At 38.6% G+C, this 102777-nt stretch overlaps 2 protein-coding genes and 3 long non-coding RNA genes across 10 annotated transcripts in view; 2 read left to right on the top strand and 3 right to left on the bottom strand.

The window, feature by feature from the left end:
• Positions 1-26411: 26411 nt before the first annotated feature.
• Positions 26412-47670, bottom strand: LOC309862411. Its single transcript, XR_014310511.1, has 6 exons — positions 47525-47670; positions 39880-40034; positions 36973-37055; positions 28588-28716; positions 28305-28508; positions 26412-27388 (listed from the first exon to the last, which is right to left on the bottom strand). It is a non-coding gene; the product is annotated as an uncharacterized lncRNA (long non-coding RNA).
• A 5035-nt stretch (positions 47671-52705) lies between these two features.
• Positions 52706-63424, bottom strand: LOC309862397 (zinc finger protein 300-like). 3 transcript variants are annotated; one of them, XM_082726215.1, is made up of 6 exons: positions 63221-63424; positions 62368-62494; positions 61667-61898; positions 56668-56794; positions 56314-56440; positions 52706-55266 (listed from the first exon to the last, which is right to left on the bottom strand). In XM_082726215.1, the coding sequence occupies exons 3-6, from the start codon at positions 61805-61807 to the stop codon at positions 53712-53714; spliced, it is 1950 nt and encodes a 649-aa protein (XP_082582341.1). In that variant the 5' UTR covers positions 61808-61898; positions 62368-62494; positions 63221-63424; the 3' UTR covers positions 52706-53711. The 3 variants fall into 3 exon arrangements, with proteins under 3 accessions (XP_082582341.1, XP_082582342.1, XP_082582340.1); XM_082726216.1 differs by having other exon boundaries at positions 52706-55270; positions 61667-61707; XM_082726214.1 differs by having other exon boundaries at positions 61667-61707.
• A 14-nt stretch (positions 63425-63438) lies between these two features.
• LOC309862408 lies at positions 63439-66407 on the top strand. The gene is made up of 2 exons (XR_014310508.1): positions 63439-64312; positions 66086-66407. It is a non-coding gene; the product is annotated as an uncharacterized lncRNA (long non-coding RNA).
• A 6328-nt stretch (positions 66408-72735) lies between these two features.
• LOC309862400 (uncharacterized protein) lies at positions 72736-86176 on the bottom strand. Of its 4 annotated transcripts, none has more exons than XR_014310502.1 (6): positions 85930-86176; positions 84711-84886; positions 83808-83901; positions 82243-82369; positions 81772-81867; positions 72736-73087 (listed from the first exon to the last, which is right to left on the bottom strand). XR_014310502.1 is itself a non-coding variant. In XM_082726223.1 (6 exons), the coding sequence occupies exons 3-6, from the start codon at positions 83820-83822 to the stop codon at positions 74298-74300; spliced, it is 1782 nt and encodes a 593-aa protein (XP_082582349.1). In that variant the 5' UTR covers positions 83823-83901; positions 84711-84886; positions 85930-86176; the 3' UTR covers positions 72736-74297. The 4 variants fall into 4 exon arrangements, 2 of the variants coding, with proteins under 2 accessions (XP_082582349.1, XP_082582350.1); XR_014310503.1 differs by having other exon boundaries at positions 86049-86176; XM_082726223.1 differs by having other exon boundaries at positions 72736-75841.
• A 14148-nt stretch (positions 86177-100324) lies between these two features.
• Positions 100325-102777, top strand: part of LOC309862412 — a 4985-nt gene continuing 2532 nt past the window's right edge. The window contains exons 1-2 of the long non-coding RNA XR_014310512.1: positions 100325-100467; positions 100758-100866. This is a non-coding gene — a long non-coding RNA (uncharacterized lncRNA). The remainder of the gene's footprint in view (positions 100468-100757; positions 100867-102777) is intronic.

The raw sequence follows: 102777 nt of genomic DNA, 5'->3' as shown, positions 1-102777 counted from the left end.
TCATGTGCTAAGAGGTGATATGAGGGGGATGCGATCATATTGTGTGAGTTAAGGAATGAGTTGGAGGAGAGGAAGTGGAGACAGAACGGACACCTCTTTCCAGGAATAGGACTGTGGTATAGAGGTAAGGGAGGAGGGTTTGGGAAGAATGGTCAAGGGGGATGGGTATGTGTGAAAAGATTCTGATTGTTTGCTCAGCACCTCTCCCAACTTTTGCTTTTCTTTTCGTTTCCCTTAATATGCCTGCGTGGGGGACAAAGGCCAGAAAGTGAAAACCTACAATGAATGTGAACAGTGCATTTCCCTAACTAAACTGTAGCCAGAGGTTCAGACGTGATTTAGGTTTTGCCAATCAGATGCACACACGTGAGGCTTCCATGTGGGACCTAGTTGGGTGGGGACAGAGACCACAGGGTGCCAAGCATCCACGGTTCCATTGTCAGTCCATAGCTATGGGCATAAGACAGAGCCAAGAATTCAGCGTTTTTAATGGAGCGCCCTGTCCTTTGAGAAGCATAGTACTGAAGTACCTGGGAACTTTTTCACTGTGACAGCTGTCCAGAACTTACACCTCCTAATAGCTTGCTGGAGGGAAAACTTGGAACATTTGTAATTGATAAGCATAGATCAGTCTCCTGCAGTTCAAGCCTACGAGAAGCAGCTCACTGGGAATTGCTGGACGTGGGATGTAGGCTGTGTGTGCGCTACTTAGCCTTTCCGAGTCTGATTCTGGGTCTGTAAAGTGGAAGGTATCAGAATTAAATGAGAAAATCTTTCTGATTTTAGGGTGGAGTGTAAATAAGAGATCCTTAGGCAGTCCACCAGGTGGCGATACTGCTCTCTCTTTTTTTTTTTTTTCCTCCCCAAGTGAAGTAGTGAACTCACAGGTATCAGCCAATCCTATCACATTCCTAGCAGCTCAGCATTTTATTTTTCTGGTTCTAGTTTCAGCAACTCTGAAGGTAACTTAGGATCATCCAGTCCAACCCCCCCTAAAATAAAGTAATCCCCTCTCTAATGAGAGGGTTGCCCCGTGTGGCCTGTTCAGTAATTCCCAGTGTTGTTTTAGATCACCTGCGACAGGTTCCCCCAGGAGAATTCATTTATAAGTGCGGCTCCCAGGGGCTTGCTTTATACTTACTGAGAATCCCTGGGAAAAGGCCTTGCGTAAACATGGTGGAGAACCCCATGCTGGTGGAAAGGAATCCACGTCTTGCTGAAACCACCCCTCGACTGCTGTGGTATTAAATTTCTTCCTTCAGTAAGAGAGAAGTCAGGCCTTGGGATGCTAGCTCTGCCCTCTCGGGGCCACCCTGAAGAGATCAACTTCCTTTTCCTGGGGACAACTTCTGAGCATTTTTTTAAAAAGATATTTTATTTTAGAGAGAATGGGGTGGGGAGAGGGGGCGAGAGAGAGGCTCAAGCAGACGCCTCCTGAGCGCAGAACCCACCGTGGGCCTCCATCTCACAACTCTGAGATCATGACCTGAGCCAAAATCAAGAGTCGGTCACATAACTGCCTGAGCCAGCCAGGTGCCCACTTCTGAGCATTCTGAACAAAGATCACTATCATGACTGACCCCACCCCACCACCTTGCCTGGGTGGGAAATTCACACTTTGCGGTACACGGTGGCTGTCATTCTCCCTCCCTCCTTTGGCCAGACAGCAAGGGCCTGAAGAATCTTGGCTTCACCATGCATTGGCTTTTGATTGTGGGCAAATTTAACAAACTCCTTGAGTCTTAGTTTCCTCATCTGTAAACTAGGCATCGAAGTAACTCTAGCTGCCTCACAGGTGTGTTAGGAGGATGAAATGTGCCCACAGCTGCAAGGTGAAATGGTAGAATACAGCAAGCGCTCAGTACCTGTGATCTGTTGCTGATGAGTCCCAGTTTCCTCATCTGTAAAATGGTGATAACAGTTTCCTCTGAGTGTGGAGAGGATTAAGTGAGATCAGAAAGTAGAGAATTTGGCCAGGGCCTGACTCATGGGAGTCTCTCAATATGGGTAGACAATAACACAAAAATACAAAAAGCCTAATTGGGTTAGATCCTTAAATCGCCAGTTAAAGTAGCGAGATTGGCAGAAATCTTTCTCGCTGACATGCTGTAAGATTGGCATTAAATTCACAGAGGGCCTCAAACAAGTATAAAAGTCGGACTTCTTCTATACTAATCTCCCTTTAGAAAAAAAATTTTTTTAAGATTGTATTTATTTGAGAGACAGAGCCCAGAGGGAGAGAGAGAGGCAGAAGGAGAGGGAGAAGCAGACTCACCCCTGAGCAGAGACCATGATTCGGGACTTGATCCCAGGATCATGACCTGAGCCAAAGGCAGATTTTAACCAACAGAGCCAACCAGGCACCCCTAGAAATTATTTCATAACTTATTCACCATTATTTAATAAAACACAAGGTTTTTCACTTTTAAGTTTTAACATTCACAGAAGTTGTTTTCTACAATTTTAAGTGTAAAAAAAAAAATTAAAAACCTTTCAGTAAGATAAAACTTTCATCAGGTCTTTATGTAATTCTTGCTAAAGAGAGAATGGAAAGAGGATTGGGATATGAAATGATGATAATAATAAAATTTTGAAATCCTTAATTCCCAAAGTCAATGCAACTTCTAAATTGTGCAGATCACACAAAGAATTTAATTGAGGTATACGAGAGGCTCCTCAATCCCCATAGATATTTACATGCTAGAAAAAGTTTTTGGGGTGCCTGGGTTGCTCAGTTGGTTAAGCATCTGCCTTTGGCTCAGGTCATGGTCCCAGGGGTCCTGGGGTGGAGTCCCACATCGGGCTCCTGGTTGGCTCAGCGGGGAGTCTGCTTCTCCCTCCCCCTCTGCGCGCAGCCCCCAGTGCTTTCTCTCTCGCTCACTCTCTATTTCAAATAAATAAAAGCTTTTTTAAAAAAAATGTTTGTGTTAGCAGGTTTCTAATAACATTATTTGTCAACATCCAAAAAGTTTTTATATATATTTAAAGTTGGACAACTACTGTTACATAGTGAATTGTTTATATGTACGAACTTCCGGTCAAGACGACTGAATTCCATGTGGCGCCACTAGTATGTTCTGTTGAAAACAACTGTCTCTGGGCGCCTGGGTGGCTCAGTCCTTATGCGGCTGCCTGCCTTTGGCTCAGGTCATGATCCTGGGGTCCTGGAATCGAGACCCACATCAGGCTCCCTGCTCAGTGGGAGGCCTGCTTCTCCCTCTCCCACTCCCCCTGCTTGTGTTCCCTCTCTTGCTGTATCTCTCTCTACCAAAACAAAGCAAGACAAAACAAAAAACCAGCTGTCTCAAAGTCTCACTGCCCTCATTTGTAAAAAGGGAGATCATGCTTATCTCTGTGGTGCCGCTGAGCTTAAGTAAGACACTGTATCCCAATATTTACAGGGACCCTGGCTTGCAGTAAATACTCAGTGCTTCTGTGTTACCTAAAAATGGAGGCTCATTAGCTCTATCTTTTATATACAGATGTGGGTGGGGCAAGGCTGTTGGATTGGTTTCACTTCTGACACTCCCGACCCAGAGAGAGAGCATCAGTTCCCAGAGGCAAAGGGTTCAGTCCCACAGCTCTCTACTTCACAAGCCAGTTGCAAGCCCCTGTTGTTAGCTGTGCATCTGACCTGGGGCTACAAATCGGAGGCTCCAACAACCCCTCTCCAACTCTGAGCACCAGTGTCAAGTCCAGGTTGCTACCTGTACTTCTGACCAGCCATAAATCAGAGGTTCCCACAACCTCCTCCTTGGCTTCCATTCATTGACTAGGGCTACTCACGGAACTCAGACAAACCTGTTTACTCCCTAAGGTACTGACTGATTACAAGGGATATTGCAGGAAATGAATCAATAGCCAGATGGAGGGATCCACAGGGTGAGGTTCAGAACAGAGGAGCTTTATCCTTCTGGAGGCTGGGCCTGGCACTGGGGCACATGGAAACTCCCTGAGCCCCTCCTTTCAGGTTTTTATGAAGGCTTCATTACATAGGCGTGATTGATTCAATCACTGGCCATTGGTGATTGATGCAACCTCCAGCCTCACCCCAACACCCCCCGCCCCGCCCTCTGGTAGAAATCCGGGACGGGACTGAAAGGTCCACCCCTGTATTCATGGTTGGTTTCCCTGCCTAGCCACAGGATAACCAGCCCCATCTTCACATGCCTTTCACAAGTCACATCACTACCGTAAATCCATTTGTGGTGGAAAAGAGCTTGTTATGAATTTCAGGAGCTGAAGCCAAGAGACCAAATATGATGACAAAAGATGCTCCCATTTCTCTTATCATTCAGGACATTCCAAGGAGCTGTGAGCCGGAAACCGTGGACAATGGACAAATATATATGAGAAATATATGACCAAATCTATATGTTTTTTAATAAATCACAATATCACAACAGCTAAACAGTCTAAGGAGAAATTAGGAAATAACATAAAAAGCTAATTCAAAATAAAAATTATCCTCATATTCTATTTACATATTTTTCTTAAAATTATTTTAATGATCAAGTTTTCCTGCTCAGATTTGTACCTTAGTGACATTAACAAAAAAACCCCAAAATTATGACTGTAGAGTGAAAGCATAGCAGTGGTTGAAACTCAGTGTTAATGAAATGAAGACACAGACGAAGGCAGAGAGAAAAAAAAAAACAGTTTTCACCAAAAAAATAGTTTTCATAATTTTTCATTTTAACAACAAATTTCACAACAAAACTTGAAGCATATATTCATTATGAACTTCAGAATTTCTATCAGTGACTTTAGAATTTCCCCTACTGGAGTTCTGTGTACTTTTTTTTTGCCTTTACTCAAAACTTGTACCTCAGAAAACGTTTTTAATTTATTTAAAATTGAAATGAAATTAAAACGTATTTAATTTCATTTCATGAACACTGAGTTTCAACCACTGCTAAGCTTTCACTGTACAGTCATATTATGTAACAATATGTTACATTATATTTTATGTTGTATTATATTTTTAAAAATTTTGTTGTTGTTGTTAGAAAAAAAAATTCAGTATGAATGTTCCTGTCTCATTGTATACAACAAATGTTTGTGTTGCGTGTGATAATTGCTGTTTACTCTAAAAATGAAGACAGTTGTGTTCTAGGAATTGAACAGCAATTGGCCAAAGAATGATTTGTGGACTCTCTGGACATCAGTGTGGTAGATTACTCTTACGTTTTTTTCTTTTTTCATACTTAGTACTAAATTATTTTAAATTTATGGGAAGCTAAGGTAAATGAACCATAACTTCTCATTTTGTTGCAAGGGGCCTGACAGTTAAAAGGGACTAATTTGGGGGCACCTGGGTGGCTCAGTGGGTTGGGGCCTCTGCCTTCGGCTCAGGTCATGATCCCAGGGTCCTGGCATCAAGCCCCACATCAGGCTCTCTGCTCCGCAGGGACCCTCTCTCCCCCTCTCTCTTTGCCTGCCTCTCTGCCTACTTGTGATTTGTCTGTCAAATATATAAATAAAATATTTTTTTAAAAAAAGGGACTAATTTGAATGGTGGTCCTGAAAAGATTCCTGGAACCTGTGAATGTGCATTTATTTGAGGAAAAGTTCTTATTGGTGTCACTAAATTAGGGACTTTGAGATGAGAAAAGATCATCTTGGATTATCTGGGTGGATCATAACACTGAGTTCCAAGGACCCTGGGATCATGACCTGAGCCAAAGGCCGACGCTTAACTGACCGAGCCACCCAGGTGCCACTTGACTTGAGTTTTTAAAATGAAATAGTAATTAACTAGATGGAGACAAGAGGGAGGGGCATTCTAGGCAAAAGCAGCTGCAAGGCCAAAGGCACTGAGGTATCCTATATCATGTGTCCTTGAACAAAAAGTTCTTGGTACCTTCAGGCTGAATTGAAAGAAAGCATGTGAAACTCTGTGAGCAGTAAGGATAGAAAGTTACGTAGCATCCATAGTATTGAGTACTCTGTTTTCTAAGCCCCAGCGCTCTGGTTTTAGTCTTTACATCAGAGATCATTTATTAAGTTACATACAAGCTCAGTGAAATCTGGGCCGCCATTCATCAGTCCAGCCCAACGTTGTCATGGAGGAAAGAGAGGGCCAGTGTGGCCAGGCCACCCAGGTTGTCAAGATGTGCTTAAATCTCAGATGTAAGTAAACTATGATTTTTAAATATTGGTAACTAATTAAGGAAACACGTCAATTATCAAGAGATCTAAACCAAACTTCATTTCCGTTAGGTGGTAGGGGCCATTAAAAAGCTTAAGTTTTTAGATAATTAATTCTCTAATTATGGTGTGCAGCATGGAAGGTACAGTTCTGGGGTGGCCATTGTGGCTGGAGGTCAGTCCGTGAGGAAACTATGCTGTCATGCTGGGAGGCTGTCGGAGCAGTGCGAATGGGGAGGTGGAGACAGTGTATGACTGGAGATAACTTGTTGGACTGGAGAGAAAAGAGGGCATGTAGAATAGATCCTGGATTATTTAATTAGCTGGGTATAAAGGTATGATACCCTGAGACGAGGAATAAAAGCAGAGTTTGGTGGAAAATAAGTTCAATTGGGGAAATTTTGAATCTTTGGTGGCTTTCACTAATTTGATTGGAGATGTCCAGGGCAACTTAAGATATATGTGTGAATCTTATCAAAAAGACCTAGACTAAGAATAATATGTTATGTTATATTTTATGTTGTATTATATTTTTTAAAATTTCAAAAGTAACTTCATATACTTAAGTGTTTATTGGATGAAGAGAAAAGAGAGCCTAGGCCAGAGCTATGTAAAACCTGACTTTTTTGGAGCATGTAGGGTTCCAGGAAGCACTACGAGAAACAAAAAAGTGACTAAAAATCATGCATGAAAATCAGGTGAGAGCTGATATACAAAATCCAATGAAGGATTGATCTTTAAGGAGGTATAAATGTCAAATATCTAATAAAGATTAAGCAAATGATTAAGCAAAAGATTAAAGAAAATGACCATTGTTTTTTTTTTTTTAATTGCATTTATTTATTTGACAGAGAGAGAGATCACAAGTAGGCACAGAGCCAGGCAGAGAGAGGTGGAAGCAGGCTCCCTGCTGAGAAGAGAGCCTGATGCCGGGCTCAGTCCCAGGACCCTGAGATCATGACCTGAGCTGAAGGCAGAGGCTTAACACACTGAGCCACCCAGGTGCCCCTTGACCACTGGTTTTGACACTACTAAGATAATTGGTGAAATTAGAATATATTTAAGTATTTCAGTTAGGAATGTAAAAGAGTTTTAGGAGATGTGGAATGCTCTAAATCCATAGAACAATGTGAAAATTGCACTTTGAGGAGAAAGGAAATTATCCTAGAAGGATATATAGTCTACAAGAACAGTACATTGGTAAATATGTAGAAATATCTAACTGAAAGCTCTGTATGTAACAGTGGTAATATCATCTAAGTACAAGAGACTAAATCTACAGAATGGAAAGGGAAGGGAAACATGGCCAAGTACTGTTCTTAAATTAAATATCTTAAGAATGTGTGTCAAGATTTCAAGCATAACCAGTCAAAATTAGGGTGTATAAATTACAAATCAGAAAGAGAAAGATGTGGGGCACCTAGGTGGCTCAGCGGGTTAAGCCTCTGCCTTCTGCTCCAGTCCTGATCTCGAGGTCCTGGGATGGAGCCAGGCATCAGGCTCTCTGCTCATCAGGGAGCCTGCTGCCCCTCTTTCTCTGCCTACTGCTCTGCCTACTTGTGATTTCTCTCTCTGTCAAATAAATAAAATCTTTAAATAAAATAAGCTCATAACTACCAATAGATTGAAACATAATAAGAGAATACCATGAAATCATTTATATCAAACAGTTGACAGCTTAGATGAAATCAGTGTTTCTAGGAAAATTTTACCTACTAAAATCATAAAAAATATAACCTACTAAAATATGTCAAAATAGTAAAATATAACCTACATAAAATACATTATGGGAAATCTATATAATCTCATAATAATTAATGCAATTACAAAAATAGTTATTATTTTCCCTTACAAGAAACACCAAGTAAAGAGAGTTTTATAGGCGATTCTCCAACAATTCTAGCCCTCCTGAAAAATCTCTGAATATTGAAAGAGAGGGAGCTACATCCCAATTTATTCCGTGAAGATAATTTAACTTGATAACAAAGTCGACGAAGACAGGATAAGAAAGGCACATTGGAGCATCTTTTTACCCGTGAATGGGGGTATTAAGAATTTAAAACAAAATATTGGCACAATGAATCCAGCAGTCATTAGATGATTTTTTCCTTAGAAAATGTATAAAAGTTTCTCATTACAGTAACTAATTAAAGAAGAACAAAATGCATGGACATCTCAATAAATACAGAAAAAGTGTTTGGTAAATTCAGTATCCACTCTAAACAAGAAACCAAAAAATAACTTTTAATCATTGGAAATGGAAGAGAATCTCCTTGATCTGCTAATAATATCTACAGAAAAACTCAAGAATCAACAGTATTCAAAATAGGGGAATGATGAAAGCTTTTATTATGAGAGAAATACAAGGAAAAGGATTTGTACTATTTTTTTTCTACTTGACATTTATATTAGAGGTCAAAGCCTGTTCTACTGGAGACAAAGATCAGGACAATTGGAAATGCAATTGTCATTTTATAGGGATAATGGTGTTCCTATGAAACACAAGATAATCTTCATAAAAATTGTTAGAAATATGAATTAGCTATTTAAAAAGATTTCATTTATTTTAGAAAGAGAGTGCAAACACAAGTGGGGGAGGGGCAGGGAGGTAGGGAGAGGGACAAGCAGACCCTATGCTGAGCGGGGAGCCCTATGCCAGCTCCATCTCAGCACCCTGAGATCATGACCTGAGCTGAAACTGAGAGCCAGACACTCCACCAACTGAGCCCCCCGGCTTCCCCTTATCTAGCTACTTTTAAAAAATCTTCTTTTGTTAACCATGCAGAAAAGGCATGTAATAAATGCACAGTAATTAACTAATATACTGTATATTACATGTATATAAACCATAATTTGCATCTGATAGATACATACCAAGTCAAAACACAGATCAATGTCAGCATCCCAGGATCCCCCTCTCAGCTCCGCCCTTTTCTGAAGACCACCAGATTTAACAAGAGTATGGGTGATCATACAGATGAAGGAAAATCCTGAAGCAAAATACAAGATTATGAACTATTTTTCCAATATTGAAGCACGGAGAAGGGTGGGGCAGTTCATCCTGAAAGAATCATTAGGTCAAGAATTATCATTTGTGATGAGGTGATAGAGCGGATACTGATTTGCAAGAAAAAGGTCAGAATTGATATAAATTGCCATAGCAAGAAGAGGGAGAGATAACACCAATAATTCTCAGCATCTTTAGCTAAACCTGCACACCATCCACATGAATAAAATTACTTTATTTCAAAGGAAGCCACTTGCATGAAAAGAAAAAAGGTACTGAAGAAAGTTGTTCAAAATTTTGGAATATGTGGCACCTTAATGTATTATAAAACATAAGACCAATATAAGCCGATATCAGAGATTATGTCTGTATGCATGCCAAGAAGTTAACGCCTTACTGTTTGTTATAAAATCACAGTATATATATTAACTTTTTTAAGGTTTTATTATTTTTTTTTAGTGAACACGTAAATTTTTTTCCATCAGCTTTTCCGAGATATAATTGACATACAACAACGCATAAGTTTAGGGGTACAGTATGATGATGTGATGCATGTGTATAATGAGAAACGATTTCCGCAATAAAGTTAGGTAACCCCTCCTTTAGCTCACATAATTGCCATTTTTGTTGCTGTTATGGTGAGAACATTTAAGATCTACTCTCTCTGTGGCTTTCAAGTTTACAACACACCATTGTTAACTATAATCACCATGCTGTATGTTAGATCTCTGGAACTTATTCCTGTATGGAAGGAATGCTTGTACCCGTTGGTTAATGCCTCCTCATTTCCTGTACTCTCAAGCCCTTGGCAATCAGCAATCTATTCTTTGTTTCTAAGAGTTCAGCTTTTTTCGACTCCACATATAAGTGAGAACATGTTTTTCTTTCTCTGACTTATTTCACTTAGCATAATGCCCTCAAGGTCCATCCTTGTTGTTGAATAGGGCAGGACTTTCTTTTCTTTTTTTTTTTAATGACTGACTAATATTCCATTGCATCTCCATGTATGTGCATGTGTGTGTATATAATCACATTTTCTTTTTTCCATAGAAAAGCAATTTTGTTAATAAAGAAAGGATAAATCACAATATTCTAAAACAACAGACCACAAATACTGAAAATTCACGAAATGCTATACAAAATAACGCTCCCCTGTTTAAGTGTAGACTGTATTGATGACACTGTTGAGTCTGTTCCTTTCCTTCGATATATTTAATATTATCTTCTGAAGAACCATGTTTTCTTTATCCATTCGTATATTGATGAACACGTAGGTCATTTCCATGTCTTGGTTGTTGTGAATAACACTGCATGAATATGAGGTTGCAAATATTTCTATGAGATGGTGATTTCATTTCCTTTGGATAAATACCCAGAAGTGTGATAGCTGGTAGTTCTATTTTTTATATTTTTGAATTTCAAAAAATATATATTTTAAAAAAAAATTGTCAAGGAAACTTCATACTGTTTTCCACAATGGCGGCACTCCTTCGAATTCCCACAAACAGTGCGCGAGGGTCCTTCCCTTTGTCTCCCCGCCAGCACTTGTTAGTTCTTGCCCTTTTGATGACAACCATTCTACCAGGTGTGGGGTGATAGCTTGCTGTGGTTTTGATTTGCATTTCCCTAATGATGAGTGATGTTGAGCAACTGTTCCTATATCTATTGGCCACTTGTGTATTTTCTTGGGGGAAAATGTCTATTCAGTTCCTCTGCTCATTTTTCAATCAAATTATCTGTGCCTTTTTGCCTTTGAGTTCTAGGAGTTCCATATATATTTTGGAAATAAACTCCTGATCAGATACATGGTTTGCAAATATTGCCCCTTTCCATAGGTTTTGCCTTTTCTCTTTATTGATTGTGATAACTTTTTCCCTTATGTATTGTATACAGTTTCACATTTTTTCTAGTCCACTCTTTACCCCCTCATCTGAAATTAATATTCAGATCCTTCCTGAACACTACTCTCCAATTTCTGTCCAGACTCCTGTCTCTCACTGTTCTTAGAGCTGTGGCCCTGGGTTCAGAAAAACTGCCCCAGAAGGGGAGACCTTCTGCTGCTTTGTGTCCCATGTCCACTGAAGGAGTTTTCCAATGAGACAAGTAAGGTTCTGGAGAAATCTGATCCTTTGGTCACCAATATAATACAACTAGAGTGGGTGAAGAGTCATCTTTTGTTTATTGGTTCAACTGTCCCTGGCAATAGAACAGCTCAGGGGAGAGAGTGACAACCAGGGATATTGAACCTGAGAAGTGTAAGATATGTGATATGAGTAGATAGAATTGAGTCTTACTCTTTGGCATCATTTACACCAGGACAATCTTGAATGTGAGGAAGTTGTTGGGGTGCCTGAGTGGCTGGGTTGGTTGAGCATCCGACTGTATTTTGGCTCAGGTCATGATCTCAGGATCCTGAGATCAAGTCTCCCTGCACTGGGCTTGTAGCCTGCTTAAGATTCTCTCTCTCCCTCTCCTTCTGCCCCTCCTCCCGCTTGTGCAGGCACACGTGCACACACACTCTCTCTCTTTCAAACAAACAAAAAAACTCCCAATGAATGGACTAATAATAGTCTACCAAATCAGTTAGATAAATCTTGTTTGAAGGGATAAATTTATAAAAAATTAGGACTCTCTCTTGTGACGATTACCCTAAAAATCATTACAGATTAAAGGACTTTAAATGGAATGGAAGATCTAAGGGTGGGTTTAGATAGGAAACTGAGGGAGAAAATAAGATAACAACTCCCTAAAAATAGAAGGCATTCTCAGATAACTATGAAGTAGAAAAAGTACATAACACCAAAAATTGTAGCCTGGGGACACCAAAGACGATCTTCTTTTCCCTCAACATTTTTGGTAAGATGAACTCTCCTGGTGGCTTTGGGTTCTACCTGAAGTATATCTAGTCAGGGCTGGGAGTGGAGGAGAAGAGGTAAACTTGGGTGATTACGACATTCAATGTCATTTCGTCAGTTGACAACAAATGGACCTCACTGGCAGGGAAGGTGGAAAATGGCAGAGGCTGTGCATGTGTGGGAGCGGGGAGAAATTTCTCTATCTTCCTCTAAGTTTTGCTTTGAACATAGAACTACTCTAGAAAAAATAAAGTCTCACAAACAACAAATGAAAAACTAAACTACCACTCTTTCCCTCATTTATGTGTTGAGCAGTCTCGAGTCACTGAGGCCTCGGACACCCCTGCACAGTGGCATGTAGTGTTCGTGAGCGCAAGGCACTGTGGGAGCCAGTTTACTGACATTCTGATGAGGTTCCCACAATGACTTAGGAGCTGAGTGTTACTTTACAGAAGACAGAAGTTTAGCTCTTGCTCACACAAACTGAGAAGCCCTTATGTGCCAGGCATGGTGCCGTTTGCTTTTCACACTGTGTTATTCAGTCCTCGCTACCACTTACCAGGTCATGGAGTCTACTATTTCCCTCACTTGTTGTTGAAAAATTTGAAACTCGGAGTATATAAGGAATGCACCCAAGCTCATACAACTAGAAAGGAGGGGTATCAGGGTCGCAAAGCCCCAGGCTCTAAGCACCGGCTACGAGCTTACTTGGAAAATGTGGGAATGGCAGCAAAACACCAAGAGAAAACCAAAACAAGGCAGAAAATGGTACAAGAACAGAAAACTGGAAAAGATATAAGATTAAATATGGGAAAAGAGTGCTAGTTATCTTTACCTTTTTTTGAGGTCTGGGCGGGAGAGGAGACATGCTCTATGTGGCACCAGAGAGCATAGTTAGCTGGGGTGAACGGAAGTAAATTTTTGTTTAAATAACTCTTATTTATTTATTTATTCAAGATTTTGTTTTTAAGTGATCTCTGCATTCAACATGGGGGGTCGAACTTACAAGTCTGGTATGCTTCACCAACTGAGACAACCGGGCACCCCTTAAGTACTTTAAAGTACAAAGATCCCTAACATCTCTAATGCAGCTTCGGTAAGAGGTGTTTAAATGTGCAGGGGTTAACCCTAGTGGATAACGCTCTAGTTAGGTGTGGAAAGAATGTGAGGAGTCAGAACTAGGTAAGTTATCAAATTCCCTTGCAACTCTCAGTTTTGGTTCCAGGACTCTAATTATGGAAACATAAATGCATTTGCTAGGAAAGTTCCATAGGGCAAACCTGGAGAAAATGGGAAAATGTTCCATTTGAGAAAAAGAGCCACATTGCCACCTGGTGATCATAACAATTATTCTCTTTTACTCGCTGGTTTTTGAGTGTTTGAAAAAAATCCCCCTAATATCCAGCAGTAATTAAGATAAAAGTTTCCTTAATTTGTTGACAACATTTTTTCTCCAGTGCATTTACTTTTATTTATCCAAGTAACAATGTTTTTGTGTCTGCATCCTCTTAAAATTATCTGGTAATTTCTTTGCAGTAATTTCCTAAGAAAGGAGATGTTGTGTCCAAGAGTATTGTTTGGTTTTGAAGTTTTTGACATGCATTTTCCAGCTGTCCTTCCCAGAAACATTGTGCCAGCCCGCCAGTCCACCAGCATTTTCTAAGGGCATCTTATTCTGCAACCTCACCAACTCTGCAGAAGATCTTTAAGCCATTTCTTTGCCTATTTGAGTTTGTCTGTATGTGAGTATATATCCTCTTCTGTAAGTTTGTAGTTTTTGAGTACTAGTTATGTTGAATATTCAAATATGCATTTTGCAAACTTAGTTTTTCTTTTCTGATTGTCTTTTAGCCTGCCCATCTTTACTCATAAGCAAAAATCCGTAGATTTGTACGTGCTGTTTACAAAATACAAAAGTAATACTCTATTTTAAAAACAATGAACATCCTTACAGGCCAGGCATAGTGCTAGTTAAGCATATACGTAAAAATAGCCCAGATTCTGTAGGTCACTAAAAAATTTTAACTCCCTTGTGTTAGGCACCGTACTCTGTGCTGGTGATGCATCCGTGCCTTATCACTTGACCGTGCCGTCTTATATACTATAGGAAAGAGCTCTGGTGCCTTTATCAAACTGTGACATTTCATAGTGGTTCCAGGAATCGGAGGGACAAGATTTGTACTGGAAGATCAGGACTTCAGTTCAGGTTCTCAAACAAAAACTACCTATTTTGGACCCATTATACGCCTGTTATTGACCACAGTGAAAAATTCACCTAGGTGAATGAAGAATCACCCATCTCATTATGGGCTGCTGTCCCTGTGCACGTTGGCAGGTCGAACACAGAAAGCAAAAATGGTAGCTCCCACATATGGTACAACTGTGAATCAAGTACTGTGCTTGTTCCTTCTCTACTGCAACTCCGAGTTGTGGTTTTTGTTGCCATTTAAGGAATGTAAGGCTGGAGTAGCTCCCAGTGAACTGGAACGGTTTTTGCTGGCAGTGGAGGGGTTCAATCTGGACACAGTAGGGAGGTTTGGTGAGTGTAATAAAAAGAAAATTAAGCCCAATATGAATTCTGGCTCCAAAAAAGAGTCTAAGTGTGAGTCTCTCTCCAATGCAAGATGGGGGAGAAAAGTCCAGAATAAGAGCTTCAGAAAATTTCACTTCAAAAGCTATCAAAGGTGATCTATAGCCTTCATGAAAGACAATCTCTTTGAGGAATTTTTCAATTTTTTTCTGCTCAAATTCAGACTAGTTTTAAATAGAATTTATAATTAAATAGGGCACAATAAGACAATGTTCACCTCTTTTCATGTTCAAAATACCAATGATATGAAATAAATTTAAAAATAGGAATAAATCTTTAGAAGAATAAGAAAACATAGAAAGTATCCCATAAAGATTACAAAGTTCATATGAAGATATTATGAACTACTTTATGACAAGATATTTGACAACTTAGATGAAATGTACTAATATCTAGAAAACACAATTTGCCAAAACTGATCCATGAAGAAACAGAAAATCTGAGCCGATGTAATTTACTAAAGTAATTGAGGGGCGCCTGGTGGCTCAGTCATTTAAGGATTTGTCTTTGGCTCAGATTATGATCCCAGGGTCCTGAGATCCAGCCCCACATCAGGCTCCCTGCTCAGTGGGGAGCTTCTTCTCCCTCTCTTTCTCTCCTCCTCCTTGCTCATGCTCCCCTTCTCTCTCTCTTTCTCAAATAAATAAATAAAATAAAATCTTTAGAAAAAAAGTAATTAAATAAAGAATTTAAAACCATGCTATAAAGAAAGCTACAGGTCCAGATGACTTTCATGAGGAATTCTAAACATTTAAGGAAGAAATAAAATTCCCACAAATTCTTCCAAAGAATATAAAAAGAGGGTATACTCCCCACCTCATTTTATAAGGGCTGCATAACTTTGATGCCCAAACCTGGTAAGGACATTTTAAGAAATGAAAACTATAGTATACCATGTTAACAAATAGAGTTTTGAACTATGAGAGACTATGGACTCTGAAAAACAATCTGAGGGTATTGGAGAGGTAGGGGGTGGGAGGTTGGGTGAGACTGGTGGTGGGTATTATGGAGGGTACGATTGCATGGAGCATTGGGCGTGGTACATAAACAATGAATTCTGGAACTGTGAAAAGAAATTTAAAAAATAAACAATTTTTAAAAAAACCAAAAACAAATAGAGTCTCTTTTCTTTTCTTTTTTTTTCTTCCTTCCTTCCTCCCTCCCTCCCTTCCTTCCTCTTTTTCTTTCTTTCTTTCTTTCTTTCTTTCTTTCTTTCTTTCTTTCTTTCTTTCTTATCTATTTATCCATCTATCTATCTATGTGTCTTTACATCTATCTATCCATCCATCTCTCTATCTACCAAACTTCTCTCATCTCACTTTATCTATCTAATGGTATATCACAACGGTATTAACTTTATTTTCAGAAAGCAATGTTAACTAGCTTTTGAAAACAAATTATTGAAAACCACCACACTGTAAGACACAAAGGAGAAAAAGCACATGATAATCTCAGTATGTACTGAAAGCACATTTGAAGGAGTCTGAGTGCATGTATTTACTTGGAAGACGAGCCCAGGAAATACAAGTGAGAACAGCAGGCCAGTAAGACGAGGGTGGAAGGAAAGCTAAGAGGCCTGCACTAGTGAGCAGGCTGCCGTGAGAAATTGGACAAGCTCGCAAAGGACTCGGAACGATGGGGAGAAAAATGCCTCAGAATCACTAGCAGAGGACAGGGGTGCTAGGACATTGATCCCCTGACTGTCCCAGCTTGCATTTCCGGGATGCTTCTCCCAGCAGCGCAGCAAGCTCCCAGGTGTTTGAGAAAGCTCGCAGGCAGGAGAGAGAGATCCAGGCTCCAAGTAGAAGCTTCCAGGGAAAATACCTATCATAGTTACTACTGAACTCAGGAGGGACAAGGGGAGTATGGGGCAGGGCATCAAAACCCACGCTACAGAATCCAAGAAGATAAGGTAAGAGATGAAAAAAAGGCATGCACAAAAATTTGGTTAAAAATTTTAAGACTTGGGGTGCCTGGGTGGCTCAGTCCATAAGCGTCTGCCTTCTGCTCAGGTCACGATCCCAGGGTCCTGGGATGGAGCCCCACATCAGGCTCCCTGCTTGGCGGGAAGCCTGCTTCTTCCTCTCCCACTCCCCTTGCTTGTGTTCCTGCTTTTGCTATCTCTTTCTGTCAAATAAGTAAATAAAATGTTTAAAAAAAATTTAAGAGTTAACTAATTTTTCCTTGTAAAGAACACATACAAATGTCAATCTCAATTATTAGAAAACATGGATTTGAAAGGTGGCAAGGGGTAGCAGATGCAGCTCCTACTTTTTGGTCAGATATGGAAATATATTAGCTTTAGAAATCATGATTTTGTTAATAAAATAGTGGTTAAGATGGATACAAAGCATATTGTATAAACACTACTACTGTTTTTTACCTGTGATATTTAAAAACTAATTCTCACAACAGCCCAATTGAATTGTTATGGTTGCTATTATCTTCCCATTTTACAGTTAATGAAACTTAAAAATGTTCAGAAACATGCCTAAGTCATGCCTAGTAAGTAGTGGAACTAAGAAATGCTCACACAGCCTGACTCCAGAACTGGTCCTCTTATCCACAATGCTTTATTTACTACGGCTTAATGTTCCAAATTAAAACTACAAACAGCTAAGTGAAACAGAAAACAAATATTAACCAAAATACACCATTGAGTCCACTGAATGTAAACAGCTATTCTAATCAGAAGTCAAGAGTGTTGGGGCACATGGGTTAAGCATCTGACTTTTGATTGGCTCAGATCATGATCTTATCGGTCTGATCTCAGGGTGGTGAGATCAAGTTCCCATATCCGGCTACATGCTGGGTGTGGAGCCTGCTTAAGATTTTCACTCTCTCCCTCTACCCTTCCCTCCCCTTTGGGCTCTCTCTCCTTCTCTATAAAAAGAAGGAAGGAAGGAAGGAAGGAAGGAAGGAAGGATGGTAGGTGTCGAGGCTGAGAAAAATCAAGACCATCCCACCTCAGGTTTAGCCTTAGCATAAGTACAGCCATCTTAGTTCCAGCAGCCATCTTAGAACCCTGTGCCCAAGGGCTGAACTTTCCCCCACCCTGATTTAGTAACAGGAATCCCCACCCTGCTTTAGTAAGCCCCACCCTGCTTTAGTTCCAGAGACCCCCACCCTGCTTTGGTTCCAGAAACCCCCACCCTGCTTTGGTTCCAGAAGCCCCCACTTTGCTTTAGTAACAGGAACCCATAAATACCCCTGCCTTAACTCAGGGTCCAAGTCCCTACTCCGCTGTGTCAGGTATACTTGGGCCCAAGCTTAAGCTTGTCAAATAAACCCTCATGTGATTGCATCAGTGCTTGGTTCCTTGGTGGTCTCTCGGAAGGGAAAACTAGGGCATAACAGGAGGGAGAGAGGGAGAAAGGAAGGAAAAGAAGAAAGAAAAAAATCAAGAGTGTTCGACTGGATAGAATACCGAACTACATGCATGTAGTTTAGATTTGACGCCAGAAGCAAAGGCAACTCAAGCAAAAATAAACAAGCAAAGACTACATCAACTAAAAAGCTTCCACAGAGCAGAGACCACCAACAAAACAAAAAGGCAATCTACTGACTGGGAGAAAATATTTGCATGTCATGTATCTGATAAGGAGTTAATATGGTACTCACACTTTGTCCTTCTCTCAGGAAACTTTTATCCGTGGTTTCTAGTGCAAACTTCCAGAAAATTGTGTGTATGTACTGGTTCATCTGATTCACATCACAGAAAGCAGCATAGTGCAGGGGGAGCATAGGCTCTGCAGTGACATTGCCTGGCTTGGAATTCCTGACCCTGCTACTAATTGTGTGAACTTTGGTAAGTACTAGCCCCTCTGGGCCTCTCTGTTCCTGTGGTGGAAAGGCTCTAAAATGGTCCCCCATGATTAGTACCTCCTGCTCTTCACAGATTATATAATCCCATCCTTTTGTGTAACTTGCTTCTAACCAGTAGAAATAATGATATGGGGGATATCGCTTCCATGATTTTTATCTTGCTGGAAAACTTTCTCTCTCTCTCTGGCTTTGATGAAGAGAGTTGATGTGTTGGAGAGGCTCATGTGGCCAGGAACAGAGGGTGGCAGCTAGCCAACAGCCAGCAAGGGATAGAGGCCCTCAATCCAGTAGCCCTTAGGGAACTAAATCTACATTATGCAGATCCTTCAGACAAGTCCTTGGAACTGGCTGATGCCTTGATGGTAGCCCTGTGCGAGACCGTGAGCCAGGCCCAGATTCCTGATCCCCTCAGCTGGGAAGTAATAAATGTGTCTAAAGCTGGAAAGTTTTGGTAATTTTCCACACAGCAAGAGATGACTAATACATTTCCCTCTTATGTAAAAAGGAGGCAGCAGTAGTCACCTGCCTCATAAACTTATTATAAAGACTAAAGAATATTTTAGAGGACTTTAAAGGATAAAGAAAAGTGTGACCAAAATATAGCAAGCATTATGTTCTTGTTAAATAAATAATTTATATTGACACCAAAAAGAGAAAATAAAAATATGATCCCCCCACCTTCATCCAATTTCATGGATTCCCTGAGTTCTACCCACAGACTGCCAAGGGCTCTGTGGGCACCAGAGTAAAAATTCCTATGTCTAGAACAAATGGAGGACATTAGATGGAGGCTTCCTCTCTTGTTTCTGCCCACCCCATCCTTTCCCTCCTCTATCAGAGGAGAAAATTCCTCTTTGGGCTTCACTTTCTCTCTTTTCTGGTTCCTAGGCCATCCCACTTCCCAGGAGACTTTGTGCCTTTGAGCAGTCCCTAATTTCTGTCATACAGCTGTGTTACAACATATAGAGCCATCAAAACCTTTGCAAACAAGAGACACCCAACAGTTTGTGCGTGGACATCATGGAGATACAAGCACTAAAGGTGAGCTGAGGGTCGATGGCAGGGGCATCACGCCAGAAGCAACCAAGAAGCAACATTACTGAACGATACTGCAGTGGCCTCATCCAGGGAAGAGAGGAAGACAAGGTGGTCCCAAACCCAGGGAGGTAAACCCTGCAACAAGATAACCTATTTTTGTCACTGGCGGATGCCTGCACCCACCTTTGCCCTGGCTCACACTGACTCCGAGGTGACAGTGGTGAATAGAAAGGGTGAATATGGAAAACATTTCTTGAGCATCCATAATTTCTTTTTTTTTTTTTAAAGATTTTATTTATTTATTTGACAGAGAGAAATCACAAGTAGATGGAGAGGCAGGCAGAGAGAGAGAGGGAAGCAGGCTCCCTGCTGAGCAGAGAGCCTGATGCGGGCCTCGATCCCAGGACCCTGATATCATAACCTGAGCCGAAGGCAGCGGCTTAACCCACTGAGCCATTCAGGCGCCCAAGCATCCATAATTTCAAAGTCAACTAGGACACCAGCAAATAGAACAGTTTAAACTTTGAAGAGAGAGGGGAAATATGAGAATGACTGTGGGTAATTACCTAAATGTAAACCATTTGAATAAAAGCATTTGGCATCTGGATGATGCTGTGTGATGTGATCCTGGGGTCATTGTGACTTTGGCATTGCCCAAAGGGAAGCCAGTTTTTCCAGCCTTTGTATAATCATAACTTTCTTGTTGTACTTATAGGCTGATAACTTCTTCCATCTAGAAACTCCTCCTAGGCTCCATGACAATGTGCACTCCTGGTTTCCCTCATACTTCCTTGACTGTTCCTTCTCTGCCTCCTTCCTGGGTTCCATTTCTTCTCCCACCTCTGGTGACCTCATCCATCTGTGGTTTCACCTGTCTCTGTGCTGAGGACTTCCCAGTTTCTGCCACCAGCCCATCTTCTCTTAGAGCTTTAGAGTCATCTGCACAGTTGACCACCTCTATGCAATGCACCTTAGCACCACTGACTCAACCTATCTTCTCCTGAACTTGGCCATTGCCCCACAAACCTACTCTTCCACATTGTCTGCCTTGGTTCATAGCAATACCATCTTCCAAGAGCCCATGCTCTAAGATCCATGCTCTCATTACCCCCATCTCATTCACCACCATGTCTTGTTGACTTAATCCCTTCATGATTCCTGAATCTAGCATCTCAGATCAGGTCACCATCTCTTGCCCAGACTGTTAGAAAAGCCTCCTAACTAGTCATATTCCTCAGATATTCATCTTAAAGTCATCTGCCAAGAAGTTTTTGGAATACTTTCCCTAAAACCTAAATGTCACTTGTCATCACAGCCTTGCTTTAAAATTTTTCCAGGGTGCCCTCTGGCCTTTAAAACCCTCTGTGGCTTGACACTTGCTAACTCCATCCTCAGCACATCCTCCAGCCTATGAACAATGGTCATTTCTAGGAAAAGCATATAACTTTAGTTTTCCTTCTGATTATACTTTAATTATGTTTATGACTTTGCTTCAGATCCTGGTGGATTCTTAGCTAAACATGTATAATACACATTTTTAACATACCATAGTTTATAACAATAACTATGGTTATTAATATATTAATATATATTATTAATAATATGTTAATAATTCTATATTTATATTAATAATATACATAATATTACTATAATAATAACTATGGTTATTATACTATACTCATAGCAGTTTAAAAACCATAGAGAAAATATTCTTTCAATGAAACTAGAAGCTGGTTTTTTGAAAAGAATCAGTAAGATTGATATACCACTCGTCAAACTAATCCAAGAGAGAGAGAGAGAGAGAACCCAAATTAATAAAATTATGAAGGAAAAGGGAGAGATCATGACTAACACCAAGGAAATAGAAGCAATCATCAGAAATTATTATCAACAGTTATATGCCAATAAGTTAAGCAATGTAGATGAAATGGATGCATTTCTGGAAACCTATAAACTTCCAAAACTGAATCAGTAAGAAATTGACAACCTGAATAGACCAATATCTAGTAATGAGATTGAACCAGTGATGAAAAACCTCCCCCAAGGGGCACCTGGGTGGCTCAGTGGGTTAAGGCCTCTGCCTTCGGCTCAGGTCATGATCCCAGGGTCCTGGGATCGAGCCCCACATTGGGCTCTCTGCTCAGCTGGGAGCCTGCTTCCCTATCTCTCTCTGCCTGCCTCTCTGTCTGCTTGTGATTTCCGTCTGTCAAATAAAAAAATAATAATAATTTAAAAATTAGAAAAAAAAAAAAAACTCCCCCAAAACAAGAGCCCAGGACGTGACGGATTCCCTGGAGAATTTTACCAAGCATTCAAAAAAGAAATAATACCTATTCTTCTGAAGCTATTTCAAAAAATAGAAACAGAAGGAAAACTTGCAGATTCTTTTTATGAAGCTAGCATTACCCTGATCCCCAAACCAGGCAAAGATCCCATCAAAAAGGAGAATTTCAGACCAATATCCCTGATGAATATGGATGCCATGATTCTCAACAAGATTCTAGCTAATATGATCAACAGTACATTAAAAAGATTATCCACCATGACCAGGTGGGATTTATTCATGGGATGCAAGAGTGGTTCAACATTTGCAAAGTAATTAATATGATAGAACAAATCAATAAGAGAAGAGAGAAGAACCACATGGTCCTCTCAATTGATGCAGAAAAAGCATTTGACAAGATACAGCATCCGTTCCTGATTAAAACCCTTCAAAGTATAGGGATAGAGGGACATTCCTCAACTTCACAAAATCTATCTATGAGAAACCCACAGCAAATATCATCCTCAATGGGGGAAAGCTGACAGCCTTCCCTTTGAGATCAGGAACATGACAAGGATGCCCACTCTTGCCACTGCTAGTACTAGAAGTCTTAGCACCAGCAATCAAACAACAAAAAGAAATAAAATGTATTCATATTGGCAGAGAAGAAGTCAAACTCTCTCTCTTCACAGATGACATGATACTTTATATGGAAAACCCAAAAGACTCCACTTCCAAACTACTAGAGCTTGTACAGCAATTCAGTAATGTGGCAGTACAAAATCAAAGTACAGAAATCAGCTGCTTTCTTATACACTAACAATGAAAATATAGAAAGGGAAATTAGAGAATCAATTCCATTTACTATAGTACCAAGAACCATAAGATACCTGGGAATAAACCTAACCAAAGAGGTAAAGGATCTGTACTCGAGGAACTACTCCATGCTCATGGATCAGAAGAATAAACATTAAAATGTCTATACTGCCTAGAGCAATCTATACTTTTGATGCCATCCCAATCAAAACTCCACCAGCATTTTTCAAAGAGCTGAAACAGACAATCGTAAAATTTGTATGGAACCAGAGGAGACCCCGAATTGCTAAGGAAATGTTGAAAAAGAAAAAACTGGGGGCATCACGTTGCCTGATTTCAAGCTTTACTACAAAGCTGTGATCAACCAAGAGAGCATGCTACTGGCACAGAAACAGAATAGAGAGTATAAAGCCCCGATATGGACCCGCAACTCTATCATCAAATAATCTTCAACAAAACAGAAAAAAAATATACAGTGGAAGAAAGATATTCTCTTCAATAAATGGTGCTGGGAAAATTGGACAGCTATGTATAGAAGAAAGAAACTCAATCATTCTCTTGCAACCATACACAAAGATAAACTCGAAATGGATAAAAGACCGCAACATGAGGCAGGAATCTATCAAAATCCTAGAAAAATACACTTTCAATTACCCCATCCTTGCTTGGTGCCTATCGTCACCCATTTTACTTCTACATATGTTATAAAACCTACAAATAAAATCTTATTTTATTTTTGCTTTTAGCAATCATCTTCTTAAGATACTTAAATATTAAGGGATGAAACTCTTACATTTGTCTCTATATTTATCATTTTTCAGATTTCCACCTGCTATTGCTTCCTTGTAATTACAGGACTTCCTTGAACATTTGCAGTGCAGCTCTGTTGGTAATGAATCCCTTCACCTTTTGTAGGTGAAAGTAGTAAGTGAATAATTCAAAATAATTCAAAATAATATTTTTGCTTCTCAAATTTATTTTTGATGGGTAAATTATAGATTGACAGTTTAAAAAATTTTTAATGTTTTAAACATTTATTCTCTTCTATTGCATTTTTTCCCTCTGACAAGTCTGCTGTAATTCTTTTTTTTTTTTTTTTTTTTTTTTTAGATTTTATTTATTTATCAGAGAGAGAGGGGGGAGAGAGCAAGCACAGGCAGACAGAATGGCAGGCAGAGGCAGAGGGAGAAGCAGGCTCCCCGCCGATCAAGGAGCCCGATATGGGACTCGATCCCAGGACGCCGGGATCATGACCTGAGCCGAAGGCAGCTGCTTAACCAACTGAGCCACCCAGGCGTCCCAAGTCTGCTGTAATTCTTATTATACAATAAGAATAATGTATCTTTTTTTCTTTCTGCTTTTTATATTTTCCCTTTATCACTGGATTTAAACAATTTGATTATGGTGTGACTTTGTATAGTTTTTTACATGATTCTTATACCTTGGGTTCACTGAGCTTCTTAGACCTGTTGAGTTTGTACTATTCATCACATTTGGGAAATTTTCAACCAGAACTTTTTCACAAAAAATTTTAGCACTATCTCAATACAATGCATAGTATTAATCTACAAGAAAGTCAGAGGTGGATGGGTAATGCTCATGACTACGATGCAATTAATTTGCACCCTTAAGTTGGATCACCCAGACTTATGCAACAATGGGTAATTTGTTCCTATGAACTGTAAATTGAGACTACTAATGTCAGGGCTCAAGACAGTGGCAGTGACTCGAGTGGCAGTGACTAAAGATGGCAGCTAATTTATGCAGTACTCATTTGATATTAACATGAGTGCTCTTCAGATCTATTTTTGAGGACTGCTATGTTGGCTTCAGAGTTTTCCTCTAAACTTCTGCACCCATTACAGAAAACTGGGAGTTTTTGTATCGTGAAAAGGGGCTCCATGGGACACATAACTTTCATAACTAAGCTGGTCTAGTCCCAAACAAATCTGGATGATTTATTACCTTAGGGTCAACATGGTAGAAACTTTTTGTACTAAAATGTCTGTAATTTTCCTCTAGTTAAAAAAAAAAGAAAAAAGCACATTCCACAGATTAATGAAGAATAAGAAGACAAAGTTTCTGATCTTCAAACTAAGGTCAATTGTGATGAAAACAGTTTTAGTAAAGACCATGGAATTTCAGAAGACATAAAGAAGGAAGGGATGGTAAACATTTGGCACACAAGTATGAATAATTACTATGTGTCTGCCACTATAATTAACAAAGAAAATGGAACATATGCTGTGCATTCCAGGAAGCGGTCCCAGTCAGTTCCACAGAGAAATTTATTTTGGCCATGTCTTAAAAATTATGAGATTGTGAATACAGTTCAAAATGGTGACACTGTTCATGAGGAACAGATGGCCATAAATTGTATGTGATGTTTATCCAACTCAATATGAAGTTGGCTTTTTCATATTCACCCCAGCCTGTGATACCAGAGATGGCTACAGATGAGAGGCAGGTTAGAAGAGGAAAGACAAAGAGGGTAGGAGGGAGGGAATGGTTGTTTAATTAGAAACTAACTTTTATATGCACTGGGATACAAAAAATTTATTTGACTTGCTTTATTGCAGTGGTCTGGAACTGAACATGCAATACCTCTGAGGTATGTTTGTATTGAACTTTGGGCTTGTTGAACTTCACTTTTTATTTTCTATAGTATTTAAAAGACAAATGCATAAAATTATATATAATAGGTTCACAATATATAAAGTTTAATTTATAACATCAATAACAAAGGAGAGATAGACCTATAAAGACATAGAGTTTTTGGATATGACTGAAAGTAAATTGGTATAAATTCAAGACAGATTGTTATAACTTTAGGATGTTTTATGTAATCCCCATGGTAACCACAAAAAAACGTATGTATAAAAAATACACCAAAGGAAGTGAGAAGGAAATAAAAACACATAAATACAAAAAATTAACTAAATGCAAAGAAAAGTAGTAATGAAGGAAGTAAGGCACAAAAGCTATAAGACACAGAAAAAACAAATGACAAGATGGCAGAAATAAGTCCTATCTTATCAGCAATTACTTTAAATGTAAATGGATTAAAATCCACAATCAAAAGGTAGAGACTGACAAAATAGATTTAAAAATGATCCAACTATATGCTGTCTATAAGAGGACTCACTTTAGATCTAAGGACACCATGATGTTTAAGTGAAAGGATAGGAAAAATATATTCATGCACATAATTAAAAGAGAGCAGGGTGGCTATACTAATATCAGATAAAATAGACTTTAAGTCAGAAACTGTTATAAGAGACAAAGAAGGGCATTATATATTGATAAAAGAATCAGTTCACCAAGAAGATATAACAATTATACACATATATGAACCAAACATATCTCCAAACTGTGTGAAGCTAACATGGTTAGAACTGGAGACAGAAATAGATCTACAACAACAGTAGGACACTTCAGTCCGCCACTTTCAATAATGTCTGAAACAACCAGACAGGATATCAATAAGGAAAAAGGACTTGAATACCACCAAAGGGCCAAACACACCTAACAGACACATACAAAACATTCCTCCCAACAACAGCAGAAAGTATTTTTCTTAAGTGTGCATGGAACTTTCTTCAGGATAGACAATGTGTTAGATCACAAAACAACTGTTAATAAGTTTTAAAAGACTAAAATCACACAAAGTATCTTTCCAATCACAATGAAATGAAAATAAAAATAGTAGAGGGGAAAGCAAAAAATTCACAAATATGTGGAAATTAAACATACTTCTAAGCAACTAATAGGCCAAAGAAATTGCAAGGGATAGTAGAAAATATATTTTTTAAAAGATTTTATTTATTTATTTGACAGAAAGAGATCATGAGTAGGCAGAGAGGCAGGCAGAGAGAGAGAGAGCAGGCTCCCCACTGAGCAGAGAGCCCAATGCGGGGCTCAATCCCAGGACCCTGAGACCATGACCTGAGCTGAAGGCAGAGGCTTAACCCACTGAGCCACCCAGGCGCCCCAGAAAATATTTTGATACAAATGAAAACAAAGCACAACATGCTAAAATTTATAGAATAGAATAAAAGTACTAAAGAGACAATTTATAGCTGTAAACCTTTACATTAAAAAAGAAAGATTTCTGGGGCGCCTGGGTGGCTCAGTGGGTTAAAGCTTCTGCCTTCAGCTCAGGTCATGATCTCAGGGTCCTGGGATCGAGCCCCACCTCAGGCTCTCTGCTCAGCGGGGAACCTGCTTCCTCCTCTCTCTCTGCCTGCCTCTCTGCCTACTTGTGATCTCTGTCTGTCAAATAAATAAATAAAATCTTAAAAAAAAAAAAAGAAAAAAGAAAGATTTCAATTCAACAACCTAACCGTACACCTTAGAGAACTAGAAAAAGAACAGAAACATAAACTCAAAGCTGGCAAAAAGAAGAAAATAGTAAAGATCAGAGAATGATGTAGTATATTTGGTAAGGTTGCCTAACAAGTACAGTATGGGAGCTTAGTATCATTTTCCTTTCTGTTAGAAATTCAACAGTATGCATTCAGTTTTAAAACACTCCTACAGCCAATGAGATACAATTATAGACACTAACCTGAAACAGAAATAGTTGTCTCCTTTTGCTGGTTTAGCCTGGAGTTGAGGATGGAACAGAGCACAGTCTTTTTGGGTTCAGTTACCAGGACTGAAGATTCGTTGGAGAATAGGCTTTTCCCATTTGGGGTGTCATTTTCAGAGTATGGCTTTAAGTTATGTCCTTAGAGCTTTCCGGCTTGCCTCAGGCTCTGGGTACCACCCTGCAGCCTTACACACCAGAGGGACTACTTTGACATCACTGTTCTTGATGAGAACATGAGAGGAATTTTCTATTCCTGCAAAATGAGAAGTGAACAAGCAGCTCAACTAAGAAATCAAGTGTTTTGATTCTACTTTGAGTGTTTTGAATATGATGAACCAAACAGAAGGACTGTGATCTCTTGTACAACTTAGGGAGGAAACAATGATATGAATTTATATTTATAAGGAAATTATGAATAATTTCATCAAAATTAACGATTACCCCCAAGGCATCAAACATAGCAGAAAAAGACAAGAACAAGAACATTTAAAGACCTGAAATAATCGAAAATTGTGAAGAAAGTAAGATAATAATGAGAAGCTTAGCACAAGAATTTATAGCAATTGCAGAAGCACACTAAAAGCTGGTAGAATGGTGCAGTTCCAACTAAAAGTCCTTACACTCTACCCACGAGGTCAAATTGTCAAAGCAGAGCCTTGTAAAGTATGCACTTAACTTAATAGCTTGTCATCCTCATGCAGGGGCCACGCTAATCTTCTCTGTATTATTCCAATTTTAGTATGTGTTGCCCAAGCGACTACTGTATTTAAGAGCAAATTTTACCAATAATCAGTGAAAGATACAAGCAAAAAACAAGCACAAAGATAGCAATATTTGTCTCTGGAAGGGTCCAAACTATCATCCGCACCTCCAAAAAAATAGATTTTTGCACTGGGATATATTTTATTTTCAGGTGAAGAGATGAATGTTCATGGTGTGTGTTGTACATGTTGCCCTAGGAAACTATGTAAGTTCAGAGCTTTGTTTTTACATCCCATCAGTTACACAGGGAACCTACCTGACTGACTTCTGTTCTCTCAATTGTGCCCCCTACTCCATAAATTCCAGATTCGCTTATAATAAGCAAAGCAAAAATTTTGCTAAGAACATTCTCAGATGAGAACTTCTTTGGTGATCTTCCTACTTGTAAATTCCAGCAGAATGTTTACCTGGAGGAGGGAGTTACAGAGCCTTTGTCAATTCTTCTCTTTTTGCAGGGACCTGCAGGAATCACAGTACAGAGAGTGGCAATGCAGGAATCACAGTACAGAGAGTGGCAAGGAGTAGGAGAGTGAATTAGCATATGCTAGTTTCATCCTGTGCTCCCCAGACACCATACTGTGCATTGTGAAATGTGGCTTCTCTTAAGGCACCTGTTGGAAGACAGTGACATATTTCTGAGCATGCATGAAACGGACATTGGGCTCCAAGGAGAATGTTTCTGACCTCTACCTCTCTTAGCCATCATCTGGGTTCATAATTCTTCATAGTCTAAAAATTCTTTTGATATATTTTCCAGCTTTCCGGCTCTGTCCACAGTGAGGATCCGTGGGGGCAGGCAGTGCAAAGCAGGAAGCAAGGCTAAAGACAGTAGGATGACAGATGGAATGAACATACTTAGAGTAAATTAGAAATAGAAATGGTACATTGATCAGTTTGCGTCTGATGAAGTTCAAGCATGTTTAAACATGTGCAGTACATCAGTCTTCAGTGAGGCCAGAAGAGCAGGAGCAATGAAGATGATTAGAGGAAGGATTCAGAGATATGCAGACGTTCCAAAGGTTCTTGAGATCCAAATTTCCAAACTTGGGTTTTGTATATTACCTTCTCAAAAGAACAAAGCAATAAGCTCCGTCGTATACATAAATTTTAAACATTATAAAGTTGGTGATTAGTATCAGCATAAAAAAGATTGGCCAAAACCATCAAGTAATTATGAACCTACTTTTCCTCTTCTGTTCATTTCAGGAAATCCCATAATTTACTCAACACTCAAAGTCCGAACAGCATATGTGTTGAGTATTCTTGGGGTCTGTGCGGTGCCTGGGAAAGATGGGAGTCAAAACTCCTGGTACTTGTTGAATCCAGTATAACTGGAAAGAGGATCAACTGATATTTCCACATTACCACATTACCACATCTCCACATTACCATATGTCAAGCTTCTTTTCCAGTAGCTAGAGCTTAGAAAACATTGTTTTTTTAAAGATATTTATTTATTTATTTATTTATTTATTGAGAGAGAGAGAGAGAGAGAGAAACTTGTTTGAGTGGGAGCATGGCTTGGGAGGAGTAGAGAGGGAGGGAGAGACAGTCCTAAGCAGCCTCCACCCTGAGCTCAGAGCCCGAGGTGGGATGCAGAGCCTGAGCCGGCTGCATCTCAGGACCTTGAGATCATCACCTGAGCCAAAACCAAGAGTCAGAGACTCAACCCACTGGGCCACCCAGGTGCCCATTTTTCATTTCTTTTTTTTTTTTTTTTAAAGATTTTATTTATTTATTTGACAGAGAGAGATTACAAGTAGGCAGAGAGGCAGGCAGAGAGAGAGAGGAGGAAGCAGGCTCCCCGCTGAGCAGAGAGCCCGATGCGGGACTCGATCCCAGGACCCTAGGATCATGACCCGAGCCGAAGGCAGCGGCCTAACACACTGAGCCACCCAGGCGCCCCCCATTTTTCATTTCTGAATCCATGTTTACATAGCTCCAAACATTCAGCTGGACTGGAGTAAACCTAGTAATTATAATGCACACTAAACTTTGAGGATTCTATGTCTAAATGATAATCTCAGCTTTGCAATAACTAGAAGACAAAAATTACTCCGTATTATGATTAATCTGGCTCTTGTTTATGAGCCAGATATTTTATTATGAAGCCCATGATACTTGACTTAATTTTCCATGGGGATATAACTTATGCATCAAATATGGTGTGATATTGTTTAGGTTTTGCATTTAAAATCTGAGGGGATTCATCATTAGAAAGAAAACTATTTGGGATAAAGAGAATAATTCAATTAGAATGAATCATCTCTATCTACATATAATACATAATTACAGTGAGTTCATAAGCATTTTAGATAAATAAATTTTATATTTCTATCCTATGTGAATACTTTAAAAATAATATGAAGCAACACATATCCAGAAAATTAACTCAAATGTAGAAGAAAGAGTTGTCAAGTAGGTCACTTATACTGTTACTTAAATGTTTCCTTCCAGTCTTTAACTTTAAGCCACAGGGTTTATTTAAGTGATGATTTTGAGAGCTTTGATGTTTCTTTGTTTTTCAAAGCATTTCCCGGTGTCTTAATCATGGCAATGGCAACTTAAGAACTTATCTGGACTTCTCTCTACAGACTCTGTCATTTGAATCAGATGCCAAAAAAATACTGTGACCAATGTCACAAGAGCCACCATGCTCAGGCCAGAAATAGCAGATGTAATTCATGGACCTTCCTGGCCCATAAGGGGTGTAGGTACCATGAACACAAAGAAGTCATCATCCATATGAAGTAACCTGTCCTAATTACTAAGTGATTAAGTCTTTAACCAATTGCTGCTAGCTTATCATAGAGTCTACCTCATTTCTCACAATCTCAGCTGATGCTCACTGACTCTTACATTATCATCTCTAAGCTCCCAGGGCTACCCTTCCTCCAACAACCACATTTTCAGCTAAAGGCAATCCTAGATCATATGTTCTCTATCCCTACAAAATATGTATTAAATAACACTTACTAAGCTAAAGAGATGCAGTTACTTAAACCTCTATTTTCCCATGCACAGAGTCAAGAAATTTTTTATTCAACTCACTGAGCAAGTATTTACGGGATACCTACTCTGTGACAGACCTTGTTCTAAGCTTTTGGGATATTTCCAGGAAGAGCAATGAGACCAGAGTAGCTGGAGCTGTGTGATCAAAACTAGGCTAGTGATTGGAACTCCTGCTATTTCTGTTATATTCTCATATAACAGAAATCACTATTTGTGTTCTTTGAAGTACAGATGAGATACAACTTCAGGGCCCTCCAAGCGTCATGTTAAATATCAAAATTCTCTTAAGGGTATATGATTTCATAAAATGCATCAACATAAAAACTAACTGAAAGACTATCAAAGCAAATCATATTTGTCCTACAAATGAAAAATTCTTATCATAAAACAAAAATTATTGAGTAAATAGGAGTGTGTACAACATATATTGTATTATGTGAGGGCCCACTACAAAATGAACATATGGGGACCCTTGTTCAAAAATCTAAAAGAAAGGACTACTAAGGATACTAAAATATATAGATATTATCTTTAAAAATATTTTACTACTTATAAATATAATAGAGATAGTAGTTATGTATCAGAATATAAATTTTAAAATTGTGAAAAATATTTTGGCATCATGATTATATAAAATAAGGGATAAAACCCTTTATTATGTGATAACTTGATTGAACAGATATTTTTGGCTTGGCTTTATGTCTTCAAAGTTCATACTTCTAGTAACTTCATTATCAAATTAATATAACTGAAAGCAAAATGAGTTGCTCTTGGCAAACCCAAGACTGCAACTAATTTTTAATAATTTTTAATTTCGAGAAGACTATTTCCATTGATGAAATGTTAAGAGTATTTTATAGACTGTGACAATACTGGGATGTATTTCTGATAAGTTATCTTGAAGTATAAATTATAGTACATTTACAGTTGATGAATTTCACAACACCTCTTCTAAAAAGATTTAGCTCTTCATATATCTGAGTTTCCTGTCTGAATTTAACTTTAAAGGTTATGCAGTGATAATTTAATGTAAGCTATAACATTTTCTGTAATTTGTGGTCATGCAAGAAACCAAAAGTGCCTTCAAGAAATAGTGCAAAACACCTATTTATGTATTGTCTCTCTGTATGTTCAATTAAAAGGAAACATTAATTTTCCAATTGTCTTGTTGATAACTGGTTTATGCAAAGCTTCATATAAAAACCAGTGGAGTTTTTTCTGTCGAATTGGGTGGTGTTTAAATGTAAGTGGTATTTCTAAGCCTGTGGGTATTTGCCTTGACCCAGCAATTTTCAAATTTTCAGAGACTCTGAACTCTGAAGAATTCTAACAACTTTTTGATATACTTTATTGCAATGTCCATGGGTATGCTGTTATTTTATAATAATTTGCTGACAAAGTTTACTGCCTGGGCATCTACAGTAACTGTCCTAGTCTCAGGCCAGAGAGTTAACAATTATAGTCACTATAGTGGTGGGGTCTCGGAATGGTCAGGAAGCCAGTCAGGTCCCTGTGCTTGCTGTTCCACATGGAGCCCCTCTTCTCTCCTGTGGCTGTACCCACTATTGTCACCACTATCGCTTCTGCAGCTCCCACCTTAGTGATCCCTGTGCACATTCAGACACAGGCATGAGGCCAGTTGCTCAGGACCTGGGCCACATGCCTTGCTTACTGGTTTCACTCAACAGCAATGATCGCTGCTCACAGTCTGTGGGGTAGCTGGGTTCACCTGGGTAGTTCTTCTCTAAGTGGTATGTACTGTGACAGCAGTCATCTGACGGGTCAGTAGGTTCGGGATGTCCAAGATGGTTCACTGGAGGTTCAGCTGATTCATAATGTCCACAATGGTGGCAGCTGGGCCTTTGCTGAAGGCTGAGATCTCCTGTGGGGCTATCATCTAGAGCACTTTGGTTCTCCTCCATGTGGCTTCTTCAGCTGGCTCACTTAGGCTTCCTTAAAAGCCTATCATGGTTCATTGATAATCACACTCTTCTCTAGAGTGGTTGGATCCTTGGAGTACAAAATTGGAAGCTCTTAGGCCTTTTTTAAAGCTTAGGATATGAATTAGCACAAACTAATGTTCTGCAACATTTTATATTTAAACAAGTTGCAAGGCCAGCTGAAATTCAAGTGGGGGCACCAACTGAGAGGAACACCAGAAGGAATTGTTCACTGGTAGCCATCGATGTAAGACATTACTGCAGTCTCCCATCTTTCTCTTTCCAAATGGGAATGTTCATTGTGGTTATCCTATCTCTGTTCTTTCATTGGCTTTTGGATGTGGAGGCAGATAACTTGTGATTTTTAGTTCACAAGTCTCTGAATTAAGAGAGGGTATATCTGAAACCTACATAGAAACAAACATGAGATCCTGGACTTTGAACCTCAGGATGAAATGACAGAAATTTTTGCCTCCTTTTGGGAGGGGGTGAGGATACTATGCATGCTAAGTTAAACGGGGTAAATATTTGTGATCTGAAAAGTAGACCATGGCTGATTGAATTATTTTTCAAAAATATTTTCTATCCTTTCCTGTCAAACCCCTCAAATATTGGCATATCAGTTAATTATTGTTGCATAATAAATTACCACAAACTAGTAGTTTAAAAAATACTTGTGTATTAATTCACAGATTTTGAAATCAGGAGCCCAGGCACAATTTAACTGGGTCTTTAGCTTCAGCGATTCTCACAGGCTATAAAGAAGTTGTCAGCCAGAGCTGAGGTGTCATTTGAATGCTCACCTGGAAAAGGAGATGCTTCCAGGTTCACGCAGGTAATTGGCAGAATTCATTTTCCTATGGATTTTTCTTTTTTTCCTGGCTGGTTTTTAGCGTAAGCCACCTTGTCAAGTGGCACTCTCTCCATATTACTCCCCTCAAATGAACAGAACACTTCATCCACCTCAGCAAGGAAGAACATCCACTAGTATTGCCTTTTCATCTTTTGTTATGTAATAACAGAGGTGACACCTTTGTCATAGTCTATAGGTTAGAGGTAAGTCACAGGTCTGGCCACATAAGGAGTTACACAAGGGGAGAGTATCAAGATGTGGAAATTAAAAAAAAAAAAGATGTGGAGGTAATTAGAGTCAATCTTAGAGTCTGTCTGACACACCAGGCCCCTCGTTGAAGGAATTTTTGTACCATATATTTCAGACCTGAACATACAACCTAATTTAAGACAATGGAATGGAAGCAAAAGTGATAGGATTTTAGAATTACCATGTGGTCTGCCACCCTCACTGCCCTTGCCCCCATGACTAGCAATGTTCCAGATGGTCATGTGCCTGCATCCCATTTGCCTCCCAAGTTGTCCTTCCATGTGGATTTCCTTCTTTTCAGCTCTTATAACTCTTTTCCCCCAAACCCTGTATTTCTTATTTTCCTCTCTTTCATACATTCCAGACTCCTTCCTAACTTCTGAATCTTTCCCTCATTACTAGTCAACCCTCTCAAATATCTTCACACTTTAGTCTCCTCATCTGAAGGTCTTGTCTTCTTGCATCATCGTGTTGAGGGTATACCCCGGGGGGCTGAGCTGAGCTCTCTGGTCCTCAGACTGGGCAAATGGCAGACACCAAGTCACAATATCTGACAGTCTGCTTTTCTCCTGTCACAAAGTTGGGCCTACTCGCAGATCTGTCCTGATCCATCCAAACTCCAATTGTATATATTGGCAGTAGCCAATCCTGGCATATCCATTTAAGAATAGAAACCACGGGGATGTCTGGGTGGCTCAGTTGGTTTAGTGTCTGACTCTTGATTTCAGCTCAGGTCATGATCTCGGGCTGTGAGATCGAGCCCCACATCCAGCTCTGTGCTGGTTTTGGAGCATGCTTAAGATTCTCTCTCCTTTTGCCCCAACTCTTTAAAAAAAAAAAAAGAGTGGAAACTATCTTTGTAAATACAATTTCAATGGTTGTTTGCTGAAGGAAGCAGGTTAGTGTGGTGGAACAGCCAATGATAAGCATGGAACAGAGGAAACAGAGGGCCAGCAGATGAGATAAATGTAAATGAGAGACAAATGATCAATTTTGTGTATGGAGTGTCCTGTGCTTCACAAAAATCCCAGAAACCAGGGCTATAAAGAGTAGGAGGAATACAGCTGCACACCTTTTCTCTCTGTGTGTCTACAATGCATATAAACACATAAAATAATATACATATACAAATACAGAAACATGAGAACATAAATTGGAGGGGAGTAAATAGAGTCAAATTGTTCTAAGTATCTGCATTTGACTAGAAAGTGGTAGCAGTATTGATATATATTAGATCTGAATAAATATAAATTACATTTTCTTTTGCGTAGGGTAACCAGAAAAGGATTAGTAGAGGAATGCATAACTAATAAAATAAGAGGAAGGAAAAATAAAATATTAAAAAATATTCAGGCTATTTAAATGTATATAAAAATTAAAGTGTATAAAAATATATACAAAACAAAAACAGGAGAAATGGACAACATATTGTAAGATGTTACATGTATACCCAAATATATCAAAATCTAATTAATTGTAACTAGACTACATATTATGCAAGAAGGCATAATAAGATGATAAAAAGATGAATAGAGTGAGTTTTTTTAAGGAACTATATGCTCCTATTAGACATATTTTAAGATGAAGAAATGTGTATCATTCAAACACTAATAAAGAGAAAGCTGTTATATCACTCTACACTGGACAACAGACCTCCTTAAAAGGAAGGGGAGGTTACTAGCAATAAGGAGGGGAAATTGATCAGAATATATAACAATTATTTCAATTTAAATATGAGCAACAAAGATATATTAGCATGTTTGTCATCTACGTGAAATGGTGAGATGTACATTACTCCCTGTTTTCTAAACTAAGGGTCTGTATAAGGCAAAATATTCTCCATTATCAGAAAAGGATGTCTTTTCAACCTCAAGGTAAGAAATTACACTATGTGAGCTCTCTTGTGCACTTAGTTCCAAGATTATCTATTTCAATGATTCTGAGTTTCCATGGTCTTATGGAGAAGGTAAAGCCATTTTCACTGTTCTAAATGGAAAATCCTGTGGCAGGTGTTTTGCTTAGATTGGTATGGGGCATGGCAGAGAAAAGAATGTGACTTCAAAGTAGCAAGCAGCATAACTAAAAGGTATTAAAGTGACCAAATTTAGTAAAAATAGAAAAGCCAATGCAATTGTTTAGTCCAGGCATCAGTATATCTAATTTTTTTTTTATTTAAATTTTTTATTTTTTATAAACATATATTTTTATCCCCAGGGGTACAGGTCTGTGAATCACCAGGTTTACACACTTCACAGCACTCACCAAAGCACATACCCTCCCCAATGTCCATAATCCCACCCCCTTCTCCCAAACCCCCTCCCCCCAGCAACCCTCAGTTTGTTTTGTGAGATTAAGAGTCACTTATGGTTTGTCTCCCTCCCAATACTATGCAGCCATCAAAAGAAATGAAATCTTGCCATTTGCAACAACATGGATGGAACTAGAGCGTATCATGCTTAGCAAAATAAGTCAAGCAGAGAAAGACAACTATCATATGATCTCCCTGATATGAGGAAGTGGTGATGCAACATGGAGGCTTAAGTGGGTAGGAGAAGAGTATATCCTAATTTAAAGATTTTATTTATTTATTTGTCAGAGAGAGAGCGAGCGAGAGCAAGCACAGGCAGACAGAGTGGCAGGCAGAGTCAGAGGGAGAAGCAGGCTCCCTGTGGAGCAAGGAGCCCGATGTGGGACTCAATCCCATGATGCTGGGATGATGACCTGTGCTGAAGGCAGCTGCTTAACCAACTGAGCCACCCAGGCGTCCCAGCATATCCTAATTTAAAACTGAATTGAAACAGCCCCTGGGAAGTTACTGGAGATGGGGGAGTTCACCTGCTGGTTGACTTTTTTTTTTTTTTTTTCAAGTGTGGTTGACACCCAAGGTTACATTAGTCTCAGGTATACAGCTAGCTATTCAACAATTCTATACATTATGCCATGCTCACCACAAGTAGAGCTCCCATGTGTCCCCATACATCACTGGTACAGTACCATTGACTACTATTCTCTATGCTGTACCTTTTATTCCCACAACTGTAGTGATCTTATCTTGAATGAGGATGTCATTGTTGAAGAGTGTCAATAAAGATGGATGAGACAATCTGAAATTATGAAGACAGGGGAAAAACCATTATCTTTCTTGGTAATGATATATAATTCAAAGAACCTCTCTGATGCAAACTAATAAAAAAGGGACTATAAATTTGAAAACATAAGTCAAAATTGTACACAGGAAAAAAACAGAAATATCTGCATAAATATACTAAAGCAAGATATAACCCCACAAGCTCTTATTTCCAAATATTTCTGTTGCTTTGAATTATAATCATTAATATGAATCATCATTAATCACATTCTTTTATCATTTTTCTAAGAGGTAAGCATATTAGGGGGAACACCTTGAACTGTCCTTTAGAAATATGAAATAGTTGAGCCTTTCTATTATCCTTTCTCATTGGAATAATTTCCATTACTGGTGATACTTTAAAAATTTTTGCTTTTTCCCTATGATTTTTGTTGTTTCTTATTTCTCTCATTGACATATAATTAACACACAATGAAATGCGAAAATCTTACGTGTACTTGTTTGAGGCACTAATATCTCACTTTGGAGTAATATATTTTTACAAAATAGAACTATGATCAGAATATAAAATTATTCTTCTCCAGTGTAATAGTCCTTTTCTAAACAGCCATAAACTAAAGAATAATAAATGGTCCTCACTAATAGTTTTCTTCTTTCCCTTCCTGGAGGATTATTTCTCCGGGCACTGGTCTTCTGTGTGGGATTCCCAGGTGACAGAACCATGGAAAGCTGCAGATACTCTTAGACCCTTTTCTCTGCCTGGTCTGTGGCCCAGCAACGTACTCTCTGCTGAGGGGCTCTGTCTGCCTTCCTGCAGGAGTCCATACACTGCGCCCAAACTGGCCCAAATTGTTCATCAACAATTGGAACTTCCGGTTCCCATCTTATGGGAGATTTGAATCAGGAATCAAGAAAATTCAGAAGGCTCTTCTCCCACAGGCCCCCGGGAGTATTTCTAGCACTAAACGATAAGTCCATCCTCCTCTGTTAAGAGAAGCCTGAGTCTGGAAAACTGCTTGGAGTTCTCTGCATGATGGCGCCTCTCCTCCACTCTCATGTCTGAAATTAGCACCTGGGTTTACTTCCAGCACGAAAGGAATCTATTCAAAGCACCACCCCTCCCCAGTCACTTTCATACAAAACTCACAGGTGTCTTTACTTGGGCCTATCTCTTTGTTTTTCTAACCCCAGCCACAAAACCTATTCTTTTCTAGCCTGACTACAACCCACATCCCAGATGAGCCGTAGACAGAGTCCTGTCAAAAAACCTGCTGCCTTCTGGTTGACCTGGCCAAACATTGACCCCCACCCCACACCCAGCCATGGGTGCAGCTGTAACCCTCTCCTACCCTTAAGAACCCCTTAAGAGGCCCAGCTTGTCAGAAACTTGGGGCAGACATTTCTCTAGATGTCGGGTCCCCCTCCCCCATGGAAAGTGAACCCTGTCCTGCTTATGGCTCTACTCTTTGCAATTCTTTGCCCCCAATCTCACGGGGCCACCCTAACCCAGCAGAAAACCCTTCCTTGGGCCCATGACTGAGAAGGGGGAGAGAGAAAAGGCTACATATTGAGAATGTGATTCTCTAGAAATGGAGATTTTTCTCATTCTAAGCTAGTCCTAACCAGAGGTTAGCTCAAGTGCTAAGTCCAAATTTGATCTCTGAACTCTTTAAAGCCCATCCTGAACCATGGTTTTTTACTACTAATTCTCAGACTTTGATGATCTTAATTCCAGAAGTTCTGATTTTAATTTCTAGGTCAGGCCCAGAAATCTATTTTTTTTCCTCAAGGACTCTTAGTGATTTTGCTTAGGAAATAGCAGTAGCACACAGTTGGAAAATACTACTTTAAACTCAACTCACTTCTTTGAAGCTTTTAATTTCCTTAAACATAAATCTCTTAACCATTCTACATACAGCATCTACACATCATTATGCCATGTAAGTGAACACAAAGACAACCAGTTCTTCACCCCTTAAAACTCTCCAGAAAAGAAATATACAAGATTATTAGTAACATTTATTGTTTGGGGATTATTAGAAGTCTGGAGAAGGAATATCTCACTAGAGAAAGACAATGTTATATTCTGTATAAGTAATTCTGTTTTGTAAAGATGAATTACTCCAAAGTGAGACATTAGTAACTCAGACAAGTAATAAATACCAAAAAGAAATCGAAAGTGTAAATATAGACATTGCTGTACCTGAAGAAGAACCAGTCCTGAATGAATGGAATTTGATTAGAAAATTTAGAAAATAGTGTGTGCAAAATGAATCCATACATTGTAGGTAAATGTTAATATTTAGCCAGTTAGCTTGAAAAATAGATTGTAAAGCCTTAAAATAAATAATTTAATTCAGTAATTTCTGGTATCATGGTTACTATAAAATTATAAAATGTATTGATTAAGGATATATATTTGGGTGCATGTGAGTGGCTCAGTTGGTTAAATGATCTTGATCTCTTGATCTCAGCTCAGGTCTTGAGTTCAAGCCCCATGTTGGACTCCACTCTGGGCATGGAGCCTACTTAAAAAAAAAAAAAAAAAAGAATGTATATTTGGAAAATAGCCTTTTTTTGAAGAGAGAATTCTAAAAGATACAGAAAACAGCATATGTATTTTGCTTCACAATTTTAATATAAGTTTTTTTTCTGGTGTACAAAATTTGCATAGCTAGGTAGTTAGAAGAACATTTTAATACTTAACTTTCAAAATTCATTTTTATGATTTAATTGTACCTCTTAACCTGTATTGATAAGTCATATGTAAAGATCACTTTTGGACAACAAATCAATGTCTTAATTCAAAGGACATTAAGAAAATATATATTGTGGCGTACCTGGGTTGCTTAGTTAGTTAAGTGTCCAACTCTTGGTTTCAGCTCAGGTCATGGTCTCATGGGTTATGAGATAAAGCCCCAGGCCAGGCTCCATGCTCAGTGGAGAGGCTGCTTGAGGATTCTCTCCCTCTGCTCTTCTCCCACTCATGCGCTCTCTAAAATAAGTATTCAAAAAAAGATAAAATACATACTGTGTCAATATAACTCAGTTGAACAGATGTGTCAACTTTAAAAAAATTCACATGAAACCACCATCTGAATTGCTTATCTTACATGAAATTATAATGTTGCTTAGTAGAATTGTGATAATTTGACCTAATATTTTAACTGTGGCTGAAATTCTCCTGAAATATATAACATAGGAAAAGAAAGAAGAAAAGAATTGGTTCTGAGCAGGGTCAATGATGAAGGACAAGACACCAAAATAAATAGAGGAAGATGTGAAGTTAACAATCATTATTTAATATTATTGTTTTAGTACCCTTCTCACTTTTCTCTCTTTTTTTTTTTTTCAGTAAGTTCATACTAACCAGGATACAAATAAGGTCCACACCTTATATTTGATTATGTCTCTTAATTTTTTTTTTAAAGATTGTATTTATTTACTTGACAGATATCACAAGTAGGCAGAGAGGCAGGAAGGGGGCGTGGGAAGCAGGTTCCCTGCTGAGCAGAGAGCCCGATGCAGGGCTTGATCCCAGGACCCTGAGATCATAACCTGAGCCAAAGGCAGAGGCTTTAACTCACTGAGCCACCCAGCGCCCCATGTCTCTTAATTTTACGGCACAAAATGTGATTTATCTTTGTAAATGTTCCATGCACACATGAGAAAAAATGGTATGTTGCCATTATTTGGTAGCGTGACCTGTCAATTGGGTCAAGGTAGTTGAAAGTTTTTAATTCTGCTACATTTTCACAGGATTTCTTTCTACTTGTTCTGTCAATTACTAAGAGATTGGTATTAAATTCTCTCACTGTAATTGTGGATTTGTCTATTTCTTCTTTCAGATCTATCAGTTTTACATCATGTATTTGGATACTCTGTTGTTTGGTGCATAAAAATTTAGTATTGTTTCTTCATCTCGATAAATTGGTCCCATTATCATTATGAAATGACCCTTTTTATCCTTGATTGTATTTTACACTCTAATCTAATTTGCCTGATAGTAACATAGCTATTCATTCTTTAAATTAGTTTTTGTATGGCATATTTTTTCATTTTGTTGCTTTTAGTCAATTTTTTCTTTTTTATATTTGTAATGTTGGGTGTGGTTTTTATATTCAATTTGAAAATCTCTGGCTTTTAATTCAGTCATTTGGACTGTTACTAATGATACGTTTGTATTTAAATCTACCAGCCTGCTATATTTTGGGGGGCCTTTTTGGGAGGTCTTGTTTGGTCTTAATTTTGGAATAATTCAGTAGTTTTCATAATTCTGTTTTATTTCTTGATGTATGCTTAGCCAAACATTTATAGTGTACATCTTTAATGTGTTTCAAACTATATTCAAGAAATATACCATTTTAGGTACAGATTAAGAATCATACAGTAATATACTTCCATTTAATAGCTCTTCCTTCCCTTTGTACTATTCTTGTTATGCATATTACTTACACATATGCTAAGAAACCCTCATACATCTTATGTTGTTACTGACTACATGTCATTATTTTTGCTACATCTTATTACTTTTGCCAATTATTACTTTTGCAATTATCTTCTGAAGAGATTTTTAAGTAAAGGGAGAAAGTGTTATATTTATATGCTTTTCATTCCTCAAATAGATCCAGATTTGAATCTGCTGCATGTCCCTTGTGATTGTAAGACTTTTCCAACCTTTCTTGTAGTGCACATCTGTTGGTGATAAAATCTTACAGTTTTTGTAGGTCTGAAGACATCTTCATCTCACTTTTGTTTCTTAAATATTTTTTGCTGAATGAAGAATTCTAGATCAACAGTTTCTTTCTTGCTCTTTTTTTCCCTTCCTTCTTTCCTTCCCCTCCCTCTCCCTCTCTTCCTTCTTTCTTTCTTTCTTTCCTTTTCCCCTCCCTCCTTCCCCCACTTCCTTCCTTCTTCCTCTCCTTCCTCCCTATCTCTCCCTTCCCCTCCCTTCCTTCTTTCTTTCCTCCCTCCCTTCCTTCCTCCCCATCTCTCCTTTCTTCCTCCCCTTTTCCCTTCCTTCCTCCCTTCCTTCCTCTCTCTTCCTTTTCTTTTCAAATCTCACTACTTTAAAGAAGTTACCCCACTACCTTCTGGCTGGTATTATTTCCACTGACAGGTTTCCTGTCATTCTTTTCCTTGCTCAGTGGTACGTAACACATCGTTCTCTTTCACAGTGTTCTCTGTATATCCAATGTTTTTTTCTCCCCACTCAATATATCTAAATTAGGCCTTGTTGCCAGTCATTTGTAAGATTGATGAAAACACCCAACACTAAGAAGACATTAAAGATGGGGTACCAGGGTGACTCAATGGGTTGAGTGTCTGTCTCTTGGTTTCAGCTGAGTCAGGTCATGACCTCATGGGTTGTGAGATCGAGCTCCACATTGGGGTACGCACTCAGAAGGGGGTCTGCTTGAAGATTTTCTTCTTCTGTCCCTCCCCCAATTCACACATGCACTCTCTCTTTCTAATAAGTAAATCTTAGAAAAGACATTAAAGAAAGCCTTATTATTATCTCCAAACTCATCAAGTTGTATACAGTAGATGTGTACAATTTTTGTATGTCAATCATACCTCAATAAAGTGGTCTTTAAAAAAACAAACATTATTTTTCACTTCATTTCTCTTTTGCAAGGGAGTAAGATGTCATCAATACTTACCCTAAATCAGTATCAAGGGAAGAGAGTTCAACAAAGACAGGACATGGGGAAGAGAAACAAAATGTACTGATGGCCTCTTTTGTGCCACCTATAAGGTAAATAACAGATGACCTTATTTAATCCAACTGTCGTATTAGTGAGCAGTCATACTATCAACACTACTTTAAAAATGAAGAAAGCAGGACCCTGAGGGATGGAATGATCCATCCAGGGTATACAACTAGTGACTTGCAGAGCTAGGATGTCAGCCCAGGTGTACTGATGGAAGCCCCAATGCCCCACAGCCTTAAGTAGTTACTGTTCACTCCTTTCCAAAAGTGGTTGTAGCTATAAAGACAGGCCAAGTGCCCGCAAGTCACTCCTACTGGATCCCCAAATTCACAGAGATGCTATATCCTGCTCACTCTCTGCCTTCTTTATATCCCTAATTCTCCTTTCATCTTTCTGCAGTATCTGTGTGGACAGGGAGAAAAATCTATTATCTGCATAAATGCTGTCAAGAACCCAGATTTCCCCAAAGGTCAAGCTTCATCTAAATATTCAGGACAGGGCGCCTGGGTGGCTCAGTTGGTTGGACGACTGCCTTCAGCTCAGGTCATGATCCTGGAGTCCCGGGATTGAGTTCCACATCGGGCTCCCAGCTCCATGGAGAGTCTGCTTCTCCCTCTGACCTCCTCGCTCATGTTCTCTCTCACTGTCTCTCTCTCAAATAAATAAATAAAATCTTTAAATAAATAAATAAATAAATATTCAGGACAGACACCAGGCCTAAGAGAGACTTTATACAAGTTTAGCAACAACCACATGCAGAGTGCTGAGCTGGACAAGTTAGAGACAGGGCACTATCACTCCTTCAACCTCTCTTGGCCTCAGTTTGCTCCTGTCCTCTGAGAAATAGAGAAGAAAATAATGCACCCTAATCTATTGAGGGCTCAGATCTGTCCGCTCTTTAACAATTGTGACCCTTGGGCAAGTCCCTTTCTCAGAGTCTCATGTTTCCCACAGTATCCTGAGCCACAAATCTAACTGTGTCAATTAAGAGTGTGTTTGAAGGGCACCCATGTGGCTCAGTAGGTTAAGTACTCGACTCTTCATTCTGACTTGGGTCATGATCTCAGGGTCATAGAGCCCTGCACTGGGCTCCTTGCTCAGCGGGGAGTCTACTGGAGATTCTCTCTCACTCTCTCTCTGTCCCTCCCCCACTTCTCTCAAATAAATAAATCTTTTTAAAAAGGGGTATATTTGAAATCATGTGCTAGGTGCTAAATGGAGGTAAGCGGTAAATCTTCAACACATCCAATTACACTGATGTGGACTGTTGATCCCGCCTGCATGATAGGTTACATGACACAGCTTGGTGGTAAAGAACTTGACCCCGGAGCCAGAGTTCCCAGATTAGATATTGGCTCTGCTATTTACTACCTGCGCAATCTTGGCAAATAGCTTAAATCCTATGCTCCCTAGTTTCCTCATATGTAATATGAGGACAATAATAATATTTAAGTCATATGGTTATTGTAAAGATTAGATGAGTAAATATACATGAAGGGCATAAAAGTGTGCCTGGCAAAAGTACTGGTTATGTTAGAATGCTCAGTAGGGGTTACCCTCAGCACACAAGAGGAGAGGTGAGGAGGGGAGCACAAGGGAGGACTTCAGGTCCTGAAAGAAAAAAATCTGTCTTTTAATATAGGTGCTAGTTTCACACTATATTTAGTGTGTGAAGATTCATCATACTGCCTGCTGAATATATTTTCAGTTTCTGTGCATTATATTTCTTAAAAATATATTTTTAAAAATAGAGCCTGGAAATTAGTAAAAACTCCTGGGAGGTCTGCGGACCTCCAAAGGCTGTGGAATTAGTAAGGTCCAAGCCTATATGTCCAGGAAGGAAACAGAAACCACTAATATCTGGGTTAGAGATGGGAGTAAAGAGAAACTTGTACTAAGGTGTACATAAACATACATAGGATATGCCAAATTTTAGGTAGAAAATAAAATTGTAGGTTGTAGGTAGAAAATGGAAAGAACCAGGAGGGATCTAGTGGCCAGGAAGGTTTTGCTAGACTGGATCTTGGGGGATAGGGATTAGGTTCACCTCCCTCATTTTTGGCCCTCTCACATTCCAGAATACTTTGTCACTGTCACTGATGGATTTTAAGAAATGTATACCCAATTATGCTCGTATTGTGCATACCAGCACATTTTCATCAAACGAAAATGTTCCTTCCTGTCCCTTCCCAGTTAATCCACTCACTGAGGTAACCACTACGGTCACTTTTTTTTTTTAATTCCAGTATGGTTAACATACAGTGATCTACTAGTTTCAGATGTACAATTCTGATATCTTATACAATAGATTAATTTAGCCTATTCCACGGCCTTATTGAAGTGGGGTCATACATATCTTACGAACTTTAAACTAGTACCATGCTGTCCTCATACTGTAATTTTGTAATTTTACACAAAGTATTGAACTTGTATAGTAAGCTCTCCAAATTTATATTTCCTTTTCAATAATTTTTTGGCTATTTTAGGTTTTTCATGTTTCCATATGAATTTTAGGATCAGTCCATCAAATTCTACAAAAATGAACAAAAATTGCCTGTTAAGATATGTCAAATATATAGATCAATTAAAGGAGAATTGATATCTTGAGTCTACTGCCCAACCTACCAGATACGTTTTCCATTTATTTTGGTTCTTTTTCTTTCAACAATGTTCTACAATATTTGGTGTATAGATTTTGCATATATTTTATTAGATATATCTATGCTATTATTATTACTGTTTTTTAATTTCAGTTTTATGATTGTTGTTAGTATGTGGATGTACATTTGATTTTTGTATTTTGATCTTTCGAGGGAATTGCCCATTTAATCTAAGTTATCAAGTTTCCTGGCATTAGGATATCCATAATATTTTCTTATTATTATCTGGATATCTGCAAATCCTGTAGTTACATCATTTCTCTCATTCTGATTGTGATTATTTGTCTTCTCTCTTGTATCCTGATGAGACTGTGACTCACATCAGTCTCCCCAGAAAGCCTGCTTTTGCGTTCCATTACAGGTGATCCTTTAACAGCATGGATTTGAACTGTGCGGGTCTCCTTATACATTTATTTTTTTCAGTGAATGCAGTACAGCACTCTAGTTATATTTTCTGTTCCTTGTGATTTTCTTTAAAATATTTTCTTTTCCCTAACTTACTTTATTGGAAGAATACAGTATATAATACCTATACAAAATATGTGTTAAAAATTGTGTTAATTGACTATGTTATCAGTAAGGTTTTCAGTCAACAGCAGGCTACTAGTGGTTAAGTTTTGGTGGAGTCAAAAGTTATATGCAGATTTTCAGCTGCATGGGGGATTGGCACCTCTGAACCCCACGAGGTTCAACAGTCAACTATATTTTCTCTATTTTTTTTTCCATTTGATTTCTTCTCTGAATGATTGTTTCCTTTCTTCTGTTTGCCATGAGTTTATTTTCCTTTTTCTAGTCTCTTAAGATGGAAAGTGAGTTATTGACTTACGACCTCTCATCCTTTCCAATAAAGGTATTTAGTGCCTCATATTTCCCTCTAAGTACTATTTTAGAGGCAATCCATCAATTTAGGTATGTTATATTTTCATTTTCATTCAGTTCATAATACTTTATTTCCCTTTTGATTTTTTTCTTTGACCAGTGGATTATTTAAAGGCTGTATTTCCAAATATTGGGGGATTGTCCAGATAACTTTTGTTACTAATTTCTAACTCAGTGCTGTTGTGCTCAGAAAACACAACTTAATCTTTTAAATTTATTGAGACTTGTTTTATGACCCCTGAATATGACCTTCCTTGGTAAATATTTTACATGCACTTAGAAAGAATATGTCCTGTCATCTTTGGGTGGAATGTTCTACAAATGCGAAATAGGTTAAGTTGGTTGGTAGTGATGATGTTCAAATCTATCTACTATATTCTGGCTGATTGCTTATGTCTTTATTCAATTAATTACTAAGAGATAGGACTGAAATTTCCAACTACAATTGTGAATTTGTCTAGTTCTCCTTATAGTTCTATCAGTTTTTGCTTCATACATTTTGAATTTCAGCTACTGGGTATGTAAATTTTTAGGATTACATCCTCTTAATATACTGACCCCTTTAGCATTATGAAGTGTTTTTCTTTATTCCTTGTAATTATTCTTAGTTCTGAAATATATTTTGTCTAATATTATTATAGTTCCTTCAGTTTCATTTTTAATTGTGTTAGTCTGCTATATCTTTTTTCATTCTTTTAACCTATTTGTGTCTTTATATTTAAAGCATGTTTCTTGTAGGTAGTATAAAGTTGGGCTGTGCTTTTTTATCCAATATGACAATCTATTCTTTTAACTGGTGTTTAGATCATTTATAGTTAATACGATTGTTTTACATTGTTAAATTAAGCCTATCATCTCAATTTTATTTTCTATGTGTCCTATCTATTTTTTGTTATCTTTTCCCTTTTTCTGATTTCAATTGGGTTAGTTGTATATTTGTTGTGATTTAATTTTATCCAGTTTTGGACCATAAGTGACAACTGTTTTTGTTATTTTAGTGTATTATTTAACATTTCTACTATATACTTTTAGTTTGTCCCAATCTACCTGCAAGTAATATAACACTTCATGTGCAGTATGAGAGCCTTACAATATATTCATAATTATGAAAAATATTATTTTAAATATATTTTACTATTATATTAATACTATTATATTTAATATTATATGTATTATATTTTAATATTTTAATATTATGCCTTATGGTCCCTCCAGTGACTGGCTTGGCCTACCTTTCACAGGTATAATTATGGATGGTATGACCTTCTTCAAACAGCCATATCCAGGAGCTCACCAAGGATTTCCTTAGATAAGCAATCTCAAAGCAATATGAGACATTCAATAAGGCTTCCTCTTGGTCACATCAACAAAATCCAGAGCCAGTGTCTGCTGGTAATTTTTTGGCACCCCCTGAAACAAAAAGAGTAGCATTAATCAGGACATACCTCCCAAAGGACTATGTTTCTAGATGGTCCAGTCTTCGAAGCCCATGCTTAAGGGGGTTCACTGAATATGCAGCATCAATGGCTTCCCCAATGTTCTTTATGCACTGATTCTCTTAGCTTATTTAAAAATCCAGCCCTATTTCCACGTTTATGTGTTTCCAATCAGCTCTCATTGCCAGGACATAGGATGGGTCCTTTCGAACACCCAAAATTAAGGGTTAAGATAAAATTTTGATTTGTTTAAAATAGTGATTTAAAAAGTTGTTTGTTTTTTTAGTGCAGACTTTTTTTTTTTTTGTCAAAAATGAAAGTTGGTTAAATAGAAGGCAATTATATACTGCCTTTCTGCAGGCATCACAAATCATGAACTAGCTCAAAGAACAGTTTAGAAGGGAGAGCCAAGCAGGAAGGGCAGCACAACACAGTGGTTTTAAGTGTGGACTCTGAAATCAGAATACCTGGGCTTGAGTTATGACTTCTGATTTATGAACTTTTGAGTTATGACTTTTGAGTTATGAATTAAAACTAAGTAGCTTTTTTGTTTGTTAGATATTTTGGCTTTCTTTTAGGTATAAAACAAAGAAGTTAAAAACACCTTTTTGTTTTGTTTTGAGGATAGAAAAATGTGTGCTTCAAAACAGCTCTCCTGCTTTAAAATATTGATATCAGCCTTTGTATGAAGATGCTGTCTTAGTCAGTGAAAAGAGTCCAAGAGGGTGTGGTGACATGGGATGCATCGATGTGGTGAAGGTATAAGTCATGACGGGTTTGCAGTCTATTGTCAACAAAGTTATGAAACTCCTCGTGGAGTGAAAGAGGTATAGTCCTTCAGGAAACTGGAGAAGATTCCATATAACCGTCTCAGGGATTACCTGAGATCTCTCACAAATCCAGATTTGCATGAATAAGTGTTGGACAGTAACTGAGTGAATTCCTAGAGAAATCTGTGATTTTTAGTCCCATCAACTCAGAAAAACATTATTTCCCTGTGGCAGAAAAGCATTAGAACCTCTCTAATCCATTTAAAGCACAAGTTATCATTATAATGAACTCTAATTTACCAATTTTTAATTTAATGCCTTTTTGTGTGTCCTGCCTGAAAAACCTTTGCATAACGAAAATCAGTTATCTTCTGTTCCTTCTAGAACTTTATAGTTTCTACTTTTACATGTATGTCCATGACCTATTTCAAGTTGATTTTTGTATATGGTGTGAACTATGGAATAAAGTTCTTGTTGTTGTTGTTGTTTGCATATGGATTTCCAATTATTCCAGTTATTTTGTTGAAAAGACTACCATTTGTCCATTGAGTTACCTTGACGACTTTGTTGAAAATCTGTTGCCCATATATGCATGGTTTGGTTTCTAGACTCTCTGTCTTGTTCCATTGACATATCTATTCCTATACCAATACCACAGGCTTGATTATTCTAACTTCATAAGCCTTGAAATAAGGTAATATGAATCTTCCTCTTTTTTTCCCTAAAGGTTTTCTGTTTATTCTAGGTCTTTTGCATTTCCATATAAATTTTTGAGTCAGCTTGTCAATTTCTACAAAAATTCATCCTGGAATTCTTTGTGGGTGATGAGATTGAATACACACATCAATTTGAGGGGAATTAATGTTTTAACACTGAGTCTTTCCATCCATAAACACAGTGTCTCTTTCCATTTACTTAGATATTTTGTAAGAGCCACTTTTTAACAAGTTTTTTTTTTTAATTAATTCCAGTTAGTTAACATACAGTGTAACATTAGTTTCAGGTGTACAATATAGTGATTGGGCATTTCCATACATCACTTGGTGCTCATCACAAGTTCACTCCTTAATCTTCATCACCTGTTTCACCCATTTCCACCCCCCACCCACTTTGGGTTTGTTTTTTCATTTGTTCTCTATAGTTAGGAGTCTGTTATTTAGTTTGCCTCTTTCTTATTTTCATCCTTTGCTCATTTCTTAAATTCCCCACAAAGGCCACTTACTAGGTCTATTAGGTTTTCTGTAGTTTTTGAGATCTTATGTGTAGAAGACCGTGTTGTCTGCAAATAAAGACAATTCGATTTCTTCCTTTCCCAAATGCATGCACTACTCCCCCCCCACTTCCTTTTTTGTTTTCCCTACTGCAGTAGCTAAGATCACCAGCACGGAGTTCACTAGGAAGAACAAAGCATACAGCTTTGACTTTTGGAAAAAAGAAAAAAATGCTTGGGGGCATTTAGTCTTTCACCATTAAATATGATGACTAGATTTTTTTTTTTACAGATGCCTTGTAGCAATAGGAGGAAGCTGTCCTTTATTTATAGCTTGCTGAGTTTTTATTCTAAGTAGATGTAGAATTTTGTCAAATAATTTTCCTGGATCTATTGAAATGATCATATATTTATTTATTTATTTATTTATTTGTTTAGGCTACTGACATGATGAAGTACACCAATTGGTTTCTGAAGCGATGCTGTTTCCTTTCATGACCTGAGCCAAAGGCAGAGGGGCACCCATAAAATAGGAAGGACAAAACAACATTGTTGCCCCTCCCCCTCTATTTTTATCTTCTTTTTTTCACTTCCTTTTTTACTTTCTTGGAGTTTAGTTCACAATATTTTTATTCTAACCTATTGAGTGGGATGCTTAGATATTTTCAGGCTTTCTTCTTGCCTGATCTACACTTATTGTAATACATTTCCTTCTATCACTGGTTTGGGTGGAACTGATTTTGTGAATAGTATGCAGTAATTTAAGTTTTCATTTTTCGTTTTACCTGTATGAATAACTTAACCAGAAACATTTATTGAAGTACCGCTTTTCTCCTAATATTCTACATTGCCACCTTTGTCATAACTCAAGATCTACAGGTAACTGTCTGTTTCTAGATTCTTACCATTGGTCTATTTGACTACCCATGAGCAATATCACATTGTCTTAATTATTATTAGTTTATGGGAAGTCTTATTCTGGTAAATTCTCCAAATTTGCTCTTCAAAAGTATCTTGGCTATTCTGGCCTTTTAGCATCTCCATATGTGATTTTAAAATTAAATTGTAAAACCTCCCCAAAAAGAGGTTTTGATATGAAATGCATTGAATATTGTGGGAAATTGATCTTTATTGAGGAATGCCAAAGCATACGAATAATCACATGTGCTACATCCAGTGCCATGGGCAACCAATAGGAAGAGGTACCATTAAAATTATGAAGAATAGACTATCAGAATAAGCCTGATACAGAATTTTAACTACTGGTAAAAATGGAATATCTGCCATTTACTAACAGTAGGATGATTCATAACAAGTATAGCTTTAATTCCATATAATAGAGCTAAAAATTCACACAGAAATTTGTAGCCAGTTGCTGGTTACCTGCATGCTCTATGGTATATATTGCTGCTCAATAATAAAATAAGCTAACTCTGTATTTATGATAGGCTTATTCCTTTGGATTTTAATTCTTTTCCTTGACTCCCCAATGTATAAATCATTTTGAGGGGAAATAGGCATCTTTAATATTGAGTCTTTCAGCCTTGATGAATCTCTCAATTGATTTAAGCCTTAATTTATTCAGTAATATTTTATAATTTGTATATAGTGGTCCTAGATCCTACACTATGTGATTAGATTTATTTCAGGTGTTCCATATTTTTGATGCTAGTGTAAAATTATCTTTAAATTTTCAGTCTGCTACTAGTATGTAGAATTAGTTTTTCAGTATTAAAACTGTATAAAGCAACTAAACTCCTTTATCTCTAATACTTAATCAATATATTCTTGCTTTTCTTAGAATTCCATAACCTACAATGTCCATAGTACCGTTTCCTTTCTAATCCTTGTGCCCATTTTCCTATTCTTGCTTCATTGCACTAATCAGCTCCTTTAATAAAATGCTCAAAAAAGAAGTGAAGTATTAAATCAGTAGGTGCTAAGTCTAAACTGGGATACTTATAGAAGCTCATAATCAGGGACGCCTGGGTGGCTTAGTTGGTTGGACGACTGCCTTCGGCTCAGGTCATGATCCTGGAGTCCCGGGATCGAGTCCCGCATCGGACTCCCAGCTCCATGGGGAGTCTGCTTCTCTCTCTGACCTTCTCCTCATTCATGCTCTCTCTCACTGTCTCTCTCTCAAGTAAATAAATAAAATCTTAAAAAAAAAAAAAAAAAAGAAGCTCATAATCAGATCAAGGTTGCCTGGAGGTTTGTGATAGTGGAAAACCAAATGGGAGGCCTGTAAAGTAGGAATTATGAATCTTTGTTATATCTACATTAGTTCCATAGCTGTCACTACATAGAACTCACTCTTCCCTAAATTTCTGTGTTCACACAATTATCTTTTTTTTTTCCTTTTCCTTTCTTTGTCCTTCTCATGCATTCATCAGGATCAGTAGGGACATCTTCCATGAGAAAACCTCAGAGTAGCTCAACCTAAAAGATGTACACCTAGGCCTCCTTTCCCAAGTCTGAATGGTCAATTTACATCTGACATCAGTGTTCTCAGCTCACTGTTCATAATGAAACCAAGAATTTGTCCACACAGACTAAGAATTTCCCACATCCCTATTAGGCGTGCCCTCTCCCCTGCAGAGGTTCTCACCCAGAGGATCCCCATCTTTTCACCAGAGACAGGTCAGCCATTCAGGAAGAGGATCCGGTGGGCAGGAAATGTGAAGGAACCAAGTGGGAACTATATGAAGAACTATGTGAACACAAGTATACAGATTCCCCCTCATTCTTGCCAAGTATTGCTCTTCTGTAGACACCTCCAACAAGGGTCCTCATCTAAAGCTGCTCATGGAGCAATAGGCAGAAGCACGGGAGGAGAGCAGGAGATATTTCAGCAATACTAAGTTCTCAAACCTGTGGCAGGCATAATTTCTCATCCCAGGAGTTTTGCTCTGCAAGTGTCCTTTGTTCCCAGGGAAAACAGTTGGGGCTATAGGGTGGGAGTCAGAAAAGAACTGAAGAAACATTAGACAGACTCTATCTGTGTAATGACCACAGTTTATATAAATGTATGTAAGAAGTAATAAAAGTATAATAAAATGTCACTTTAACATGCCAAAAATCAAGGCCACCAGGGTCAAAGACAGTCAAATGAACAGTCATGGGAATGGGATATCAAAAGCAGAGTATCTGAAATGCAAAGGAAGTTTAGATGCAGCTTTTACACATTAGTCTTAGCATCCAGTTGCAGGATAGAAAGTTAAAAAGAACCAATATTAACTGAAAACGTGCTCTATATTATACTTTTTTTTTTTTAATGATAAGAAAAAATATTCAGATGGGCGAAATAGGCTTGCTTGAAGTCACACAATCTGTGAACAGTTGAGCCAGGATTAAAACACAAGGCCATCTGGCTCAGTACCTAACCGTTTCTACAATATCAAACTCTCAGGGAAGAAGAATAAAATGGAGACCTGGTCAAGGTGCATCAATTTCAAGGTACAGGATCCTTCTAGAGAGACAGGTCAACTTATATGCCTGAAATGGGAAAATGCATAAACATCACCTGTATTGAATCTGACTCACCCATATTTTCATCTTTGTACAAGAATTTTACATATATCTTTAGGGGTCATGCTAAGCCCCTCCATATGATGTAGTTTCTAGGAATGGATTTTTTTTTCTCAAGCTTTCTTCATGTCCTTTGTTGGGACTTACTGTATGACCAAAATTATGCCAAGCTAATATTAGCAACTTCACAATGTCTGGTTATTGTTAATGTGGTATAATAAAGAATATGTCACTTGTCAATAGTCTATATACATAACTTGTTCTACAGACCATGACTTTAAAAATTTTTACATACCATGTTGAAAATGTTCTTCATTTAAGATTATTTTCCATCATCTTTGCTGAGCTAGGTATCATCTCACTATAGACATGAATTCTCTTATTAAATTTTATCTATAAAGATATCCCATAAGTATCAATCAGGTTCCTAGTATTTATTAAGGCTTGAGCTAATACTGAGAAGGCTTTTCTGTGTTCAGTTCATTATGATTTTACCACCGTTATGAATTCTCTGGTGTACAGTGAGTTGTGACTTCTGGATGAACGCTTTCCCACATACAGTGCACTGATAGGGTCTTTCCCCGGTATGAATTCTCCGATGTAAAACAAGGTCTGACTTCTGGGAAAAGGCCTTTCCACACTCAGCACACACGTAAGGTTTCTCTCCTGTATGAATGCGCTGATGCCCCGGAAGGTGGGATTTCTGAGAGAAGGCTTTCCCACATTCACTGCATATATAAGGTTTTTCTCCTGTGTGAATTCTCTGATGTCCAATGAGATGTGATTTCTGACAGAAGGCTTTTCCGCATTCACTGCATTTATAGGGTTTCTCTCCAGTATGTGTTCTCTGATGTATGATGAGCTGTGACTTCCGGGAGAAGGTCTTTCCACATTCAGTACATTCATAAGGTTTCTCCCCAGTATGAATTAACTGATGTGTAATGAGTTCTGTCTTCCTGCTGAAGGCTTCCTCACATTGAGCACATTTGTAGGGTTTCTCCCCAGTGTGAATTCTTTTATGTATAATGAGGTGGGACTTCTCACAGAAAGCTTTCCCACATTCAGTACATTCATATGGTTTCTCTCCAGTATGAGCTCTATGATGTATAATCAGCTGTGACTTCTGGGAGAAGGCCTTCCCACACTCTCTACATTCGTAAGGTTTCTCTCCAGTGTGAATTCTCTGATGTATAATGAGGGGGGATTTCTGGGAGAAGGCTTTCCCACATTCACTACATTGATATGGTTTTTCCCCCGTGTGAACTCTCTGATGTATAATGAGGGATGATTTTTGAGAGAAAGCTTTTCCACATTCAGAACATTCATAAGGTTTCTCCCCAGTATGAGTTCTCTGATGTACAATGAGATGAAACTTCTCACTGAAGGCTTTCCCACATGCACCACAATCATATGGTTTCTTTCCAGTATGAATTCGTTGATGTACAATGAGCTGTGACTTCTTAGCAAAGGCTTTTCCACAGGTAATACATACACAGGTTTTCTCCTTAGTTTCAACATTGTGATATTGAATAAGGGATTGTTTACTATTAAAAATGTTTCCACACTGGTTATTATTACAGGGCATTACTCCATTATGAATTATTTCAAGATTAGAATCAGATGCACCATGGCTAGATGATTTTCCACATCCAAAGCTCTCATCAGGGTTTTTTCTTGAATTGCTCTTATTACAGCTGTGTAGGTCAACATTGTATTTCAAGTTCTTTTTAAATACATCATAGTTATGGGATCTTTGCCTTAAAGTATCTGGCTCTATGCACTCGTGAAATATTTTTCCCAGTGGATTATATTTATGGCCTGATTCCACAGTGACGGTTTTGTTGTTGATGACTGCTACTTGCCTGAAAAGTCTGTCTTGGTTTTCCTGACATCTCTGCAGCTGGCCACCATCTTGACTGACTTTTAAGATGGAGTAAAATGAACCATCCTTTGTGACTCCTTTCAGGATATTATTACGGAAGGAAACAGACCCCAAAATACATGATTTGGTGTTGTCAAGGTTACTTTTCCTGTCTAAAAAAAAAAGAAAGAAAGAAAGAAATAAAACAACTGTAAAGAACAATGAACAGAATGCAGAAGAACAGAACAAATGACTAATTCAATGTAGCTGATGAACTCAGAGCACAGGGATGGGAACAGATGTTAAAGAGAAAAAGACTCATGGGAAAATTAGAACTGAAGGACACAGAAAAGTATCTGTGTTACCACTCTAATCTGGATTACTCTTTTAGAATCTTTCCATTTTCTCTGCTTTCTAAACGGAAACCTTTTTCACCTTTTGAATTCATTTTTCTTATAAACCATTGTTATATATATACTTAACTACTTTTATCCTGCCACCACTATCCACAGAAATAAGGTCCCTCTGTACTCAAAATACTTAAACTCTCCTCAGTCTAGTTTCCTAATTAAAAACTAATACAAGCAACAGAAAAATCCAAGATCCTGCTATGGATTCAGAATCAGATTCACACTTAGAACCCAAGATTATATTCCACTACTTGTCATAAATGCCTTCTATATGAACCAAGGGAAAATAGCAACGTTCTCTCAGAAAAGCCTTAATTCTCTAACTACAGGTTTTGTTCAGATATGCTCTCCCCACCACAATCTGCCTTTAACCTCCTCCTTCAGATCATCAACACTTTGTATACTTTCAAAGCAGCTACAGCTGCATGCTCTGAAAAATGCCTTCTCAAATTATTATATCTTTAGATTCTCATTTTCTCTAATTTTTAAAACAGCAACTATATTTGACATATAATGGTGTAGAGCCCCATACCTGAAGGTCTTACTATCTAAAATGCGACCTATGTTCTTGGGAGGAATTTGCCTTTCTATTGCCTCTCATAAAAGGTGTTAAAGATAGACATATATGCAGAGAGAAAGATCAATAAGAAATAGCTGCCCCTTATAAAAGCTCACAGTTATTTAATTATTTGTTTAATGCCTACTAAATTCTCAGCACAGGGACAAAGAATAGAGATTTCAGTAGGAACAGAATGTAAGCCTCAGGTATCAATCAATTAAGAAAACAAGACAAACTGATACTTCACTTCCCTTGTCTCCCATCTGCCTGATTTTCATCCGGATAGATCCAGTCTGGCATGTCTCTCTTTATGATCCATGGATCTTCTCCTTGTTCCAACTTAGAGATGACATCTGGTTTGGAAACTGGATATCCTATTAAATGGAAATCACAGAGGAACTGGGAAAAAGTGGAGGTGTAGTTTCAGGAAGGCTACAAGGAAGCAATCCAGGGGGCCCTTAGCAAAAACAGTGACCTCCGTATGGGAAGGTCTGAAGATCATTAAAGTCCTTATATATGTCAGGAACTACAAACCACAGCACCTGATGAGGAAAGGCACTTGGATGGGCAAGTCTGAGTCAGGCAGGGAAGCCATCCTTACCCATTGAGACCAGGTGGCTGAAGTTCTCCAGCATCACATCCCTGTACAGGGTCCTCTGAGCGGGGTCCAGTTGCTGCCACTCCTCTTGGGTAAAATCCACAGCCACATCCTTGAATGATACTAAGGCCTGTAATAGTATATTCCTATTCAATCTGAAGTGATCATTCTCATCATTTCTACTGCAGTATATAAAACTAAACTACACCCAGTTTTGCATCACGGTATTTGGGAGGAATAAAACAAAATCCTGGCTTTACAAGAAGAGCTAGATACAGATCAGGAAACAGAAGATGCTTACTTGATGCAAATGGTAACTTAATAAATGATAAGGGCAGCATGCAAATAACTGAGAGGAAGACAGATTATTCAAAGAATAATACTGAAACAACCGGATAGTCAACAGAAGAATTAATGTTGAATCCATATGTTAAAGGTAGAATTGTAATTCACATATTAAAGTGCTAACCACCAGTTTCTCAGAATGTGACCTTATTTGGAAACAGGGCCATTGCAGATGTTAATTCTATGAGGTATAATCTCATGAGTCTACAATCCACATGACTGATGTATCAAAAGGACAGATTTGAACAGATAGACACACGTAGAAGAAAGATGATATGAAGAGACACAAGATGGTCATCTACAAGCCAAGGAGAGAGGCCTAGAATTGACTGTTCCCTCACAGCCTTCAGAAGGAATCAACCCTGCTGACAACTTGAGTTTTGACTTCTAGCTTCCAGAACTATGAGACAGTAAGTTTCTGTTGTTTAGTCCACCAAGTTTGTGGTACTTTGCCACAGTAACCCTGGCAAACAAATACACCATATCTTACGTCTTGGATAACAGAAAACATAGATTCTGGATGAGCAAAAATTTAAACTCTAAAAAGACAGCCAAGAGCATTAAAGTAACAAAACAAAATATGGGAAGACTTTTAGTAATAATTATAGAGCAGAGAAAGCAAAACATTAAAAAAAATAATTATAGAGCAGAGAAAGTAAAACATTAAAGGTAAAACACACATATGGAGAATCACAGAATGTCAGAGTTCTGCAAAATCATAATCTAATCCCCTCATTTTATAGGAAAATAATCATAGCTTCTCCTCAATGAACAGTTTCCTTATATATGCAATACTTAGTAACATAATGAAGTACATCAATTACAACAGCAATACTGAAAACAGATATAATGAGAAATATGCAGAAAAAATGATGAAAAAAAAGTAACAGATTATTGATGTGACATTAAAATAAGAGATGTGGGTAAGTGTAGTCATAAGGTATTTCTGGAGGGAAAAGTGACTATTTTAATTATGTCACCATCATGTTCACAACAACTGTCATCTAATAGCAGAACCTGAGTGATCTCTATTATTTTAAACTGTTTTTCAGCTTTTCCCCCTAAAAATTTCATTATTATCAAATGTTGCTTTTAGAAAAAGAAAAATTAAACACTGTTTCAAATAGCCACATTGCCCTGCTTAAAAGCATCCTTAGGTTCCAACCTGTATACACAATCAGTCTCGCCTCAGCCATCTCAACCTTAAAGGACCTCTGATCCCACACCAAGTCCCACAGTCACACCATCAAGCTGCCAGGAACTTAGTTTGTCCTTTAAACAGCCTTCTTAATTTTCTTATTTTACATATATAAGAAAAACTGCAGATTAATGGTTAAGTACTTGGCAGAGACTATATACACTGAATGTATGATTAACTCGCAGATTTAAAAGCAGGTGTTCTGAATCGAGAGCTTGAGTTCTTGACCACGCGCTCCACACTGCCTCCTTGATACTGTAAATAAGATCTTTTGTATCTTACTGTTTTAATAACACCCTTGGGCAAACTTCCCATGAAACACCCTATTTTTCAGTTTTCCTCAAATTCTCAGCCTTCCTAAAACCACTCTACTTTTTCTACTTTCGCAAATGTTTCTCATCCTTATCCTACTTCCCTCATGATCCAAAGTTCAATAATCTTCGATGCCTATTTTCTACTTCCTTGGAAAGCTGGTTGCTCCCCAGCTCTGCCTTAGCAGTTCCTGGCTCCCATGTCTATTACAGAACTTTTATTTGTCAAGACTGGTTTCCATATCTATTTACCCAAGTTTCCTCTGCATTCCTCCAGGAAAAAACCATACATAAATCTTCTTGAGATACTCCACAGCCAGCCAGTGCATATGGCATACATTAGGTACTCAACAATGTGTTTGCTAAAAGGAATGAATGACGATTAAAGAGAATAAAAGGAAGTTCATGTTTAGTTAAAAATACTTCTGTGCATTAATCAGTTAGAGTCTTTTGATCTGAAGAACAGTGACATGAGGAAAAAAATACATGTGGAATGTAGAGCACATCCATTGTGACAGGAAGATTAATAAATGTAATTCTAATGTTCAGATTTTGCTTTATTAATTTTACTCAAATGCTTTGGGGTGCCTGGGTGGCTCAGTCAGTTAAGTGTCTGCCTTTGCCTCAGGTCATAATCTCAGGGTCCTGGGATCAAGCCCTGTGTGGGGCTCTCCTGCTCCCTCTCCCTTTGCTCCTCCCCCCAACACTTGTGCATGCTCTCTCTCCCAAATAAATAAAGTCTTTAAAAAATTACACTCAAATGCGTCAATAAACTAAGTATGTATAAATTTTGTTAATTGTGAGAAAAATAATCAGTGGAAAATTGTACTTTTATCATCTGTAAACACCTTTTTGTGGCTTGCATGACTGGGATAATGGAGTTGGAGGAGAGCAGGTGTTAGAAAGAGAAAGGAAGACGGGCGCCTGGGTGGCTCAGTGGTTAAGCCGCTGCCTTCGGCTCAGGTCATGATCTCAGGGTCCTGGGATCGAGTCCCGCATAGGGCTCTCTGCTCAGCAGGGAGCCTGCTTCCTCCTCTCTCTCTCTCTCTGCCTGCCTCTCTGCTTACTTGTGATCTCTCTCTGTCAAATAAATAAATAAAATCTTAAAAAAAAAAAAAAAGAAAGAGAAAGGAAGAATAGACATGTGTGCAATGACTTCACTTCTGGACACTCTGAAAAAAATAAATCCCTCTTCCTACAGGGAGAGGCATATAATCAGTTAATTAGATCTGGAAGCTGGATGTATTAAGCTAATAACAAATCCATTTTCCTTATCTAAAGCTGCTCTAACAGAAATACAAGACTAATCAGATAGGTGATTTTAAACTTTCCAGTAGCCACAATCAAAAACCAATTTTCAAATATATATATGTATATCTCCCAACACATTCAAAATATCATTTTGAAGTGTAACCAATCTTTAAAAATTACTAGTGAGCTTTTGGGAACTAGATCTTTAAACTCAGTATGTATTTTACACTTATGGCACATCTCAATTCAGACTAGCCAATTTAAAGTGTTTAGTGACATGTGGCTGGTGGCTCTATGCTGGACAGCACAATTGGAAGCTACTGATATCCAAAAGAAAACAACCCCATCTTTTTGCAATAGAACTCACTTGTTAAGCTTTACTGTAAAATATACATGAGATTTCTAGATTTGACAATAACAGTGATGATGACACAATACTAAAAATAACAACTAACACTTAATGTGGAACAAACCCTCCCCAGATACACTTCCAGGCATGTTTGATTTGCTTAACTCTCACAACAACCCTAAAAGGATTCCAATCTCCATTTTAAAGAGAAAAAAACAGTCCCAGTTCAACCAGCCTGCAAAGAAATATTATGCATCTGCCAAGATAATAAGGAAATTTGGGTACTGTCATGGGAAGATATTAAAAAACCTTTACATGAGACAGTAAAGTTAAAAAACCAGTTGCAGCATGGAATGTTTACTGTAACATTATTTTCCAAAGGAAAAACACAATAAAGAGACACTCGGATATTTGTACTTTCATACATACACACTGATCACAGTTACACTCATACTGAAAATATCTGGAAGATTACAAACAAATGGTGAACACTGATAATCCCAGGGGGATGAGAGTTTAAGTTAAAAAATCAGTTTTTAAATTTTTATCATTTATATAGTTTAAAATTTATATACTGTGTATATAGCCAATGTTGGCAAGGAGAAAAAGTAAGACAAGCTATTAAAAATGGAAGCACAGAGAAGGAACTGGTTTTGAGCTGGACAGTGATGCTACATAATCTGAAGTCACAGCAAAGGGTATGAGCACCAGGGGCCATGCTCTACAAACCTTTGCCAGATAATTATAATTTTAAGAACTGCCCTTTGGGAGGAAAATATATTTTGGAAGACCATTCAAAATGTACCCATTCTGTGTTATTTAGACAAGAGGACAATAGGAAGCCTCTGTAATCAATGTGGTCCTCTAAACCAGAAATCTAACAAATTTTTTCCATAAAGTTTGTATTTTCAGCATTGCAGGCCATACGGTCTCTGTTGTACTTACCCACGATGGCACCGTGGCAAGGCAACAGCCATAGACAATAATACGTGAACAAAGGTTATGGCTGTGCTGCCAGTGAAACTGTTCATAAAAATAGAGAACTGGATTTGGCCTATAGGCCAGAGTCTGATGAGCCCAGCTCTGAAGATTAAGGTTCAAGGCATTTGGCTATGGCATTATGATACCTTCCCTCTAAAAGAGATGATTTGATGATATAGCTGTAAGAAAGCTACTGTTGCATTTACCCCAGGAGTGTTGGTAAGAACACTGTGTACTCCATCACCTAGTTAAAGACCCAGAATGGAAATCTGTTTTAGTCTTACGCAGCAAGAAATAAAATAGAGAGCAATGTATCTGTTTTCTCTTTAGAAGACTGCAAATCATGACACTGATGATGTCTGCAAGATCAGAAAACTTGGTATATCCATTTTTAAAAATGTTTTCAGGCCAGGCTATCCAAATGTTACCTAGAAACCCTTTCTAGGTCTTGATCTTTATTTTGGCTACCTTTTCCCTACTCCAAATTTTAGCTGTCTGTACTTTCCCATTTGACTGGGCAGAAAATGAAAGAGGAAATTTTAAAAATTACAAATAAAAGCAACTCACCTGGGACTTCATTTTCTGCTCTCTTCTAAAAGGGCAGATGCCTGAAAGAGCAAAACTGGTGATGAAGAGGACATTTTCACAGACTAGACTTGGTCCGCAGCTTCCCCATTCACCAATCCAGAAACATTCACCGCTAGACATCAGGTGGATGATGGACAACAAGGCACAAGGTTGTTTGGTCCTTGTAGAAGGGTCAGGAAGCACTAGGTGAAGGAGTCCTCTTATGACTACACTATAATAAACAGAACTTGATCAAGATTATTTAATTGTATAGATATGTTTCATATTGACTCACTAACAGCTTATTATTCCCCTATGAACCAGTATTTCTATTTGTAGAATAGTTTTATAAGGCAATAAACATGAATAGATTTACAGTAAGATTAACAGCAGATGGACTTCCTTGGCAATAAGAACGGCCATGACCAAACGGAAACCTGAGAAATGTATTCCCTTATTCCCTGGAAAGAATCAACACTTGAATTCCAATAATCTACCAAGAGGTCTTTCATATTTTCCCTCAACTCAGCACAAATTCTCCTGCCAATCGATATTCATGGACCAAAATGTTAATGTTAAGATGTTTTCTGTTTAAACTGTAATTGCAGGTTTTCAACAGTGCAGTCATCTGCGTATAAAAATGGTGATAGGTTGGAACCACTTATACAAGAGAATATACTGCAATGCAGGATGGTATATACCTGGTCGATTTTTCTCAGCCCCAGGAGGAGTCATGCAGACAAGACTGAACTGGTTCAGAGGCACTGGATGCTCCCATGACAGGGAGACTGTTTTATGTGCTGTTTTCCAGGCGCTGTCAAAACTGATCTGGAAGGAAACAACCAAAATAGCGATGCTCATGTCTGGGTACCCGGCAGGTGTTCATTTAAGTGTTTCTTGAATAAAATAAAAAATGACTTCAACAAGCTTAGGAAAAGGCCGAAAGTCACACTTTTGGTAATAATGCATCCTTTTTTATTTGTTCGGTCTTGTTTCAAAATGATCATGGGGGGGGGGGGGGGATGGGGAGGCACCAGGCTTAGGGTGCAATGGTGAACCGAGAAGGGGTCTGACGTTTAAGAAATCAAGGGATGCCTAAAATGGCAATTTTAACTGTATGTAAAAGTCTTTCCCAGTAAATTGGGGCTGATCATCGTGACTAATCGCATTATTGCTCCGTCCAAATTTCTGAATCCTAGGGCCTAGCAATGACACACCCACAGAATTCCCCCATGACCACCACATCACGGACCACGAAAGGGATATCCCGGTCATTTAGTCCAAGCCTCCTCCCCACTCACTGATTCTCCAGAGTCCCCTAAATCACGGACCCCAGTCAGTCCCCTTACACGCCATTTCTGATCCCACAGACAACCCCATCACTGACACATCATTGCCCAATTACTAATCTCATCCCTCACTCCAACTCTGACTCCCCAAAACACCCGACACCTATGGCACAAACCTCCCCACAACGTCCCCACCCCTGACTTCATAAACCTCCACTGACCCTCGCGAACCCCTCCCCTCCTGTTACCAATTAAACCGACTCACCGCACGGGCCCGCCTTCTGCCTTGCGGCTCTGTTATCATGCCCCGAGCCGCCCACCACCGCTCTGGCAGGGACGGCTGTCACAGCCATACTGGCGAACTCTCCAGCTTCCTGTCTGGGAGAGTGCAGCGCGGGGCTCCCGAGCCTGCGCTGTTCCGTACTGGGTGGCTTTGCCCACTCGGCCGCCCCGGCCGCTTTGTTCAGGAGGCAAGATGGCGGCTCCCAGGCTGTGCCTCGTGCTGGGAGCCGCCACCTTGAGAGTCCGGTCGGGTCCGTACGGCGGAAGAATTCGATTTATTCCTAACTTTGGACGGTGCCACGGCGACAGGGAGGGCAGGAGGCAGACGACGGAAGGGAGGATAATACAGACCAGTGAGGTGTATTATCTTAACCAGAGAGGATAATACAGACCTCTCTGAGGTGCAGAGAGATTTTACAGGAGGATTGGGGAAGAAGTTTTGAGTGCTCCGACCTCTATTAAAAGATTGTATTAGGTGAAGGAGGAGGAATTGGGGATGTTAAAATACTCTCACGGACGACACTGAACGTGCTTGTAAATGGTACAGCCGCACCCCCGGAGGTTGTACTTGCTGAGAGGGGTGAACCGTGGACTGGTACAGTCCCCTTCGCAGAGATGCCCGGCGGAGAGGAGGAGCCGAAGTAGTGGAGGGGGTGGCTGGGGCAGGGGCGGAGGACGGGAATCAATCGCAGAAACGAACTTTAAAAACGGTTGTAAGGAATCCTCTAGGGGACAGTACTCCTGGAGGAGGGAGGAAGAAAGGAAAACAGAGACAGGGAAGAGACTGAGGCCCCGAGCGATGGCACGGAGAAGCCGGAGGAAATCGGGGCCGCGATCGAGGGACAAAGGGGAGGCCCGTGTGGGCGGCGATGGCAGCCTGGAAGGCAGCAGACGGGGCGCAGCGGAACCGAAGTGGGGCACTGAAGGTCACAACGCGGGAGACTCCGAGGCAGAGGGAGATGGAGACAGGCAAAGCGGAGACTGAAAAATAAGGGGAAAAAATGGAGAGGTAGCGAGCGAGGAGGCTAGATTTCAGGAAAACATCACGGGAAAAAATAACGAACCTACCGTAACGGTTAGGTCTTACGCCAGGCTTTTATATATTTATAAAATATAAATGAATGTGTGTGTGTGGGGGGGGGGTTCTGTGTTAACATGTTTCATGGGCTTAAATACATCCGATTTTGAATCGTTTTAAAAGGAGCCATTTTTTTGGCCTATGTAATTAAATGAGCAACAATTTCACATTGAGCACTTTAATTTTTCATGTCAAGTAAGAACAAATCTGGACTTAGGAAGTGATTTTATTCAGAAAGATGATTGGCGGGGCACCTGGGTGGCTCAGGTCTGATCTAAGGGTCCTGCGTCAGGCTCCCTGCTGAGCGAGGACTCTACTTCTCCCTCTCCCTTTCCGTGCTCTCGCTCTCAAATAAATAAAATCTTAAAAAAAAAAAAAAAAGAAAAGAAAAAGTTTGCAATAGAGAGAAGACTTAAATCTGAGAAATCTGCAAGCATCTCAAAATCAAATTGACCCCGCCCCTGACTCGGTTTTTTTTGGTTTTTTTCTTACATAGGGTTAAGACAGGTTAGTGGGAACATTGAAGAGGTAGAAGTGTGCATGTGGCAAAAACAGGGCACTTTAAAATGTTTCTGGGGGTCCTCAGATTCTGAGAAAAAGCTGTTAAGGGAGGATGTTCTGCATATACATACTGCTTTGGTCTGTTTAAACTTAGGGAGGAGCCAAAGCTTAGATCCCCATGGGAAGAGAGAGGCCTAACTTGACTTGTCAAGACAAAGAAGAGGATAAGAAGTAGGCAGCTGATTCCCTTCAATTTAAACTTCCACAGCTACGTCAATATTTATCGCATGCCTGGGGCTTAAGACAGTGTAGCTCCTGTGTTAGGCACTAAGGGTGGAGTGGGACTTGATCCCAGGACTCTGGGATCATGACCTGAGCCAAGGGCAGCTGATTAACCGACTAAGCCACCCAGTTGCCCAGAAGCCACAGTCTTTCTAAAACCTAAATTGGAAATGATACCTCCTTATTGCTTCTGTATTCTGTTTGCTAAAAGTGATTCAGTAAGGCCTGCCCACTGACAATCAAATGGGAATTGAGCCCCACCTCTTAAGGGGAGAATTGTCATGTTCTTGTCATAACTTTTACCCTTTGATTCAGAAACCCCACTTCCAAGAATATATTTCAAAGATGAATAAGCAAAAAAAAAAAGGGACAAAAAAAGGTCAAAAGATTATTCATTACAATACTGTTTTTAATATTGTAAATACTAAAATAAGCTAAAAATACTATTTTTAGTATTGCAATGAGTAATCTTTTGGTCATGTTTTTAAAAGACAAACATCTACTAACAGAGGTCTGGTTGTATAAATTATGGTATACACATAAAACGTATTATTCATCAGTAAGAGAAAAATCTCATAACTATATGGAGTGAAATTTAGGATATAATGTTATGGGGAAAAATAAAAATGGTTTATTACCACTTAGTTTTATAAAATATGAAAATGAATGAATATGTATACAGTCAAGTCCCATTATTCATTATAGCCATGTTCTATATAAGGTTGTTGCAAACAGAATTAGTGAATGCTGAAACATTGCTCCTAGGTGAAATATATAAATATATATTCACATACATATACATAAGACACGTACACACATAATACATATATATTATAGGGATTATAATCTTAAATTTTACAGGGTGTACTACTTTTACAACACCCTTAAAATCAATTCATCCTGGTAGATTCTACTTTATTTTACAAAAGAGAAAAATGAAGTATTCCGAAGTATTAAGTTACTTACCTGAGGTCACTCCATTTACAGGTGCCAGAGTTGGATTTACCAGAGTGGCCCCAGCGCTGGAGTTTCTAACACTATACTACACTGCCCATGTCTCCATCCTCTTGAAAGCTGGAACAAGAGGAAGAACATCCCCTCAGTTCAGCCTCACACGGAAATGTGTACATGAGGCAACTCAAATGTTTCACTGTTCTGTGCATTTCTGCTATGACTACAAAAGTACCACATTGGTCTGGGGGTTACAGGTCAATTTTAGAAATTAGGTAAATTTGAAGATATGGCAAAATGAAGATCAACTGTATATATATTTACCTGAAAAATAAAAAGCAAATAATGGAAGAATAAATGATCAAAATAGTATCTGTAAAGAATGCTGTTACTTATCTACTAATATGTGAACTTACCTCAAAACCTAGTGGCTTAAAACAACACATATTTTTTGTCTCTGTGTGTCGGGAATCTGGACATGGATTACCTGGGTCCTCTGCTTTGGGGTCTCCCATAAATCTATCATCAAGGTATTGGCCTAGGCTGGGGTCTCATCTGAAGGATCAAATGAGGAAAGATCCACTTCCAAGCTCAATGACATGATTGTTGGCAGAATGCACTGTCTCAAGAATTGTTGAATGAAGGGCATTCACATCCTTGCTGGCTGTTGGATGGAAGCTACACACAGTACTTTGCCATGCGCGACTCTCTAACCTGTGACTTATATATCTAATGAGGCAGGAGAAAGAGTCTGTAAGCAAGATGGAAGTCACAGTCTTTTAAAACCTAATCACAGAAGTAACACTCACCTTATGTTGCCATATTCTGTTGGTTCAATGTTACTTATTCATATGGAGGGTATTGCAAAGGCTGTGAATATCAGGAGGTGGGAATCATTACCCATAAAAGATACTGCCTACCACAGGAAAGAAGAAAATAAGATAGAGGGGACAGAGATAGTACATAGTATTCTTTGAATGTACATGTTCTGTTGATTTCACTTTAGAACCTCAAAAAATTACAACATTATGAAACAAAATTAGTTATAAAACAACCCCAAAGTTCTACTTCTGGCCAAAGTGAAGTCACAAGGCTTGGACTATACTTTTACCTGAAATTATGGAAAACCCAAATAAATGTATGAAACAATGGTTTGTAAGACATTGGACATCAGGGGGCGCCTGGGTGGCTCAATGGCTTAAGCCTCTGCCTTCGGCCCAGGTCATGATCTCAGGGTCCTGGGATCGAGCCCCGCATAGGGCTCTCTGCTCAGCGGGAGCCTGCTTCCCCCCCCCCTCTGCCTACTGTGGTCTTTCTCTGTCCAATAAAAGTATATAAAATCTTAAAAAAAAAAAAAGACATTGGACATCAGGCATTTAAGGACAGTGATCCTTAAAGATGGGAAACACATGAGGTAACCCCTTTTGATTGCTCAGTTTACTGCCTTGAGAAAATTTCTAAGACACAACACAGGGAAGGGGAGAACAGGCAAAGTTCCACAGACTCTCAGAGTTGAGGAGAAAGAACCAACAGTACAGACAGACCAAGGACTCTAGAGTCACAGAGTAGAAGACCAAAGAGGAGAAAGCTGTCCCCAAAAGAAAACTCCAAAGACTTTCAGAGGGTCTACTTCTCATCAGAATATTGGTCAATATATGTATATAGGGAAACTATCAAAGTTTGGGAAAATAAACACATGAAACGAAAGAGGAAACAGTAACTAGATCTCACAAAAAGCCAAGATCAATGTCTGTTTCTACCAGCCAGACTGGAAAACTTTGCTATTCATGGAGCACTGAGAAGAGCACTCAAAATGTTCTGCCTCAATACTGAAAGTAGTTAGCTCTACACTAAAATATTGCTCTGGTGCCACCTAACAAATCAGATTTGAAAGAATTAAACTGTTTCCAAGCAACAATCATAGAGAAAGGTTTACAAAAAAATGGGAATAAAAAGTAGCGCCCAACATGGTAAAATTCACAATGTCTTGTGTCAAAACAATGATTATCAGACATGTAGGGATGCCTAGGTGGCTCAGTCAGGTAAGCGTCTGCCTTCAGCTCAGGTCATGATCCCAGGGTCCTGGAATTGAGTCTCACATGGGACTCACTGCTCAGTGGGGAGCCTGCTTCTCCCTCTGCCTTGCGGCTCCCCCTGCTTGTGCTCTCTCTGACTCTCTCCCTCTGACAAATAAATAAAACCTTAAAAAATAAATCAGACATGTATAGAAATTGGAAAGTAATACTCATAATTAGGACATGTATAGAAATTGGAAAGTAATACTCATAATTAGGAAAAATGCCAAGGAAAAGAGATCAGAAATGAAAAACATATTGCAAATATGTTATCAAGTTATTACAAGATCTTGCAGTCATTAAATGGATAATACTAAAATATTATTAACAACTTTAGCCTCATAAATCTGACCAGGTAGAAGAGATGGGCCATTTTCTCAGACACCAAAACTCAACCAAGGTGAAATAGATAATTTGCATAGTCCAAATTAAAACTGACTCTTAATTAAAGACCTTGCAAAAAGAAAAGACAGTTTCATTGGAGAAGTCATCTAAATTTAAATAGCATCAATTTTACATAAACTCTTCCACAAAACAGAAGGGAATACAAGCCAAATCATTTTATCAGGAAATTATTACCAAAACCATACCAAGAGAGAAAACTACAGACCAATGTGTCTCATGAACTTAGGCACAAAAATCCTTAACAAAATATTAGCAAACCAAATACAACAATCCATTAAAAGAATTATGCACTATGACAAAGTGGAATGTATTCCAGGTATGCAAAGCTGGCTCAAATTTGAAAATTAACCAATCACTGTAACCCATTTATCAACAAAATACAAAGAAAAAGTATGTAATTATATCAATCAACACAGAAAAATCATTTGACAAAAATCCACCACCATTCATGATAAACACTCAGCAAACTAGTAAGAGAGGAGAATTTCTTTAATTTGATAAAGAGCATATACAAAAAAGAAGAAAAAAAACCCACAGTAAATAATATTTAATGGTGAAAGACTGCACATTTCCCTTCTTAGATCAGGAACAAGGCAATAGTGTTTCATCACACTACCCTAGTTCAACATAGTATTAGAAATTCTTTTTTATTTTTTAAAGATTTTTATTTATTTATTTGACAGAGAGAGATCACAAGGAGGCAAAGAGGCAGGCAGAGAGAGAGGAAGGGAAGCAGGTTCCCTGTTGAGCAGAGAGCCCGATGCGGGGCTCGATCCCAGGACCCCGGGATAATGACCTGAGCTGAAGGCAGAGGCTTAACCCACTGAGCCACCCAGGCGCCCCCAGTACTGGAAATTCTACCCATTAAAATAACACAAGACAAAATTTGTAGTGATCAGAAAGAATAGAAATAAAATTGATGTGAGTGATGTTGGTCCTTTATAGAAAATCCAAAGGAATGTACCAAAATTAAGCCTAAAACTTAATATGTGAGTTCAGCAAAGTTATAGGATACAAGAACATCAGTGCATAAAAATCAATCACATTTTGGGGATGCGTGGGTGGCTCAGTCATTAAGTGCCTGCCTTCAGCTCAGGTCATGATGGCAGGGCCCTGGGATCAAGTCCCACACTGGGCTCCCTGCTCAGCAAGGAGCTGAACTCCCTCTCTAGCTGTCTCTGTCAAATAAATAAATAAAATCTTAAAAAAAAAATCAATCACATTTCTATTCGCTAACAATAAGCATATGGAAATAAAAACATAATATTTCGATCAGTACAAAGGGATCAAAATACTTGGTCTTGCACTTAACAAAACAAGTAAAGGATCTTTAGGAAGAAAATTACAAAATGTTGTTGAAAGAAATCAAATAAATGTAGAGATAAATTGTTTCCATTGAATTGATGATTTATAAACTATAAAGAAGTTACTACTTGGGGTGCCTGGGTGGCTCAGTGGGTTAAAGCCTCTGCCTTCAGCTCAGGTCATGATCCCAGGGTCCTGGGATCCAGCCCTGCATCAGGCTCTCTGCTCAGTGGGGACCCTGCTTCCTCCTCTTTCTCTGCCTGTTTCTCTGCCTACTTGTAATTTGTAATGTCATTTATTCAAATGAATAAATAAAATCTTAAAAAAAAAAGAACCCTTGTGAACAAATTCTAGCTGAAAAGAAAAAGCTTAAAACATAGTTACATGAGGCAAATATGGAATTTTGGATAGGATCAACGTGACAAGATGAAAAAGATATTCCAAGCAAATGGAAACCAAAAGTGATCAAAGATAGCTATACTTATATCAGACAAAATATACTTTTCAGTTAAAAACTGTAACAGAGCCAAAAAAACCCCATTATGTATTGATAAAGGGGTCAAGTCTTAAAGAGTATATAACAATTATAAATATATATATACACCCAATACCAGAGCACTCAAATGTATTAAGCAAATACTAACAGGTCTGAAATACAATCAGAGCAGAAGACTTTGGTGCCCTATTTACAACAATGGATTGATCAGGAAGACAGAAAATCAATAAGGAAACACTACACTTTAGATCCATTGGACCTAGCAGACATATGCAAAACATTGCATTCCACAGCAGCAAAACACACACTCTTCTCAAGGGCACACAGAACATTCTCTAGCATAAATCATATGGTAGGTCACAAACAAATCTGAGCAAATTTAAGAACACTGAAATCATACCAAGTATGTTTTCTGACCACAACGATATGAAACTAGACATAACAAAGAAAACTGAAGTCTCACAAATATGTGGAAATTTAACACATACCTGAACAACCAAGATATTTCAAAAGTATCTTGAAAACAAATGAAAATGGAAACACAACTTACCAAACCTTACTGGATGTAGCAAAAGCAGTTCTAAGCAAGTAGTTTACAGTGACAAATGCCTACACTAAGAAACAAAGATCTCAAATAAACAACCAAATTTATACCTCAAAGCCATAGAAAAAGAAAAAAAAATAAGCCAAAAGTTAGCAGAAGGAAGGAAATAATAAAGATCAGAGCAGAAATAAATGAAATGGAGACCAGAAAAACAACAGAAAAGGTCAATGAAATTAAAAAGCTGGTTTTTTTTTTTTTAAAAAGATGAGCAAAATTAACACACCATCAGTCACACTAAGAAAAAAGGAGAGAGAAATCAAGTAAAATTAGAAATGAAAGAGGAGATATTACAAATGATACCATAGAAATACAATGATCATAATGTGACTTAGAACAATTATGCTAACAAATTGGATAACCGAGAAGAAATAAATTCCTAGAAACATACAACATATGAGACTGAATCATTCATAGAAAATCTTAACAGACCAATAATGAGTAAGAGGCTGAATCAGTAATCAAAAACATCTCAACAAAGAAAAGCCCAGGATCGGATAGTTTGATTGGTGAATTCCACCAAATATTTAAAGAATTAACAACAATTCTACTTAACCTCCAAAAATACTGAAGAATGGAACACTCCCAAACTCATTTTACAAGGCCAGCATTACTTTGACACCAAAGCCAGATAAAGGCACTACAAGAAAAGTCCAACATTATTGATGAATATAAATGCAAAATTCTGAACAAAATGCAAGCACACAGAATTCAACAGCACATTTAAAGGGTCATACACCATGACCACCTGGGATGCAAGGATGTTTCAACATATACAAATTAATGGGAGTAATTCACCATATTAACAGAATAAAGGATAAAAAAATCATCTCAACACATTGCAGAAAAATCAAGTATCAAAAATTCAATATCCTTTCATGATAAAAGTTCTCAACAAACTAGTCACAGAAAGCACGTACCTCCACATAATGAAGGCAATATATGGCACGCTCGCAGCTAACATCATAATCAGTGGTGAAGAAAGCTCTTCCTCTAAGATCGAGAACAATACAAGGATTGTATTGTATTGTATTGTTATTCTTGCCCCTTCTCTTCAACATTGTACTGGAAATACATGTTTCTAGACATGATGTATTTTCCGTGCTACTCTAACTGATAGCTTTACATTTTCATTTTATATCTATTGCATAAACTCTATTTTTAGAAACATTGCTACTTTCTATTTCTTTTTTTTAATTTTTTATTTTTTCAGTGTAACAATATTCATTATTTTTGCACCACACCCAGTGCCCCATGCAATCCGTGCCTTCTCCAATACCCAGCACCTGGATCCCCCAACCTCCCACCCCCCGCCCCTTCAAAACCCTTTCTAGCTCTAATAATTAACCTATACATTTTCATCTCTATGCATATAAATTTTATCAACAAATAATGTGTTTTATTGTTTTCCAATCATTATACCAACTTTTTTTCTTGCCTGCTTTCCCTGACTAGGTCTTTCAATGCAATGTTGAATAAAACTGGTGAGAATGAACATTATCTTTTTTCCAGACTATAAAGGGAAATTTTCCTATACACCCGTAGGTATTAAATTTTGCTATATTTTATGGCAATATATAGTACATATTATATCATATCAGATCAGTGAGCTTCGCTGGAAGGTGAAAAGGCAAAATGGAAGGCCCATGAGAAGATAAGAACTCTTGAATCTTTATTTTCCTCACACAATTTCCATAACTGTTACTATATTATCATTTCCTTCTCACAACATTTCTGTATGTTCCGGAGACCCTAATTTTCCCATGCCATCAAGACCTCTCAAAGCAGATAGATCACTCCATGGTACATGCCTGAATGTTTTATTTCCCAGGTCCAAATGGCCAATCATATCCAATATCAATCACTGTTATTTACGATGACACAGAGAATTTTCTCACACATATTCACACATCTTTATAAGCATGCCATGTCCTCTGCAGAGGTTCCCATACAGAGTCTTAAACTTCACACCATCATCAGTGTAAACACTGGGGCCCTGCAGAGAAAGAGCTGCTAAGCAGGACATATGAAGGAATCAAGTAGGAACTTTCTTGCAGAAATCATATTTAGCCACACAGGTCACTACATCCTTGCTACATACGACTTCTCCTCATCAAGATGCTTTCCTAAAGATTCTTATGAGAGAAGAGCTGGGCCTACAACAAAGAATAGAGAAACATTTTAGGAACAGGTGGGATTTTTATGTCCTGATTCATACCTGCCTATGTAGGCTACCCCAGGCATGTCTTCCACATTCCCTGTGGATTTTTCCCTGAGGGCCATTCAATTCTTAGGAAAAAGAATGGATGCTTCTGGGAAAGGGTAAAACAGGATCTGTGATGGTATCACACAGGGTCTTTATGTGCAAACACCATAACTTACATGTATTTGCAAAATAAAATAAAAAGTGAGGTCTCTACAACAGTATGAATTAGGCCACCAGACACAAGGCAGTGTTAATGAAAAAAAGACAGAAAAATAAATCAGGGGTATCAAAAACACAGTGTCTGGAATGCAAATCAAATTTAAAGGTATATACCTTGGTATTAGCAACTTCCTGCAAAAGAACAGAGAGGGAAGATGAAGGGACAAATATGAACTAAAACGTGTTCTCTGCCAGAATTTTACACATAGATGAGGGAACAGATACTGCAGATGAAAAAAGGTTTCCCTGAAGTTACACAATCGGTGAGTAGTGAAATAAGCATTAAAACTAATGACCATCTATGTCTTTCCAACACGCCAAGCTCCTAGACAGGAAGAGTAAAAGAGAGAAATAACAAGAAGTGTCAATTCCAAGATCCTGGGTCCATCCACAGACACAGATCAACTTAAATTCTTGAAATGAAACAAACAACCAAACAAAGAGATGACATTTATTGGACCTTATCAACCCATCTTTCCATCCATCTACAAGAATAATTTTACAGGTACCTTTAGGAATGACAATCAAATCCTTCCCCCAGGCTCAGTTTCAAGGTCATGGCATCTTTTGACTCAAGCTTTCTTTATGTCCTCTATGGGGAATTACTGCACAGCCATAATTATGCTAAGTTAACATTAACAATATTATCATATATCCAATTCTTACTATATAACATAAATACATAACTTCAAAATAAACTATATATGTAACTTGTGATATTAATCATTCAGTTCACAAGTTCAAAAGTCTTACATGTCATAGTGAAAATACCCATTATTTATATAACAGAGATGTCTGTATTATTGCTGATAAAAAAATTAAATACATTAGGAACTTCATCAGTAAAGATGCTCCCAAACTCATTGAAATCCATGAATTTTATGTCATTTTTAAGGCTTGAGAAAATACTGAAGAAGACATTTTCTGTGCTTAATACATTCTTATGATTTTACCACTGTATGAATTCTCTGGTGTACAGTGAGTTGTGACTTCTGGATGAATGCTTTACCACAGATAGTACACTGATAGGGTTTCTCCCCAGTATGAATTCTCCGATGTACAACAAGGTCTGACTTCTGGGAAAAGGCCTTTCCACATTCAGCACACACGTAAGGTTTCTCTCCTGTATGAATGCGCTGATGCCCCGGGAGGTGGGACTTCTGAGAGAAGGCTTTCCCACATTCACTGCATATATAAGGTTTTTCTCCTGTGTGAATTCTCTGATGTCCAATGAGATGTGACTGCTGACAGAAGGCTTTTCCGCATTCACTGCATTTGTAGGGTTTCTCTCCAGTATGTGTTCTCTGATGTATGATGAGCTGTGACTTCCGGGAGAAGGTCTTTCCACATTCAGTACATTCATAAGGTTTCTCCCCAGTATGAATTATCTGATGTATAATGAGTTCTGACTTTCTGCTGAAGGCTTCCTCACATTGAGCACATTTGTAGGGTTTCTCCCCAGTGTGAATTCTTTTATGTATAATGAGGTGGGACTTCTCACAGAAAGCTTTCCCACATTCAGTACATTCATATGGTTTCTCTCCAGTATGAGCTCTATGATGTATAATCAGCTGTGACTTCTGGGAGAAGGCCTTCCCACATTGATTACATTCATAAGGTTTCTCTCCAGTGTGAATTCTCTGATGTATAATGAGGGGGGATTTCTGAGAGAAGGCTTTCCCACAGTCATTACATTCATATGGTTTTTCCCCAGAATGAACTCTCTGATGTATAATAAGGGATGATTTTTGAGAGAAAGCTTTTCCACATTCAGAACATTCATAAGGTTTCTCCCCAGTATGAGTTCTCTGATGTACAATGAGATGTGACTTCTCACTAAAGGCTTTCCCACATGTACCACAATCATACGGTTTCTCTCCAGTATGAATTCTTTGATGTATTATGAGTTGTGACTTTTTTAGAAAATATTTTCCACATTCAATGCATACACTGGCCTTCTCTCCAGTTTCAACATTCATATATTGAATAAGAGATTGTTTATTGCTGATAATCTTTCCACATTGACAATCTTCACAGTGTTTCACTCCATTATGAATTTTTTCATGCTTAGAATAGGAAGAAATAGGTGTACTCCCACACCCAAAATTCTCATCAGTGTTTTTTCTTGCATAACCCCTATTACAACTGAATAAGTTTACATTAGCTTCCAAGCTCTTTTCAAAGGAGTCACAGTCATACAGTCCTTGTCTTGAAGCATCTAGGTCTACGTAGTCATGAAATATTTTTCCTAATGTCTTATATGAATAGCCTGACTCTTCAGAAACTGTTTTGTTTTTGATGACCATGACTTGCCTGAGAAGTCTGTCTTGATTTTCTGCATCTCTCTCCAGCTGGTCATCACCCTGCCAGACCTTAAAAATGGAGTACAATGAATGCTCCCTTGTCACACTTGCCAATATCTCCTTTTGGAAGGAAACACCTCCAAATATATCCAACTGAGGATTTTCAAGTCTAGTCTTCTTCTCTGAAAGAATAAAAAAAAAAATCAAACAGATAAAAAGATTTAGTAGAGGACAAAAGATGTAAAAACAAATGGATGATATATGATGGTCCAGGAGACAGAAAACTGGGAGGGTAATAGGCCATTTGAAAATGTAAATTTATCACTAGTAATTAAAGATGGACTTTACTCCCAGTGGTGATGGCTGAGGTAGTTGAGGAATTCTTCTCCCAAATAAACCAAGTACAAAAACAAATAAAATAAAAAAGCAACTAATTTAGGGCACTGAAAAACTATTAACAGGCGGTAATAAGCTGAAAAATGCTTACTCACCAGAAACTTCTACTTCATTATGTAAGAATGGGGAGCTAGCATTCTTTCTCAGGGTTTTCCTATCTCCCATCCCTAGTTTATGGGGCATTAAAAGATAACACAAATCCATAGGTACAGCTTAATGCTGTTAGTAAGAGTAGCAAGAAATTTAACAGGAATTTGGAAGCAAAAGAGTCATAAAAGGTTGAGATAATACCGTCCACATACCTCCACTTGACCACTAAAAGATCTATAAAAAGATATTCTAGAGAGCCCAACAGTGATTGGAAATTTGGAGAGTCTTGCAAACTTGCTATACTTGTAAAGTGTTCTGAAACATGCACTACTCAGGCAGCAAACAGTGAAAGCCACGCTTGTGTATGATGCCTCATACAACCTCTGCCCAAATCACTAGCTTACCTCTACCTTATCCAAAGGTGGAGGGGAGTCTCTTAGAGAGCCAGATTTAAACAAACAAACAAGAACTAAAGAGAGCCATCAGCAATGACACTATATAGGACAAAAAGATTTCAGTTTAAGCCTAAGCAAGTTAAATGCCTCTAAGACAAAACAGAAACCCTTAGAAGGATCAAAAGAATCCACACTACAACAGATCATCTACGATGTAGCATTTTCAATCAAAAATTACTAGACATATAAAGAAACAGAAAACTGATCTAAACTAAGGAGTAAAATCAGTCAATATGACTCTATGTGGGTACAAATGCTGTATTTTGTAAACAAAGATCCCAAAGAAGCTATTATAAACATATTAAAGAACTTAAAGGAAAAGATTGCTAGGCAATGAATGAACAAATATGTAATTTTAAAAGAGGAAAAAAGCATATAAAGGAACTAGTTTGACCATAAAGAGGCAGGAAGAGGAAATTTTGACTATTAGAACTCTTTTGTATCATGATTGTGGTAGTAGTTAACTTACTCTATGCCCAACATTTATTTTGTGTAAGTTAAAACATAAAAGAACCAAATGAAAATTCTAAGGCTGAAATTAAAATTTCACCAGGTGGGCTTATTAGATTTGAGAAAGCAGAAAGCAAAAAAAGAGAATTACAGGCCAATATCTCTGGTGGACATAGATGAGAAAATCCTCAACAAAATATTAGCAAACTGAATCCAACAATACATTAAAAAATTTATTCACGATGATCAAGTAGGATTTATTCCATATGCAAAATGGTTTAATATTTGCCAAAAAGTTAATTGATATGTCATATCAGTAAGAAAAAGGATAAAGCCAAGTGATCATTTCAATAGATGTAGAAAAAGCATTTGACAAAGTATAACATATATTCATGATAAAAACCCTCAAAAAATTAGGGGTAGAGGGCACATACCTCAACATAATAAAAAGTCTATATATGAAAAACCCACAGCTAACATCATACTCAATGAGCAAAAGCTCTCAGGTCAGGAACAAGACAAGGATGCCCACTTTTATTCCATAGTACTGGAAGTCCTAGCCACAGCAATCGGACAAGAAGAAATAAAAGGCATCCAAACTGGTAAGGAAGAAGTAAGACTTCCACTATTTGCAGATGACATGATACCACATTTAGAAAACCCTAAAGAGGGTGCCTGGGTGGCTCAGTGGGTTAAGCCGTTGCCTTCGACTCAGGTCATGATCTCAGGGTCTTGGGATCGAGTCCCGCATCGGGCTCTCTGCTCAGCAGGGAGCCTGCTTCCTCCTCTCTCTCTCTCTGCCTGCCTCTCTGCCTACTTGTGATCTCTCTGTCAAATAAATAAATAAAATCTTAAAAAAAAAAAAAAAGAAAACCCTAAAGATGCCACCAAAAAACTTCTGGAACTGATAAATGAACTCAGCAAGGTCACAGAATACAACATCAATGTACAGAAATTTATTACATTTCTATACATTAATAAAGAAGCAGCTAAAAGAAAAATTAACAATCTCATTTACAACTGTACCAAAAATAATAAAATAACTAAGAATAAACTTAACCAAAGAGATAAAAGATGTGTATTCTGAAAACTATAAAACACTGATGAAAGAAATTATAGATAACACAATCAAAAAAACATTCCATGTTCATTGATTGGAAGAACAAATATTGTTAAAATGTCTATATTACCCAAAGCCATCCACTCATGTAAGGCAATCCCTACCAAAATGCCAATAGCATTTTTCACAGAATTAGAACAAATAATCCTAAAATTTGTATGGAACCACAAAAGATCCAGAAGAGCCAAAGCAATCTTGAAAAAGAAAAACAAAACTAGAGGCACCACAATTCCAGACTTCAAGTTATACTACAAAATTGTAGTAATCAAAACAATATGGTCCTGGCACAAAAACAGACACATGGTTCAAAAGAACAGAATAGGGAGCTCAGATATAAACCCATAATTCTATGGTCAATTAATCTTCAACAAAAGAGGCAAGAATATGCAATGGGAAAGACATCATTCCAAGAAATGGTGTTGGGAAAACTGGACACCTATATGCAAAAGAATGAAAAAGGACCACTTTCTTAACACCTATGCAAAAGTAAACTCAAAATGGATTAAGGACCTAAATGAGAACTGAAACCATAAAAATCCTAAAAGAGAGTATAGGGAATAATTTCTCTGACATCAGCCCTAACAGCATCTTTTTAGATGTGTCTCTTGAGGCAAGGCAATCAAAAAGCAAAAATAAACTATTGGGACTGCATCAAAATAAAAAGCTTTTGCACAGCAAAGAAAACCAGCAAAACTAAAAGACCACCTAGGAATGGGAGAAGATATTTGCAAATGACATATCTGGTAGATGGTTAGTATCCAAAATATATAAGGAACTTATACAACTCAAAAACCCAAAACCAAATAATATAATTAAAAATGGGCAGAAGACATGAACAGACATATCTCCAAAGAAGACATCCAGCTGGCCAATAGACAAAGAAAACATGCTCAATATCACTCATCATCAGGGAAATGCAAATCAAAACCAAAATGAGATAGCCCCTCACACATATCACAATGGCTAAAATCAAAAGCTCAAGAAACAAGTGTTGGTGAGGATGTGGAGAAAAGAGAGCACTTGCACACTGTTGCTGGGAATGCAAACTGGTGCAGCCACTGTGGAAGTCAGTATGGAGGTTCCTCAAAAAATTAAAAACAGAACTACCCTATGATCCAGTAATCATATTACTGGGTATTTACCCCCAAAATACAAAAACGCTAACTCAAAGGGATATACACACCCTTATGTTTATTGAAGCATTATTTATAATAGCCAAATTATGGAAGTGTCCATCAACAGATGAATGGATAAAGATGTGGTATACATATACACATATATTATGCAGCCATCAGAATATTGAATTCTTAGGAATTTTACCATTCAACCATAAGAAAGAATGAAATCTTGCCATTTGCAACAACATGGATGGATCTACAGAGTAGAATACTAAATGAAATAAGCCAGTCAGAAAAATACCATTTGATTTCACTCCTATGTAGAATTTAAGAAACAAAACAAATGAACAAAGGAGGAAACTAACAAAAAAGAGACAAACCAAAAAACAGACTCAACTACAGAGAACAGAGGGGAGGTGGGTGAGGGGTTAGGTGAGGGGATGGGCGACATAGGTGAAGGCGATTAAGAGCTCCCTTATCTCGATGAGCACTGAGAAATATATGGAATTGCTGAACTGCTATACTGTACACCTGAAACTAATACAACACTGTATTTACATATAGTGGTATTAAAGAAAATAAATTAAAACTCATGTCATAATCTGGGGCACCTGAGTGGCTCAGTGGATTAAGCCGCTGCCTTCGGCTCGGGTCATGATCTCAGTGTCCTGGGATCAAGCCCCGCGTCGGGCTCTCTGCTCAGTGGGGAGCCTGCTTCCCCTTCTCTCTCTGCCTAACTCTCTGCCTACTTGTGATCTCTCTCTGTCAAATAAATAAAATAAAATATTAAAAGAAAAAAACTCATGTCATAATCAAAATCAAAATCAATCAATAGTGCTGGAACACATGGACTGCCAAGGCAAAAGAAGGGAGTTAGACACTTACTTCATACCATGTGCAAAAATTAACTCAAAGACCTAAATGTAAGAGCACTGACAGTATAAAACTTCTAGAAAAAAACTTGGGGTAAATCTTCATGACCTTGGATTTGGCAACAGATTCTTGGATACGATACCAAAGCACAGGCAACAAAAGAAAAATAGAAAAACCGGACTTTCTGGAGTTCCATGTAAGTTCTGCGTAAGAATTTTACCTCTATAAAGAACTCTTACAATTCTATAATAAAAAGGCGAATAATTCAAAATAGACAAAGTCTCTCAACAGACTATTTTATGAACAAGATACATAATGGCCAACAAGCAGATAAAAATACACTCAACATAATTAGTCATTACAGATGATTTTAGTTAAACCCAGAGTTCCCATACGACCCAGCAGTTCCACTTCTACCAAAGAAGAAGTAAAACATACACCTACATGAGAACTTGCACATGAATGTTTATAGCAGTATTATTCATGTTGCCAAAAGGTGGACACAAGCCAAATATCCATTATCTGATGAACGGATAATTAAATGTCGTGTATCCACACAATGGAGTATTATTCAGCCAAAAAAGAAACGAACTACAGATACATACTATATAACATGATAACCCTCAGAAACAGCATGCTAACTGAAAGAAGCCAGTCACAAAAAAACACATATTGCACAATTTCGTTTAAATAAAATATCAAGAGTAGGTAAATCAATAGTGAAAGCAGATTAGTGGCTGCTTAGGGGTGAAGATGCGAAGCAGGGGTGTGATAGCAAAAGGGTACAGGATTTCTTTCGTATGTGATAAAGTGTTTTAAAATTGACTGCAGCAATCGTTTCACATATCTGTGAATATGATAAAACCACTATATTGTTAACTTTGAATGGGTGAATTGTAAGGCATGTGAGTTAGATCTCAAAGTTGTATAAATAAAATAGAAAACACAGAGTACAGCTACAGTATGGACTTTAACTGTCCATATTCACACTGTATATCCATGCTTATATCCCTTTATTCCCTGAATAAATAGTTTTTATTGAAGGCAAGCCTAGAAAATTTCTGCAGAAAAGCCACAATGATTCCTAACTCCAAGAACTTGTACACACCCATTGCCTGAGCTTGCCTTCCCCCTCCTCTTGCCCAACCCACACTTCAAATATACTTCAGAATAGCTGGTTCTTGTTTGGAAAACATGCCTTCTTAAGTTATGCCACATTTCTTTAGACTATAATTTTCAGGGAACTCCTAAAACATTAATTACATTGGTGGTACGATTTTATGCAGCCATGAACTCTGATGTTTTGTCTTTCTATGTACAACCTGTGGTCCTGAAAAGCATCTGACTTCTATTGCCTTTGAATTTCTTCCAGAAAGCCACTAAAGATATAATTGTTGAGTGAATCAGAAAGAAATTTTTCTTCTCTTTATGGCTCACTATTACTAATTAACAAGTTGTTGAATACTTACTACATACTCAGCACAGGAGCAAGAAGGAACAGGAGCGGCCAATCTGGTTGGAAGCATAAATCTCAGCCACCCGCCAATTAAAATAAAAAACAAAGAAACTGAGATTTCACTTCCCTTGACTCCCACCTGCCAGCTTTTTACCTGGATAGATCCAACTTGGTATATCTCTTTTTACAATCCATGGCTCTTGTCCTTGTTCCAACTTGGAGATGACATCTGGTTTGGACATTGGATGCCCTATTATGGAGAAATCAGAGAGGAACTTGGTTGGCTACACTGAAGAAAAAAAAGAAAGGGTTCTAGGCACCTGGGTGGCTCAGTCAGTCAAAGTGTCCGACTCTTGATCTCAACTCAGCTCAGCTCTTGATCTCAGGGTCCTGAGTCATGCCCTACATTAACAACAACAACAACAACAACAAAAGTGCTATTTTAGGAGCCCCTCAGTGAAGCTGTCCAGCTGGCTCTCAGCAGAGCACTGACCTTCTGCTGGAGAGAAAAAAGAGAGTACAAAGTCAGTCATTACCGATGCCAGGAACCCACCCAACTTGATCAAAGGAGAAGAGAGAGGCACTGGATTGGGAATTGTTATGATATGGGGGAAGCCATCCTTACCCAATGAGACCAGGTGGCTGAAGTTCTCCAGCATCACATCTCTGTACAGGGTCCTCTGAGTGCAGTCCAGTTGCTGCCACTCCTCCTTGGTGAAAGCTATAGCCACATCCTCAAATGACAACGGACCCTATAACAGCACGTTCCTGTTCAATCTGAAGTGATCGTTCTTATTTTTACCATAGCATGCCAAATCATATGCCCAGTTCTATACCATGCCTATTCAGAAAAATGATGTAAAATTCTGTCTGTAGCAAGAGGAATCAAACACATTTGAAGAATAGAAGAGCAAAGAGGCTTAATCACAAATGGGAATTCAATAAAGGCAGCATTTCAAATAAATGTATTCAATAAGTGGTTCCGGGAACACTGGACAGTCAATCAGTTCAATAATAAAAAGCATCACAAATTATTAATACTGGTTATCTCAGGAAAGGGAATACTGAGGGTCCCTTTGACTTTATTATTTTTATTTTTATTTTTTTAAAGATTTTATTTATTTATTTGACAGAGAGAGATCACAAGTAGACAGAGAGGCAGGCAGAGAGAGAGAGGGAAGCAGGCTCCCTGCTGAGCAGAGAACCCAATGCGGGACTCGATCCCAGGACCCTGGGATCATGACCTGAGCCGAAGGCAGCAGCTTAACCCACTGAGCCACCCAGGCACCCTTATAATTTTTATTTTTCGTATTTTTCAATGTTTTTTTTTAATGTTTTTACCAAGTAGGGATAATTCAAGCCAAGACAAAATATAGCAAAATGATTTTATAAATTAAAAAAAATGGACCAAAACTGGCATTCCGTTGGGGAGTAGCTTCACCAACTGTGGGACCATAGCAAAGGCTACGCAGAATCAGAGACCCCGGCATTCCCAAGTGTTTGCCACTGGATTTTAAGTAAAGAACTGCCTACTTGAAAGAAATCATGATTTTGAGACATACAGATCCTCATCATTCCCCCTTTTCTAGGTTTTATCTCTGGATAAACTATACGTTAGTTCCCCCAAAGAATAATGCTTATAGAGTTCAGCTCTAACATTACACTGACTGCCTTCTAAAAAAAAAAATATATTTAAAGGCACAACCACAAAAAATCTGACATACTTATCCAGAAGTATAGGTCAGGACATCATCTATAGAAGATCCCCCCCAAATAAATTTTTTTTTGTCTTAATGGTAAGAAATACTTTCATTGAAAATTCAGTTGATTTTATTTGTGGAAAATGCGAGATCATGTGTATGATATCCTCTACCTCTCCACTGTGGCTGCTAGAAAAGACTGAATAAATTTGACTTTATTTTTTTTCAAATTTGCACTTTAATTTTTACACACTTATATAAAATACATAATAAAGATATGGATTATATTTATATAAAATGTACATATAACATATACATGAACTATAATAGTTGCTTTATGTGGCTTAAAACCACATAAATGTACATAGTACACAGCAACTCGTTCCAAGTCTTTGCTCTCTCTACCTTTTCCCTAATTCTGATTTCTAGCTTTCTGCACTTTTCCATTTGACTATATGGAAATTGAGTACAAAATAAGCAAGCAACTTACATGAGACTTGGTCATTTTCTGCTTCTCTTCCAAAAAAGCAGAGATCTGAGGAATCAGGATTGAAAGACTCAGTCTCCAGGAGCCATTTACCAGTCTGAAACAACCACCACCAGAAGTCAGATGGAAATCAGGTCACCTTGTAGAAGGTCATTTGATCCTTATAGAAGGGTCTATAAGCACTACGTGAAAAAATCTTCTTGTGATTATTGATTACATAGATCTTGTACAAGGTGTATTTTTAAATTTTGTTTTATTTTTAAAAAGATTTTATTTATTTATTTATTTAACAGAGATCACAAGTAGGCAGAGCAGCAGGCAGAGAGAGGGGGAAGCAGGCTCCCCACTGAGCAGAGAGCCCAATGCAGGGCTCAATTTCAGGACACTGAGACAATGACCTAAGCCAAAGGCAGAGGCTTAACCCACTGTGCCACCCAGGCGTCCCTACAGGGTGTATTTTTAATTGGATGAATGCAGATATTTCTGTTAATACACAAACACCTTATTGTTCCCCTTTGAACTAGCAGTTCTATTTGTAATTCTATCTGTAAGGCTCTACCATAAGACAATAATCATGTATACATATGTATGTAAGATTTAATTACAGATGAGGCAGTTCCTTGACAATAAGAATAGGAATGGCCAAGTAGAAAACTGAGAACCATATTCCCTAGACACAAGCAGCTGACAAAATCCTAAGAGCTCTTTTACATTTTTCCGCTAATCTAGCAAATTCTCTTGCTAAATCAATATTCATAGATTAAAACTGTTGACTTCGTTGATTTTAACATGTTTTTGTTTAAGTTTGTATTGCTGATATTCAACAGTGCAGTCGTCTATGTAAGAAAATAGTGTCACAGAACCATAGATGAACAGGAATATACGACAATGCAGAAAGATACTTACCTGGTAAATTCTTCTCAGTCCCAGAATGGGTCATGCAGAGAAGGCTGAACTCATTCACAGGAAGTGAGTACTCCCATGAAAGGCAGACTGTTTCCTAAGGGGTTATCCCAGGCTGTGTCAAAATAAACCTAGAAGGAAACAATCCAATAGTCATGCTCCTCTTTAGACACCGAGCTCTGAAACAAGTAAAAAGCAGGGGTTTAATAAATGTTTGTGGAACAGAATGTAGAACACTTTCAATAAACAGGAAGACACGGGGCTGAAATTACACCTCATATAAGAAAAGAAGAAAAAAACCAGCCCTCACATTTCAGAGCTGGCCTGACCCTCAAATTCTCCTCTTTAAGTTAATTACACAGAACATCAACACCAGACAAGGTCACTCTGTGACCGTGATAGAATAAGCCAAAAACAAGACCTCCCTGAAATCATGTCTGAACACAGACAGACGAAGCATCAACATTGTCCAATACACAAAACACCCCCTCTCCGAGTTAATAGGAACAACGACTTCCTCACCTATTACAGCTTTACCGTCAGGATAGTCTCCTCACCCTAGATATTTGAAATCCCCCATCACTGAACTACCCCACTTCTCTCAATATCCAATTCAGAGCAAGGTCTACCCCCTTAGGCCCTCCTCAAAATTACCCAATACAAGGATAAGTCCTATAAGAAGTTCTAACGCTCTCATACCAGAAGGCCCCCCCCACCCCCCTTTTCTCCAGGGTGTGCGTGTTTCCGGCTAGGTGCCAGAGCCATAAACCCAATTTATTCAACTACAGGATGTTCCTGGTGGCCTTTGACTAGAGGGAATTGACAATAATAAGGTTAATCCTTTAGATTTGTTTGGTCTTATGTCTAAAGGATGTTTTCTTCTCTGAGGACGTGAGTGATGGAGGGAGATGGAGGTTTGAGAAAACATCTGAGGAGGTATTTCAACGTGGGGGCGGCCTCTGACCTGCAGAAATTGTAAAGTGAGGTGTTTCCCACTAAACTAGAGCTGACCCTTACCAGTCTCTGGCTGCATTACCGACTCCCTACAAATCACTGAATCACCAGATGCAGAAATCACAAATCCCAAAGAGCACCTCCAAGAACCCCGATCACAAGACTGGCCATGCAGGTCCACAAATCACTGGCACACGGATACTCCAACACCTGCATCCCCGACCCACAGATCATACTGCTCTCCCTATTACTGACCCCTTGTACGTACCCAACATCCATCCCACAGACTTTCCATCAGTCTGCATAGACCTCCAATTACAGACCCTCACAGACCCCCGCCCAACCCCCGACTTCCTAATGACTTAATCCATAAATCCCCCTTCTGACCCCCCAGCTCGATTATCAGGTCCCGAAACCTCAGTCCCAGCATAACCCCCGACAGCTGTCACAGATTAACATGCATCGAAGAACTCCCGCTTCCTGTCTGGGAGAGTGCGGCGCGGGACTCGCGAGCATGCGCCGAGTCCTGCAGAGCGATTTTGCCCACTCGGCGTCCTCGGTGGCTTTGTTCAAGGAAGCAAGATGGCGACTCCCACACGCCGTGTCTCCTAGTGGGAGTCGCCATATTGAGAGTCCTGTCAGGTCCGTACACGCTGAGGAATTCGGTTTATCCTTAACCTGAGTTTGGACTGTGCCACCGTGGCAGCGAGGGGAAGGAGGCAAGATGACAGAAAGTATTACACAAACCAATGAGAGCTTTAACAGGAGGATTGGAGAAGAAGTTGCAGTAGTACAGTCCTTTACTGGGAAAGAGGAATTTTGAATGGTACAATCCACTGGAGGCGATTCTACTTAAAAGTACTGATAATGGGGGCGCCTGGGTGGCTCAGTGGGTTAAGCCTCTGCCTTCCGCTCAGGTCGTGATCCCAGAGTCCTGGGATGGAGCCCCACATCAGGCTCTCTGCTCAGCAGGGAGCCTGCTTCCTCTCCTCTCTCTGCCTGCCTCTCTGTCTACTTGTGATCTCTCTCTGTCAAATAAATAAATAAAATCTTAGGGGGGAAAAAAAAGTACTGATAATGGTTCAGCCCTACACCGGATGATTCCATTGTGGGACCGAGGGGGCACAACTGATGTTCCAGGGGAGCGAAGGGGTTTACAGAGGTAAATAAACAGCAAATCGCCCAATATGCAAAAGAGAATTCAGGCTTGGACATGGTGGTGAAGGGGCAGTGAAAGCACATATGGAGACTAAAACAAATCTAGGATGACAGGCAAGTACTTCTAAATAAATAAAAAGGTTTTTGTCTCCCCAAAAGACATAGATAATGAGTTGAAAATAGTGATTGCCCAATTATATTAGACAGACAGCATAAACATGTATTATTGTATAGTTTTATTCACTGATATATAAAACTGAATAACATTACATTTCCAAACTCAAATGTTGCAGCTAGAATGGCCTGTGGACACACAAAAGGAGAAATTTGGTAACAGATGTGTTGGCCCCTTACAGTGTAGAGTCAATCCTGCTTTCAACAGTATGTCAGATGATACATCAAATCAGGACAAGAAAAAAAATCCCCTAACTCTTCACTCTTGGGCTGAAAAGTGGAGGTCAAACTATCATCTTCATTTTTTTTTTTTAAAGATTTTATTTATTTATTTGACAGACAGAGATCACAAGTAGGCAGAGAGGCAGACAGAGAGAGAGAGGAGGAAGCAGGCTCCCTGCAGAGCAGAGAGCCGGATGCGGGGACTCTATCCCAGGACCCCGAGATCATGACCTGAGCCGAAGGCAGCGGCTTAACCCACTGAGCCACCCAGGCGCCCCTATCATCTTCATTTTTAAAAGATTTTCATGAAACTAAAGACAATACAAAATTATTGGTATCTTGTCCAATTGTAAGCTAGGCTTTGCTCATTTATAAAAAATGTTCAACAGACACTGCAAATGTAAATCTAGGCCAGTTCAATTCACTCTACAAATTTATCAAAGAAAATGAAAACATCTTACGTGCTGAGACAGCATATAGTTGGAGATAACATATGGCTGGAGCATTTTTCCCCCCATCCATTAATTTAATCTATTTACATTAAAGTGACTACTATTAAGAACTTATGTCATTTTGCTATTTGTTTCTATGTGTCTTACTATATTGGAGTCTCAAATCCCTCAATACTGCCTTCTTTTGTATTTTTTTTTTTTTACTGTATACTATTTTTATTCCCTGCTTATTTTTTCTTTGAATATGTCTTATTTAGTATTTAGTAATTATTATAATTAAAATTAACATCCTAAATATATAACAAACCAACGTAATTTCAACAGCACATAAAGCACTGACCCTTTACAACTCTGCCCTCCCCTAACTTTCATCTTTATGATATTATTGTAGACAAAACTAACATAAGGTCAGAAGTTGTTACAAGAGACAAAAGGTCTTTATATATTGACAAAAGGGTCAATCTATCAAGAAGATTAACAATTATAAATCTTTATGTGCTAAACAACAAAGACCAAAAATATTGAGGCAAATAATGACATTATTAAAGGGAGAAATGCACAGTCTATAACAGTGCAAGACTTCAGCATCCCACTTTGCATAATGGGTTGAACATAGAGACATAAAATCCGTAAGGAAATAAAGAACTTGATTAAAACTTAAACTAGCCCTAAGTGACATATAGGACACTATAGCCAACAATAGCAGAATACTAATTTTTTCAAGTTCACATGGAACCTTCTTCAGGATGTACCATATTTTAGGCTACAAAACAAGTATCAGTACATTTTAAAACACTGACATCATATATATTATGTTCTCCAACCCCAAGGGAATGAAATTGGAAATTTATGAGAAGAAAAGCTGGGAAGTCGACCAATATGTAGACACTAAACAGGACACTCTTAAACAACCAATGGGTAAATTAAGAATTCACAAGGTAAATTTAAAAATACTTGGAGACAAATGAAATAAACACACCATGCCAAACTTATGGGATACAGCGAAGGCAGTGTAAGGATGCAAGTTTGGAGTTGTAAATGCCTACATTAAAACAAGAGAGAGAGAAGCAATACTGCAAGCAATTACCTCACTTTACAACTTCAGTAACTAGAAAGACATGAAAACTAGACCCTGAGCTAGCAGAATGAAGGAGAAAATAAAGATTTGAGTGGAAATAACAAAATAGAGGACAAAAACAATGGAAGTCAACAAAACCAAAAGTTGGTTCTCTGAAAGATCAACAACATTCACACACCTCTAACTAGACTGACTAAGAAACAAAGACCCAAATTACTAAAATCATACACAGTTGACCCTTGAACAACATGGGTTTGAACTGCATGGGTCCACTTACATGAAGATTTTTTTTCAGTAAATACAGTATGCTACTGTAAATGTATTTTCATTATGATTTTCTTAGTAACACTTTCTTTTTCTAGCTAGAATACAGTATATAACACATGCAACATACAAAATATGTGTTAATCAACTATTTTTGGTAAGGCTTCTAATTAATAGTAGGCTGTTATGTACATATTGAAGGAGTGAAAAGTGATATATGGATTTCCAACTGCATGGGGGGTGGGTAGTTGCCCCTAAACCCCAAGATGTTCAAAGGTTGTATGTATGGTGTATGTATGCTGTATGATGGTGGCAACATTAATACAGAACTGTAGATGAGTAAGATTATAAAGATACTATGAACAACTCCATACCAACAAATTAGATAACCTGGAAAAAAGACAAGTTCCTAGAAGCACACAGACTACTGAAATGGATTTAAAAAGAACTAGAACAGTCTTATAGCAGACTTACAACAGATAGACTGAATCAGTAAGCAAAAAAAGAGAAAAGCTCCGAACTAGATGGCTTAACTGGCAAATTCTACAAAACACATAAAGAATGAATGAAAATTATTCTCAGACCTTCCAAGATTATCTGACTTTTTGTTGCTATCCATCCTAGTGGATGTGAAGTGATAGTTATACAAAGACATCACAAGAAAACTACAAACCCACATCTCTTATGAATATGTATGAGAAAATCCTCAACAAAATGTCATCAAACCAAATACAACATATTAAAAGGATTATACACCTTAAACAAAGTGGGATTTATCCTAGAAATAAATAAGTCATTCATCATTTAAAAATCTATCAATGTACATTAAGAACCAAGGGGGATGAAATCATGATCATCTGGGCATCTCAATTAATGCAGAAATAGTATTTTACAAAGTCCAGCACCCTTTCATGATGAGAACACAACAAACTAGAAGCAGAAAGAAACTTGCTAAACATGATAAAGACCACTTATGAATAACTCACAAATAACATCATATTCATCAGTAAAAGACTAAAAGTTTTTTTCTCTAAGATCAAGCACAGAACAAGGATGTTTTCTTTCAGCCCTTTATTCAACACTGTGTTGAAATTCCAGCCAGAGAAATTAGCCAAGGAAAAGAAATGAAGGGCATCCAAATTAGAAAGAGAGATGTAAAACTGTATCTATTCACAGATAACACAATCTTAGTTAAAAAAAAAAAAAATCCTCCTCCTGCCTCACATACAAACTATTAAAGCTATTAAAGGAATTCATTGAAGTTGTAGGACACAACAAGATCAGCATAGAAAGTAAGTGGTATTTCTATATGATATCAATGAGCAATTCAAAAAGGGCATTAACTTAACAACTCTATAAGTTTCCAAAGGAATACAATACCAAGGAATAAGTTAAGCCAAACAACTGCAACACTTTTACATTGAAAACTACAAAAACATTCCTGGAAAAAAAAAATTAAAGACCTAAGGAAAAGTAAAGGTAGTATGCAATCATTGATTGGAAAACTTGATATTTTTTAGATGCAATATTCCCCAAAGGCATCTACAGATTCAATGAAATTCCTATCAAAATTCAGTGGCTTCTTTCACAGAAATGGGAAAGATCATCCTTAAATACACGAGGAATTACAAGAGACCCAGAATAGCTAAAACAACCTTGAGAAAAAACTAAGTTGGATGGCTCACACTTCCTCATTTCAAAAGTTATTACAAAATCATGGTAATAAAAGTAATGTGGTACTAGCATATGGGTAAACATACAGATCAAGAGAATAGAATGGAGAGTCCAAAAATAAACCCATGCACCTATATTCAAGTGGTGTTTGACATGGGTGGCAAGATGATTCAATGAGGAAAGGACTGTTCTCTCAACAAATGGTCCTGGGAAAATTTGCTAAGCACATGACAAAGAATGAAACTGAGTCCTTCCCTTACACTATATGCAAATAGCCGACAAACACATGAAAAATGCTTGACATTATTAGTCACCAGGGAAATGCAAATCAAAACCACAATGAGATACCACTTCACACCCACTAGGATGGCTCGTATCAAAAAGTCAGACAGTAACAAATGTTAGTGGTTAATGACGATGTGGTGAAATCAGAACCCTCGTACACTGCTGGTGGGAATGTAAAATTAGACAGTCACTTGGCAGTTCCTCAAATGGTTAAACATAGAATTACTATGGGACCCAGGAATTCCCCTGCCAGGAAATCTACTTTTTTAAAATTTTTCATTTATTTGACAGAGTGAGAGATCACAAGTAGGCAGATAGGCAGGCAGAGAGAGAGAGGGGGAAGCAAGTTCCCCACTGAGCAGAAAGCGCGATGTGGGGTTCAATCCCAGGATCTCAGGATCATGACCTGAGCTGAAGGCAGAGGCTTTAACCAACTGAGTCACCCAGGCACCTCCCTGCCCACCAGGAATCTAACCAAAACAACTGAAAGTGATTTGTCCACACGAAAATGTATACACTGTTTACATAATTAATCATAAAAGTCAAAAGGTACAGACAAGCCAACATCCATCAAATGCTAAATGGATTAAAAAAATGGTATATGCATATACAATGGAATATTATTCAGCCATAAAAAGAATGAAGCACTGATAAATGCTGCCATACCGGTGAACCTTGACTATATTACATTAAGTGAAAGAAGCCAATCACAAAAGAGTTCATGTTATGTGATGCCATTTAAATGAAAATATAAATAGAATAGGTACATCTATAGAGACTAAAAGTAGACTACTGGTTGCTTAGGGCTGGGAATGTGGTGAATAGTGGAGTGACAGCTGAAGAGTATGGGGTTTCTTTCTGAAGTGATAACAATGTTCTAAAATTGAGTGTGGCAATGGTTGCACATATCCGTGACTATACGAAAAGCCACCAAATTAGACACTTTAAGTGGGTGAAGTATATCTCAATGAAGATGTTCTTTAAAAAGCTGAAAATCTTAAAAGTAGTCAGGAAAACAGATATATTCCTTTTGAAGACTAAGATTATCAATTGACTCTTAATAGAAACTAAGAAAGCCAGGGGCACTTGGGGGGCTCAGTTGGTTAAGCAACTGCCTTCAGCTCAGGTCATGATCCCAGAGTCCCAGGATAGAGTCTCAAATCAAGCTCCCAGCTCCAAGGGGAGTCTGCTTCTCCCTCTGACCTTCTCCCCTCTCATGCTTTCTCTTATTTGCTCTCTCTCTCAAATAAATAAATAAAATCTTACAAACAAACAAAAAAAAAAAAAAAAAAAAAAACTAAGAAAGCCAGAAAACAATGCAGTCCCAGAAGATGTATAGAATTCTGAGTTCTTCCTTAGTGGAAGCATTAGGGAAAACTGTATCTACTCCATCTGCCTAAAAGTGGAAATACCTTTATAATTGTTCTTTACCATAAAGTTTTAATATTTTCCATTTGAATCTTTTTTCCTTATAGTAACATGTTAAAGAGTCTCCCCCCCCAAAGATTTAGTACATATAACCTTATATTTTTTTAAATGTTCATAATTTTACAGTTTCATTTCATTTATTTATTTATTTATTTATTTTTAAAGATTTTGTTTATTCATTTGACAGATCACAAGTAGGCAGGGAAGCATGCAGAGAGGCGGGGGAAGCAGGCTCCCCACTGAGCAGAGAGCCTGATGCGGGGCTCAATCCCAGGACCCTGGGAGAGGTGAAGGCAGAGTCTTCAACCCACTGAGCCACCCAGGCGCCCCTACAGTTTCATTTTAGTGCAGTATTTCACACAGAGTAAGGGCATTTACTACAGAGCAGAGGTTGACAAATTTTTGTAATAAGAGGCCGAATAGTAAACAATTTAGGTTTTGTAGGCCATATGGCCTCTCTCATACATAAGTCAATTCCTCTATTGCAGAGTAGCAGCAGCCATAGACAATAGTAAATAAATAAATGCTGCTGTGTTCCAATAAAACTTTATTTATAAAGTTAGAATTAGAATTTCACATAATGTTCATGTACCTTGAGATACTATTTTATATTAAGCATATTTTTAATTTTCTCTATGTTATGCTGTTTTGACCTCCTGGGATGGAGGTCATTGCTGGCTGGGGAAACTCCTAGAACTAGTTCATTCCTACTGTGATAACTTGCCTGACAGCACTCCTCTCATAGGTAAATCAGCCAATCCCAAGTCCATGCTCTTAACCACCTCCTTTATCTAACAGTCACACACAAAGCTAATATTCTCTGGCCCTAAATCAATCCAGGCCCAGGTAACAGAAAATTAAGGACAGTCCCAATATCCCAAAGCCCACCAGAATTATTCAAACCAGCCATCCTAGACTGTTTGCTCTGTTCTGCCTATCCTTTCCTATGAAAACGTCAGTAAAGACTATGGTTTTATTGCATTTATTGTGATGAGCACTCAGTGATGTGTGGAATTGTTGAATCACATATTGTACACCTGAAACTAATGTAACTCTATATGTTAACTATACTAGAATTTTTCAAAAGCACTCATATCTTAAAAAAAAAAAAAAAAGGTCTACGCCTTTACTCCTACCTCTTAACATTGGTGCTTCTCCCTATGGCCCCGTGTGATACTATAATCTATAAGAAAAACATACCTGGTCACTCAGGTGACCAAAATATATTTCTCTATACCTTTGGTATTGTCAGTGGTTCCTGTATCACAGCTTCCAAAACGCTTGGAATTTCCTGAGTGATAAGAGCAATGGGAGCATCTTTTGTCATCTTATTGGTCTCCTGCCCTCAATTTCTGAAATTGCTTTAGAGCCATAAAGGTGGAATGGGTGTCTTATTACTCATAATAGCCCTTTTCCACCATAACTGGGTTTACATTACTGATGTGACTTGTGGAAAGTACCTAAACGTTGTGGCTGGTTGCCAGGGCAACCAACCAAGAATACAGGGATGAAACTTTCAGTCCCACTCCCTGATCTTCAGGGATGGGATAGGGGCTGGAAGTTGAATAAAAAACCAATGGCCAATGACTTAATCAATCATGCCTATGTAATGAAACTCCCATAAAAACCCAATAGGACAGGGTCTGAAGAGTTTCCAGGTTGGTGAACATGTGGGGATATGGGGAGAGTGGCTTGTTCCGTGAGCGTGGAGGCTCCACACCCTCTCCCCATTATTGTCTCCATATGTCTTCCATTCAGCATTCCTGAGTCATATATTTTTTTTTAATTTTTTTTAAAGATTTTATCCATTCACTTGACAGACAGATCACAAGTAGGCAAAGAGAGAGGCAGGCAGAGAGAGAAAGGGGGAAGCAGGCTCCCTGCTGAGCAAAGAGCCCGATGCGGGGCTTGATCTCATGACTCTGAGATCATGACCTGAGCAAAGGCAGAGGCTTAACCCACTGAGCCACCCAGGCACCCCTGAGTCATATATTTTTATAATAAATCAGTAATCTAGTAAGTAAAATGTTTGAGTTCTAAGCGGTTCAACCAAATTAATTGAACCTAAAGAAGGGGTGGCTGGAACCTCTGATTTATAGTCAGTCAGAACTACAAGTAACAACTAGACTTGTGACTGGCATCTGTAATTGAAGAAAGAGGTGTAGAACTCCACTCAGTAGCTGGTGGGTCAGAAGCATATAATAACCTGGGCTTGTGGCTAGGGTCTGAAGTGGGAAGGGGGGTGTCAGTCTTGTAGGACTGAACCCTTAACCTGTGGGATCTGATGCTATCTCCTGGGAGATGTGGCAGAATTGGGTTAGATCGTAGGACACTGGCTGATGTCAGAGAGTTGCTTATTGTTGGTGTGAGGAACGTCCTCAGTGGAATTGGGACCCAGAAACTTTGACCCTGCATCGCATTTCTAGGCAAACTTTGAGTAATATCAAACTTTTCTTTCAATGAAAAGACCTCTCTGTGTCATCGCAAGGCACTTTTATAAATGAAGACCCCAAAAAAACTCTATTCTTTTAAAATTTTTTTTTCTGGTCATTTACAAATGTAAAAAACATTCTGTGGTCACAGAGAGTGCAAAAACAGGCAGCTGGTTGATGTGGCCAGAGAGTGGCAGTTGACAACCTATGCTCTATAGCCATTTTGCCTTGCTCTCCCACTAACTAGTTCTGTACCCCAATAAGTGGATTAATCTGTGTGTCTCAGTTCCTTCATGCCTAAAATGGGGTTAATAATAGAATCTGCTTCATAGAGTTAGGGAGCATTAAATTAGTTAATATATTTAAAGCACCTAGAATCATGCATAATACATAGTCTCAGTGATTTCTGACACCAACTAGCTGGAACTGGGCCAAACCTCACAAGTTAAGGGCAGAGTCCTCCATAAGTCTGCCCTTCAGTCCCCAGCCAGAAGCCCAGGAGTTCTCAGACCACCCTCGGAGCACCTCTGGCTAGTGGGCTAAAAATTCAGGGATTCTCTGTACCCCTATGATACTTCAATAGCTCACAGAACTCAGGAAAGCCCTATACTCATGATTGCAGTTCTATTATAGCATTAGGATATGAAGGAGAACTAGCCAAAGGGAGAAGCTCATAGTATGAGGTCTGAAAGGGTTACAAAAATGAAACATCTGTTGTCCTCTCTGTGTTGAGTCAGGATGTCATACCCTCTGAATATCTCAATGTATGACGATATATATAATATTGCCAACAAGGGAAGTTCATTTGAGCTCAATGTCCAAAGTTTTTATTGGGTCTCATTACCTAGGCATGAAGGCCAGTGACTGAATCACTGACCTTCAAACTGAACACAATCTCCAACCCTGCTTCACTCCTCAGAGGTTGAGAGGTCCACCAAATGCTATCTTGTGATTCAAAACCCCAACTCTCTAGGCATACATCTTTGTGGAGTGGTCAGCCCCTACCCTGAGTCATCTTCTTACTGTTAACTATCCAAGGGCCCACCATGAATCATCTAGGTAGGATGAATGATCAGGGCCTAGGAGGGACATTACTGGGGAAATTCCAAGCATCTAGAGGCTACCTTTCAGTAAACAAGGACAAATCTTTATTTTGCTAGTCATATTCTTTACTCCAAGTAAATGTTATTTAGGTATTTCTTTTTGTTGTAACTTTTAAGCCAGGAACCTGGCACAACACAGAATGATCATCCAAAATTATTTTTTTGCCAAATAAAATTTCCCTAGAACTACAGATACCTATCAGAGCATTGATTTGGAGCCACAGCATCTTCATAACATCGAACTGCCCTGTAGAAGTAAACTGTTTCTAGGTTTTCTCTAGTTTTTCTTTTTCTTTCCTTCCTTCTTTTTTTTTTAATTTAAGATTTTATTTATTTATTTGACAGACATAGATCACAAGTAGGCAGAGAGGCAGGCAAAGAGGTGGAAGGGAAGCAGGCTCCCTGCTGAGCAGAGAGCCTGATGTGGGGCTCCATCCCAGGGCCCTGGGATCATGACCTGAGCCGAAGGCAGAGGCTTTACCCCACTGAGCCACCAGGTGCCCCTCTGAGTTTTTTCTTTTTACTATTACTCAGACGAGTTAGCTATTGATCTTCATATTTGTGCAATCAAAATTAATTTGTGTGTGTTCTTAGAAAGTATGCCATTGTTAACTTTGATTTACAGGCATTTTAATGAAATCTCTGAGACGTATTTCCCCTTTCGTCAAAACTCTGTACTCACAGGTCCATTCAGGGAAGCAGAAAGGCTGACCACAAAAATTTGAAAGGCTTTGTGCTCAAACTCAAATTCCAGAGTTAAGTCCTCAAACTTTTTTTTTTTTTAAAGATTTTATTTATTTATTTGACAGAGAGAAATCACAAGTAGATGGAGAGGCAGGCAGAGAGAGAGAGAGAGAGAAGCAGGCTCTCCGCTGAGCAGAGAGCCCGATGTGGGACTCGATCCCAGGACTCTGAGATCATGACCTGAGCCGAAGGCAGCGGCTTAACCCACTGAGCCCCCCAGGCGCCCCTAAGTCCTCAAACTTTTAAAGAAACGTGCTCACGCCTGGTAGAATTCTCGAAACGTTGGAGGTCTTAAGGCGGTCGCTGGACTCCTAGCTCAGGGCGCCCACTAGTCCTTCCATCTGGGTCTATTTGGAGCAAGGGCTTGGAGACCCCGGGAGGGGGCGTAGTGTTGGCATAAGGTGCAAAGTGCCGCGACCCCTCACGCTCTCCCGGACTCTCGCTGCGCATGTGCAGCGCCGCAGCGCAGGCATTCTGGGAGATGTATTTCGCAGCGGAAGGGACCCGGCTCCCGTGAGCCCCGCGCGTGGCGCCCTCTTCCGCGCATGTGTGCCCTCCTGATTCTCACGGCAGGGTCCCGGGGGAGGGGGCGAGTCCCCAGGCTCTAAGCACCGCGTCTGCTTGGTCTTGGTCGGGGCTGGAGGTGCGGGCTCGTGGAGGATAAGAAAGAACAATAGGGTTCAGCAAGACTTTGGGGTATGCGTGGATCGGGGTGGTGTCAAAAGCTACAGCGACCCTTCTCAGTCTGGGTCTGTGAGCCCGGGGTGGGCGAGGTCCCGGGACTGAATTCTTGCTGGTGTAGCTAGCGCTGCAGGTGTCGTGCCTGGAGCGCATCCGGCGGTGCCAGTGCGCGCCTAGTAGTGGACACTAAGGTGAGAAGCGCCCTCCCGGGTGTAGAAACAGAACCGAGCTTTACTGAAGGTCTGAAATGTTTTAGGTGGAGTGCTACCTGCTTTTCCAAAGGCATCTAACCTTTAACCCTTACAGCAGCCCTCTAAGTCAGTTTTTCAGACCATCGGCTGCAACCCACTAGTGAGTATGAGTGGTGAAATCTGTTTCATGAGCCAAGACTAGTATTTTTATTTACCAGTACTTTTGGGTCCGGTATAATTTACACAGAATGATTTGCATATAATTTACAAGAACAAAAGTGTAAAGTGTGTTGATGCACCCGTGTAACTACCACCCCCATCAAAATACGGGACATTTTAATTCCCCAGAAAGTTCTGCTGCTTTTTAGTCAGCCCTCCCCCCATCTCCTTAACCAACCAGTTTTACAATTTCTATCTCTCTAGGTTAATTTTGCCTTTGTAGAATATCATATAAATGGAATCCTACAGTAAGCAGGCACATTTAAAAAATAGATAAAATACTGTAAAATACTGCATATGTATACCCTTGTGATAAGGCTTATTTTATGAAATTTACTACATATAACTGTATTTTTAAAAATGACTATTTATTGGGCATCCATGAACCAGGCACTGTTTCTGGTGCCAGGGATATTGTACTGAATATACAGTACTGAATGAAGTAGACAAAAATCCCTGCTGTTATGAAGTTTTACTTGTAATAAGTAGAGACAGCTAATTAATAATAAGCATAATCATATAGTATATTAGATAGTAAATGATACATTAGAATTTATACACAAAAAGTAGATCAGGGTAAGGGAGATGGGGGGAATTAAGTTCAAATTAGGTAGACAGCAGAGGCCTCCTTGGTAATTTTTGAGCAAAGACTTGAAGAAATAGAAGAGTAAGGGTACCTGGTTGACTCAATCTGGTTAGGCATCTGACTCTTTTTTCTGCTTAGGTCATGATCTCAGGGTCATGAGATGGAGCCCTGTGTCTGGCTCCATGCTCAGCTGGGGGGTGTGCTTGAGATTCTCTTCATCTCCCTTTGCTCCTTCCTCCCTGACTCTCTGTTTTTCTGATAAATAAATCTAAAAAAAAAAGAAAGAAAGAAAGAAATAGAAGAGTGTGCTGGGTAGAGGGAACAGTCAGTATGGACACACACATACACACACACACACATTAACATACTAACATTAGGTTGTTTTGTAAAATATGTTTGTGTTACCTTAATCAATGATTCTTATCTTAATCACTGATAAAATACAGATATTATTTCTAATTTTACTGAGCCTGGAGAGGTGACATTGACTCACTTGCCCAAGATCAAATAGCCAGCAGGTAAATTCAAACCCAAATATTTTCCTCCAAATCTTCTACTCTTTATATGTCTCCCAATCTAAAACATTGCATTTAACTGATCTCTACTCTCCCTTAGCTTAAAGCACAGGGATCTCACCTCCCCTGAGAAAGATTCCAGAAAGACTGTTGCACGAATCTCACCAGGTAGACATTATATTTCCAGGGTCTGTTGGTGTCTCTTCCGCAGTTCCTGGGTCCCACTAAGAACGTGTTGCTGGTATATTCTACCTTCAGACTCCAACCTGTCTGTGTTCCTACAGCCCGGGTTAGGATCCACAGAAGGCATGAATAAATGGTCAGAGAAGGATGGGCACCAATTGCCATTACATGCAGTTAAATATTTGACAGCATCATTTTTGATGACTATAAACTACCTTTGGAGTGTGTATTTGTTTGTTTTACCAGTTCCTTAGGTTGTTCCAACTTTTCAGTGTGTTAAAAAGTGCTGCAACAGATATTCTTGCAGACAAATCTTATTGCAAATCTGTGGTTTTTCTCACAATGAATTCTGGAGGGCCCAGGAGACATTCTCCCACAGAGTGGCTTCCTCAGCCCAACAGCTGAGGGACCTATGTGTGGCTTTGTTACACCAGTGATTCTGGGATCTTCAAGTCATACCTGGTCTGTCATGGCTCCATTCCTTCCCCTTACCTCTGTTTTCATGTATCTCTGTCTTTACCCAAAGGCTGCAGAGAATGACCAAGCCCCAAGTGAATTAGTTTTTTCCATTATATAGGAACAGTAGTGGAAGACTAAAAATGACCATGTGAGCTAAAACCATGCAAAGCAATCTTAATAATCAGTAGGATTTTTTTATAATGGTTATAGTTGTTCTATGACCTTTAAAAATTTTGGTTACAACATTAAATCCTCTTACTGTTGATCATACAAGTATAGGAAAATGAAAAGTAGCAAAAAAATATTTAGTACATTGTTATTTTGAAGCATTGACAATTAAAATATTTTATTTCTTTGTTAAAACAACTTATCAAGAGCGTTTGATGTGGTGCCTTCTTCTCTTTGTATAACTTGATACCAAGTGAGTATTTTTTCTGTGCCATGCCATTTGGATTGGATTCAATATTTGGTCCTTGTATCTAGGACAATCTGTTCTAGATATTTATGGAGTGTTCAGTAACTGTTTGCTTGATGATTTAGTGAATGAATGGTCTAATGAATAATGAACACACAGTGTAAAGTATCTCAAATATGATTTTTGTGTTACCCACAAAATGAAACATAAAACTAGAAAAATGGACATCAAAACATAGTGTTAGAGAAACAGAATGAGACCAAATTAGTATAATATCACCCAAAATGAAAGGGGGCTAAAGTTCAGCAAACGTTATCAAATAATGAACATGCTTTAAACAAGTTGCCATGCTTTTTTTTTTTTTTTTCATGTTGTGCAATACCAATGACTTTAGTTGGAATAGGAATGTGTTGTTGCAGGGACCGGTATCATTCAAGGACGTGGCTGTGGATTTCACCCAGGAGGAGTGGCAGTATCTGCTTCCCCAGAGGGATCTATACAGGGATGTGATGCTAGAGAACTATATCAACCTCATCTCAGTGGGTAAGGACCACTTCCCAGTGTTGATGGCATGTGCCTAGTTAACTACTTTTCCTTTCTCAGTTCCTCCAAAAAATCAGCCCTTTGAAGTACTTTTACAAGTATGGCTCTAGGTCTTATTAGTTTTAAGATTGACTGTCTTTGGGAAGTATGGCTACAGGTTTGTTTAAAGACCTCTCTTATTCAGGTACAAATGGGTACCTTCATCAGGCAGTCCCTGATGAAGTTCAGGGTTCAAAGGACCTGAATCCCAGTTAGCTAGGTCCAAATCCCGTATCATTTCCCATTGACAGGATATCAAACCACAAAGCCATCTATGATCCACAAGTTGGAACAAGGTGAAGAACCATGGATGATGGAGAGAGAAATCCCAAGTTGGAGCCATGCAGGTTAGCCATGCAGGTGAGTTAGCTTCCCGTGTGGCTGGAAGGGAATGAAATTAAGATCACAGTGACCCGATGGTTACCAGAGGGGAAGTGGTGAGAGGTTAGGTGAAACAGGGGAAAGAAATTAAGAGTATACTTGTCACGATGAGCATTGTAATACATGGAACTGTTGAATCACTCTATTGTACACCTGAAACTAATACAACACTATATATTTACTGGAATTTAAAAGGAATTTTTTTTTAAAAGATCACAGTTGATCAGTAAGGGTTGGCATCTTTGAAAAATATGCTTCAGGACTCTCTTCTTGAAGCCCTTGGACCTTTGAAAATAGCTGGGATGGTCGGCATAATTTCCTTATTTACCTGAATGCCATTTCCATAGATCACCTTTCCATATTAGTGCCCTCTTTGCATGGCTATTAGAGAGCAACATTTTCCCTTCCAGGTACATTCTGCCTGTGGTTCTTACCAACTTCATTTAAGACTTTGAGGAGTTTTTTTTTTTAATTTTTGCAAAATATACATCACATAGAATTTACTGTTTTTAAGTGTGCATTTCAGTGGCATTAAGTACATTCACACTGATGTGGCACCATCGCCACCATCCACCTCCAAAGCTCTTTCATTATCACCATCAACTCCCCACACTACCTCCCTGCTGGCTGCGCTAAGCACTACTCTATTTGCTTTGCTAGGAATCTGACTATCCTGGATACCTCATATAAACGAAACCAAACCGTATCTGCCCTTTTATGTCTGATTTATTTTACTTTGTATACTATCTTCGAGGTTCATCCATGTTGTAGAGCATGTGATAGAATTTGATTCATTTTCAGAGCTGAATAGTACTCTCTTGTGTGTATATACCACATTTTGCTTATCCGTTCGTTTGCAATGAAGATTTGAGTTGTTTCCACTTCTGTGAATAATGCTTCTAAGACCGTTGGTGTCCAAATATCTGTTTGAGCCCCTGTTTTCAATTCTTTTAGGTATACTCCCAGGAATGAATTTGTGGACCATGTGGTAACTCTGTGTTTTCATTTTTAAGGAATTGCTGTGACCTTTCCCACAGCTACCATACACAATTTTACATTCCTACCAGCAGTGCATAAAGGTTCCAGTTTTTCTGCATCCTCACCAACACTTGTTACTTTTTTTGTTTTTCTAGCAGTGGTCCTGATGGATATGAAGTGGTATCTTTCTGTGGTTTTGATTTACATTGAATGACTAGTGAGGTTGAGCACATTTTCATGTGTTTTTCGCCATCTGTGTATCTTCCTAGGCGAGGCATCTAGTCCAGCCTCTGGGGAACCAGTGTTGGATAAAGAATGGAAATCTACTCACTGTCTTTAAAGACTGATAGCTTATATGTCAGGAAGTGGGTTAGGAAGTTCTGGAGGATTTTTGAATTCTGAGCCAAGGAATGACTTTATTGCTCTGGATGTAGGTAGCATAAGTTGAACAGTAGTCACGTACTGTCAGAGGTTTACAAAGTAGATGAAAGTGAAGACAGACAGGATTTTAGATCCAGAGTGAGAAATCTGCTGCTTAGCATCTCCACATTAATAGCACCCAGAAATTTGGAAAACATGATGTAAAGCAAAAGTGGCAAGCACATAGTTGTCAGTAATAATACACATAATCATGGTGTCTCATGAACAAAATGTATTATGTGTGAGGCAGTATTCTGAGTACCTTACATCTGTTGACTCCTTTAATTCTCATGACAATGCTATGAGGTAGGCACTGTTGTTATCCTTTTCTATAGAAGGGGAAGTTGATGCCCAAAGACATCAAGGAACGTGACCTCTGCCACATGTCTAATTAGTGATGGAGCTAGGATTGAAACCCTGGTAATCTGGACTCAGTACCTGTGTTCTTCTTCTTTTTTTTTTTTTTAAGTACCTGTGTTCTTAACTGTGATT

The sequence above is a fragment of the Mustela nivalis genome, assembly GCF_964662115.1.
Source record: "Mustela nivalis genome assembly, chromosome: 3".
NCBI classification, from domain to species: Eukaryota; Metazoa; Chordata; class Mammalia; order Carnivora; family Mustelidae; genus Mustela; species Mustela nivalis.
Note: the sequence above shows the minus strand (reverse complement) of the source record. Positions and strands in the feature narration are given on the sequence as shown.

What these genes read in the sequence shown, in the direction of transcription:
- LOC309862400 (XM_082726223.1), bottom strand. An exon ending in CAGCCACCTGGTCTCATTGG is followed by an intron (nt 81,868 to 82,242) that starts GTAAGGATGGCT and finishes TCTCCATAATAG; the next exon opens with GGCATCCAATGTCCAAACCA. An exon ending in ACCAAGTTGGATCTATCCAG is followed by an intron (nt 75,842 to 81,771) that starts GTAAAAAGCTGG and finishes TTATTCTTTCAG; the next exon opens with AGAAGAAGACTAGACTTGAA.
- LOC309862397 (XM_082726214.1), bottom strand. Translation starts at nt 63,259, where the DNA reads ATGATAACAGAGCCGCAAGGCAGAAGGCGGGCCCGTGCG. An exon ending in AGCAGAAAATGAAGTCCCAG is followed by an intron (nt 56,795 to 61,666) that starts GTGAGTTGCTTT and finishes ATACTATTACAG; the next exon opens with GCCTTAGTATCATTCAAGGA. An exon ending in GCAGATGGGAGACAAGGGAA is followed by an intron (nt 55,267 to 56,313) that starts GTGAAGTATCAG and finishes TTTTTTAGACAG; the next exon opens with GAAAAGTAACCTTGACAACA.